This window comes from Helianthus annuus, chromosome 11, assembly GCF_002127325.2.
Source record: "Helianthus annuus cultivar XRQ/B chromosome 11, HanXRQr2.0-SUNRISE, whole genome shotgun sequence".
NCBI lineage: Eukaryota > Viridiplantae > Streptophyta > Magnoliopsida > Asterales > Asteraceae > Helianthus > Helianthus annuus.
In genome coordinates, this window is record NC_035443.2 from 148025347 (window position 1) to 148169525 (window position 144179).

The 144179-nt window shown below is 36.8% G+C and overlaps 9 protein-coding genes and 1 long non-coding RNA gene across 12 annotated transcripts in view; 2 read left to right on the forward strand and 8 right to left on the reverse strand.

The window, feature by feature from the left end:
* Window positions 1-43141: 43141 nt before the first annotated feature.
* On the forward strand, window positions 43142-51083 carry LOC110890746 (sphingoid long-chain bases kinase 1). Its single transcript, XM_022138374.2, has 10 exons — window positions 43142-43414; window positions 45148-45630; window positions 46218-46568; window positions 47158-47251; window positions 47355-47392; window positions 48487-48633; window positions 48923-49022; window positions 49125-49618; window positions 50127-50567; window positions 50637-51083. Exons 2-10 carry the CDS (start codon window positions 45214-45216, stop codon window positions 50787-50789), a joined length of 2235 nt encoding a protein of 744 aa, XP_021994066.1. The 5' UTR covers window positions 43142-43414; window positions 45148-45213; the 3' UTR covers window positions 50790-51083.
* Window positions 51084-53405: 2322 nt separating this feature from the next.
* LOC110890745 (mitogen-activated protein kinase homolog NTF4) lies at window positions 53406-57745 on the forward strand. Its single transcript, XM_022138373.2, has 6 exons — window positions 53406-53765; window positions 54385-54514; window positions 54883-55020; window positions 55142-55474; window positions 56019-56199; window positions 57315-57745. The coding sequence occupies exons 1-6, from the start codon at window positions 53545-53547 to the stop codon at window positions 57488-57490; spliced, it is 1179 nt and encodes a 392-aa protein (XP_021994065.1). The 5' UTR covers window positions 53406-53544; the 3' UTR covers window positions 57491-57745.
* Window positions 57746-58591: 846 nt separating this feature from the next.
* On the reverse strand, window positions 58592-62239 carry LOC110890744 (APO protein 4, mitochondrial). The gene is made up of 3 exons (XM_022138371.2): window positions 62150-62239; window positions 61566-61821; window positions 58592-59625 (listed from the first exon to the last, which is right to left on the reverse strand). The coding sequence occupies exons 2-3, from the start codon at window positions 61817-61819 to the stop codon at window positions 58905-58907; spliced, it is 975 nt and encodes a 324-aa protein (XP_021994063.1). The 5' UTR covers window positions 61820-61821; window positions 62150-62239; the 3' UTR covers window positions 58592-58904.
* A 560-nt stretch (window positions 62240-62799) lies between these two features.
* LOC110888565 (uncharacterized mitochondrial protein AtMg00810-like) lies at window positions 62800-63858 on the reverse strand. Its single transcript, XM_022136086.2, has one exon. It carries the CDS (start codon window positions 63856-63858, stop codon window positions 62800-62802), a length of 1059 nt encoding a protein of 352 aa, XP_021991778.2.
* Window positions 63859-64218: 360 nt separating this feature from the next.
* Window positions 64219-64527, reverse strand: LOC110888564 (uncharacterized mitochondrial protein AtMg00820-like). Its single transcript, XM_022136085.1, has one exon. It carries the CDS (start codon window positions 64525-64527, stop codon window positions 64219-64221), a length of 309 nt encoding a protein of 102 aa, XP_021991777.1.
* Window positions 64528-73179: 8652 nt separating this feature from the next.
* Window positions 73180-75351, reverse strand: LOC110887193 (alpha-protein kinase 1-like). The gene is made up of 2 exons (XM_022134986.2): window positions 75248-75351; window positions 73180-74383 (listed from the first exon to the last, which is right to left on the reverse strand). The coding sequence occupies exon 2, from the start codon at window positions 74034-74036 to the stop codon at window positions 73320-73322; it is 717 nt and encodes a 238-aa protein (XP_021990678.1). The 5' UTR covers window positions 74037-74383; window positions 75248-75351; the 3' UTR covers window positions 73180-73319.
* Window positions 75352-80907: 5556 nt separating this feature from the next.
* LOC110888563 (mediator of RNA polymerase II transcription subunit 12-like) lies at window positions 80908-95510 on the reverse strand. Of its 2 annotated transcripts, none has more exons than XM_035979184.1 (2): window positions 95274-95510; window positions 80908-82782 (listed from the first exon to the last, which is right to left on the reverse strand). In XM_035979184.1, the coding sequence occupies exon 2, from the start codon at window positions 82489-82491 to the stop codon at window positions 81196-81198; it is 1296 nt and encodes a 431-aa protein (XP_035835077.1). In that variant the 5' UTR covers window positions 82492-82782; window positions 95274-95510; the 3' UTR covers window positions 80908-81195. The 2 variants fall into 2 exon arrangements, with proteins under 2 accessions (XP_035835077.1, XP_021991776.1); XM_022136084.2 differs by lacking the exon at window positions 95274-95510 and adding an exon at window positions 83488-84080.
* A 25964-nt stretch (window positions 95511-121474) lies between these two features.
* LOC110887192 lies at window positions 121475-127659 on the reverse strand. The gene is made up of 3 exons (XR_002563132.2): window positions 127547-127659; window positions 126811-126898; window positions 121475-121566 (listed from the first exon to the last, which is right to left on the reverse strand). It is a non-coding gene; the product is annotated as an uncharacterized LOC110887192 (long non-coding RNA).
* Window positions 127660-132235: 4576 nt separating this feature from the next.
* LOC110890743 lies at window positions 132236-134757 on the reverse strand. Its single transcript, XM_022138370.2, has 2 exons — window positions 134576-134757; window positions 132236-133836 (listed from the first exon to the last, which is right to left on the reverse strand). Exon 2 carries the CDS (start codon window positions 133831-133833, stop codon window positions 132535-132537), a length of 1299 nt encoding a protein of 432 aa, XP_021994062.1. The 5' UTR covers window positions 133834-133836; window positions 134576-134757; the 3' UTR covers window positions 132236-132534.
* A 1421-nt stretch (window positions 134758-136178) lies between these two features.
* Window positions 136179-144179, reverse strand: part of LOC110890742 (mitochondrial proton/calcium exchanger protein) — a 9811-nt gene continuing 1810 nt past the window's right edge. For both annotated transcript variants that reach the window (XM_022138368.2, XM_022138369.2), the window contains exons 5-17: window positions 144145-144179; window positions 143398-143544; window positions 143220-143308; window positions 143041-143133; window positions 142831-142960; window positions 141841-141905; window positions 141120-141294; window positions 140119-140313; window positions 139943-139990; window positions 138837-138971; window positions 138487-138569; window positions 137848-137963; window positions 136179-136409 (exon numbers count right to left, since the gene is read on the reverse strand). The exon at window positions 144145-144179 is cut by the window's right edge and continues 278 nt beyond it. In XM_022138368.2, coding sequence (XP_021994060.1) covers window positions 136351-136409; window positions 137848-137963; window positions 138487-138569; window positions 138837-138971; window positions 139943-139990; window positions 140119-140313; window positions 141120-141294; window positions 141841-141905; window positions 142831-142960; window positions 143041-143133; window positions 143220-143308; window positions 143398-143544; window positions 144145-144179 — 1370 coding nt within the window. In that variant the 3' untranslated portion in view covers window positions 136179-136350. The remainder of the gene's footprint in view (window positions 136410-137847; window positions 137964-138486; window positions 138570-138836; window positions 138972-139942; window positions 139991-140118; window positions 140314-141119; window positions 141295-141840; window positions 141906-142830; window positions 142961-143040; window positions 143134-143219; window positions 143309-143397; window positions 143545-144144) is intronic.

Here is a 144179-nt window from a genome sequence, read left to right on the forward strand (position 1 = left end):
TAAATTAAAGCGTTGCTTGGTTCTAATTGGCTGAATTCTTGAGTCACCAAGGCTAGTCCCGAGCCTAGGCAGCCTATAATTAGACTGCTTAGCTTACGGACCGTAAGGGGTCAGGCATACGGTCTGTAAGCGGGTCCCAAAAATTACTATAAATAGCCGACATTGGCACTCACCTGTAGAAGTTAAAACGACGTAGAAATTCTGTCTGTGCGTCGAATTATACTCAAAACAGTCCCCAACACACACACACGATCACGAGGTGCTGCCGCAATCAGGGTAATAACTCGATCGATTTACGATTCAACGTCCAATCGATTATAACTATCCAACAATTGTCCGAGTGCTGCTCAAATTGAGCTTGTACTTTGTTATTCATTGTGATTTCAACTTGAATGTTTGAGTGCTGTTCGAATTCGGACTATGCTCTGTCATTCGTTGTGAATCCATTGAATTGTTAAGTATCGCACTTGATAATAGTTGTGAGGGTTTAATCTCGTGAATTGACGTAACGGCTGAATTAGTTACTAATCCCGTTTGTGTGTGCATTGTTATTTAAATTAGGTTAGAAGGCTAATCAGTAAAGCTTATACTCTGCTCGTAAATCTGCAATGTGAGTCATTCTCTTTTTATCAACTGTTTTACAAAACTCCAAATTATTTTCCAAAGTTATAATTACAGGGATTAAGTCTTTGTAATCACCAAATTACAGCCGGTATGTGGGGTTTTGTATACATTACTTGTTTCCCGTCACACTTGGACAAACGGGTGGCCAAGGGGTGATCTGACCACAGTCACAGACACCATTGGACAAATGGGCTAGCCAATGGATGGTCGAGTGACAAATACTGTGGGTAGTTGGTTTGATATCAGAAACATTGTAATTCCCCTTAATACTGTAGATTATAACCAATGTGTCGTTTTCAGCAAAATGAATGATTCACTCAGTATTTCCCCGCTGACAAAACATTTTTCAAACATGTTTCAGGTGATCTGGTATGAGCAAAGAAAAGTGCCGTGGAGCACTCCCAGCTTAGAAAAGTGGCTCAATGTAAATAAATAAATGAACATGTTTTGAAAATAAAGATTTCCCTGAGAAATCACATTATTGTAAATTTCGGGAATTTATCCCTAAAGTTATGAAACGAGCAGTTTAAATTATTAAAAGATCCTGTTTTAAAAAGACTTCCGTTGTTGCCTAAATTAAATACCACGGGATTCCTGTCCCGCGGCTCCTGAAACGGGTAAAACCGAGTTGGGGGCCGTGACACCTTCCACCAGGTTAATGCAGCACCTTCGAGTGTTCCAGTAGCATACTTCACCCTACGATCTTCAGGGCATTCACACATCTCAAAAACAGACTCAAGCTTCTCGAACCAGTGAAGAAGACCTACAGCTCCTTCTGTGCCGCTGAAAGTACTAGGTCGGCAATCCATGAAGGTTTTGAACGTGCACACAGGAGGCTGAGCATGCTGACCTGTTGTGCGAGAATAAAAGACAAGGTTAAGCACGAGGGTTGGTTTGCGAAGGTAGGATCTAAACGTCCTAAGATGGGTTGATATGGCAGGCTATACCTCCTGCAGGAACAGTTGCGAGTGCCTCAGCAACTCGTTCGTTGATCAGAGCCATCAACTTGGCTTGAGTGAGGTTGATACGTCCTCCGCGTCCATTCATGATCTACACAACGAGGCAACGTAAGTGAGAAAAGTGTCGCGAAAGTGCATAAGCGTGGGACGACAGGAGAGAGTAAGCACACAAGGTTCAAATAGCAATTATCACGTTAACTAATGCATAGTGTAAACTATCTAACCGACAATATAACATAAATCATACCACCTATGGTGTCGAGTCTTGCACGTGGAGCGAAGCATCATTGTGGATCGTTGAGCACTATACCGGTTATAGTCTGGTTTTATCAAAAACTTTTCCCTTTTTAAAACCAAGTTCACTATAACTATTGGCTCTGATACCAATCTGTCACACCCCCAAATTCCACCATGCAGAGTATCACCGCTTGGAGGCGTGACATGACCAGGATTGAGCCACCAATCATATTGAACAACGTAATAAGTAAGTAAAATCAACCACAATACAATTGGTGACCAAGCAAGTTAACTAAGTTCGAATTAAACAGTAGAAGCATTAAAAGTAAAACCCAAAACATGAGTTCATAGTTCATAAGTTTAGAGTTCAAAAAGTGAGTTTAGTAGGTTCATAAGGATTAATTATTAAGCACGGGACAAAACAATCCATTTCCCACAATGACTCCTTCCTCGTGCAAGCTCCAAGCATTTAACGACCTGTAAGGCATGTAACAACGAGTCAACAACAAAGTTGAGTGAGTTCACGGTTGGCTGATTAGTTTTAAGTTGTTTCTGAAAGCGTGGTTTGACTTTCGTTGGCGTAATTGCCGTGGGGGTTACCCCGTAGTTGAAAGTAAAATTAACCGGTTCATTCCTTATTACCCAAACCATATCCATGATTAGTGGGGGCTTCCCCATGTGAACCACTAGACCATACCATATCGACTACTAACGCAAATAAGTTGTGCCCTATATCAGTGTCTATCATGACTGACAGTTTGCCATAGTCCATTAGTACACGCCCGTCCGACTGGCACGGTGTGAGGTTTGTTAAACCTAATAGCGCTATTAACTAATGACCCGCTCGCCATTGGCCTCGGCGATTAAGTCGATATAAATTGAGGGACTTCATGATAGAGTTTTGTCTAGTAAGTTTTAAGGTTGTTGTCCTACCCAAGGAGGACGAACGTACGTAGTTCTACCCAAGGAGAATACGCAGGATTAATATTGGGACCCTACCTATGGAGGATGGTCGTACATATCCTACCCAAGGAGGATATGTAGATTCCATTTTTAAGTTCTTTAACCCATTCCCTACCACCGGGAAATCCCATGCCTTAGAAAGTGTGTGAACTCACCTTGGTTTGCTCGGTTAGATTCTCAAATATAGCTAACAGTCAGAGTAGGTCAATCACGTCCTAATATGATTACCAGTTAGTCATTTAGTGGTTTTCAAATAGAGCACAAAGTTCCTACACGTATCTATCACATAACATGCATTACTTTAACGGTTTATGCCCATATAAACTCCCCATCTATTCCTGTTCACAAATAAACATACGATATTGCACATAACACTTTTATTGACACATAACAAGTTAGATCATTCACAGATAACATACTCGACATTTAGACACGCAAATCACTACTTATGTCGTTTCAACTTTATATTCAAAACTGGGCTCTTTTTCGGGGATTTTAATAAAATAGTTATCTTATTTCAAAAATTCCCAACTTTTTACAAAAGGTACTAAATGATCCAAATATTATTGTGTAAAAATCTTGGGATCTAATTCATCACTAATATTTTACTAAAAATCATTTTCCGGACTGCACTCAGATTTATCTTTTTCTAACTGCAGTCTACGGAATAATTCATTAAAAATTCATTGTAAGTCGGCTTGACGAAATTCCAGTGGAACAATTACTATGACATCGGTGTCCATCTACAGTACCAATTTCATGATCTACTTCTACCCAGGTTTCAAGTTATGACTAAAAATATAACACTCAGTTACTGCTGTAAAAACTCAGCTTTAGCTGTTGTTACGAATCGGGTCTTTAAAAATAGTAAACGAAGTCCAAAAATTATGATTCCAGTGCCGTTAGAACCGTATTTCATAATACATAAATCTAGACTTTAGAAAATACATTTTTCGTTAAGTTACCATCCTGTTACAGCCAACTGAAGTTGGCTGTAATCACCAAACAGCCTACTGTTTCAACTTTTATCTTTCTAACTTGTGTTCGATTGATTCCGTTAACATGTTTAGTGATCACAACAACATCAAACATCAATATTAACAAGTAGATCAGTAAGTAATCAGCAACATAATCAAGACAACTTCATATTATCATCACTTCATTATGTTTCAACAATATTTCATTACAAAGTTAGTTTATATGCAAGACTTTGTTCATGGTTCTTTAGTGTTCATGGATTCTCATCATCAAATAACTATTAACCACTCTAATAACATGAAAAATGAACGGATCTAAGTTCTTACCACTAGTTCAAGACTAGGGGAGTTCGAGTGGAGAAATGTGGTGGTTAATAGCGAATGGAGAAGGTCCTTCCACTTCCGAAGCACCGAGCTTTGTTGTTGGACCTCTTACACCTTTGAGAGTATGGAAAATGGCTAGAACCAAGCTTGATGGTGGTGGTATGGTGGTTGAGGGTGGCGGCCGTGAGGGTGTAGGAGGGAAGAGAGGAAGTTGCTTGGTGGTGAGTTTGTGAAATGATTTGTCAAGACTTATGGGTTTATTTATAACCCATGTATCATGTTTATCCATCATACCAAGTGTCTCAAACCTTCCAACATTGTACAAATAAAATGATCAAGTAAACAAGGGTGTGTCCCACCCTTTGGGGACCGTCAAACTAGGGGGGGGTATGGTTGGGGTGTAATGATCTAGTTAGGAGTTGGTTGAAATCTAATGATATAGTTTGTGTGTTATTATGTGTTATATAATATTAGGTGTGTTAAGGTGTTCGGGGACCCTAACTAGCTCAGAAAAGTAAAAACAATGTGCTTGGCAATATTTTTATGTTCCGGGTGAAGTCCGGTTGTTCGGTTTGACACTGTTCCGTTAAAGTATTTAACTAATCCGTAAGGTGCCTTTTATATATATTTTTGTAATACTTTTAATTTCTAACACTTAGGAAATCATAAGGAACTATTTAATGACTTTTCTGCACACGACTAGTATGTTACCAAGCACATGTAAGTATAACACAGAAATCACAGAGCAGTTAGGTAATTCCACACAGTCGTCAAGCACTTTAATTATCATTAATAAATTGTACGGAATACATGGAATTTTGAGGGTTGTCACAGTATGGACTGATTTAAAAGAAACATATGATAAGGTAGATGGCTCTGTTGTTTACTATTTATACAAGAAAATAAATTATGTTTCTCAAAATGGTAGTTCCGTTGTTGAATATTATAATAAATTGACAACGATGTGGAAGCAATTTGATGCTATGCTTCATTTGCCTTCATGTTCTTGTCAAGAAGCAAAGGACTATAATGATTTTACAACATTAATAAAGTTAATGCAGTTTCTAATGTGTCTTGATGATGTTTATCAGCCTGTTAGAACTAATCTGTTAACAAGAGAGCCATTTCCATCTGTTAAGGTAGCTTTTTCTATCATCTCTAGGGAGGAGTCAAATAGAAATGTTGGTAATAGTTCAAAAAGGAAAAATGTTTCGTTTATGTCTAAACCTAATCAATCTTTTGATAATAAAAAAAGATTTCCTAGAGGACCTAATCCCAACTTAAAATGTACTCATTGTAATATGATAGGATACATTATTGATAGATGTTTTGAAATAATTGGATATCCTCCAGGAATGAAGAAAAGAACAGGACAGTTTGTAAAAAATAATGTGTCTAATAAGTCTAATGTTGTTGTTGGGTCATCTAGTTCTGATGGTTCTTTACCTTTCACATCTGAGCAGATATCTAAACTGCTGAGTCTTATTGATGGAAAGGCTGAGTCTGATCAGTCAAGGATGAATGTAGGAGGTCAGTCTAATTTCATTAGTTGTTCTGTTGTTAGTTCATTATGTTGTAGTTATAATTGGATAGTAGATTCTGGTGCAACACAACATATGATTAAAACTGATAAAGATCTTTTTAATTGTATAGATATGTCTGAATTTGATTTAAAAGTTTGTCACCCAAATGGAACAAGTGTTAAATTAGTTAAATTGGAGACTTAAAACTTTTAAATAATGTTGTTATAAACGATGTCTTTTATGTTCCTGATTGCAATGTGAATCTATTATCTGTTCATAGACTTGGAAAAGATAATGGAATAACAGTTTTATTTAATGAAGAAAATTGTGTTTTACAGGATTCCAAATTAAGGAAAATCCTGGTGACTGATAGACAGGAAAATGGGTTGTACTTTCTAGGTTTGAATGGTAATAATATTAATACTTGTTTTAATAGTAGAGTGTTGTCTGATATGTGGCATAGTAGGTTAGGTCATCCTTCTGATCAAGTCTTGGCTGTGTTAAAAGATAGTCTTGGTATAAAATATGTTGAACATGGTGCTTGTGAAATCTGTCATAGGGCCAAACAAATTAGAGTCCCATTTCCGTTAAGTGAACATAAATCCAAAAGAATAGGTGATTTAATTCATTTAGACGTTTGGGGTCCTTATAAAATTACTAGTTATGAAGGATATAAATACTTTCTTATAGTTGTTGATGATTTTTCTAGAACCGTTTGGTGTTATTTACTCAAAAGTAAAATTGAAGTGTTTGAAAACATAACTGGCTTTTATGAGTTAATATTAACACAATTTAAAGTGAAAATAAAAATGTTCAGAAGTGATAATGGGACCGAATTTGTTAATAATAAAATGAATATGTTTTGTAAAGAAAAAGGTATTTTACATCAAACTACTTGTCCTTATACACCACAGTAGAATGGTGCGGTGGAAAGGAAGCATAGACATTTACTTAACATAACTAGGGCTTTAATGTATCAAGGAGGCTTACCTTTAAGATTCTGGTCTGTCTGACTGTGTGCTAACTGCTGTTTATATTATTAACAGGATTCCTTCGTCTGTGTTAATTGGTAAAAGTTCGTATGAGGTTGTTTTTGGTTTTAAGCCTACCCTTTCCAATTTAAGAAATTTTGGGTGTTTGTGTTTTAGTACAGTCTTAGATGAGACTGATAAATTTGCTTATCATGCTGATAAGTGTGTTTTAATTGGGTATTCAAATGTTAAAAAAGGATACAAATTATGGAACCTTGATGAGAAAAAAGTTTTATACTCAAGGGATGTTAAGTTTTTTGAAAGTGTGTATCCTTTTAAAACAAAAAACTGGAACAATATAAATTCTGATGTTAATAATGAGTTAAATCACAATAACTTTTTTGACTGTTATGAAACACTTACACCTAATGTTTCTCAAAGTCCCAATGATGAAGAAAGGGTATCTGGTTCTCATGACATTCTTGGTGATGATCACCGACCAATTGACCCTTCTACATCTGCCACTACTAGTCAAGTTGATCAAAATGTATCAACTTTAGATAGGGAGATAGGTAGTAGTAGTGGGAATTCTGGTGTGGTTGAGGACAGTGAGATGTCAAATGGTGGGAGATAGGTAGTAGTAGTAGTAGTAGGAATTCTGGTGAGATGTCAAATGATTGAGGGCAACATTCCAGCTGTTAGAAGGTCTAGTAGAAGTGTTACTTTACCAAAAAAATTAGATGGGTTCGTGTTAGATGGGAAGGTCAAGTATGGGATAGATAATGTTGTTAATTATTCTTGTTTGTCAGCTGATAATTTCTGTTTTGTTAATAGTTTAAATAAAATTGTTGAACCTACTTCGTGTATTATGAAGCTTAAAAAGATCCAAGATGGGTCGAAGCTATGAATTCTGAAATGGAAGCTTTACATAATAATAATACGTGGGTGTTGTCTGATCTTCCTAGTGATAGAAAGGCTATAGGGTGCAAATGGGTGTATAAAGTAAAATATAAATTAAATGGTGAGGTTGAGAGATTTAAAGCTAGGTTGGTAGCTAAAGGTTATAATCAAAGAGAAGGTATAGACTTTAGTGAAACCTTCTCACCGGTTGTCAAAATGGTCACCGTTAGAATTGTTTTAAGTCAAGCTATTAGAAATAGTTGGAAACTTTTTCAGCTAGACATTAATAATGCTTTTTTGTATAGGTCAATAAATGAAGATGTGTATATGCAGTTGCCTCAAGGTTATTTCTCAAAAAATGAAACTAAAGTTTGTAAGTTAGTTAAATCTCTATACGGTTTAAAACAGGCCCCTAGGAAATGGAATGAAAAACTTGTCGAAGTCTTGGTTAATATTGGTTTTAAACAAAGTTTGTGTGATTATTCATTGTTTGTTTTGAATAAATCTGATGTGTTTATTGTTCTACTTGTTTATGATGATGACATTGTTATAACCAGTAACAATAACAATGAAGATGAAATAAGTAGGAGTAAATTACAAGTTTTGTCCTTTATGTTTACAGCATTTTGCAGGCGCTGTCCTTTAGCGCAAAACTTTACAAGTTTTGTACTTTATGTTTCAAAATCTTGCAGGTTTTAACCTTTAGGCCAAACCCAGTTAGATTTTTTAGTTAAGTATGGCCATGTACCTTAAACATGAGGGTATTCTTGTCATTTCATTATCCAGGGACTATTGTGCAAATAACATATATCTAAGAATTGATATGTACAAAATTTAAAAACATTATTAAAATAAAACAATTTGTCAACCCCTCACTCTGCATCATCGTCTTCCCTAATTCTCACCAAAATTAACCTAAACCCTAATTTCACAAACCTTTTTTCCTTAATTGAGTGTCCCCTTAAATTCCCCACGATATTCTAGTGATTTCTCCCTAAAACCCTCTACAATTTAAACCCAAATCACCCTCTGTTTTCGCCAACATCCTATCGCAGGTTCACTGACCATTCACGATGATGCAGAGGGAAGACGATTGTATAAATCAAATTTGATCTGTCCTAATCCCTATCACTTTATCACCAACTAATTTCTCATCAAAACCCACAGCGTATGAAAATATACAGCAAAGATCTTGATCACCAGTAGCATGATCCCCCAAATTCTTGATCACCAAAAGGGTACAAACTGGACACCAAATTCATCAAAATTACACCTTTTTGAACATATCAAATGGGTATGCTTTAAAAAGCTCATCTTTTGGCATCTACATAGAGAAAGAATGGTCAAATTAACATATTTTTGAACAAAGATCAAATGGGTATGCTTAAAAATCACATCTTTTGGCATCTGCATACAAAAAGATTGGTACTTTAACATCTTTCTTGAAAAAGGTAAACATGGGTATAAATGAATTTCAAGAATTTGAATTTTTGCATCTAGAAAAAGAAAAATAAAGATGTGTGAAAGTGAAATTACCTGAAGTGGGTTCACAAAGTTTGCAGACAAACAGATTTGGATGAAGAATCTTGAATTGTGAATGAAGAATATGGAGTCAGAAGAAGGTGGTGATCTTCATGGATTTTATTGAAGAAGATGAGCAGCAAAAGGTGTGCCAGTGTGCGTGGAAAGAAGTAAAAAAACTAAGCATAGAAATTATCAGAAATTAGTTGGTGATAAAGTGATAGGGTTTAGGTTGATTTTGGTGAGGATTGAGAAAGACGACGATGATGATTAAGGGTTTACAATTTGTTTTATTTTAATGTTTTTAATTTTTTTACACATCAATCTTTATTATTAGCACAATAGTCCCTGATAATGAAATGACAAGAATACCCTTATGTGTAAGGCATATGGTCATACTTAACCAAAAAATCTAACTGGGTTTGGCCTAAAGGTTAAAACGTGCAAGATTTTGAAACAAAAAGTACAAAACTTGCAAAGTTTTGCGCTAAAGGACAGCGCCTGCAAAATGGTGTAAACATAAAGGACAAAACTTGTAATTTACTCAATAAGTAGGGTTAAACATACTTTAAGTGAGAATTTTAAAATCAAAGATTTAGGTATCTTAAAATACTTTCTAGAAATAGAAGTGTTATATGATGACCAAAATATTTGTTTAAATCAAAGAAAATATTGTCTAGAATTGTTAAATGAGTTTGGGTATTTGGGATGCAAGCCTGTGTCTACACCTATAGAGTTAAGTCATATTGTGAATACAAAAGATGTTAAAAACCAAGGTGAATTGAAAGATGTTACTGGGTATCAAAAACTTGTTGGTAAACTAATTTACTTGTCCTTAACAAGACCTGACATTAGTTATGCTCTGCAATACCTTAGTCAGTTTATGCACAAACCTTTGGAGTTACATTTAAAAATTGCGTTAAGGTTACTTAGGTATTTGAAGTTGTCTCCTGGGAAGGGATTGTGTTTTAAAAGGGTGATTTTGATCTAATCAGTTTTGCTGATTCTGACTGGGCTAAAAATATAAATAACAGAAAATCAATAACTGGGTTTTGTATTTTTCTGGGAAGTTCCTTAATTTCTTGGAAAAGTAAGAAGCAGAGTGTTGTGTCCAGGTCGTCAGCCGAGGCTAAATATAGAGCTATGTGTTCTACAGTGTGTGAGATGTTATGGATCAAAAATGTGTTAAGTGAGTTAGGAATTATGTGTACTTTACCTTTAAAGTTGTGTTCTGATAGCAAATCTGCTATATCAATTTCGTTAAATCCCGTGTTTCATGAACGGACTAAACACTTTGAGATAGATTTGCACTTTCTAAGAGAGAAAATCGCTGATGGCTTAGTCTTGCCTGAAAAGGTTGATACTGAGCAACAACTTGCAGATATATTTACAAAAGGTTTAAGTTCAGTTCAGCATGAGTTCTTTTGTAAGGAACTTGGATTGATTGACTTGTATAACAAATAAATGAAGGAGGAGTGTTAAAAATATAACAATGGTTATATTGTCATTTATTTGTTATAACTGATTTATTTATTGTGTTTTATAAGTGATGGAACAGGTTTATAAGTTGAGGGGTTGTGTTGCAATATTCTAGAAGCTTATGGTTACAGTTGTCAACGTGATGTTATTATAAGGGTTGTATGTGTAAAGATCCAGGGGCGCGATCATCTCTGACCTTTGTTGAGGGTTTAAAGTGAAAATAATGGCTGATGTTGGTATATATTTGCTGAAGCTTCTGGATCCGCATTATACTCTCTCATTTTTTTCATCTTGTTCAAGTCGGTTGGTTCTCTGTTCCAGGGTTTGTTATTACATTCATTGTTCTTGAGATTCTCTCAGTGTTTGTGAGAGATTTGTGGTTGTATTTCTGTTGTTAATCATCAGTTGATGATTATCGACTGATCTGCGGATCTTGTATTGTTCCGATCTTACTGTTCGATCTTGTAAGATCTTGGGTATTTCGGGGGGATTTTTTCTGGTTTGGGTTAATAAAGTTTTCTCCACGTTTTTTGTCGCTATTTCTAGTTGTTATTCTTTAGATTCGTTGTTGTTTACATTGCCATTTGACACTAATGTAGCCATTTGACACTAATTTAGCCCATCCTCACATACATTGTATAATTTTACACACAACTTACAACAACCATGAAATTTATGATTAAGTTCTTGGATATTGATAGGTAAGTGTTCGCACACAACACTTCATGACAATTGAAACTTGAAAAAAACAAATACTAAATAACACCATGAGGATTTAAGACATATCATGTTCTTTTAGCATTTAAAAAAAAGTTGTACTCATCATACAGAAAGAAAGATGTTAACCACGGAACGTAGTAAAGGACAAAGATGAAACCCGTAAATTCATGCCAAAATAATATTGCAACGTGTCCTGTGTGACATTAATTAAGCTTCCGCGTTTAAAGAGTTAAAAAACAAAATTACGACCAACTTGTCACTAGTTTAGTACGTGAATGATTTTTAGGCACTCACCAGACAACTTTCTATGAGCAAGAAGGTATTTCGGAATCTTGCACTAGATCAAATAGCATTCAAAATGTATACTTTTTTCATATTCACATGTTTAAAAAATAATATAATGATTGATGTTTAGATCCAATAGGTTGTGGTGCACTTTGCTCAGTAGAAGTTGTTTGTGGAAACTAAGCAAAGATGAGAGGAATAAAAGTTATCATTCCATTATAAATTTAGCCATATATATTTCCATAGAGATGAAAAACAGAAGTCCAATTGGAGCTAATTCTATCACGTTTGTGTCCAGAGATGGGTCTAGTCTCAGCAAGATCGATCAGGTTCTAGTTTGTGACGGAGTTTGGGTTTCACATTTATGTCCAGCGATAAGTGTAGTCTCAACAAGATCGATCGGGTTCTAGTTTGTGAAGGAGTCATGTCGGTGTGGCCTAACGCAATCTTTGTGGCACCCACACAGATTCATTCGGATCACTCGCCTTTAGTCTTGTCTTGTAATCAGGTAGATTCCGGGCCTTATCCTTTAAGATTTTTCAGTACTTGAAAGAAGGTATATAGTACTTGAAAGAAGGTATATGGGAAGCGGTCAAGGACTAGTATCTTACCCCGGAGATGTGAGTATGTGAACGAGGGGGACTTGGTGTTGTTGATTATTCTCAAGAATCTAAAAGCCAAGATAAAAAGGAGGAGAGCAAAGGAGAAGAACAAAGAGGAAAAGGCGTTATCGGATGTGCTCATGGCTTAAAAAAAACTATTTATGTCTGAAGCCAATACATGGTGATGCACTTTGCTTGGCAATTGAAACTGTTCGGGTAAACTATTTAAGAATAAGAGGAATCAAATTTATTAACCCTCAAAAAATCAATCCCTATATATTTACATAGAAATGAAAAGCAAAATTCACATGGGAACTAATTAGACTAGCAAGTACCCTCTACTGTAACACATAATAGCCCACACCCATCCACACCCAGATTGCCATTTAATACTAGTGATGCCCTTCCACGCAGACCTTGTAATTTTGCATACAATAGCCATGAAATTTAAGATTAACTTCTAGGATGTTGATGGATAAATGTTTGCACAAAACACTTCATGACACTTGAAAGCTGAAAATTTCAAATATACTAAATAACTTACAGCAAGCGCAAACAAACTATGTAAATTACCCAACAAGAAGAAAGAAAAATATTTGTAAGTTCCAGGATGTGAGGAACTTTACTTGTATATAACCTAACATATCATCCTTTGTGAATTGCTAAGGTTGTTTTGTTTGATACACAACAATAGTCTACGGTGATTGGGAAAAGCCTGGCAAAAGAAAATCAATGGCAGACAAAGCGCAAGGAGATAGCTACCAGAAAAACACAAAGGGGGGAGGGAAGACAAAGGAGAAACCAGCAAGCGTTATCCCTCCAAAAAAGAAGCATGTTTCCACGATGATGGGTGAGACTATGGCAAGTTCTGCTACTAAATTGGCTAAGAATTTGAAGAATAAAAATAAGATAAATCCTTAGCAACAAGGTTCACCTTAATAGATTGAAATGCTCATTGTTTGTATATTGTTGCTTTGGGATTGTGTGTTGTGATGCAGCTTATATAATAGTGTATAAATTGTTTTACATTTATGTAACAACAGTATGTTTTCAACACTTTATTGTAAATATATGATCATTTGAAATTGAATTATGATGATTTAAGACATATTGTGTTCGTTTAACATGTAAAAAAACATGTACCCGTCTCCAAGTGCAAGTATTTGTGTTAGGATTTAAGAACTAAATCATACAAAAATAAAGATGTTAATCATGAAACGGGTAGAGGACAGCGATGAAACCCGTGAAAAATAATATTGTAACGTGTGTCATGTTAATTAATCTGCGGCTTTTAAAATTTTCAAAAACAAAATCTTCCAATGACCAGCTTGTCACTAGCTTAGTGAATGATTTTTAGGCACACACCAGACAACTTCCGAAGAGCAAACATAGTGTTTCGGAATCTTGCAGTAGTGGAAATAGCGTCCGAAATGTATACTTGTTCCATATTCACATGTTTAAAAGATAAAATCATGCTGTTGGTTTGAATCCAACACGTTGTGGTGCACTTTGCTCAGTAGAAATTGTTTGGGGAAACTAATTAAAGATGAGAGGCTTAGATGTTGTCATTCCATTATAAATTTTTCCAAATATATTTTCATAGAATGAAAAAAGAGAAGTCCAATGGGAGCTAATTTTTATGTCCAGCGATGGTTCTAGTAGTAGTCTATGGGGTTCTAGTTTGTGGAGTTTGGGTTTAACATTTATGTCTAGCAATGGATCTAGTCTCAACAAGATCGATCGGGTTCTACTTTGTGACCGTCATTGGGCGTAATTGACCATCATTGAGCTTAGCAACCCTAACTAGCCTTCATTAGGCCTAATTGACCTTTATTAAGCTCAACTAACTATCATTGAAGCTAACTGACAATCATTAGACCTAGTTGACTTTCATTGGGCCTAATGGGCCGTCATTGAGCTCAAAAACCGTAATTAACCATCATTTGGCCTAAATGAGCATCGTTGGGTCTATTTGATCACCACTAGGCTTAATTGGCCATCATTGAGCCTCAACAACTCTAACTGACCTTCATTGAACCTAGTTTAGCATCGTTGGGTCTAATTGACCGTCATTGTGCCTAATTGACAATCATTGAGCTCAACAACCCTAACTGACCTTCATTAGGCGTAATTGACCTTTAAGAACCCAAATAACCATCATTGGGCCTAATCGACTGGTTCTAATTGACCGGTTATACCAACTAACCGAACCGATTATTGAAATTAACTGATTTATGCAACTCTATGACATACTAGTGTCCATTGTTATCCAATAAGGCCCAATATCGTCCATTAAGCCATATATGACTTCTTGTTGTAAGAGTCTTGTATCATCATCATCATACTCGGTAAATCCCACCAATAGAAAAGCTAAGGTAGGAAATCTGTCACACCCCGACCCGCAGTGGACAAGGTGAACGGGGCATGATTGGTTGATACAAAGCTCACGACATACTATGTAATAGTCCAACATTTATTAATTTCCCATTTAAAAAAAAAATCCAAGTAACACATAATCCAACCAAACAATACATAAACCAAAATGTTTATAAATTAGTTATTTATATGTAATAATTTGTTATTTATCTATGATTAGATTTAAATTTTTAATTATATAAAAAAATAATTAATTGTTATAGATAATATAAAAAAGAAAAAAGATTTATATATATATATATATATTTATATGAATTAAACTTGACAGAAAGAATAGCGAAATTTAAGAGCAAATTAAAGGAATTAAAATTCAAAAAAAATCGCCAAAAACCAGGCAAATGAGGATCGAACCCGTGACCTTAAGTTCGCGTGCACCCGTCCCTTCCACTGGGACAACTGTCTAACCCCATGCAATGTTTGATTTTAATTCCTTTTATACTGAATCTTGTGAACTTCATTAACCGACCGTATTCAATGCACTAGTTGAATTGATTGATTGAGTTTTATATAATTGGTGGCCTCATTGAGCAAATGAGAATATCATTCTCATGATGAGTGTGTTAACTGATAAGGAATTTGTTTGGTCATCGATTCGATTCGCTGGATAAGTTAAGTAATCTGATTGGTAATTTGGTCATAGGCTAAACCAAAATGACCCATTGATATTAAAGGTCACAAATGCATCAGATTCTTAAAGGCAGGACAATGGTTAGTCTACTTGCAAGTTATCTATAATTTTATAAGTGATAATAATTAAAAAAGAACACCACAGTAACCATCATAAAATATATATATTCCTATTTTACTTTATTAATATATTTTTTTTGCATGTGCAGAAACAATAAAAGACTCGCTTTTTAGCCGCCTCACCTTAAGCAGTGGCGGAGCCACACTTTGAACAACCGTGTCGTCCGACACCATTGAATTTTGTGTAGCAAATACAACGTATAATAGGAAAAATTCGAGCGACACCATTGTTTTTTACGAGCGACACCATTGTATTTTTACAAACGAAACCATTGTTTTGTTTTCTTTTAAAACAATTACATAATAAACAAATTTATATTTCAAAAATTAAACCCATTTACTTGAATTTAATTAGTATACTTTAAATCATTAAAGGTCCATGTTTAATTTTTATTTTTTCTAATCCAGTAAGCATTATAGCCCCATGTCTAATTGGTTTTGTTTCAATTGTTTAACCTAACAAGATGTTTGATGATCATTTGAATGATGCATTTGAATGATGCGTGCACTTGTTTGTTATAATGAAAAGAGGGTTTTTTTTTTCAAGTTGCCATTGAAAACATTATGAATTGTTTTCAAAACATGAAAATGCGTACAGAGCAACTATTAAATGCATTTTATTATATATTTCAAATGACTTTGCAATTTTATTATGTGTTTTAATTCAATAACATTGTACTTTTACTTTTACTTTTACTGTGATATTTGCTTTTATTATGTGATTTGACCCAACTAGATCCGAACCGATCCAAAAAAGTTCGACTCCGGGTTACTATAAACCGGGGTATCCATAAAAAATGACACCATAAGAAAAAATTTCTGGCTCCGCCACTGACCTTAAGGCGCCATACTGCTCTTACACTTCAGTTAGTAATGCCGCTTCAGACTCGCTTTTTAGCCGCCTCACCTTAAGGCGCTATGCTGCTCTTACACTTCAGTTAGTAATGCAGTAATGCCGCTTCAGACTCGCTTTTTAGCCGCCTCACCAGAAGTCAACAGCCGCGGCTGCTGCGTTTTCTGTTCTACATTAAGCCATGATGCTTTTTTCACTAATGATTTACTTATTTTGACCCATTAAAGCAGTTCGTGTGGGAACTGTACGGGTTGAAACGGTTCGCGTCGAAACAATTCGGGTCGAAAAGATTCCCTATCTTCCCATGTAAATCTCATTTTCAATTACAAAAGCGACTACAAGACCAAATATGAGAATTGAAGTTTCATATTAAGTATGCTTATAGGAAGCGTGCTACCAAGTGCATTCTTTAGAAGTTTTGCTTCTGTAACAACATTATCGATAATTTATGATTTCCTGCCCGCAACTGTGAGCGTATCTTCAGCTGGAACCTATTCTTTCACCTGAGTAGGTGGCAATTTTAACACGAATCATGTTAAATCATTACAATAGATTAAGGTAAAGGATGATCACCTTAACAAGCGATAGAAGAAGTCTACGAATTGAAGAAATTAGATGCTCCATACTTTCCAAGCTCTCTTTTAAGGCTGTATACTCGATTTTCATTCTGCATAATACACCACAGCTTGTAATAAACAAAGTTCATTTTGACTTGATATCCATTTATATTATCCTCTTTCCACATTAGCCGCCATAAATTAAGGATCCGAAAAATTAAAAGTAGAACAAAATTTTGATGAATAAAGCCTAAAAAAGTGAAAGGAGGTTACCTATGAGTGTTTAATGCTCTTACGTCTTACTCCCTTGGGAATGTTCAAGGACTTCATAACTGAAAGTTATAATCCCTACACATCCTAAACTACAAGGGTTTTATGGTAATTAAAGAAAAGATTGGCGGTTATAAAGTTGAGGGACTAATGTTGACAAAACAGAACTTGACAACCAACACTCCAAGAGTTGCGACACCCCTGGAGTCGCATCTGTTTGATTTCGGGGCAGACACACAAGGCATGATCATGTTGATTGGAAGGCATGGTCACGTCTATTGGAAGGCATGGTCACGTCTATTGGGAAGCAAGGGCACGTCTGTTCAACAAGGAGTTACAAAGGGCGGCAATACATCAGAGACAAAGGGACGCGACTTTTGGAATCAAGGGACGTATCTCTTCATGTTTAATCACATCCACACAATTCAAGAGACGCAACCGTTCGCGAGGAGACGCGTCTATTAGATCGCACCTTTTAGAAAGTATAAATAGGGATAGATAGTTTCATTTGTAATTCGTTCATCACATTCCATTGTATAAATTCTCAGTTTTTATATTCAAGTTATTCGATTTTCTAGAGATCAAAGATCCATTGGGGCCAACAATTGGTATCAGAGCACCAGGCTCTAGGCATTGGGAATCGTAAGGAAACGAATCGCAGGAAGTCATTCGCGATCAGGTTTCATCATTCTATTTTTCAATTCGTAAGTTTTTAGTTTTAGGGGTTCAAGGTTATCGAACCAGGGTTAGGAATCAAGGATTTTTGATTCTGGGGTTTACTGCGAATTAGATTGTTTGATTATTATGCGTTGGAGTTATACGCGGGTTAAAGATTTGAGAGTTTGTTGAATTCAAGAGAATTGAATTTACCGGTACAGTGGTTCGTATTGGTGGCCAAGAAATTTTAGAAACAAGAAAGGAAGGGTTGTGAGAATTCAAAGTTAGCAATCAGACTAAGGGTTCGTGAGTGTATCGAACCAAGTACAAGAGCGCAGGATAGGGTTCTTTTGTTTCATTTGGAGGGCCAAGAATTGAAGGTTCTAGGAAGAATCAAAATTTAATCCGATGGTTATACGCAATCAGTTTTATTCGCTGGTGAAGGTTTGAAGGCCAAATTCATAGTATAGAAAAGAAAATTGAGCGAATCAATTGGGAAAAAGAAAATCGAGTGAGTCGATCGTGAAGAAGAAGCGAGTAAAGACGGAATCATTCGAGTGATTCGAAGTGTGTTCGAAGAATCTAGAATTACAAAGTGAAGGCTCGAAGGTTTTTTCAATCAAAAAGAAAGTGCTATGCGGAATAGACAATTGTAGATGCAGTGAATGCAAAGAAACACGATGATGCAGCGGATGCAGGATAGTGAAAAGTGATGCAGTGAATGTAGGAAACAAGAAGAGAAAATTGTTGCAGTGAGTGTAGAAAAATAAAGTGCAGTGAATGCAGAAAAAGTTAAAGTTATTGAAACAATGACTACTATTGGTGAGACATCAAAAAAAGGTTTGTGTGATTCGAAACCGTGTGGAAAAGTGTAGTCGATTTGTGAGGAGTTGAAGGAAAGAAGAATCATGTGATGCGGAGATAACCTGTGAAAGGTACAATACAACAGTTCAGTGACTAGATCCGGTAAAAGTGGAGAATCCGTGAGGGAAGCAATAAATGATGAAGTACCTGTTGTGAGAGACAATCGTGATAAAGATATTAAATCTGTGACAGATCAACATGTGACTAGGTCAAAAAAATTGTTGTCTGATACAATCATAAGAGAAGTCTGAGTGAGTCAGTTTATCAAAATCTATGCGAGATGGATTCCGATCATGTGATATGATGGTGGGGAAGTTAATCAAGACCGGTGGAGTTCGTGTTGAGACAACTACATAAGAAAAGGTTCGTGTGATACAAATCAAGTGCGGTCAAGACAAGTGTGAAGCAAGGTTCGTGAGGAACATGGTTAGTGAGAAGCAAGTTCGTGAAAAGCAAAGATTGGTGAATAAGAAGATTCCATGTGAAGTGTTGAATACCGAGGAGTTTCAAGAGAATGGAATTGATCAAGTTCAAGATCTACAACAACTCAAGGATGTTCGTGATTAGGGGGTGAATGAAAGTTATAATCCTTACACATCCTAAACTACAAGGGTTTTATGGTAATTAAAGAAAAGATTGGCGGTTACAAAGTTGAGGGACTAATGTTGACAAAACAGAACTTGACAACCAACACTCCAAGAGTTGTGACACCCCTGGAGTCGCATCTGTTTGATTTCGGGGCAGACACACAAGGCATGATCATGTTGATTGGAAGGCATGGTCACGTCTATTGGAAGGCATGGTCACGTCTATTGGGAAGCAAGGGCACGTCTATTCAACAAGGAGTTACAAAGGGCGGCAATACATCAAAGACAAAGGGACGCGACTTTTGGAATCAAGGGACGTATCTCTTCATGTTTAATCACATCCACACAATTCAAGAGACGCAACCGTTCGCGAGGAGATGCGTCTATTAGATCGCACCTTTTTAGAAACTATAAATAGGGATAGATAGTTTCATTTGTAATTCGTTCATCACATTCCATTGTATAAATTCTCAGTTTTTATATTCAAGTTATTCGATTGTCTAGAGATCAAAGATCCATTGGGGCCAACAATAACTTCAGCTGGAATAACTTAATAACTAATCAAGATTTAACTCGCAAGGAAGAGCATTTGTTCAAAAACTATAATAATATCAACTGTTTTTAGTTTAAATTGTCTGGTTACAACAGCCAATAAGTGAATGTGGCCCCACAGTTAACAGAGCGCTCTGACTACTGGTGCAGTCATGCAGAAATCGAGTTCTGAGCCCAAACCGGTGGTGTTGAAACCAGTTCAGGTTGGATCAAAGATGGTCAAATTAGGTTTTTGTCCAAACCAGTTCGGGATTGGGTTTGACCGGCTTGAAACCAGGGTTATGACTGGTTTGAAAGTATGGGTTACGACCAGATTTCAACCCTACGTTCGTGTCCATACCGTGTTCAAATAATCGGGTTTGATTTGGGTTCAAAACCAGTTTGGGTTAATGATTCAACTTCTGAATCTGCATGGCCATTGCATAATATTCAAGTGTTTTTATTGGAAATGCATGGATTGCTTCATCCACAATCGGTTTCAAGTGCTTCATCTGAAGTTTGCTCTTATAACCATATAATGCATTTTTATGGTAAAATAAAGATCCAATGATGAAAACCGTGAATGCAAACACTTTTTCATGACTACATCCCAATAATTTGGAATACCATATGCAAAGTATAGTAGTGTAACAACTGTTAACTTGTTCACAGTTCAGATGTGTAGGAGATGTAACAAAAACGAAGATACAGATGATGAACAATATACATATAACACTACTAAAAACCATGTGTGTGTATAATAAATCTCGCGAGCTGATCACGAGCTGAGCCATGTCTAGCTAGGGCTCGGCTCGTTTACAACGGAGCTTTTTTCGAGCAAGCTTCGAGCGAGCCACAAGCTACGAGTTTTTTGAACAGCCCTAATAGTCATAACGTCATATCATTATTTCAAAGTACAGAATAATTTAAGGAAAAAAATAACAAAGGACAATATAAGTAGATGACCAACGGAGAAGACAAGATAACTTGTAATCTCCATTAGTAGACGCCACATCAGCAAAGTTATAACCGTATACCAGAAACAGTTAATCAGTAGATGCTACATCAGCAAAGTTATAACTGTATATTAGAAGCCGTTAGCTAGTAACTGTATACATCTATCATAGAGGTCATTTAATTTAAAACCAATCTTAAGTAGAGATTTGTGAGAATCAAATTAACACTTGTACTTATTGCGTTAACTGAGATACACAAGGCGGCACTGTAGTCTGTACATACAGTTGGTTCTCTACTGATTATTTCGAAAAGCAAACATAGTATTTCGGAATCTTGCATTAGAGTTAATAGCATCCGAAATGTATACTTGTTTCATATTCACATGTTTAAAAGATAAAATCATGATGTAGGTTTGAATCCTACACGTTGTGGTGCACTTTGTGTTAGAAGTGATATTTAAACTTAAGTATATTCATGATACTTATATGTAATTACTTATAACTTATGTTCGGTACATTTGATAAGTGTGGATATTAATCATAAGCGGGTAATTTAAAAACTGCTAATGACAGTTTTTCCCGCCAACATCAACCGCCATTTCCACACATATAAATATGTCCGGTCCGGCACCAAGACAGTTTGTTTTCTCTCAATCTGTCCATTCTAGCATTCGTTCATGTTTCCGTTTATTCAACTTCGATATCATTCTTTCATTCCTGTGATCATAACAATCATCAACATCATGTCCACTGATACATCGATGCCATGTTTATCCGCTGCAAACATGGATGGAGTCCAACAATGTGGTATCAGAGCCACATCAGGGACATGTGCAGAAATCAGATCCACTTCAACAACTTTACCATGTCAACACTGTTTTGACGAACAAAACGAAAGGGAGAGAAGAAATCACCAGGTGAGATTATGCTATTATTGGCACCGGCCTGGACATCAAATATATGCATGCAAATCAAAAGAAAATGACGAAGCAACACAACTTATAAACCAAGCGGTTAATGCCAGAATCCAGACTCAAAGAAGGGATGCAGACGATCGAGATGAAATGATAGTAATTGGCACTGAAGGCGGCCAGTGGGGAGACATATGGTATGTCAGTAATTCATTCTCGCATCATTATGCCGGTAATTTAAATGTTTTCAAAAGAATAAAACATTTGGTTGGTGTTGATACATATTCTGTGGAAAACGATTTTCTCTTCATTCGGGGTATAGGGGCTGTTGAAATCAAATCAAACAACGAAAGGTTAAGAATTCAAAGCGTTTTTTATACCCCGGAACTGGACAGAAATGTCTTGATCATGAACCAATTAACCTTGTAAGGATTCACGGTTAATAAAACTGGAGATACTTGCAAGATTTTTCCGATGTTCTCGCCTCCGGTGGTAAACACGGTGAATGAATTTACTGGGTTGTCAAAAGAAGAGGAGTTGGGATTAAAAGAAAAACAGAGGGTTATGAATCTGAATGATGTGAACGAAAAGTACAAAGAAGGTTATTTGAATTCGTATTTTGAGGATCTAAATGTTTCCTCTCATGAGACGGATTGGAGTGTGATGATAATAAGGGCCATGGAGTTCAAAGACTTCAATGACTGTAAGGCATTATTAGAGATGATGGAAGACGGAAAGTTTGTGTTTCAATATAAACACGAATTAGAAAGGAAGCTCGAAGAGATGTTGCAGTGGTTTATCACCGTCAAGTTGGGAATTACAACAAGACCCATTCCACCGCAGATGGTCGATAACAAGAAGATCGATTTACTTGGCATGTACATGATAGTGGAGAGAGACGGGGGATACCGAAGTGTAACAGATGATAATCTTTGGCCAGTGATCGCTAAAGACATGGGATACGAGTACCAAGACAGAGAATACATGAGGATAATCTATGCCATGTATCTAGATGTTTTGGTTTACAATTACAGGTTTAAGGATATTCAAGAAAAGGCACATGACAAAGAAATGATGAATGAAGGGGAACCATCTTCGAAAGGCTGCCACGAACGAAGTGTTAGTGCTGAAGCTGTGAAAGAGGTTGCTGCCATCGATCACTATGCTCTATACGCAGACAACGATTGGGAAGGGGCTTGGAAAATGCACAAGAGACGAAGGAAATTCGATTTCAAAGAGGCAAGGAAAGCTGTCGATGAAGCCAATAAGAGTGTGCTGATGTTCGCTGCTAAACACAATTAAGTTTAGGGGAAAGTGTTAGAAGTGATATTTAAACTTAATTATATTCATGATACTTATATGTAATTGCTTATAACTTATGTTCGGTACATTTGATAAGTGTGGGTATTGATCATAAGCGGGTAATTCAAAAACTGCTAATGACAATTTTTCCCACCAACATCATCCGCCATTTCCACACCTATAAATATGTCCGGTCCGGCAACATATTCCGGCACCAAGACAGTTTGTTTTCTCTCAATCTGTCCATTCTATCATTCGTTCATATTTCCGTTTATTCAACTTCGATATCATTCCTTCATTCCTGTGATCATAACAATCATCAACATCATGTCCACTGATACATCGATGCCATGTTTATCCACTGCAAATATGGATGGAGTCCAACACTTTGCTCAGTAGAAATTGTTTGGGGAAACTAATTAAAGATGAGAGGATTAAAAGTTTTCATTCCATTATAAATCTATCCATATATATTTTCATAGAAATGAAAAAGAGAAGTCCAATGGGAGCTAATTTTTACGTCTAGCGATGGGTCTAGTAGTAGTCTATCGGGTTTGTGGAGTTTGGGTTTAACATTTATGTCTAGCAATGGGTCTAGTCTCAACAAGATCGATCGGGTTCTACTTTGTGACGATACATGTTGGAGTGGCCTAACACAAACCTTATGGCAGCCACACAGATTCATTCAGATCACTCAGGCCTCACCCTTTTCGAATTTTTAATTCTTGAAAGAAGGTATATGAGAAGTGGTCAAGGACTCCGTGTCTTACCCTGGATATGTGACCGAGGGGGACTCGGTGTTGTCAATTATTCTCAAGAATCCAAAAGCCAAGATAAAATGGTGGAGAGCAAAGGAGAAAAACAAAGTATTAGACTATGGGCCCACGGGCTCAGTTAAGTTTCTAGTGTTACTGATTTTGAATATTATTAAATAAGTAGGTTACAATATAGAGAAATTACAAGTAACCCTAGAAACTTAATTGAGCTAAAGGCGTTTTCGGATGCAGTCACTTCTTTAAAAAAACAATTATGTTTGAATCCAACATGTGGTGGTGCACTTTGCTTGGAAGTTGAAATTGTTCGAGGAAATTAAATAAAAATAAGAGGAATTAAAAATTTATCAATCCTTAAAATATCTATACCAATATGTTTACATAGAAATGAAAAGGAAAATTAAATGGGAACTAATTAGACAAGCATATAGCCTCTAATATAACACATAACATCCCACACCCATGCACACCCTGATTTCCGTTTGATACTAATTTTGCCCATCCACACATACATAGTAATTTTACATACAACTTACAACAACCATGAAATTTATGATTAAGTTCTAGGATATTGATAGGTAAGTGTTCGCACACAACACTTCATGACAATTGAAACTTGAAAAAAACAAATACTAAGTGACAACAAACTGTGTAAATTACCCGATAGGAAGAATGAAAAACATATGTAAGTTTGAGGATGTCGGTTGACTCGCACACATCATAAGTGGCAATGTGGGGAACTCTACTTGTATATAACTTAACATATCATCTTTTTGAATTGCTTAGGTTTGATTTGATGCACAACAATAGTCTACAGTGATTTGGAAAAGCTTAGCAAAAAAAATCATTGGCTGATAAAGCGCATGGTGACAGCTACAAGAAAAACACAAAGGGAGGAGGGAAGACAAAGGAGAAACCAGCAATGGCTATCCTCGCATAAAGGAAGAAGGTTTCCACGAGGATGGGTGAGGCGATGGCAAGTTCTATTACCAACATGGCTAAAAATTTGAAGAATAAAAACAAGATAAATCCTTAGCAACAAGGTTCACCTTGATTGAATTGCTAGTTGTTTGTAGGCCTAGCAAACAAAACCCAAAAGGGTTATTTTGGGTTATTTTGGGTAATTCTAAATGTTTTGGTCAAAAATTACCGAAGCAATTAAGTGATCAAATTAGTAAAGTGAGGTAGTGTGCTAGAGATGTGTGTTGAAAATATTCAAGTTAAGTTGTTTGCTAAAACAGTTTAAGGATACGGCTCAGGATATAGAGCTGTATTTATGATCAAACAATGAGAAAAAAAGTAAAGGGTGACATGAGATGTACGAGGAAAGCCCTTGATCAATCTAGATCGCCGGCACAAAACCTCGGGAGCTGACAATCGCAGCTGCCTTGTTCTTCTATTACTTCAAATATCAGGATACAGTGCAGGAGGATATGATGCGGATCAACTAGGTGTTACAATGTAATTTGAGTACAAATGTTTGTGTGTAGTGATTGCTAGTAGCTAGAGAGCAAAGTGTGCGAAAGATTGTATGTGACTTAATCTGATACGATCAATCTATTTATAGTAAAAAGAAAGCAACCAATTATCCTATTATTCCAGGATCCAGCGAATATTCCACATATGAACGTTGTAGTCCACATCTTCCGGCTTCAACGTCTCTTATCTAACTGGTTTGCCTGAGTCTCAAGGAGAAGAAGTCCACTTGAACGTTGGAGACTTACACCCTTCAATCTGCATGTGGTTAAATCAGTTATCACCAGGATATCGCATCAGGATGTTACCAATATCCTGATCCGGTATCCTGATCACAAATAAACAATCAAAAGCAGAATATTAGTCAGGATATATGTTCAGAAAATGACCCATAACAATTGTCCCCAAAATATATATGTTGGTATACCAATCCAACAGATATATTTTAAAACTTATCTCTAAGATCGAGGTTATTAAACCGAAACGACGCTTGATGTGACTTGGTGCAACTTCCAACGCGTTTTCTACTCGATGGCTATCCAATTAGCCCCTATATCTTCTCTATTCCTCGTTGATAAACAACCATCTTCTCCGGAATTTTCAGGTACTTTCTTTCTTTCTCCCTTAGCTTTTTCTTATTCAAGTTCCTAGATGGCCCCAGAACTCGTTCACATTCCGGCGAGTCTACCTCGTCATTCGTTGATCAAAACCTGCTCAAACATCCCAGGAAGGAGGTGTGCTCCTTCGATAATGCAGATATCGCTGCATTAAAAACTTCCGGTGCTTTCCCCGATACAGTTGTCATTCGCCCATTCGATCGGAGCATTCGCTCCGACGTCTCTTCCGATGAGTGGATCTGTTTCTCGTCATACCCATTTTCTCTTGGCCTTCGATACCCATTTCCGGAGTTTATCATGGATTTCTTCCGAATCACTGGCCTCTATTTCTCTCAGACAATGCCCATGGTCTGGAGAGTACTCATCATGCTCAACCAGATCAGAACCTTCCATGTCCCTGACCTTTGTATTGAAGACCTTCCGATTGCTTACCGTCTCCGATCACATGGAAACAACCGTATTTTACTTTTCTCAACTTCTAGAAACCCCCTCATCCACAAAGCTTCGAAAAACGAGGATGGGTGGCAGTGAAAGTTTTTCTTTGTTAAACGGGATTCCATTCCCGAGGGCAAAAGCCTTCCGGTGAAATGGTTGACCTCTAGTAGGGTTTAGGGCTTTTAGATATCCCCAAACATATCCTGGTAATATATCCTGTATTAACATCCTGATTGCGATTTATGCTGCAAACTTCAAAGAGTTAGCCCCTCCTACTGAAGAATCCCAAGAACGAATCAACAAGATCTACCAGCTGCCTGATTGCGACACATCCTTTACACAGCATCTTCCAAGTTCAAGCCAATACTCTTCATCAGACATGTCTGGTAAGAATCACACAATTTTTGTATAGTTATAAATAAAAAATTAGAATAATGACTTAGATATCTTCCCTGTTTAGCAGCACCAGCCAAAATTCCAGAGGTTTTTGATCTTGATGAACTGGACAGTTACCCCATCCCTGTCCAAGTGAAAAAAGAGTCCAGCAAATCTGCCTCCACTTCTAAGCCAGCACCCAGCTCTAAGCCGGTGGTTATCCCAAAGCCCTCTCCTGCTACCAAGCCACGTACTTCAAGCTCCCGCAAGAGAAAAGAGACTGACTCCCCAGCCTCATCCGAGACCTTCCCCTTTGAAAACCATGGGTTTGTTGAATCCAGCAGTTATATGACTGGTTTTCTTAACCAGGTAAAGATTCTCACCTGATATCCTGCATATATATGTTAACCATTATCCTGAATACCCCATATGTGTTGATACCTGTCTCTTTGATCGCAGGGTCTGGAACGTCTCGTGCATTTGTATGAAGAAGCCTGCGGGCTCAACAAGATGCTGGAGATCAAGCTCAAGAAGGCTGAAACCACCATCGTTGACCAAGGGATGATTGTCGCTGCCAAGTCCCAGCACTATGAAGATAAATTCAAAGCCATGACTCAAGAGCACCAAGCCGCCATTCACAAAGCCAATGAGGATGCTCAAGCCAAGCTGGATGTTGCTCATCTCCAATACCAGCAGGATATGAGTTCCTACCGGGATGGCCTCAAAGGATCCGTTGTTGTTTCCCTTCTCCAAGCCAGGCTAAGGATAGCTTATGAGGCCAAAGCCTTGGGCTTTGAATGCCCTTCTTGGAACGTCAAGGCCTGGGAAGTGAAACTAGCGGATCTCGAAGGCAATCTTGTGGAACATCCTACAAAGCATACAGGTGAGGATCTTCCCAAGGCGACAGAGGCGGTGGCTGATGCTGGTGGCGATGCTGAAAAGAATCCCGAGGGTGATGCTGGTGCAGGTGCTGAGGAAGACGTTGCTTATCAGGAGGGTGCTGCTCCTTAAGCAGCGAAGTAGGCGATGATGGATATACGTGCCAAGGCTGGAGCCCACTTTTTTAAGTTTGATGGTTGTGGTTTGTCGAACAATTTATGTTTCCTGACTTTGAACAATTTATATTTTCTGCACTTAAAACAATATGATGGCCAAAGGTGGATGGGTCCTGGGTTTCAGGATAAAGCCCTTGGTCATCGATTAGTATAACTTGTTTCGAACAGTACAACGGTTGGAGGCGGATGGATCTCTGTTTGAGATGAAACCTTCAATTGTTGTGTGAATATGGTAAGGAACATATTGTGCTTTTGGTGGATGGGCCCTGGTTTGAGGTGAAACCAAAAGCACAACTTTTGACATGTTAATAATATAACCTTCTTTTGACTTACTTGCTGTTTCCTTTCAGTTTTTATTATGCATTGTTTAGTTTAAACTTTAGTATCCCAAAATCAGTGCCATTATTTTTTATTTTTTTTTTGAAAATATCTTGATCAGTATACTCAGTAATGTCCCATGGATACTTTTCGTCTAATAAGATTTCTCAAAATTTATAAAGAGAAAAGGACAGTTTGTTTTACAAAGTTAATTTTAATAACACTTGTTTGACTAGAGGTTTAGTTTTTAACCCAAGTAATATATCCCAGACATTCTAACCAAATATCCTAAATCATATTCCGAGAACATATTTTGAGAATATATCCTAAAGATATATCCTAATCAGGATATATAAGCCTTAAAAATTCAAATAACTTATGTAAGGTTCACAAAGGGAAAATCATACCAGGAATAGATTGTAACCTTAGTACCGAACTTCTTTCCTTTTGCAACTCCTTCCACTAAGATGTCCCCAGTCTTAGTACACTAGGTTCAAATTTGATTCTTTGAGCCTTACATAATCGCCTTAGGAGGAATGTCCCCTGTGCACAAAGTCTTCGAACACTTAGAAAATTTTTGAACTCAAGTTTTAACTGTATGGACAGTTCTTGTGTTACTGGGGTAAAACCCAAAAACATACTGGAGATAAATCCTTAGTATCCTGGGGGAAATCCCATATTTTCATGCGCTACAGGCGGGAGTGTATAAACTCCAAGACTTAGAAAGGTGAAAACCTTTAAACCTTAGAGAGTATGAAAATACCCTTTTCGCGAGAGAGGGTGATCAATCCTCATATACCTTAAGGATCCAGGATATAGCCAACAGTGACGAAATTGTCAGCCACTTTTACATGAACTGGTCCCGCCACCTTGAACTATTCCTGGATAACTTGCGCTCCAGGCAAGGTGTTTAAACCCAATTTGTGAGAAAGGTGAATACCTTTAAACCTGTGAAGGGATCAGGATCCCCTAAACGTGAGAGAGGGGGCCAATCCTCTAATCTTTCGAAGTATCTTGAATGTGTATCCTGGAGCTATATCCCGAAGCATATACTGCAAACCAATTGTAAGCTAAGGTAGGTGTTAGCCTGGCTAACACCCCTCCGATGCTTAAGTCAGTAATGGGTTCAAAATAGTAAATAATATTAAACATATTAAAAGAGGTAGAATTCATACCATCCTGAGTTAGAAATTAAATTCCAAACTCACTTGAAATAGAGCTTCAAATGTATAGCATTCCAGGATCTTGGCAGCATATCCCCCTCCATATTCTTGAGTCGGTATGCTCCTTTTCCTGATTCCGATTCAATTTCATAGGGTCCTTCCCATTTCGGAGCCAATTTTCCATCAGCAGGATTGGTAGTATTCTGAAAAGCTTTTCTTAATACCCAATCTTCAACCTGGAACCTTCTAGTCCTTATATTCTTGTTATATGCTTTAGATATCCTCTGTTGATATGCTGCCATCCTTAGCCTTGCTGCGTCTCTTGTCTCATCAATAGTATCCAATTCCTGGCACAGGACTTTAGGATTCTGCTCAGGATCCCGGAGGCTGGATCTTGCTGTAGGTATTACCATTTCTGTCGGGATCACCGCCTCTGCTCCAAATACCAAGGAAAACGGGGTTTGACTAGTTGCACTATTCACCGTCGTCCTATCAGCCCATAAAACAAAGGGTAGTTCTTCTGCCCATCTTCCCTTCTTAGCTCCAAGCCTTTTCTTCAAATTGCTGACAATTATCTTGTTTGAGGATTCCGCTTGTCCATTTGCTTGAGGATGTACTGGTGTGGATGTGATCGTTTTGATTCCCCAACTCTTGCAAAAGTCAGTAGTCCTCTTACTTATGAATTGAGATCCATTGTCGCAAATTATCTCAGCTGGTACACCAAACCTAGTCAGGATATTCCTCTTTATGAAGGATACCACTTCTTGATCTCTAACTTGGACAAATGCTTCAGCTTCAACCCACTTAGAGAAATAATCAATCATCGCCAACATGAAGACCTTTCCTCCTGGAGCCTTTAGCAATTTTCCTACTATATCCATTCCCCACTTCATGAACGGCCAAGGGGAAATGATAGGATACAGTGGTTCAGTTGGCTGATGTAATATATTACTATGTCTTTGACATGCGTCACACCTTTGAGCATACTCTGCAGCATCTTTCCTCATGGTAGGCCAATAATATCCTGTTCTTAATACCTTTGAGAATAACGACCTGCCCCCAGTATGGTTACCACAATCCCCTTCGTGTATATCCTGAAGCACTTCTTTGGTTTCAGGATCCTCCAAGCACCTCAGATATGGACCTGCAAGAGATTTCTTATACAAAACATTATTTATAATAATGAATCTTGATACCTTCATTCTAAAGGCCTTAGGATTCTCATCCTTTGGGATATGTCCTTCCTTGAGATATCTCATGATTGGAGCCATCCAAGACTTAGGATCCTCCTCAGGATACTCATCATCAGGATCCTGAACACTTACTACTTCCTTATCCTGAGGATCCGTCACAGGATACAAGATATGCAATATTGGTATTTGGGTCCCTTCCGGTATCCTGACCAATGATCCCAGATTTGCCAAGGTATCAGCTTCAGCATTTTCCTCTCTAGGTACCTGTTCAAGTGTAAAAATATCGAAATATCCTGCTAGTTTTTTAAGAATTTCGAGGTATTCGATTAACTTCTCACCTTTAACTGCATAGGATCCATTGAAATTATTAGTAATTAACAAAGAATCAACATATACTCGCAATCTCTTGATATTCATGCTTTTAGCCAATTCTAATCCTGCAATTAAAGCTTCATATTCTGCTTCATTATTGGTGGCAGAAAACTCACATCTAATAGCCTGGGGTAATATGTCCCCCTGTGGCGATTTTAGTAGTATACCCAAACCTACACCTCTTACCTTAGAAGCACCATCAGTATATAATGTCCAGGATTCTAGATTTTCTCCTAGCTGCTGTACTTCTAGGTCTACTTCATTTTGAATATCACTACTGAAATCAGCCACAAAGTCAACTAAAGCCTGAGATTTTATGGCATTTCTAGGCTCATATACTAGGTCAAAGGCACTTAATTTCACCGACCATTTAGCCATCCTACCTGACATTTCGGGCTTCCTAAGCACATTTTTTACAGGATAGTTGGTTTTAACATGAATCCTATGTGTTTCAAAGTAATGTCTAAGCTTTGTTGATGCCATAACTAAGGCTAATATTAGTTTTTTCTAAATGAGAATATCTAGTTTCAACATCTAATAAACTTTTACTAACATAATAACAGGATACTGCTGACCTTCATGATCCTTTACAAGAACGGCACTTACTGCATTCCCTGATACTGCAAGATATAGGGATAGTGGTTCACCATCCTCAGGCTTCATTAACAGAGGTGCCGTTGAGAGATACTGCTTCAAATCCTGCAAGGCTGCTTCATGCTTCTCCCCCCATTCGAACTTCTTATTTTTCTTCAGGATATCATAAAACTCCTTGCATTTTTTCGAGAATCTTGAGATAAATCTATTCAATGCTGCTACTCGCCCCGTTAATCGTTGAACATCCTTCATATTTGAAGGTGACTTGATATCTAAGATGGCTTTAGTCTGCTCCGGGCTTGCCTCTATCCCCCTTTTCGTCACCATGTATCCTAAAAACTTTCCTGCCCCCACTCCAAAATGGCATTTAGTAGGATTCAATTTCATGTTGTACTGGTCCAGGATATCAAATGCTCCCTTAATATCCTGGAGGTGATCCTCAGCCTTCTTGGACTTCACTACCATATCATCGATGTATACTTCCATGGTGTCCCCCAGTTTGTCTTTAAACATCATGTTCACCAGCCTTTGGTATGTTGCACCTGCATTTTTTAAACCAAAAGGCATAGCAGTATAACAATAAATACCTGTCGGTGTCATAAAAGCAGTATCCTCATGATCGGAGGGTCCCATTTGGATCTGTTGAAATCCTGAAGAGGCATCCATGAAGGTTAACATCTCGTGGCTAGCGGTAGCATCCACCATTGAATCAATATGAGGAAGAGGAAACGGGTCTTTGGGACAAGCTTTGTTCAAGTCTGTGTAATCCACACATACTCTCCATTTCTCGTTTTTCTTTTGTACCACAACTACATTTGCCAGCCATTTAGGAAATTTTACTTCCCTAATCATCTTACTCCTCAGTAATCTTTCAACTTCCTCTTGGATGGTCACATTTCGCTCCGGGGCAAACTTCCTTCTTTTTTGTTGGACATGCTTGAATGAACTGTCAATACCGAGCTTATGTGTTATAATATCCTTGGAAATACCTGTCATATCCTCATGTTTCCATGCGAATGTTGACATCCTGCATTTCAAAAAGTTAGTCAATTGATTTTCAATATCCTGAGGGATATTGGTTCCTACGAGCACCGAGATATCTGGGTTATCCTGATCCAGGACAATTTTCTTTACATCCTGCTCAGAAACCTCCACAATATCCTGGGCCCGCATCTTTAATTGCTAAGCTGCATTAGGCTTCGTCGAGGATTTCATCGAAGAGGAATAGCACTCTTTTGCTTCTTGCTGGTCACTTTCCACTTTTACTACTCCCCAAAGGGTAGGTATCTTAATGCATTGATGATAGGTTGAAGGCATAGCTTTCATATCATGGATCCAAGGCCTTCCTAATATAATATTATAGCAGGATAGGGAGTCCATGACACAGAAGCGCTGCATCGAGTTGACCCCTTCAACATATACAGGCAATTTTATCTCCCCCCACAGTATTTCTAGCCTCTCCACTGAAACCGGCGAGCACAGTGGATTTCGAAGTAATATCCATCGGGGATACATTCATTCTCTTCAATGTCTCCAGCTGAATTATGTTGACGGAGCTGCCGTTATCTACTAGTATCCTGCGTACAAAATGGTTAGCGACATATAATGTAATTACTAGAGCATCATGGTGAGGATCCTGAACAGTATCCCTGTCATCACTATCAAAAGTGATCACTTTATCAGTTGTGAGGATCGTCATCCTGGTCGGCTTTTCTCCTCTTTCGGCTTTAGCCTCATTTGCATGTCTCTTGGCCCAGAATACGAAGTTCCACAAATGTCGGATCCTCCTGAAATAAAGTTAATTATTTTGGCATCTGCTGGAGGTGATGCCGCTCGCTCGGGATCCTTCTCAGGATCCTGTCCTTTATTCTTCTTTCTTCCTCGGAGATCCTTCAGATGTCCCTTACTCAAGAGATAGCTTATTTCTTTCCTTAGAGCAATGCAATCCTCAGTGACATGTCTGAAATCCTCATGGAAGGCACATCAGATGGATTTATCCTTCCAGTCAGCTTTTTGTTGGTTCTTCCGTGGCCATCTTGCTTTGTCTCCTAAACCCTGCATAGCATACATCAATTCAGGTATATTAACAGAAAAACAATATTCAGACAATTCAGGACCTCAAGATCCTCGTCTTCAACAACATTCACTTTCTTGTTATCATTTCTGCCATATGGCTTAGAGCGATATGGTTTATATGAGGATTCTGATTTCCTGTTGGTCGACTCATAGGTTGTAGATGAATTCATTCTCTCTTGCATCTTTTTATCATCCTCCAACCGAATATATCTCAAAGCCCTGTTGCGAGCTTCGTCCAGATTCCTGCAGGGATTCATTACAAGATCCTGATAAAATTAAGAATCTTTTTGCAACCCCATCTTAAAAGCTTGTACAGCTGTTGCAACATTAAGATGTGGGATATCTAAGGATTCCCGACTAAACTTATTCACATAATCCCTCAAGGATTCCTGGGGTCCTTGAGTTATCCTGTAAAGATCACTGGTTAGTTTCTCAAAACTTCGACTGCAAGAAAATTGACTATTAAATAAATTAACCAAATGAGCAAATGAAGTAATTGAGTGAGGAGGAACGTTTAAGAGCCATTTTAAGGCTGATCCTGTTAAGGTAGAACCAAAACCCTTGCACAGGCATGCTTCCTTGAGATCCGGAGGGATAGAGTTGATTTCCATCCTTTCCCTATACTGGGAACTATGCTCCTCAGGATCCGTGGTTCCATCATAGAGCTTCATGTTGGGGGTTTGAAATCTTTTTGGGATTTCGGCATCACAAATAGGATATGCAAACCGTGATATCCTGTGGCTATCCTGGGACACTTCAGGAATTGGCTGAACCACCCAGGTACACTGGATATCATGTCCTTCAGTTTTTGAAGCTCCCTAGAAAATGCTGACGTCATCCCTGCATCCTGCAAAGATCCAACACCATTAGTAGCAAGAGTATTATTATTATTAGATGTGTTACCAGCTTGGGGATTCTGGCCATATCCTGAAGCATATCCTGAGCTTCTCACAGTTGATACTCTTACTGAAGAGGTTATCTCAGGAGTATGATTCTGGGAATGGCTAGGCACAATATTCCCTGGTTATCCTCAGTATAAACTGCAGAACTGAAGTTCAAAGCCCTGGGTTGCAAGGGAGTGACAGTATCTTCAGCAAGCCTACTCAGGCCAGATTTCAAGAGTTGTATCTCTCTCATCAGCATCTGATTAGTTTCCTGCTGTTGCCTCATCTGTTCCTGTACACTACCAAACAAATTTAGAATTTCCTCATTAGAAGCTAAAACAGGAGCAGATCCCTGGATAGTGCGAGAGGGGATAACATCTCAGGCCACATGACTTTCAGTTCCATGTGAAGAGGGTTGCATTCTCGGAGGAGGTGGTGGAAGCACCGAACCAATTGTTGCAGAGGTTGTAGCAGACACGGTGGAAGAGCTCAAGTTTGATCTCGAGGCCATTGTAAATAGTGTAGCAAAAAGTTTCGAAAATAGAAAACCAAGCAATGACTTTGCAAAAGTTTTTAGTAAAAATAGCACCACTCGCCCCACGGTGGGCGTCAAATTGTTTTGGTCAAAAATTACCGAAGCAATTAAGTGATCAAATTAGTAAAGTGAGGTAGTGTGCTAGAAATGTGTGTCGAAAATATTCAAGTTAAGTTGTTTGCTAAAACAGTTTAAGGATACGGCTCAGGATATAGAGCTGAATTTATGATCAAACAATGAGCAAAAAAGTAAAGGGTGACACGAGATGTACGAGGAAAGCCCTTGATCAATCTAGATCGCCGGTACAAAACCTCGGGAGCTGACAATTGCAGCTGCCTTGTTCTTCTATTACTTCAAATATCAGGATATGATGCGGATCAACTAGGTGTTACAATGTAATTTGAGTACAAGTGTTTGTGTGTAGTGATTGCTAGTAGCTAGAGAGCAAAGTGTGCGAAAGAGTGTATGTGACTTAATCTAATCCGATCAATCTATTTATAGTAAAAAGAAAGCAACCAATTATCCTATTATTCCGGGATCCGACGAATATTCCACATATGAACGTTGTAGTGCACATCTTCTGGCTTCAACGTCTCTTATCTAACTGGTTTGCCCGAGTCTCAAGGAGAAGAAGTCCACTTGAATGTTAGAGACTTACACCCTTCAATCTGCACGTGGTTAAATCAGTTATCACCAGGATATTGCATCAGGATGTTACCAATATCCTGATCCGGTATCCTGATCACAAATAAACAATCAAAAGCAGAATATTAGTCCGGATATATGTTCAGAAAATGGCCCATAACACTAAAAATGAGAGAAGTCACAGTGGGCTAGGAAATAATAATGGATGGGTCAGGATGGGCTTTTAGATATCAATTTTAAATGTCTGATGGGTCTGGATGGATAAGTGAGTAACCCTAACCACTGAATCAGAATCGTTCATAAACCCAGCAGCAGCAACAACAAAATTATAAAAACAACAATCGTGTCCAAACAGTAAAGCGATGTAGACTTATTAACATGACCCAGTTATTCATCTTTATACTACCAGACGCACATGAAATTGCATTTACACAAAAAAAGCACAAAACGATACAAGTACTGCAATAGATGATGCAAATCAATTTACAAATGGAAACACATAAGTCGCATATTTAAGTATTTTTGGATGATACAGAATTTCATAAACAAGCTACAATTAACCAGCAGAAACATAATCATATAAAACGATCTCAGAAAAATAACTTGGTTGAATTAGAGATAAGAGATCAGTAGATACGAATAAAGTTGGAATTAACAGAGACCGGTGTTGGCTACTGCAAGATAAATCCAATTGACAAATGATAACTCACTAATCAATTAAAGCCGTATGTTTAATAGTCGTGAACACCACACCACAGCCCGAAACAACCCCACGTCCATAAATCGCGAGGAGTTATTTTTTTGACTTTTTGATTTTTTGATTTTTTGATTTTTTGATTTTTTGATTTTTTGATTTTTGATTTTTTGATTTTTTTTATTTTTTAAATTTTTAAATTTTTTTGATTTTTTATTTATTTATATTTTTGGCCTTTCATGTCCAAATCCATCTTGACCTAAACTCATCCTAGCCCATTTCTTAATAAACACATCCTAACCCAAATCCATCCTAACTCATACCCATCCAAATCCATTGCCCAAACCTGCCCAACCCACCCATTTTGCCACCCCTAGTTGTTTGTATATTGTTGCTTTGAAATTCTGTGTTATGTTGGTATCTTATATAAACTAGGGTAAATTACTTTTTGAGTCCATGTGTTTTAGGGGTTTTAACCATTTGAGTTCAAAATCAAAATGTTTAACGCCCTGAGTCCCTATAGCCACTTTTCTTAACCATTTGAATCCAAATTTCTAACACTGTTAGAATTTTTTGGTTAAATATTGTTAAATGAGCCAATGGAGTGTTGGTCCATTGGCAAAGGCAAAGCCTTTAAACACCTTGGGAGGGGAGGTTTTGGGTTCAAGTCCTACAGACGATACGAATTAAAAAGACATTTGCCGTTAAAAAAAATATTGTTAAATGACCAAAATACGACATCTTCCCTATAAAAACCTGATGCGTGTGTAGCGTTATATGTTTTTGTTGATATTTTTAAGCCCTTTTTAACACTTTAGTCAAGTTTTAAATTTATAAAACACGATGTTTTACTAACACTAAACACACATATGGGCAAGTGCACCCATCGTGAGCGTAGTATAGCGTTGGTAAGATACCGAGGTCGTCCAAGGACACAAGAGCTTTTAATACCGGTTTATCCTCAACATCTAATCAAATCAAAAGTTTTAGAAAAGGTTTTAAACATGAAAATAAAAACTAAAAATGCTGAAAATAAAACAGATAGACAAGATGAATCACTTGGATCCGACTCGCCTTTAATGTAACCTTTGATGATTTCCGCACTTTTGCACTTTTTAAGAGATTATCTTAGTTATAGTAGTAGGCCCCTCTTTTGAAGGTGACGTTACCCTCAACCCAGTAGTTTGAGTCAGCAAGGATACAATCCTAAAGGGTTGGAATATTGAAAGATAATTAATTAAGTTATTAATGCGTAATGTGGTAGGCCCCTCTTTTGAAGGTGACGTTACCCTCGGCTAAGTGGTTTGAGTCAGCAGTGATACAATCCCAAGTAGTCGGGTTAATGTATTAATAGTAGTTTACATATGAGGGGATCAAGCTATTCGCACCCCCACCATCCATTACCAGTGGGTATTGAAGGAGGTCCTACTAAGCTTGACTCAGGTCCTTGCAGGATCTATACACTAAACAAGGCAAGAACCTTACCAAACCATTCTCTTAACCCCGGACCAGGTAGCCAACATATCTCTATATAGACCGTAGAGATATGAATGGTGTAAATCTTTTATTTTATATAGACAGTAAAATAACGCCAAGACACCACGGACAAATGATAAGGAAGTTTCACCTTCAACATAAGAAACTAGTTATTAAAGTCATTAATACAAAACCAAATAAAAAGTGCAAAAAGATTAAAAATCAAAAGTATTACATTAAATGCTTGTCTTCATCAAGTGATGTAAGAGACTTAGGCAAACATGGCCTTTGATTATCAAGAACTCTTACTATCAATCTTGGATCCCGAGACTACTACACACACTCTAAGGTGGATGATGGATGATGGTGGTGGATGTGGTGTTGTAGTGGTGGTGGAGTGTGGGTGAAGTGAGAGAGAGGTGGTTTACCAAACCATGGCCTTTGAAGTGAACCAAGCACCCCTATTTATAGCCTGCATAGAAGCCCGGACACGGCCCCGTGTCCATTGGGCACGGCCCCGTGTCCATCCTTTTTCCCTTTCTTCATTAATTGCAATTGTCTGCATTAGCTCCACACACCCCCGTGTTCGCTGGGCAAGGCCCCGTGTGAAGAAGCGTATTTGTACTATCAAGATTTGCTTGGATTCTTCGAATCTTAGCGTTGACCACGGCCTGTGTTGAGCTGGGCACGCCCCCGTGTCGGGAATAGAAGCTTCTATAGCTTTGTCTTTTCTGCAGACAACTGGCCACGCCCCCGTGTCCGCTGGGCATGGGGCCGTGGTCAGCCTTCTGTTTCTTCGTTTTTGCTTGGGAAGATGTTGTTGAGGGGTCGGACATGCCACGTTTATTCCTTTTCTTTGTATTTATGTTAGATTGGCTGCATATTTGTTCCTTTTGTTCAATTAAGCTCATTTGGTCCTGAAAATATAAAAGGAAGATAAAAGCACGCTTTTTCCAACATTAGTACTAAAAAAGGGTTAGTTTTATGCCTCATTTGATGTAATTTATATGTTTCATTTTACACACATCAAAACCCAATCCCCTGTATCCTTTTAGTCATCCCCATTCTCTGACCACCAATTCTCCGACCACTCAATCAGAACTGGCCAACCTTATAGACCAACCTCTGGAGTCGGCATCCGGCACTGATAACCTCACCGACTCTTTTAAATTCGTGCCTCGCTCCGTTGACGCCTCTGGATCTACTGTCATCGCTGAACACATACAATACCCATTCAAAAGAATTGATTTAGCAGTTCAAATCTTTCAAGGTTGTTCACATCAAACGTAGTGAAAACAAGCCAGCCGACGCGCTCAGCAAGCTGGTTTCAACGGCTTTTCAACATCTTGACAAGGATGTTCGAATCGAGGTCCTTAAGAACCCTTCTGTCCTGCTGCGCCAAGTCAGTGTAATTGAAATAGGGTTACCTTCTTGGATGACACCTATTATCCAGTACTTGCAGGTGGGGATCCTCCCAGACAACAAAGCCGAAGCACGAAGGATTCAAAATAAAGCTTTGTTTTACCAGATGGATGGAGGAATCTTGTATCGAAGGTCGTACTTGGGTCCGTTGTTGCGTTGCGTGAACCCACAAGACGTGAATTACCTTACCCGGGAAATTCACGAAGGGATTTGTTGGATTCATGCTAGGCCGCACAAGGTGGTTGCAAAGATTATGAACACTGGATATTATTGGCTAGGCATGCATGCGGATGCCATGAATGAGCTACGCAAGTGTGATGCCTGTCAGAGGCATGCGCCAAAGACACTCAGGCCTAAGAATGATTTAATCCCGGTTTTTATGGCATGGCCCTTCCAACAATGGGGCATCGACATGGTGAAGAAGCTCCTGGAGCTGTGAAGTTTATCATTATGGCCGTTGACTATTTCGAAAAATGCGCGGAGGCAAAGGCTTTAGCTTCAACATCAGCAATGGGCGTAGGTTCATCTGGGAGCACATCATTTGCCGCTTTGCCTTGCCACTCAAGATCGTCATTGATAATGGCACGAACTTTGCTTTGGAAGATCTCCACAAATGGATGCAAGATATCAACATCGAACACACTTTCTCCTCTGTTGCGCACCCTCAAGGCAATGGCCAGGTAGAAAGTGTAAACAAAAGCATTGTGGAAGGAATCAAGGCCCGACTAGGCACGAAGAGAAGAGGGTGGGTCGATGAGCTCCCAAGTATACTATGGGCTCATCGCACCATGCCCAAAACAAGTAACGGCGAGACTCTCTTCAGCCTAGTCTACGGCTCAGAGACAGTTATCCCGGCTGAAATTGGCCTCCCCTCTTCGCGCTTGACGGTTGTCAACGCAATCAACAATGAGGCGGAGCATCGATTTGACTTGGATCTGCTTGAATAACGGCGCGAGAATGCAACCATTAAAGAGACCAAGTACAAGTCACAAACTGGAGAAGTACTACAATGCGCGAGTGCGCATTTGTACATACAATCCAGGGGAATATGTATTCCGAAACAATGAGGCCTCCAACGTCGAGCGCTCAGGGAAACTAGCACCAAAATGGGAAGGTCCTTACCTTGTCCATGAAGTCCTAGGCAAAGGCGCGTACAAGCTACGCACCTTGGACGGTCACATTGTCTCGCAGACTTGGAACGCACAGCAATTGCGCAAATGTTATATGTAACACAACCTTTCATGTAAACGATGGCCATGCGCCTGACAAGTTATTAATGCAAAGAGTTGTTTACATCTTATTTCCTTGCAACTTATTAATATATATCTCAAGTTACAAATGTATGTTAAACTTTTAGTTGGCGCAAAAACACTGCAGTAAATTACGAGCTCATGGGCTAAGCCTCCAAGGTTCTCGCGACCATAGCGCGGAACGGGGCAACAATGTTCAACACGAGCCACACTTACGTTTATTCGTGCTAACTTAAACAAAGTTTCTAACACAATGCAATAATTGTAACCTTGAAAGCAAGTAAATGGTAACTTCATTTCCGTTAATAGGCGCAAACACGCGATGTTTACATCAAAAGAAGCTGATAAAAGTTTACTAGGCAACAATGCCTAAGTCACAAAACCTTACAAACTACAATCAACCTTCATTCAGCTCTGTCATCCCTAACGTCATCGTCGTCATCATCGGTTAACTGAACTGTCTCCGGAGGCTCAAAGATGGCCTTCAACCGCGCCACATAATCATCGTGCTTCAGCGCCTCGGAGACCAAGTCCATAACGGGCAAGGAGAGGTTGTCATAGTTATCTTCTGCTTTGCGCAGCCCATCCTCCTCCTGTTCATTAACCGAGCAATGGCGAGTGCCCCAGTGAGTGTGAAGCGCAATCTCGACTGGGCGGCACATTCGACATAGCCCGCGTGGTGACTAACATCCCGAGATGCCACAGTGAGCACAGCCACTACACGGTCAAGTTCGGTGGCATTTCGGATAGAATTCGCAATCTGTTCAAAGAGAAGGAAACATGTAAGTAAAGAGTTAGAAAATTCATATAAGACAAAAGGGAGAAACTCACATGAGCAACCCCATAATACTGAAGCCATCCCAAGTCGTTGATGAGGGGCTCCACCATAGCTTGAACCTCAGAGTAATTATCCTGAGCCACATTCAAGGCCGCTTAGCTAACCTTTCGCGCCTCTTCGGTAGTCTCAGCCTTTACTTTCTCAGCCGCGAGGTCAATCTCCAGCGACTCGCCCCTCTGCTTCTCAACCTCCAAAGCTTCCTGCGACTCGCGTAGGCGACGCTGAAGCTCAGCTATCACCACGTCCTTGCAGGCCAGGTCCTTGTCTTTATCAATCAGTTTTTGTGATAATTCCACCTGCAAGCCCTTCACGGCAAAAATGAACAGGTTAGAAAATTTTCTTGACTTCGTTATCTATTTAATACAAAGAGATGGTACTAACCTCGAGGACATCAACGCGCTCTCGATGCAACTTAGCTTCTTCATACTTCTCCTTAAAGTCTGCGTCAGACTTTGTCAAAGCGTCAACTCGCGCCTTAAGGTTAGTGATCTCTGTGCATGCGGCGAACATTCGTTGGTTGTCTTTTTCGCAAGCCACGCGCCACTTCCGGCGCTCTTCAGCGAGCGTATCCTCACTCGCCTGAAGCTTCTTCTTCAAACCCTGGAGGCCCCATTACTCCGATTTTTTCTCTTTCTCAAACTCAGCCTTCGCCTGGTCAAATAACTTGGCCTCAGCAGCTAGGCGCTCCCTATGCTTCTCCCAGCCAGCGTGCTCGAGGTATATCGTGCACCATTCGCGAGTGATTTGATAACTTGTGTAAGCACAATTGGCCTGAGCATAAACATGAGATCGGTACAAAGCATCATGCCCACGGTCCCTTTGATGGCGCACTTCACCCGGGGGGAAGGCCCCCATGAACCCCTCCCTACAAGGCTGAAATGCAGTAAAAATATCACCTTGTTTTACTTTTCACAAAGGGGCGTGGATCTCATTGGCGCGACATCATATGACTTGTAATATATGTCGCCCAATGTATTATCAGGCAGGATCGGCGAAGGATCCCTTGGATGAGTCTTAGGGGGCTATCCTTTCTATCGCCCGCGCCTGATACCCATACGCCTTCACCCTCAGCAGTCCGGGTATCCACACGACCCTCTTCATGCACGTCGTCAGCGAACTCCCCAGCAGTTGGTGTAATCTTTTCAATCTCAATGGGGGCAGTCTGCTGCACGAAGGGTTCCTCAACCCGCACTTCTTTCTCGACACGCTCAAAGATGGACTCTTTAACCCCCGCAGCCTTCACAACCTCCGGAGTCTTCTCAACCTTTGGGGTTTTATCGACAGGCTTCTTCGCCGCTTTCTTCGCCTCCCCAGCCTTCTCTCCAACTGTAGCAGCAGCCTTGGGAGGGATAACATTGATTTTAGGCCGCGCGGGTGCGCCTCCTTTGCAACAGAGAAAATATGTTAACAAAGAACGAAGGCAAAGAGATGTAATAAAATACAAGTGTGAGAACACTTACCCGTTGAAACATCAGTATAGAGAGTCCTGAAACTCCCCTTCTTTTCAATAGCAAGTTTAAAACACTTCTTACACTTTTTTATAAAAGAAAAACATTTTTACAGTAACACCGCCTTATCTATTCCATACCAATGTACCATATTCCTAAAAAATAAATATCAAACATATTAATATTTAGTTATTGAGGGTAGGGCTAGATAGAAAACCCTATATATATAAAAAACCCGAGAAAACCCAAGCTCCCGACATTTTTTTTTTTTGAAAAAAATAACACATGTAATATACATGTTTTTAAGACTTTTGGGCCAAAAAAATCAAAAAAGCGCCGAAGGGATATTTAAAAAAAAAAAAAACAAGTTTCAGCAATTTTCAGCGAAATTCTGTTTTTTTTGCTTAACACGTGTTAGGAGCTGAAATTTGTTTATTTTTTTTAAAAAAATCCCTTCGGCGCTTTTTTGTTTTTTTTGGCCCAAAACACTCTAAAACATGTATATTACATGTGTAATTTTTTTCAAAAAAAAAAAATGTCGGGAAGTTGGGTAAAAATGGCTTCTCATTTGGGTTTTCAAAGTTTTCTAAGAATTTTAGGGTTTTTTATCTAGCATTATACCACAACGATTAATGAAAACAACTTTTCTTTAAACTTCACTCATAAGTCATAACTCACATTAATTTAATTACATTCTACTCTCTTTTAAAAAAGCTTACTTTAGTGATAACAAAAAAAAAAGATATAAAAAAATATCCTGAGTGGAATTGCTTCTGGATCATGATACAGTCGACCCTTTCTTCTCCAACACAATCCATCATTTCCCCACACTCAGCCACTCTCCACCTACCGCCGCCGTCCCCGTTGACATTCGCCACCGTCCACCGCCACTCACTAACCCTAATTTCTCAATTCTCTTCATCATATTCACCAAATCATCTTCTTCAACCAGCCGCCAATCACTCTACTCCTCCATCTCCGCTCCTGCTTCACGATTAACCTCCGATCGCTTCAATTCGGTAACTACTCGCACTTTTAGTTCGTTACCATGCTGTTTTGTACTCGATCTGGTTGCCTAGAGGATTATTATCAACAGTTTGTGTTTATGTTCATTTAAAATTGTTGTTTTAGGTTTGATGACATTGCGTATTGAGATGTTTATGCTCAGTTTTTTTTTCGTTTGTAGGAGAATTATTATGAATAATTTGTGTTTAGATTGCTGTAAAATTGTTGCCTAAATCGTTGTTTTAGTTGTAGTGAAATTGCGTATGAAGATGCTTATGTTCAGTAAATTGTTGTTTTCGTTGTAGTGAAATTGCGTATGAAGATTCTTATGTTCAGTTGTTTTGGCTACCGGATTTGTGTTTGTATTGCAGTGAACTTGTTGCCTAAATCGTTGTTTTAGTTGTAATATAATATAATTGCGTTTTAAGATGTTTATGTGTTTATGTTCAGTTGTTTTGTTTACAGGAGGATTATTGTAAACAATTTATGTTGATGTAAAATTGTTGCCTAAATTGTTGTTTCAGTTGTAGTGAAATTGTGTGTTAAGTTGTTTTGTTTACAGGAAAGATTGTGTATACTTCCTGGTGGTTTTGTAGGTTAGAAGTTTGAACTGGATTCGATTTGGCCCTAGGTGTGTTTTAAATTGATGTTATATTGTTATGTAACTCGTGCATGATTGATTCAATCATATAGTGGAATTAGTGGTGGTGGAGTGGTTAAATATGTGTCGTAGAAGGTTTTGGTGATGTTTGATTGCCAATTTGCCATAAACCCTTAAATTGAGTTGTTTATTATTATTATTAGCAATTTGTGTTTATATTGCTGTAGACAGTGTTGTAGAAATCGGATTAAGCGGCCGATTAATCGACGCCTAGGCGCTGATCGGAGGTCCACCGCCCGGATTATCCCGAATCGGTCAACTTAGGCGGTAAAAATCAAAATCGGTCAAAAATCGTCTAAAATCGGACTAGTTGGTCAAAAAAACAGGTCAAAATTGGATCATAATGGGTCAAAATCGGACCAAATCTATCGAGTGGAATGAGTTCTTACCTCGATTCGAACCAAAATCAGACCTGCATCCGTATCCATTGTTCAAAATCGAACCGCATTGAAGAAATAATTGTTTAGATGAAGGGAATTTGGGGATTAGGGTTTGTGCTTTGTTTTTGTATCTGATAAACAATGAAGATTTGCAAAAGAGCGGTGTGATGAACTTGGGTAAGGGATTAGGTTTTATTATGTTTGGGTTTTTTAACATTTAACACCTCTCTATCTTTCACTAATTTACATATCTTTCTCAAACTTGTATATTTATATATAAAATGTATAAAATTAACTCTATATTTTTATAAATTTGCAACGTTATATATAAAAAGTCCAATCCGATTAATCCCTAGGCGGTACCTCACCGCCCGACTAGCGCCTAGCGATTTCTACAACATTGGCTGTAGATTGTTACCCAAATTGTTGTTTTAGTCGTAATGAGTATTGAGATGTTTTATGTGTTTATGTAATTATGGATTAAGAAGTTTACAGAAAGGATATTTTGTAGTTTTTATGGGACTTTAAAAGTAACTGTTAGCTCCGAAAATCTATATTTTGGTGTGTGTCTGTTGCTATCTTTTGGAACCTACAATTTTATTGATTATATAAGAATGCTCTACACGCATCTAGGTTTATAAAGTACGCTGACTGTTTTGGTATGCTGGTTCTTATGGTTGACTCTGACCATCTATTTACTTGACAGCCAAGACAAAATTCCGATTGCCGCTGTCATTCGCATTCCGTTTTTTTTTTCTGCACTGTAAACGGCATGCAGAACAGTGGCAGTCTTCCGAAGAGCAATTCGTTAAGAACCCCTCAGCAAGCGCTTCGCCACCTTAATTGTTGCTCCCAAATATCAACCGGTCAACAAACGTCTCCAGTTGTGTTTCCTGAAAAGCGTTCTAAAACTAAAGCTTCAAGGCGAAATGATGTCAGCGCCAGCAGTGATGCTTCCAAGAAAGCAAAGAGGGAAGAACACAGGATTGATATTGCAGATGAGCAATCTGATTTGTTGGGATATGAAGTGTTATCTGGAAAGCTAGTTTTGGATAAGAGAAAGACCGTTAAAGAGACTGATGCGCAAAATTCAACAGAGTTTTCTCACTTGGATCCTGTTGATGCTAAGCTTACAAGCAAGGCTTTGGTTTGGGGTTCTTATGTTTTAAACCTTGATGATGTCATTTCAGTAAGTTTATCCCGAAAAAAGTTTTTTCATGCCGTAGTCTTATCTGTATTATTACAACAAATCAATCAATTCTAAACATGTTTTGGGCATATTTGGACACTCGAAAGAGTTTAGAGAATTTTAAACTTGTTTGATAGTGCCTTCTACAAATTACTTCTGCATCTTTACTCTTATAGAGTGGAGAAATTGATTCTAACTCTACACCCGAAAAGGTAAGGGTGCTAAACGGGTCGTGTTCGCGGGTGGCGGGTTCAACCAGACCCGAACCTGAAAATTTTAGACGAAAAACCCTAAAATCGTGTCATACATATGAACCCGAACACGACCCGTTCAACCCGATTTTTTTACTGTTTAACTTTTTTCCACAATTTAATATATAAAAATGAAAATTTACTACAGAAAAACACAACTGTATATAATACAATTACATTTTTTTGAACGGCCTTAATACAATTACATTTAATCTATAAAATCTTATTTGAATTTCTCTTTTTTAAGTTATAATTATGGCATAAAATACATACCCAATTTAATTTACACATTCGCTTTCACATATGGAACGTTGTAGTTAATTGTTACACATGCAGGTGTCTTACAACTATGGTCTGAGACATTTTACAGTACATTCATACCCTATAAAAAGGCCTTCATACAGCCTTTCTTGTTTTACGAAATCCGGTCGAAGCAGAAAGGATTTTCGCTTTTTGGCTTCTACTCCCGATGAAGCTTTTCAATGGGTTTCCGGATTCGCAGATCAGAATTGTTTTGTGAATCATTCACCTCATCAGAAACATGGTTCCGAAATGTTGCCTACCGACTTTTCTTATTCACATATCAAAAGTAAAAGTCCACCTAGGATGCTAGTCATCTTAAATCCACGGTCCGGTCGTGGTCGCTCCAGCAAAGTTTTCCATAATTTGGTTGAACCGATATTTAAGGTATTTTGTAATCTATATAATTCTCAATATGGTTTTACTATAAAATTCTCTTTCTTAAATACTTTTAGGACTCTCTGCTTTGAGTAAAATGCCATTTACGTCCCTGAGGTTTGGCCAGTTTTGTGATTTTCGTCCAAAGGTTTGTTTTTCCGCATCTGGATCCAAAAGGTTTGAAATCTTGCCAATTTCATCCGGCTCATTAACTTCATCCATTTTTCTCCGTTAAGTCAGGGATATTTTCGTCTTTTTTGTTAACTTAAAAGGGTTTTGAATACTTGTACATAAAGTGAAAGGATCTAATTGCCTTTTAAGTTAACAAAAAGACAAAAATACCCGTGACTTAACGGAGAAAAATGGATGGAGTTAACGAGCCGGATGAAAATGGCATGCTTTCAAACCTTTTGGATCCAGATGCGGAAAAACAAACCTTTGGATGAAAGCCGCAAAACTGGCCAAATTTCAGGGACGAAAATGGCATTTTACTCTCTTATATTTATGTAACTGTGCTTAACAAGTTTTTGAACAAATCATTAAGAGTTCCATTTTATTCTTGGGAATTATACATTTATACTTCATTTCTCATTTACAGTTAGCAGGGTTTAAGCTGGAGGTAGTCAAGACAAATTCTGCGGGCCATGCTAGAAATTTAGCGTTCAATGTTGATTTCAGCACATGCCCTGATGGTAGGCATTCTATATCTTTTTTATTTATTTATTTTATCCTTTTGTTTTTTTATTGGAGATTATTTTGAATCCTCAATCTATCGTGTTTTTGTACCTAAACCAGGAATTATATGTGTTGGAGGCGATGGAATCGTCAACGAGGTTGGTTTTTATTTTTAGTTGATCAGATTTGGCCACTATAATATCATAATACAAGTGAGTGAAGTTACCGGAGTTGACATCAGGTTTGAGTGAACAGCTACTGTTCCTTATACAATAAAAAAGTAAGGTTTATTAAAGTGCACAGAATGAGTATCACAGTTCTGGCTAGAGTGAACTTGTAAGGAATCCAAAAAGGTAGCCTATAATATAATGAGTGGTAGGTGATAGAACTTGCCAAAGTTAGATGACTCTGATGTTGTATTTAGTGAAAATACGTGAAAACGGATCGTGTTTCCTTAGTGTTTAAATACGTTCAAGACGGAAGTTTTAGTAGTTATAACAAATTCGGTAGAAATTTTGGCAGCAGAACGGTTAGTCATCACAGATTCTTTAGTAGCGAAAGAGTTAACATCGTTTAAGCACAAGGAGAGAACAAGTGAGTTCGATCTCCTCTCATTCTAAAACGTATCACTATCAACGGCTCCACGCATGTCTCACCTATATATAGTTCTAGACTCATGCGTTGGGAGCTACAACTCATGTCACATGCGTTGATATCTAAATACGCATGACTCATACGTTCAACATCACTGAACGTATGTCTACAAGTCAAACGCAACACTCATGCGTGGACTAAAACTCATGCAGTCATGCATTAACATCTACATATGCAACACACACTCTAACTAGCCTATTCGCATAGTAACGGGCACACAAACATGCATTAACATTTTGAATGCTAAATTGAGCGATAAATAGTTGAATTACCAATGCTTTTTTCTAGGTTATACAAGAGCTATAGTTGTACGTAGTAAAAGCAAAAAATGATATGCTAGGAGTTAACTTTGCGTTTTGCAGGTTGAATTAATGGGTATTTTAAGTGGAAATGGAGAGTATAATTATCTTTCAAACGTTGATTATCGTGATTGCCAACTTACAATAATATGCATGCTTTTTATATCTTTTTTTAGTCAAATTGGTTGGATAAATTTTAGCTTATAATCATATTTTGTTCTATTTCGGCGATAGACATTGTCATAGAAATAATATTCTCTTACGGTTAGTTCATTTACACGATTTTATATCTCCTGCAGGTTCTAAATGGTCTTCTTTGCAGAGACAATCAGAAAGAAGCAATTTCAATCCCGATTGGTATCATACCCGCTGGCTCCGACAATTCTTTAGTCTGGACTGTTCTTGGTGTTCGGGACCCAGTTTCTGCTGCGCTAGCTATAGTGAAGGTAATGCATGGTATTAGTATGGGTTTCAAGTCAAACAATTCTTTAGTCTGGACAGTTTTTGGTCTACCTCCAACTAGTTTGGTGTAAAAGGTTGTTCATTTGTTCTAGAGAGATGAACTGTAATAATAAAAATATATAAATAATAAAATAAAATGCATTGCTGATCAACGAAAAGCTCACCACAGGGAAGAACGAAATTTTTCAAAACACATGTATTAAAAACAATGAAATTGCCTCATGGCGCTATTATTATTAATATTAATATGCATTGTACTTGTATTTTTTCCAGGGAGGACTCACTGCTACCGATGTATTTGCTGTCGAATGGATCCAAACAGGTGTCATTCATTTTGGAACAACGGTTTCATACTTCGGTTTTGTTAGTGACGGTAGGGCATGTTGCTATCTAAAGATTGGATTGTCTACTTAGTTTGATTAGTATAATTACTATTAGGTTGACGTTGATGATTATATATTCATCTTTGCTACAGTGTTGGAACTTTCTGAGAAATACCAGAAACGCTTCGGTCCTCTACGTTATTTTGTTGCTGGTGTCCTCAAGTTCTTATGCTTACCAAAATACAGCTATGAACTCGAATACTTACCTGCATCCCAAGAAAAAAACGATCTAGAACGACAACACTTAGCCGACAAAGATATAGTTGATATGTCAGATTTATATACAGATGTCATGAGGAGATCAACTACAGATGGAATCCCAAGAGCGTCTAGTTTATCAAGTATTGACTCTATAATGACACCGAGTCGGTCTGTAGTCGAGATGGATACAACATGTAGTAGCACTGAGCCGTCTGATTATGTACGGGCGATTGACCCAAAATCAAAACGTCTTTCGAGTAGTAGAAGTAATGTGACGTCAGATCCCGAGGTCATCCATCCTCAACCAGTTTCGTCAACTTCAAATTGGCCGAGAACACGTTCGAAGTCGAGGACTGATAAAGGGTGGAGTGGGCTAACATCACAGGTGATAAACTTATGTACACAACACAAGCTGATTATTAGCCTAAATAGATATTTGAGTAAAATGTCATTTTCGTCCCTGAGATTTGGCCACTTTTGCGACGTCGAAAGTTTTGTTTTTCCGCGTCTGGATCCAAAAGGTTTGAAATTTTGCCATTTTCATTTAACTCGTTAACTCCATCCATTTTTTAACGTTAAGTCAGAGGTATTTTCGTCTTTTTAGACAGTTTTTGTGATGATTAAACAGTTTGGGTGGGGACCGGGGAGAAAGTCAATAGAGGTGGATCTTTATTTCTTATAGTGTTTTATTTTAATAAAAATGTCTAAAAAGACGTAAATGCCCCTCATTAACGGAGAAAAATGGATGGAGTTAACGAGTTGGATGAAAATGGAAAGATTTCAAACCTTTTGGATCCAGATGCGGAAAAACAAAACTTTAGACGAAACTCGCAAAAGTGGCCAAACCTAATATGAACAAATATTTTACTGATTTGACTCGTTGCACAAAATAGGATCCTACTAGGACGTCATGGGGTAACCTAGGAGCTAATGACAAAGAAGACATATCATCCACGATGTCAGATCCGGGACCAATTTGGGACCCGGAACCAAAATGGGACACGGAACCCAATTGGGAAATGGAACACCCAATTGAATTGCCAGGCCCACGAGAAGAAGTTGAAAGCGGAGAAAGGAGGGAAAGCGGGGTTGTTAGAACGGAAGAAAATTGGGTTGTTAAGAAAGGAAAGTTTCTTGGTATTCTGGCTTGCAACCATTCGTGTAAAACGGTTCAAAGTTTGAGTTCTCAAGTGGTGGCACCGAAAGCAGAGCATGATGACGGTAATTTGGATTTGTTATTGGTTCATGGAAGTGGAAGACTAAGGTTGTTGAGATTCTTCTTGCTTCTGCAAATGGGCCGACACCTTTCTCTTCCTTATGTTGAATATGTGAAGGTATATCACTTGCTATTGATAATCTTTGTATCTTATTATAGCATACGAGTTAACATTATTGTTTTTCAGGTCAAGTCTGTGAGGTTGAAACCAGGAAAAAGCACACACAACGGGTGTGGAATCGATGGTGAACTTTTTCAGGTCTCTGGTCAAGTCGTTTCATCTTTACTTCCAGACCAATGCAGGCTCATTGGCCGCCCTCCAAGCAGCAATGTGAAATGACCATTTTACCCCCTTCAAATATGGATATCCCTTTTTACCATATTTGAGGTGGTTGTATAATCTAATATTTTGCCGTCTTTGCCTTGATATCTTGTTCTCTCCTTTCCGACCGTAGTATTGCGGTCTTATATATATTATACTTTGTATGTATTGATGCTTAGAGTGCAAACCTTATATGGATGGATACAATATTTTGGAAGCCGATTTGAATTGGTTGATGTGTATTGTAAAGCATTTTGTAGAGTTTGACTTCGTGGCTTCTTTTCAACTTTAAAGATTGCTGGATTGAGAAAATGGTTGTTATATTACTTATATTGCTGTAATAGTTTGGTGTCTTGCATGTTAACGAACCATAACAAGCTAACTACTTAATAACGCGATTTTGAATACCAGACTGCCCGATTAAACTACCTAGTGAGTGAGGAGATTATCTTATTGTAGGTTTAGCAATGTTATTGAGATCCAAGTGACCTTTTAAGAACTAAAAATGATTTATATATTAATTGTGACTACAAAACTTTATATTATTTAAATATGTTTTAATGACTACGGTCCTTAAATAATGGTACTTTGTGATATTAATCATCAGCCCCTTGTAACTTTTAACCATAAAATTTTTACCAGTGGTAAACTCTACTTTTATAAATCAGTTAATGATTGTCCCACATCATCGATGGAATTACAAATCCACGCCTCCCCCACCTCCTACAAGGACATCAAAAAAAAATAATAATAATAATAATAAAAATAAATAAAAAGAAGAAGAGAGAAAGAGGTAATAATCGGCCTGACCTGGTTAGCGAGAAAACCGCCCATGATCAGGTTCATATGCCTCTTAACCATACAACGGCACCTAATGGGTCCTTCTCCGATCTACTGGTGGAGTCTCGTTCTAACAACATTGGTTCTACTTATTTACTATTAATTTAGAGAAAAATAATCATTTAATATGTTTGAAATCAGATAGAATAAAAAATGAAAAAAATATTATAACTGTTATAAAATCAGATATACATATCCTTATCTCTCCTCTAGCATAATTGTATGGCAGTTATATATGTATGTATAAATACATTTGTATGGTATGTTGGCATTTAGACTTCCAAATTCAATACAATTTCTATCAATTTTCTATCACATTATCAACAACGTTTGCTCTTTGCCAAAGGTTCCTCCGTACTTGTTTTGACTTTTCAGAAAATTTTATGTTCATCACATCCTATCTTGGTACGCATCATCACAATCTATAACTTTTATTTTTAATAATGTGGTAGCCGGGCCGAAGTGCAAACTCACATGAAAAATTGGATGAAAAAGCTGAGAAGTTTAATAATATTTGGAGATAAACAAATACTTAATTTGAGATAAAAGTTATATCAAAATTCAAGATGTGGATATCTAGATTTAAATTAAAGTTTTATAAACTATTAAAGAAAATTAAATTATATCTTAAATAAATTTAAGTTTTGTGAGTTTTGAACTTGAGGCAATATTTTATTCCAATATTGAATTATTTACATATAGACATAGAAAATACTGGTTAAAAACAAAAAATTAAACACCATTTACCTTATGTAACCCGTTAGGATGGTTAATAATGAAACAATTTTGTTTGCCGGAACAAAAAGATTCAGATTTATTCTATCCTACAATGTAAAAGTAAGAATGAAAAAGTAAATCTCATATGTTCTTTAAGAAAACATGCCCATACTTGTTCATCATTATAGTCTTTATTCCCAAGCAACTTTCCCTTAATTTCTTACTTTCTTTCTAAACTTTTATCGCTTTTTTTTTAAAAAAAAATTATAACACTTTATAAAACTACTATATATCGTAAAGGTTGTTATACAAATGAGTCTTAACATGCTAAACTTGAGAAATAAAAGGATTTTTTTTCCATCTAGTCAAGTATATATTTTAGTCTTAAAATTCAAAATATAAAGAAAATAAATAAATAAATTGAAATTACTTTAGTATAGTAATTACATAATTACTCTACTAAAGTAACTATATAAAAATATATTTTTCAACTAAAAAACATCTTTAAGTAGATGGAAAAAATTCAAAAAAAAAAAAAAAATCTTTACTTCTTACGTTTAATACGTTAAAACTCATTCATATATAATATACAATAGAGATGAGCTCGGTACCGGTACTAGTACCCGTACCAAAAATCACTAAAATTGAGTATTGGTACTAGTACCGTAAATGCTTAAATGCTCGGACGGTATTGGTATTTGAAGGTAAAATTCTAGTATCGGTGCCGAACCAGCACCAAACCGAAAGTGTCGCTATCGAAAACGCCAAAAATTGATATTGAATCGACTAATCAGTATGAAAATGATTCCATATAGGAAATTCAATACCGTTTGATACCAGTTTCCGAATCCAAACACTCATCTCTATATATTTTTTTAAATAATTAAATGTTACACTTCCCAGATACTAAACTCACAACATTTTCCTATTTAAACAGATAGAGGGTTTTCCATCTATCTATCACGAGACCAAACCCAAAGGCTCGATGACAAATGCTCATCCCTAAAATATACTAAAAAAAATTAATTAATTAAAAACTCATAAAATACAACTAAAATCAATATATCCAAGACCACATTCTCAAATTCATGGAAGTTGAGTAGAAACAAACACATCTTTTCACCCACCACCAACTCTCCTTGATCATCATCATCATCGTATTCTATTTCTAGGGCTTGTAACTCCACTTCCCTCCCATTCCTAAATTCATCCAAACATGGATCCACCAAATCACCCTCCCGACACCGACATGACCGACGCCACCACCGCTCCTCCACAACCACCACCGCCGCTCACCGGAGCCGACACCATCCCTGCCACTCTCAGCCACGGCGGCCGTTTCATCCAGTACAACATCTTCGGCAACATATTTGAAGTAACCGTCAAGTATAAGCCTCCGATTATGCCGATCGGCAAAGGCGCATACGGCATCGTTTGGTGTGCTTTCTTATTTTATTTTACTCACTACTGTTTGTTTGTTTGTTGTTGTTAGGGCTGCAAATGATTAACCGAATGCGAACAAGAAATTTCGTTCAAAACGAACATAAAATGAATATAAACAGAATTCATTTATGTTCGTGAACGCACGATAACGTGTTCCATAGTTCGTTAGTGTTTTTAGTTTTTATGTCTTATTTAAATATTTAAAATTCTGACAAATGCTCAATAGTTAATTAGTGTTTTTAGTTTTTATGTTTTATTAAATATTTAAAATTCTGACAAATAAATTATTTAACAAGTATCCGCGTGTATATATTCTGATCATGAACGCTTGTTGTGTTTGTGTTTGTTTGTTGTTTGTGTTTGTTTGTTACCATTTGTGTTCATGAACGTTCGTTTGCGTTTGATACCTAAAATTAACAAGCGAACACAAAAGCGTTCATTTCCTTAACATAAAATCTCGCTCGGTAATTGTTCATGAACAGTTCGTGAACATGTATATTTCCTTAACAAACGATTTTTCGTGTTCGATCGGTGGCCCTAGTTTTGTTGATATTGTTGTTGTTGTTGTTGTGTTTAGTCGTTGATTGTATTTTGTAAAACTGTGTGTTTTCAGTTCGGCGTTGAATTTGGAGACGAATGAGCATGTTGCGGTTAAGAAGATTGCGAACGCGTTTGATAATAAAATTGATGCGAAGAGGACACTACGGGAGATTAAGTTATTGCGGCATATGGATCATGAAAATGTTAGTGAGTAGTGGTGTTGATTATGTTTGTTTCTGGTCGTGATTTTAACTGTTTTCATGGTTAATTTGGAATGCATGCACTGATTAGTTGATCATTGATGTTAAATACTTAAATGTGACATTACATTAGTCTCCTGAAAATAATATATCGGTCACCATGTTAGTTAGAGCATTCAGTTTGTTGCTGATATTGAGGTATGACCGTACGAGTTACAGGGGATGTAAATTATTGATTAGGGTTCAACTGAATGATAAGTTTAAAATCTCTCTGTGCGATTATTGCCAATACCACCGACGTTTTCAAAGATTGATAACGCATCTACTATACATAATTACATATACTGATGCCTGCTTCCTCTTTCATGTAGGTTGTAGCAATCAGAGATATAATTCCGCCCCCACAGAGGACGGCATTTAATGATGTCTACATTGCTTATGAGCTTATGGATACTGATCTCCATCAAATAATTCGTTCGAGTCAACCATTATCTGAGGAACATTGTCAGGTATGTTTTTCTTGATCTGATGTTATTTTATAGAGACTCGTATCTCTTCTGTCTTGATAATTGAAATGCATACTTATAATGAATCTGTAATTTTGTATTTTTTTTTATTTTTGTTTTGCAGTATTTTTTGTATCAGATTCTTCGAGGATTAAAATACATACATTCTGCAAATGTGCTGCACAGGGATCTGAAACCAAGCAATCTTCTCCTGAACGCCAATTGTGATCTGAAGATTTGTGATTTTGGGTTAGCACGCGTCACGTCTGAAACCGATTTCATGACGGAATATGTTGTCACCAGATGGTATCGCGCACCAGAGCTGTTGTTAAACTCTTCTGATTATACTGCTGCTATTGATGTATGGTCTGTCGGTTGCATCTTTATGGAATTAATGGACCGCAAACCCTTATTTCCTGGTAGAGACCATGTACACCAGCTACGATTGCTTATGGAGGTATTTTGTTATTTAAATTATCAAAATTTTATGTAACATAGAGTAAAATGCCATTTCGTCCCTGAGGTTTGGCCAGTTTTGCGACTTTCATCCAAAGGTTTGTTCTTCCGCATCTGGATCCAAAAGGTTTGAAATATTGTCATTTTCATCCGACTCGTTAACTCCATCCGTTTTTCTTCGTTAAGTCAGGGATGTTTTCGTCTTTTTAGTTAACTTAAAGGGTAATTCGGTCTTTTGAATACTTGTACATTATGCTAAATGCTTGTACATAAAGTGAAACAGACCAAATTGCCCTTTAAGTTAACAAAAAAGATGGAAACTCCCCTGACTTGACGGAGAAAGATAGATGGAGTTAACGAGCCGGATGAAAATGGCAAGATTTGAAACCTTTTAGTTCTAGATGCGGAAAAACAAACCTTTGGACGAAAGTCACAAAACTGGCCAAACCCCAGGGACGGAAATGGCATTTTACTCTATAACATAAATGAGTTTTTCAGCTTTTTATTTATTTATTATAACTTTTGAAATGATTTTGACCATGCAGCTTATTGGAACTCCATCGGAAGCCGAATTAGGGTTTCTGAATGAAAATGCGAAAAGATATATTCGACAACTACCACATTATCCTCGCCAATCATTCAATCAAAAGTTTCCGGAAGTTGATCTTGCTGCCATTGATCTAATTGAAAAGATGTTGACGTTTGATCCTAGACAGAGAATTACAGGTTGACCCATACACCTTTTGCCTAAAATTTTAACTGTTTTATAAATAGTCTTTTAACAAATATGATTGCAACCAGTGGCGGACTCAGGATTTTTGGACAATGGGGTCCAATTTTTCCGGTGTTCAAATTTTTTGGGTCGGTCGTTGTTCGGGTCGGGTCGGGAAACATAATAGAAAACAATATCATAACTAAATTACAAGTTTCATTTACTTCACATTCAGCTAAATATAAGTGAGAAAAAATTGAAATAGGAAAAAAAAATAGAGTGATTAATTTAAAATCAGGTTTAAAAAAAAACACAAAAAAATGAAGCAAACAAGTATTGAACCCAAGACCTTTTGTGTGCAAACAAGGGGTTTTACCACTACACCAGGCTCAATCTCATTTTTATGGGGTCCAACTAAATTATTTTATGGGGTCCATAGAAAATTTTATATACCGCTTCTACTACTTTTTAAAAAAAGATTGGGGTCCGGGGACCCCGTTCCGCTTAACGTGGGTCCGCCCCTGATTGCAACCACAATATTATTGGTTTAGTACCGTAAAAAGCAATTATACTTTCTTACTTTTCACGAAAAAGTCCCCGACCTGATTTTGGTATATTAGTCTCAACTTGTAGATAATAAACATAAGAGTCAAGAAACTAATTGTTGTATATTAAAGTCCTTAAACTTGTCTAAAATGAATTTAATTATGATATTTTTTTTTAAATCATGACTTGTTGGATCTTAAATTGTTCAAAATTTGATAAAGTGACATTCAATAGGCAAGAATAATTGTTCTTATTTTGACCACTTTAGAGTTAACAAGTCATTATATTAAAGGTACATCTAGACAAGTTAAGAGAGTTCCATATACATACTTATGATTAGTGAGTTTTTCGTGTACTTTTTTACATGTTGAGGCACTTTAATATTGGTAATATATGTGAAAGGACCTTTATAAAAAATTAAAAAATAAAAAAACTATATTGGCTTTTTATGTTATATTATTTCAGTAATAATCTATTTGATCAGTTTTATTTTTTGTTGTCTCTTCTTTGACCCGTTAGAAATAAAAATACAAACCATTTACTATTATTGCGTTAATTGAAATTGTATGTTTGTTGGTTACAGTTGAAGATGCACTGGCCCATCCATATCTAACGTCACTGCACGACATCAGTGATGAGCCTGTGTGCATGACCCCTTTTAACTTCGACTTTGAGCATCATGCCCCGACTGAAGAACAGATGAAGGAGATGATATATCGAGAGGCCCTTGCTTTTAATCCCGAGTACCAGCATCTGTGAGGCGTGCTGTTTGTTGTGTGTTTTATCATGTGTTGTGGTAGTTTGTGTTTAGATCTGTTTGTTGTATATAGCCTAAATCCTGAATTTAAATTATAGGGTTGGGGCCATAAATTGGTTACCTATACCATTTAGATGTCCTATTGTGTTGTTCTGATAAGTCGTGTGCGCACGTCATGTGGGAGACCTAGTTGATAACTTGGTTGCTAGTTGCGTTTCTAGCTTGGTTAAAAACCATGAAACCAGCCAATTTGGTCATAAGTTTGGTGTCGAGGTCGGGTTTTTTTTTTAATTGGTCATCAATTTGGTTTTGTGGTTGGTTTCTTTTTCTAATTGAATGACAGTTTCAAGAGTTTTCAAATCATTTATACTAGATGCTAGTTATAAAACCAGGCTAACTTGTTATGTTTTACCTAAACCTTAAATAATTTTAAGCTAAAGCATACAAGTTTACTGTTTTTACTACAACATTATAGCTTCTTTATTCTGGTCGTAATTTATGTCCTTTTCTTTATAAAGACCCAAAAATAACGGTTTGGTTTTCATTTACAGAGTTAAATTCACGTACAAACAGCCACAAACGTACGAAAGGCATGTAAAAGCAAAAAAAAAAAAAAAAAAAAAAAAAAAAAAAAAAAAAAAAAAAAACCGAGGTGGCATTTTCGTAGTTATTTGCTCGTAGGGTAATTATTTGTAGGGTAATTTTGACATTGTAGGGTAATTTTGACATTGTAGGGTAATTTTGTAAAATGTTCTTGTAGGGTAACTTTGATACACTTATAGAGTAATTATGATACTCTACAAAATTACCCTACAAGATCAAAATTATCTTACAAGATCAAAAATACCATACAAGATCATTTGTAGAGTAATTATGATACTCTACAAAATTACTCTACAAGATCAAAATTACCCTACAAGATCAAAATTACCCTACAAGATCAAAATTACCTTACAAGATCATTTGTAGGGTAATTTTGATAATTACTCTACAAGTAAATAATTACAAAAATGTCATCACGTTTTTTTACCTTTTCACCCTATTCATATTTGTATTTGATCTTTTGTCTTCATTCACAATGAATAAAAACCATAACCAAACCAGACTGTGAACACACGTAATGCTTGCTTGATACAAGAGGTGGCACCTATCGACAAAATTGTGATTATTTTCCAGCCCAAAACTCTCCTCTTACATCGGGCCAATTTCGCCCTTCAAAGTACAAGTAAAAAAGCTGAACACTAAATACGCAACAAGCCTCGGTGGCATTATCAACAAAGGCGTGCACCCAATTGAAAAGCCGTTACGCCTAACCATGCTACAGTCATGGCTGTCGGTCATGGCTTGAACATGTTACATTCGACATGGTTGCCAGGGGCCCGCCTATGAGAAGAAGATTTAACTCAATCCCAAAAGTCAACCTCGAGGCTTGAACGGGACGTTTGCTGGTAACCCCTGCAGTTTCATCATGCAATAATACTTGGGCGGCGCGATAGCACCACCCTTTGTACACAGATCAACCACTGCAGGCGCATGTCCATAGAAAGACCGCCATTTGTCATCAAGAACCTTCGGATCTTGAGGCCTGCGAAACCACACTATCTTCGGAGGAACCAAATCATCAACTTGAGCTTTCTTCCACATATGGGTCCCACGCCAGCCCTCGTACTTAAAAACACCACACATACGCGCTTTATGCCCTGACGGGCCCACGTGAACCTCTGAACAGTATTTACAAACTTTAGCTGAATAAACCATCAACAACTTCTGCACACCGGATCGAACCACCTCCCATGCCCTTAACGTTCCTTCAGCTACTAACCTCCGATCATCATTCGATAATGATTCCGCACCTAAACATTCCAACTTGGTTGATGATAATTCTTCCGCGTTAAGATCCGCACCCGCTTGTAAGGATAGTTCAACGACTGCAGGTACGCGATTGTAATCAAACCGTTCATCGTGTTTTATTACATCTTGGAACGTGTTTTTGAGATGAAAAGTTTCGACCGGGACTATTAAATCGTTTATGCCCCCTCTTTCCCATTCGTGAAGCTTATTCTTCGCATGTCGTTTGTAACCACGGCAAGTCTTTATTTCGTGACCCTTTTCCCCGATGTACACTTCTGGACAGAATCTGCAAATCACTAAAAATCAGGTTTCGGGTGGCTGGTTTTAACCCGTTTAATAAACAGACCGTGTTCGGGTTTAACTATCTAACCCATTTGATAAACAAGCCGTCTTCGGGTTGTACTAAAACTAAACTGGTCAACCCCTCAATCTGTTTAAAATTAGAACTAAAAAAATACAAGATATAGAACTTATAAGTTTAACTAGCCAACTAGTTTACGGCCCGTTATACCACTTACAACTTTAATACAACCCGTTTCGACCCATTTAACATGTTCATAACTTGAATACAACATGTCAACCGCCCAACCCGGTTTTACTTGCAGCCCATTTGACAAGTCTAGACTAACGGGTTACATGGTTTCAAGTGTGTCAGGTCTTTGACACGAATATATATGTGGGTCGTGTAGATGTTCATCCACCTCAACCATAGTTGTCAATAGCGAATAACGGTAAGTAACAACAACTACTTATATGCTACATAACTGCACCCGCTATTTCATGTTTAGCGATAAAGTAGTGGAAAATATAAAAAATATTTTACATGTATGCATAGTTATCAAAGGCGCGAAGCGCACTCTAGGCGCATAGGCACTGATTAGGGCCTAGGCGATAGGCGCAAATAAAGCGTGCGCCCGAGAAAAAAAAGCGATAAGGTAGTAGATAATTCAAAAAATAAAAAACAGCTATTTATAATTTATATATGTATTTATAATGTTAATTTTATACTTTTTATGTATAAATTAAAAAGTTTAAGGACCAAATGTAAACTACTGAAGGTACAGGGGGTTAAATGTTTAAATACACAAACAAGTTTTACACTTTTTAAGTAAAAAAATACAAGTTTTAGGGACTGAATATAAACTAGGGAAAGATAGAGGGGTTAAATGTTTAAATACCTAAACTTATTTAAAACCCTAAAAGCCTAACACACTCATGAACGCAGCCGCTCTCTTCTTCTTCTTCCCCCTTCTTCCTGGTTTCCGGCTGAAAGCAGCACCGTCGCCGGAATTAAATACGCATGGGATGAAATAAGCTGCGCTATTATTACCTAGGAACTATAAGCGCAGTAAATGTGAGTCGCCCAGAAAAAGCGCCTAGGCGCCAAAAGCGCTTGCTTTTGATAACTATGCATGTATGTTTTATCAAACACTAATAATCTAAATACGCTTCTTTAAAGTAGTAGAAAATATAAGAAATATTTTACATGTATATTTCATCCAAAATAGCTAAAATACGCTATTACGGCATCACTAATCATCTAAATACAGTTCTTTAAAGTAGTAGAAAATATAAGAAATATTTTACATGTATATTTCATCAAAAATAGCTAAAATACGCTATTACGGCATCACTAATCATCTAAATACACTTCTTTAAAGTAGTAGAAAATATAAGAAATATTTTACATGTGTATTTCATCAAAAAGAGCTAAAATACGCTATTACGGTATCACTAATCATCTAAATACGCTTCTTTAAAGTAGTAGAAAATATAAGAAATAATTTACATGTGTATTTCATCAAAAATAGCTAAAATACGCTATTACAGTATCACTAATCATCTAAATACGCTTCATTAAAGTTGTAGAAAATATAAGAAATAATTTACATGTATATTTCATCAAAAATAGCTAAAATACGCTATTACGGTATCACTAATCATCTAAATACACTTCTTGTTTCAATAATGAAACGAAAAAAACCCAAATGGGCACCGCTATCCAAATTTATCAAAAAAAAAAGCAAATCCTTTTTTTACAGAAACGTCGCTATTTATCGCTAAACACCCTATAGCGCCGCATGGGTGCATCGCTATGCAGCGCGCTATAGCCGCTATTAACAACTATGACCTCAACCTACCAACCCGACCCGATTGACATCCCGAAATTTAAGACCGAATTCAACAAACTAACAATTAAAAACAGTGATGGAGAGATGAAAATACTTGCAAGACCAGACGGGTATTACTTGAAGAAGGGTCGACACGCCTTGTATCAAAAGTGCTCTAGACATAAGAACATCACGGGCAACCGGAACCATGGCTTTCACCGGATAATCTTTCGCCCGATCCTCGATCCTCTTGAGAATCATGGGCCTCAGCTTCCTGAAATCTACTTTCGGGTTTGATCGATAGTTTCGAGAAATGATAACAAACCCTTGCATCATTATTGAACTATACAATTGTCTAGGGTTCTTCATAACTACCATAATACATATATAAATAATCAAAATCAGAAATCAAATTGAAACACAAAACATACAGGTATACACAAATGAGATTTATATTATAGCCCTAGAAATTGAGTTCATCAAGTGTCCGTACAATTAAGTTCAAATCACTACATATAAACATTCGATTTGTGTCAATCGTTTGTCAAATTCAGTATAAATTAACAAAGTTTTAATCGCATTTATGATTAATAAAGTTTATTTAATAAGCGGAAATTAAAAAAAACTGAAATACGAAAAAAAAAACACTTAATGGAAATAGAATGAGCAGAATAATAATAAAGGGATTGATGTTGTTACTTGTGGAGATAGGGAGAATCGGTGGTATGAGGAAGATGAAGAAGGTGTTGAGATGAATCTTCAAAGATGAAAAAAGTATGAAAACTTTGAATGGGCTTCACCTTTAACCCAAAGCCCATTAACAACATTTGGGTTTCGGTTTGCTTGAGATTGTTTGTGTTCGGCCCAAACCAGTTCGGGTTGGAACAAAGATGGTCAAAACTAGAGGTGCACAAAATAACCGGTTAATTAACCGTAACCAGCTATTAATTGAAACTGTAACTGGTTAATAACGCGATTTAGATTAACCGGTTAGTGGTTATTTTTAACCGTAGTTTAGTAACCGGTTTTAAGTATATAGTATAGGAACTGGTTATTAACCTTTTTTTAACCGATAGATTGGTTAACCGAAAAATTAAAGAAAAAGGTAAAATAACTGGTTAATTAACTGAACCAGTTAAAAAATAACTGGTAGAGTCAAAAAGTCAAGTTAACCGGTTATTAAAATTAACCGGTTTGTGTACCTCTAGTCAAAACCGAGTTTTTTTGTCCATACCAGTTTGGGTTAAAACCAGATTTTGAGGGGAAGGGATTGGTTTGGTTCGAGTTTGATTCATGTTTAAAACCGGGTGTGTTAATATGAAAGTGAATGAATTCTATTAAAGAAAGAGTTACAATATATACACATACAGAGGGACTAAGGAATAAATAAATATAACAAATAAGTACACTAGAATATATAAGTTAGCTAATATCCCCCCCCTCAAGCGAAACGGTGGTGGACCAATACGGAGCATCTGACGAAGGTTGATGAATTGAGGTTTAGGAAGACTATTAGTAAAAATGTCAGCCACCTGAAGCTTGGTTGGAACAAATTTTGTAATTAACTTCCCGGAAGCAATTAGCTCCCTTAAAAAGTGGTAATCAAGATCAATGTGTTTGGCACGTTTATGAGAAACTGGATTTTGAGTGAGAAACAAGGCACTTTGATTATCACATAATATGGTTGGACGATCCGCAGGAATAGCATGAAGTTCATGAAGAAGATGGGTTATCCAAACTATTTCGGCAGCAGTGTTGGCCATGGCCCTATATTCAGATTCACAACTTGACCGCGCAACAGTTGGTTGCTTTTTAGCACTCCACGAGATTAAGTTACCGCCCAAAAATATAGAGTATCCATAAGTTGAGCGACGTGTTTCTAAACATCTAGCCCAATCAGCGTCAGAGTATCCAAGCAGCGATGTGTGTGTCGGACGACTGTAGTGAAGGCCAAAAGCTAAAGTGCCTTTAAGATAACGAAGAATTCTTTTAACCTCCTGATAATGAGCAATGGTCGGGGCATGCAAAAATTGACTGACTTGGTTGACAACATACGAAATGTCAGGCCTGGTGATCGTTAAGTACTGGAGAGCTCCCACAATGGAACGATAATGAGTGGCATTGAAGAATAAGTCACCTGTAGACACAAAAGAAACATTTGTGCTTAAAGGTGTTGGAGCAGGTTTGGCATCCAACATCTTTGCACGTGTTAAAATGTCCAAAGTGTATTTAGATTGATTCAAAAATAGTCCATTTTTGGTGTAGGTACCCTCCAGTCCAAGAAAGTAGTTGAGTTTCCCTAGATCTTTAATTGCAAATTCATTATGGAGGCAGTTAATGAATGATGCAAGAGCACTAGGTTGATTACCTGTTAAGATGAGGTCATCAACATAGACTAGAAGATACATGACACAAGAATCCTTCTTAAGGATAAATAAAGAAGGGTCAGCACGACTACACAGGAAGCCATAGGTAGTTAGAAAGGTGCTCAAGCGTTGAAACCATGTCCTTGGGGCTTGTTTTAGACCATAGATGGCCTTGTTTAATTTACATACATGATTAGGGAACTGAGGGTTGAGAAAGCCCGGAGGTTGCTCCATAAACACACATTCTGAAAGATTGCCATGCAGAAAGGCATTATTAACGTCTAATTGATGTAATGTCCATTGATTGATGATAGCTAAAGCAAGAATAGTGCGAATTGTGGCTGCCTTAACAACAGGACTGAAAGTATGAGAGAAATCAAGACCAGAAATTTGACTATAACCTTAAGCCACAAGACGCGCTTTGTGACGTTCAATGGAGCCATCAGAACGAAACTTGGTGCGAAAGAGCCATTTAGATCCAACAACATTTGAGGTTGCCGGACGAGGTACGAGAATCCATGTTTCATTACGATGAAGGGCATCAAGTTCTTGCTTCATCGCTTGAACCCATTTTTCGTCTTTAGATGCGGTTTTGTATGTTTTAGGATCTGAGCAGGCAAATAGGGAACGACGAAGAGGAATGATCTCGGTGTGAGCAAGGTCGGCTCGGTGACGGGGTTTCAAGATTCCCGCCTTGGCTCTAGTGATCATAGGATGAGACGGCTAAGGTGGTGGAGGAAGTGGTGTAGGAGGTGGTGACGTAGGAGGACTCGTATGGGTTGATGTAGATTGCGAGGAAGGGGAGGCAGGAGGGGAGTTTTCTGGTGTGGAGATAGGGGATGTGATGGGGATAGTGGTGGAGGTATCGGTTGTAGCAGGGGAGGGCGGAGGTTCGACAGGCGGTACATGGTGCATGGGAGGTGGAGGAAAGTAAGGAATATGTATGGATGTAAATGGTTGATCGCTGGTGGTAGAAGCGCGAGAAGTTGTAGAAGGTTTAAGTTGCAGGTTGGTAGTAACAATAGGAGAGGTGTCTAAAAAAGTTGATAATTCAAGTGTCTTAAATGGGTTTTTGGTAGAGGTGTTAGTAAATGGAAAACATGTTTCGTCAAAGCGAGCATGACGAGTCACAAGATACGCATGGTTGCAGGGTCAAGGCACCTATATCCTTTATATTTCGAGCTATATCCAATGAAATTGCATGGTATACTCCTTGGTGCTAGTTTGCTAAAAGCATAATCACGCAGATACGGGTACACTCTACAACCAAAAGTGCGAAAAGTGGAATAGTTGGGTGATTGATTATAGAGCAGCTCAAACGGAGATTTTCCATCAAGTATGGGAGTAGGTAAGCAATTAATAATGTAAACCGCTGATGAAAATGCTTTAAACCAATATGTGGATGATACTTTAGCATGAAAGAGCATCGCTAAACCAGTTTCGACAATGTGTCGATGCTTGCGTTCAACCCGCCCGTTTTGTTAGGGTGTGTAAGGGCACGACAAGCGATGTAGGGTGCCATTTTTTTTAAATAGAGCCTGAACCTTAAGGTTGGTGAATTCTGTGCCACCGTCACTTTGAAAGGTTATAATTTTTGATGAAAATTGAGTTTGAACAAATGGAACAAATATGTTCAAAACATCAAAAAAATCTGCTTTGGTTCTAAGAGGAAACATCCATGTGAACCTGGAAAAGTCATCAATGAAAGCAACATAATACAAGAAATTATCGACCGATTTTACCGATGAAGGACCCCATAAATCACAATGTATTAATTCAAGAGGTTTAGTGGCACGTTTATTGTTATTATTAAATGGTAGTCGTTTAGACTTAGCAAGCTCACATGGGGAGCAAGTTCCCGGTTTAGGTAAAAGAGAAGTAAACGACAAGTATCCATGATTTTTTAATAAAGTAATAGTATCAAAATTGACATGCCCAAGACGGGAATGCCAGACTTCAAACGAAGCTTTAGGACATGTGGAGGATGCGAGAAGAGCTTGATGTGTGTTATGAAGAACATAAAGGCCGTCTTCACGGCAACCCTGGGCTAGGACCTGCTTGGTTAGTCGATCCTAAATAAAAAAATTGGGATGTGAGAAAACAACATCAACAAGATTATCCTCAGTTAATTTACTCACCGAAAGTAGATTTCGAGTGAGTTGAGGAACAACCAAAACATTATTAAGATTAAGGGAACCATATAATTTTGAGTCACCTGTATGAGAGACTGGTAATGACTGACCATTACCAAAATACACACGCTTATTACCTTGAGTGGGAGACGGATTGGTTACCCCATCGGAGTTGGGACGCATGTGGTCAGAAGCACGGGTGTCACAGGTCCAATCAGGGATGTTGGAATTTAGTTGGCATTGAGCACGAAATGCCTGAGCTAGTTGTGCCTCAGTTGGAGTGGCAGAGGAAGCAAAATTTTGAAGTTTAAAGCATTCAGTGGCATAGTGGCCCGGACTGCGACACAGCTGGCATGTGGGAGGGCGTCTGGATCGATTCAGAGGTGTATGAGAACGATATGCGCCTCTGAAATTAGAGTTGTTGTTTCGGGTCGGGAGATTTTGGGCCGAGCGATTCTGTGATCCACGGTTACGAACCAGTCTGGGAGATGTGGATGAATGGGCCGAAAAGGCCATGGGTGGGTAATTGAGACCATGTAATGCCCTAACAAAAAGTTCATGACTTTCTGCACGGGTTAGAAGGTCAGCGAAGGTTGGAGCGGGGTGGGTGGACCGAATGGTTGTGGAGAAAGTTTCGAAGGTAGGTCCGAGACCGCATAGGAACCAGTGGAGTTGGTCATTAGGGTCGACTAGGTGACCTATAGCATGTAACTGATCACACATCGCTTTGAAAGAACGACCAAACTCGGAGACAGTTTTATCTCCTTTTTGAGTGAGGCGCAGATTGTCACGAAGGTTCTGAACACGCTCGACAGAGGCATTGCAAAACGCAGATTCGAGGGAAGTCCAAATTTCGCGGGCCGTTGATAACCCAACGATAACAGCAAGGGCTTCCTCAGTGAGAGAAGCCGTGATAATGATAATAGCTTTTTGATCATTTTGCATCCAGTCAGTGTAATCTGGATTGGTGGTCGTTTTGTCGCTGACAATGATGCTCGGTGGAGGGGCAGTTTTCGAGCTATCGACGTGATGAAGAACCTGGTGGTATGTTAATAGGGGCCGCATCTGTGTGCGCCAAAACAGATAATTCGATGCAGAGAGTTTCAGGGCTACGTGAGGAGCAAAATTGGCCATAGGGTTGGATTCAGATGATGAAGATGTCATGGTTGAGGAAAAGACAAGCAGGAAGATAGAAGGGAAAGAAGTTGATTGGATGGGGAAGAAGGCAGAGGAAAAGAGAGAATAAGAAGGGATGGGAAACTCAACCACTAGTTGGATAGGCTGATACCATGTGTTAATATGAAAGTGAATGAATTCTATTAAAGAAAGAGTTACAATATATACACATACAGAGGGACTAAGGAATAAATAAATTTAACAAATAAGTACACTAGAATATATAAGTTAGCTAATACCGGGTTTTAACAGATTTGGATCTAATTTAACTGGTCTCAAACCGTTACAAAGTATAGGTTTACAAACCAATTACAACCCAACGGTTCAAGTCGGTTCCAAATCGATTTCATTCAAAGTGGTTTTAAAATTGGTTTTGGCTTAGGTTAAAAACTAGTTGCGACTCCCAAACCGTTTTTTTTGCCTCGATATTCACATTGTCATTAAAAAAACCCTCATAAAGAAGGTTTTGAAAAGTTATGATGTCAAGCATATTCAACTAGGGGTGTTCAAAACTATCCGTATCCGAAAATCTGATCCGAATTATCCGATATCCGAATCCAAAAATTCGGATATCCGAAAATTTAATTTTTATTTTTTTCGGATATCCGAATTTCGGATTTTATAAATTTTCGGATATTTCGGATATCCGGAATATCCGAAAATTTAATTTTTATTTTTTTCGGATGACCGAATATCCGAAAAATATCCGATAAAATATCCAAAAATTTATATTCGGATATCCGAAACTATCCGAAATATCCGGTTCTGAATATTAAAAAATAATAAAAATTAAAAATTAAATAAAAAATGGATATTCGGATATACGATTCACTATCCCATTGGATATCTGAAATTTCGGATATCCGAAATTTCGAATACGGATTCGGATAGTGAAATCTAGTATACGAAAATTTCGGATATTCGAAATTTGGATATCCGGTTTTGAACAGCCCTATATTCAATGACTGAATTGGAAACAACCCGCCCCGTGTACCCTCCGTTTCATCAAGTATTTTGTTAATATGAGTGTTTAAAAATAAAATATAAGGTTTTTTTTAGTTTGATCCTTTAAATTGTTTCACGTAGGAGTATTTAAAATAAGAGAGAAAAGGCCATCGACGAGCTAGTCTGACTGGTGACAAAGACACGTGTAATTTTGTGGTGACGGGAGAAGGAATATGAAGACAGTGGTATGGTTTTTTTTTTTTGAGAAAATTTCACTTTTTGTCCTTTATGTTTGCACTGAATTTTGAAACGTGCCCTTTAAAACTTTTAGTTTCAATTTATGTCCAAAAAACACATGTTGTGTATCACTTTATGTTCTTTCCACCAAACTGAGTTAATTTAGTTAGTTAGGTTTATTTAATGCAAGGGTATAATTGTCATTTTAAGGTTTAACTCTATTTTTTTTCTTTATCACCCCCTATTTAACCACTGCATCTTCTTCTTCAATTATTTTAGGGTTTCATAAGCTCTCTCTCTCTCTCTTATCATCTGCATCTTCTTCCTTAGGTCGATAATGGTGTTTTGTGGGTGTGGAAAGGAAGCAGCGATTCGAACATCAAAAACCTCAAAAAATCCAGGTCGTAAGTTCTATGGATGCCACGACAAGGTAAGTGTTCAAAAGTTTGGGTTTTTTTATGTACTGAACTTGCAAGAACATAAGTGGGTTTTTTTTTTTTTGTTTCATTTCATTGTTTCAGAATAGAAAATGTGGGTTTTTTATGTGGATTGAACCACCAAAAATGTGTCAAAGTTGCATGGACATCATACCCGATTTCTTGAAGTTCAAGAACGAATATGAAGAAGAAAGAAGAAGACTAGAAGAAAAAGCAAGAAGTTTGAAGAAATACCTGATTTGCAGCTGGGTCTTCTTTTGTGTCTATGTTTTTGTATTCCGTCAATGAAATCAACTGTATAATGTACTGACTTTTGTTTAGTAATGGAAGTGTAATGACTTTTTTTTAGTAATGGCAATGGAATGAAATGGTCTTGTAGATTATGTTGCGGCTAATTACCTGTACAATATGCACAATGTCCAAAAGCACAATATGCACAATGGCCAAATGCACAATATGCACAATGGCCAAATGCACAATATGCACAATGGCCAAATGCACAACCAAAATGATCAAAACTCAAAACCCATAACATAAGCAATACCAAAATGGTCGTTTAAGGCAGATAATACATAAGTGTCATCACAAAACAGGTTACATGTTCAAATTCATCACAAAACAGGTTCCATGGTCATAAACATAACTGCATACATACTACTAATACATAAACAGGTTCCATGGTCTCCTACACCTTCTTGCCTTGACAAGTTCTACTGTTATGACCTATCCCCTTACACTTTCGACAAGCCTTCTGCTTTTGGACATCCTTCTTCCCTTTCAGACCTTCGCTACTTCCAGCACAATGTTTTTTCCCTTTCTGCCCTTTTGATCCAACAGCAAGTTTACTGGACTTAGCACTAGTTTGCTGAGTTGGGACAACCTCTGACCTACCATTACAGGACCTGCTGGTGTGCCCTGTATTACCACACTTTCCACAAGTACCTGATGTACCAACCTTCCTTAGTTTCCGACCCTCTGTGATGTCCTCTAACTCTGAGGCTGCTTTTCTCCTTGCTTTTCTGGCCTCCCAACAGACTTATGGTAATATGGTGGTGTGATTGTTGTTGGCAGTAGGGATCTTGGCCACATTGACTTACCATTAATTGGATACACCTTGAATGTGTAAACTTGCTTCCACCTATCCATCCTATAAACAGGATGGACAAAGCTTTCTGGTAAGCCCACTTGGCCATGTGAAGCTCTGTTCCAGATGGCTGCGACAGCATGTCTGCAAGGTATGCCATTGAGTTCCCATCTTCTGCAACTGCATGTCCTCTGTTCCATGTTCACCACATACTGATTAACACCACCAGTTACTTGTCTAGAACTGCTAGAACCCCCAACTTCTTTATTTTTCACATTATATCCTTTTTCAACTTGTGGTTTAGTATATGTCCTGCTATTATGTCTAGTACCCCTACACCTTCCACACACTCCTTTAACTTTTAAACATTGTGTCATACTAATCCCAACACTGTTTTGTATGCTACCATCTTCAGCAAACTGTGGGATATCACCCCAACAAACAACCCTTACCCTCTGCATGTCATCCTTGATAATCCTAATTTGCCTCCTAGTTTCAACTGCATGTGTCTTGATCAGTTTTTTGGCTTCTTCTTTGGTTCCAAACACTTGCCCAAGATACAAAGTGTTTTTTCCTTCACCATCCTTTCTCATGGCCTTTAAAGCCCTTTTCCTAAAGCTTGTATCATTCTCATCAGATTCTGAACCACTATGGAATTTTTCATTGTCTATAGCATCTTTTTCCTAACTCATCACCATTAGTGTCAACCATATGATCAATAACACTATCATCAACATAGTCAGTAAAAAACTTGTAATTCCTCATATCAGTTTCAACATCATTTATGTTGTTTCCATCATCTGCTATGAAATCACTATCATTATCCTCACTGGTATTCACATCCCCCTCATCCTCACTTTCATTCACATCCCCCTCATGCTCACTTTCATTCACATCCCCCTTATGCTCACTTTCATTCACATCCCCCTCATGCTCACTTTCATTTACATCCCCCTCATGCTCACTTTCATTCACAGCCACATCATTCAACTTATGTTGTACACTATCACTTTGATTCACAAGATTCTCACCAAAGAAAGGGTCAAACTCAAGATCATCCATAGTAATATCAACTTCATATTGCACACTACTTTGTCCTACTTCATGTTCAGCACTAATATGCCCTGTTTCTAGTTGAACACTACTCTGTCCTACATCATTTTCAACACTACCGTTCCATCCTAACAATAACCTATTCTTACTAGCATTGATGTTTTCCATCGCCATGATCTCCTCATCAGTTATTTCTTGCACCCTAAACTTGGTTGGGGAGCAGAAATAAGTATGCACAGTTGTTATAGCATACTCACAATACACATTCATCACCCTAGACTGAGGAATAAATTTGATAAAATCTAAAACATCTGCATCACTTCCTAAAGCCCTTAGCCCAAAATCAAGATTCTCACCAGGAACACAAAAGTGATAATACCTTTCAATATCGCTTGGAAGGCCAAACTTGTCCACGATACAATCCAGTTCATGCACAAAGAACTTATCTTCATCTAACAAGTCAATAAAATTGCACTCTCCTTCGACATAAGCCCTATCGAGAAATCGGGTGAATCTGGCACTGTGATAAAGCTTAATGGTGAACAGACTTGGGAATCCCACTGCATTATGCAATGATCGATTAGTATTATGCAATGATCGATTAGTATTATTCATAATTTCAATAAACGAAACTCAAAACCCTAAAAATTACCGTAGAAGGCATCGATATCAGATTGGGATAAGTGTTGTCGGATCATAAATTGTCTTCCATTGGTGTCTGAATTAGGGTTCATCGTCGAAGTTTGATTGCAGAAATTAGGAGGATGATTGAGATCGATGAGTGAAATTAGAAGGACAATTATGCGTTGTGAAGAATATAAAGGGACACAGCTGCAATCAACCTTAAAATGACAATTATACCCTTGCATTAAATAAACCTAACTAACTAAATTAACTCAGTTTGGTGGAAAGGACATAAAGTGATACAAAACATGTGTTTTTTGGACATAAATTGAAACTAAAAGTTTTAAAGGGCACGTTTCAAAAATTCAGTGCAAACATAAAGGACAAAAAGTGAAATTTTCTCTTTTTTTTTTAGAAAATAAACTCAACTCTATTGAATAAATCCTATTATTTTATTATGTCAAAACACTAAAAAGCATATATTTATTCGTTAGAGCACCTCCAATGAAGACGTGTTAGGGGCTGTTTGGTAGCCTCTTAATGATCATTCAGATGGTACCTCTTAATGATTTAAAACCTCTGAATGAATAAGAGGTAACCTCAAGTCTGAATGGTTAAGAGGTAACCTCTGAATGGTAAATCATCACATGTCCCATTCTTCTACCTTCTCATTGATAAAATTCTTAATGATTCCATTAAGAGGTAGCCTCTTAATGACCATTCAGAGGCTAACAAACAGCCCCTTAGCCATCCTTGGGTGACATGGAGCACTCTTATGACCCATAAACAAGATCAAAAAGAAAGAAAGGCAAATTCCTCGATGTAGACCAAATGTTAACATAACTAGCCGTCTAGCCTAGTCTATATTGCTATAAAATGAAATGTGAACGCCATGGTAAGGTTGGACGGTCCGTCCACCCTGCATTACCTATTAGATCAAGACGTTTAGTGATAGTCTTGTGGTTGGAATTGTATTTTTATGCTCTACATAAGCACACCATTGTAACTATAATTACCCATCATCATAATCTAACACAATATTACAACCCTTCGTTTATCTTCACCGCTCGTGAAAACCATCCACATCTGCAATTTGTGGGGATCGAGGCGAAGAAGGCCAGGAAGGCTCATGCTCTACTTTCTGGTGGTGAAGAAGGTATGTGAGTGCGGGGGACCCACAAAAGAAGTCCGTGGGAGGTCCAATAGTCCGGACTAGAAACGAACCGAACAAGTGGTTTGGTTCATGACATATGCCACGCTAGAACGGATAAGCAAAAAGCACCACATTGTGGGTAATCTCATAAATAAATTTAAAGGGACATCGTACTTCTAGTAAATTTGATTTGAAATGGAACACTCCTACAAAAAACATAAAACATAGTAACGTAACCACCAGTCGCGGGGGGGGGGGGGGGTGTATATGATCATGTCGATTCAAAGTCTAATAGGTTCGAAAGATTAAAAATATTTTTATACAAAAACACCCCAATGCTCCTTTAGAAACTTTCCAAAACAATAGATCAATTTGATGTCACAACATTTATATATTAAATGGCATTACAAAATAGATTTCTAGCATGTCACCAATCATCATAATGGTAATGCTAACCAATGGGACATCATAATTTCATCTTATACTGAAAAATTACACCTGGAGCGGCCGGCCCCAGGCCCCCAGCGGTTTTGGAGAGAAAAAAATCACCGAAATTCGGTGATGGCTCACAGATTCATGGGGAAAACCTAAATATGGTTTATACGAAACGACTCAGAAACTACAACCAAATACAAAACAAGTGCTGTGATTAAGCCTGGTTCCTAATAATGCTCTGAATCACCGTCCCTCGAATGTTGTGGGAAGTCGGGGATACCTATATATCTGGCTATGCATCTGAGCGCAGACATCGTCTCCTGGTGGTGTCTTTGATTCTCTTGCTCTAGTCTCTGCTGCCCCTGTTGTAGCTCAGCCACCATCGCCACCAGGTCTACGGTAGTCACACCAAGACCATGCGATAGCGGGTCAGCATGCTGTTGTTGAGCTCCCTCCTCCTGCTTCACTAGGTACTGCTCATGAGGTTTCTCCTCGTTCAGCGGTGGGTACTGCAGATGAGGTGCCTCCCTGTGCTGCTGCTGCTGCTGAGGTGTCTCCTCCTGCAGCTGCTGAGGTGGCGCCTCCTGCAGCTGTGGTGTCTCCTCCTGCTGTTGCTGAGGTGGCTCCTCGGTCTGCGATGGGTCGGGTTGCGATATCGGTTTGACAACCTTCATGTGCGTCAACGCCACCATGTCTAGAGTCTGAGTCGGGAGGAAAGAAGTCAAGGAATTGCAGGTCTCAGGCGTCAAAACACCATATGATTTGGCAAGTTGAGTGATATACGATCCGCCACAAATATAAGTTGTAGGCATCGTTCCCATGCAAGAAGTGAAGTAGCTAGCTAGCATGGCGCAATACCCGCCATCCTGAATGTGATGGAACGAGTATAACGATAATCCGTGCAAGGAGTTTGAAACTCGTATGTCGATAGGAACTCCAAGCATAGCTCTCTGTACTGCGGATGTTTGATGGAGAAAAATCTCAACCAAACCAGGCCCATCGTGTCTCTAGCGCGATGGTGTAGGTTTAGCTTCTCTAAACTATCCCAATCTACGGTCCAAGTTGCCGCAAATTGTTTTTTGAGCAGAGCGGCTAAGCGTTTACGCCCGGGACTACCATCGGGAAACTGGAGCCATGGATGTGTGATACGAGTCTGTAAGCGAGGTAGCATACGAGTGGCGGTTGTATGATGATGGTACCCGCGAGTCCACACGTGAGGTGAACAATCACTGGCGGATGCGTGACGCTCACGGGGACGCTTTCGATGGTGAGTCCAAGAGGTAACCATAATCTGCACATGGAAAGTAACTGTCTAATAATGCTTCACAATCAAATTAGATACTTTTTAAGCTCATTAGAGTAGAAATTGGTTCAATATGGGCATTTGGGCATTACTTACACAGCATACATATGGGTGTGTGAGACTAGTTTTATTAAATGTGTCGTGTTCATGGGTCGGCAGGTTGAACCCGACATGATCCTGAACACATTACGAGCCTGAAAATCATGTAAGACATATGAACCCGAACACGCCACATGCAGTGGCGAAGTATAGAAGGGGCGGGGAGGGGTGCCCGACCCCTCAAACTTTTCGCTCAGTGGTGTTATATATGTAGTTTTCGTATAGAAATTTTTGGGTATATACGTTTTCGACCCCCCGGTTCTATAGAATTTTTTTTGTATATACGTTTTCGACCCCCCGTCATTCGGGTCAAGCTTCGCCACTGGGCACATGTATTCGGAAACACAACCCGTTTTGACAAAAAAAAAATAGTTTTATATTTTGCATGTTGGAAATCCAAAATTTCAAATCGACAACAAAAAATACAAATTTATATAAAACAATTACATTTAAATTATAGAAGTTAATGTCAATTTCTCTTTCAATCTTTCAACTTTCAACTTTGACATAACACAAAACACGTTTCAGGGGATCTAATCAAGATTTAACCAACTTCTACTATGTATTTTACATACATACAAAAGCTGAATGTAACAGAATATAAAACATTAATCGGCCGCATTCCATTAAAGATGTAGAAAACAAGTTTCAGTCGATATAATGGGGGATTTAACCAATTTAATTTACAGCTAAAAGGTGAGTCTAGTAACAAATATAAAGCATGAATCAGTTGGGGAGGTTAAAATGGGTTACCTGAAGAAATCGCGATTTGGTGTGTGTTTTTCGGTGTAAACGAGTTGGACTGATGTAGTGTTCAAAATCAGCAATTTAGGATTTCTTTTTAAAGTAAATTATTGTCGGGGTGTTCCTGTTTGGCATAATCTCAGGTGGCCGGCCGAGTAAACTACAACTTTAGTATCTAGGGTTTACATCCGATCATCATTTCAGCCCTCATTTAAAAAAACTGAACAATTCAGTCCATGTTGTTGTTAATTGCTCGCAAATAAATCCCTTCCACTAACGGACGCTAGTTAGTTGACTGTGAAATAACTTAACGGTGGGGAGGGCAGAAACGTAGTTTCACAAAAATATGAAACTTGTCCAACCTTCTAATCCCCAAACTTCCTTCATAAGTCACATTCCACCCCTTCGTCTCCCCCAAACCCTCCCGTTGTCAACAGTACCGTTCATCAAAAAGATTCGGCGATACATAGCTCCGATCATCAAGAAGATGAGGCAATACGTCATTATACTAATCACATTCCACGTTATTGGTACGGCAATGTCTTAATTTTTCTTTTGAACTTTGATTTCGTGAATCATGCCTTGTATAGAGCCTAAATTTTGGTTTGTTTATCTTTGAAATCCATTCGGAATCAAGGTCCATGTCATAAGACAACACATTAGAATCCAATACCGGGTCCTGATGAGGACTAGTAAGGGGTTTCAGGTAAACCTCTGTTTTCAGCGTCGCCTGTGAAGGGTTCCGACTCCTTTGTTGTACATATATGATGCATATCTAATATCGTAACTTTAACTGTTGTTGTTGGTTAGGTTAGTTTGGTCTGGTCATTTTTGGGTTTTAGTAGTTGATGATCAGTGTTAGTTACACTACTTTAACTGGGTTACTTGGGTTGGTCAAGTTTTGGGTATGTGAGATTAGTGATAATCGGTAACTCGTGTTTTGGATATGTATGAATGTTCTATGATTTTATCAATAGAGAATAACAAATATTTATATATATTCTATACTATCTTAAAAGACAAAGTCGGTGGGGTTTCCCACCGGCTTTGCCTCCCCCATACTTTCACGATTGTTGCAATTTTAGCCCCTTGACTTTGGTACCTTCAAAGTTTCGTAAAATGACAAATTTAGTCCCTAAACTACTACTCCATTTTACAAATAGTTTGCTTTTGACACCCTAACTTTGTGGTAGTTTCCTTTTCAGTCCCAACTTTGTTATAGTTTCCTTCTTACCCCAAAACTTTATCAAATTTTATCTTTACCCTTTCTTAGCCCTTAAGCTTAGGAAATGCAATTTTTAAGCACTTAACTTTTTATGAACTTTGTAAATGACACTTTGACCCCCTCGAGAATTTTTGGCTTGACGATGTAAATTCGAGTTAGTCAGGTCGCGTATAATACGTTATGATTGTACGATACAAATTCGATTTACGTTACGTTTTGATCCAATCGCATTGCAACTATAGGATACATTGAGTTCAATCGGATACGTCAAAACGTGCGTTTTCATGTGGTTAACACATCACATAACGCTTGGACTAATCCGTTCGATATTTGCGAAGTACTCGCACCGCAAGTTTTTATTACTAGTATACTCTTATTTACAAGTGTCGGTGGGTTTTTCCATCTTTCCCTCCAACTTTTGCAAATGGCAACTTTAGCCCCTATATCACTACTCCCTTTTACAACTCTAAACTTTTGCAAATTATAATTTTAACCCCTAAACTACTACTCAATTTTACAAGTTTTACAAGCTAGCCCTTCCAGTTTCTAATGCTCCAATTTTACTCCTCGCTGTTGTCTTTTTTTAAAATGCTATATAACATATCATTTTGACCCCCTCAAGTTTTTAAAGTTTCGAGTTTACTCCTTTCGTTCCTTAACTTTAAAAACTATTTTTAACATGCGTATTTTTATGTATCATGTCGGTATAAATGCGAGTTGGTTTACGTTTCAACGTAAATATGTTTTGGAAATAAGTCAGCTCAATTAACATTCGGTTTCGTGCATCTTTTATGTATGTTTTGCATTGGTCCTTACACCATTACTCCATTTTGCAATCCCAACTTTTTTAAAATTGCACCAAAATGGTCCCAACATATAGAATGTAATCGCACCGCAACGCGCACAAGTAACTTTACTATTTGAATAAACAATCTAAAAGTTATATTTCTTTGATTATGAATTTAATTTACTTTTCGGTAATTTACACTTTTCAATGAAATGACAAATACATGTAATGAGTTTCTAAATATACTATATTGGTTCTGTAAATAAGACGCCACTATGTTTATTTGGTTATGAACTTATTTATATACACTTCAACTAGTTTTTACCTGGCCTGCGTTGTCGCGCCGTTTTTACGCATGTTGCCTTGCCACGCCGTTTTTATGTATGATTTTTGCATTTTTCATTATCGATTTGGTTCATTATAGTATTGATACGGTACATTCAACCTTTATTAAAGCTTGAACAATGTAAAAAAATCAAAGGGAAAACAAAATAACTTTATAAAAAGTTGAGAACTATATAATAAATTTTAAAGTTCAAGGGTAGTAACGTAAATTATTAAAGTTTAGGGTTCTAATTAGACACTTCTATTTACAAATAAAAAAACAATAGCAAATTGCTTCAGCCGGGATTCGAACCCAGGTTTGGCACTTAAAACCCAAGCGTACATCCAAACTTTATTAAAGCTTGAACCAATATAAAAAAAACCACAGGGAAAACGAAAAAAAAAAACTTTATAAAATGTTGATGACTATATAATCAATTTTAAAGCTCAAGGGTACTAATGTAAATTATTACCCTTTGTCTCGGTTTTTTAAAAGGGTTATTGGATTTTATCAACCCTAACTATTGGCTATTAGCCGTTGCCACCCCCAACTATCACTTTGACGCTCGCCACCCCTAACTTAACATTTAGCTTGTTCTGTCACCACGTCGGTAACTGATCACTAACTTTTGAGCTTGTTACGATACTTTTCGGGGTGTCCAAAGATCCTTAAAACCTTCCTAAGATCCTTATGACACCCCCAAGAGTATAAAAACAGGATCAAAAGTTAGTGATCAGTTAACGACCTGGTGACAGAACACACTAAGTGTTAAGTTGGGGGTGACGGGCGTCAAAATGATAGTTGAGGGTGACAGCAGTCAATAGCTAATACTTGGGAATGATAAAATCTAATAACCCTTTTTAAAATAAGGAAAATTTGTTTATATGCATTTGTGGTGACAGTGGTGGAATTTGTGAAAAGAGGGGTGGGGGTGGTGGGGGTAAGGATCAAATATGAAGTTTATTTTGGCTAGGAAGGATAGGAAGCAATAGGATTATGACATGTGACAAAATTTAAAATAAAAAGGAAGGGTATTTTAGTCAATCACATCCTTTCTTCTTCCTTCTTCTCCCCAGTAACTTCAAAACCCATCATTTTCAAAACCCACCATCTTCAACCATTTCTTCACTTTCTATCTTAATAATCACTACATTATAGTGTGATTTTCATCACCAATCAATGATTCAAACACCCGATCAACGTGTTCTTCAGCTTTTTTGAAAAAACCCAGTTGAATTTCATATAAAATCTCGTTTTTCCCCTGTGATTTCACTCGATTCGTTCGATTTGATCGCTGATAAGTGTTTCTAACATTCAAATTTCGTCAATCGGTGAAGAAATCTGAAGAAATCGGCTTCGATCTATGTAAGATTTTTTTGAATTGCATTTTTAGTATCTGGGTTTTTGAATTGAGTCATTGCGTTTTACGATCTTGGCGGGGGTCCGGGGCAGCGCCCCTGGTAGCAGGGTCCAAGGGGCGGTAGCCCCTGGCGGGGTCCAAGGGGCAGAGCCCCTGGCAGTTTTCGAGAAAATTAAATTTTCCAGAAATTGCCTCATTTCAAAGACAGTAATTCGTAGACAGTTTTTGATTTGCTACTCTCTGATTCAGACAAATTCACAGACAGGTCAGCTTGTGTTCATTGCGTTTTAGAAATAATAGAGTTTTATGTGTTTTCTGGCCATTGCATTTTAGAAAAAACACATTTTTGAAGTGTTTTTAGTTCATTGCGTTTTAGGTAAACACATTTTTATTTGTTTTCATTCCATTGTGTTTTAGAAAATACACTTTCTTTTGTGTTTTTAGACCATTGCGTTTTAGAAATAAGACATTTTTATGTGTTTTTTGGCTATTGCATTTTAGATAAACACATTTTTGAAGTGTTTTTAGTTATTGCGTTTTAGGTAAAACACATTTTTATGTTTTTCAGTCTATTGCGTTTTAGAAAAAAGACATTTTTAAGTGTTTTCTAACCATTGCGTTTTAGAAATAAGACACTTCTTTGTGTTTTTGGTGCATTGCGCTTTAGGTAAAACACATTTTTATGTGTTTTCAGTCCATTGCGTTTTAGAAAGTACACTTTCTTTTGTGTTTTTAGGCTATTGCGTTTTACAAATCAGACATTTATTTGTGTTTTCTGGCCATTGCGTTTAACAAATAAGACATTTCTTTGTGTTTTTGGTGCATTGCGTTTTAGAAAAATGTCATTTTTTAGGTTTTTTTTCCATTGCGTTTTACGCAACTGGGTTTTAGAAAAAAAATTTCGAAAATATAGCAATAGTATACTCGTTTTAAATATAAAAAAACGCTCATTTTTTGGTGCAATTTTTATAAAAAAATAATGTCGTATGAAAGAGTTATTAATGTTTAAAAAAATAGGGGGAGGGGGGTTGGAGGAGAGAGAAACTATTGCCTTGAATTGACTAGAATGCCCCTAAACAAACTCACGCAGCTCTTTTATTCTCTTCAATTTCCCTCATTTAATCTTAGGCCTTGATTAAATAAATGGATGGCCAAAATTATTTCCTAGCCTTCTTAGCCAAATAAACTTCCTATTATATCCTAACCCAGGGTGGTGGTCTATTGTTGGAGAGATGGAGCATAGTGTGAAAAATTGGTTAGACTGAAATTTTGATTTTATTTTAACAAAAGAAAAATAAATTTAATAGATTGACAAAATTACCCTCATGTGTAAAGCATATGATCAAATTTAACGTTTAAAATTAACTTGGTTAGGGGCAAAAAAAAATATTGTGCAAGATTTTAAAACAATAAATACAAGACTTGTCAATTTTAAACACAAAAGATAACGTCTAAAATTTAATATATAGATAAACCACAAAACTTATAATTCACTCTTTAAGTTAACAATACTATTACATCACTTAATTTTCAAATGAAATGGTTATTTCATGATTTTGAGCCTTTTTTTTCATTAAAATCACTAAATTAACCATTCTTTGATAAATTACGTCAACATGTGAACACCTCTTCTAAATCTAATCCAACGCATGTTTTCTATGGTTTTTGTCTAAAACCCACATTTTTACCATACTTCCACATTTTTTTACTTGCTTGATCGTCCAACACTTTAAAACATCCAAATTAAGTTTTATTCACCTATTAACAAAAAAAAAAATTGATACACACACTCCACTGCACCTTTAGAAACATTCCAAAACAATAAATAAGTAAAATCTCACTCATAACTAAAAGAAAGACAAAACTAAAAGAAAGACAAGTGTTGCCGTGTAGAGCTGGTCAGCTGTTTTGACCCGTATTTAAATATTACCAATCACAACCTGCACGATCAACCCATTTTGACACCTCTAGGTATGGATATCTAAAATTTGATTAAGGTGTTAGATAAAAAGTGTTGAGTAACAGTTACAATGTATAATTAGTGCTCTAGATATCTTTAAAACAAGGGAAAAGCTAAAGAAATCATATCTCAATGCCCTCAACTTACACATCTTAATCTGTCAAGGAACACCAATCTTTGCATGTGCATCATAGCATATGGTTTGTACAACAGTGACCCATAAACTACAACCAAATACTAAACAAGTGTTGTCATTAACCCTGGTTCCTAATAATGCTCTGAATCACCGTCCCTCGAATGTTATGGAGGTGGGAATTCGGGGATAGCAAAATGTCTCGCTATGCATCTGAGGGCAGACATTGTTTCCTGGTGGCGTCTTTGATTCTCTTGCTCTACTCTTTGATGCTCTTGCTCTAGTCTCTGCTGCCCCTGTTGTAGCTCAGCCATCATCGCCACCAGATCTACGGTAGTCACACCAAGACCATGTGTTAGCGGGTCAGCCTGATGTTGTTCAGGTCCCTCCTCCTGCTGCAGTGGGTGTTGCTGCTCCGGTGGGTCCTCCTGCTTCATTAGGTGCTGCTGATCAGGTGCCTCCTCATGCAGCGGTGGGTACTGTAGATGAGGTGCCTCCTCGTGATGCGGTGAGTGTTGCGGCTGAGGTGCCTCCTCATGCTGCTCCTGAGGTGCCTCCTGGTGCTGCGACGGGTGCTGCTGCTGCTGAGGTGCCGCCCCCTGTGGCTGCTGCTGAGGTGCCTCCTCGTGATGCGGTGAGTGTTGCTGCTGAGGTGCCTCCTCATGCTGCTCCTGATGTGCCGCCTCATGCTGCTCCTGATGTGCCGCCTCATGCTGCTCCTGATGTGCCGCCTGGTGCTGCGACGGGTGCTGCTGCTGCTGAGGTGCCTCCTTGTGTTGTGATGGGTCAGGTTGCGATATCGGTTCGACAACCTTCATGTACGTCAACGCCACCATGTCTAGAGTCTGAGTCGGGAGGAAAGAAGTCAAGTTATCACAAGCCTCAGGCGTCAAAACACCATATGATTTAGCAAGTTGAGTGATATACGATCCGCCACAAATATAAGTCGTCGGCCTCATTCCCATGCAAGATGTGAAGTAGCTAGCTAGCATGTACGCCACGTTGCATACGGCTGGCTTGATTAAACAATATAAGAAGAACAAATCTTTCTGAAAAATCACATTTGGTCCACACTTTCTCCCCGCAATTGATAGCGCAATAACGCGGTGGAGGATGCGATGAAACGGATCTTTTAATCGCGTATATATCAACGGTTTCGCTTGATACGGTCCCTCACCGATCTGAGCCCAAACCTGTTCTGGGGTCACAGCATCCGGAAGCTTTATCAATCCCTTCAAAAATACATCGGTCTTCATCTCCTTGTCTGTATACAAACCCATTCGTTTTGCGAACTCGATCAACGAGCAAGACCGCTCGACACCCGCCATCCTGAATGTGATGGAACGACCGTAACTATAATCCGTGCAAGGAGTTTGAAACTCGTATGTTGATAGGAACTCCAAGCATAGCTCTCTGTACTGCGGATGTTTGATGGAGAAAAATCTCAACCAAACCGGGCCCATCGCGTCTCTAGCGCGATGGTGTAGGTTCAACTTCTTTAAAGTATCCCAATCGACGGTCCAAGTTGCCGCAAACTGTTTCTTGAGTAGAGTGGCTAAGCGCTTACGCCCAGGACTACCATCGGGAAACTGGAGCCATGGATGTGTGATACGAGTTTAAAAGCGAGGTGGCATACGAGCAGAGGTTGCATGATGATAGTACCCACGAGTCCACATGTGACTCACGTGAGTTGAACAAATACTGGCGAATGCATGACGCTGACGCTTTCGACGGGAACAAGAGGTGACCATAATCTGCACATGGAAGAAAGCAATTGTCTAATAAAGCATCACAATAACATCAGATACTTTTTGGACAACTAGGTCTGTTAAGCGTGTCGTGTTCATGGGTGGGCGGATTGAACCCACCCGATACAATACGAACCCACCCGAAAATCATGATGCCACTAGGTTGACACAAAAATGACCTGTTCAACCTCCAAAGAATTATTTTGCATATTATACTCAAACATTATAAATTTATGACAAAAAATAGAAATTAATAAATTATAGAGGCTGATAAATTATACCATAAACACACGTTTTAAATATAAACAAGTCAACCCGAACCCACCCATCCCGTTCAGCTAGACGTGTTCGCCGGTTTAACCAGAAACTGACCCAGGCAGGTCATAGATTCCCACCCCTAAGTGACAGTATGGCCGTATACGGGCGTGTACATTCAGCATAATACGGGCCATATTCAACTACACACCCAGAAAACAAGAATCAGTGGATGTGATCAAGATTTAACCAACTTATACAATGTATTTTACATCTAAAAGCTGAATGTAACACAATATAAAACATTAATCGGCTTTTCCATTAAAAAATGTAAAAAAACAAGTTTCAGTCGATATAATGGGGGATTTAACCAGTTTTAACCGTGTAATTTACGGCTAAAAGGTGAGTGTAACAAATATAAAACATGAATCAGTTACAGAGGTTAAAAATGGGTACCTGAGGCCTGAGATCGGTAAATTTGAAGAAATCGCGATTTGGTGTGTGTTCTTGTTTGGAAAAATGTAGGGGTTTTTTAAGCAAATTATTGTCGGGTGTTCCTGTTTGGCAACATGTTGGGTGGCAGTGTTACAGAGTCTACAACAGTGGCGAGCTACCCAAAAACTTTAGGTGGATTCTAATTTATTTTAGATCAATGGTATCATTTGTATAAAATCGGATTTTTTTATCCTACGGAAACGATACAGAGACGGGGTTAAGAGGTAGCCCATGCTACCCCTTCTAATATACTAGCTCCGCCCCTGCTTTACAATCCATGACCATGTGTCATGTTGTATTTAGAATATTGTGTTTTCCGGTATGATTATTTGTAGGGATGGGAAAAAACCCGAGCATGACAGTTATGCTTGAAACTTGAAGCATTTGGGACAGGTATATCTCATGTCTGATTGGTATAAGGTTGGGTTTGGAAAAAAATAATTAGTTGATACCTAATCCGATTAGTAGAAACTATATAGTCGTTAACCCGAATTATATATTTTCCGAAACATATACCCAAAAACATTTAACTTTTATTTTTATTTTTATTTTTCCTTAACTATTGTTTAGTAATGTTTCATCCTACTAGCTTCATTACTTGAAAAATAAACTTTTCTTATGGAATATATATTTTGATGGCATTATTTATATTTATATGCTATAAAATACACAATTATTTCTTGAGACTAATATTATAGTATATTTACATCATATAAATAATTAACATGTTGGTGCATGGAGGTATTGTACCCCATGCTTAGGGGTTTTTTCAAAAAAAAATTTGATATTACATTTTTAATCCACAACTATTTGAATTTTTACTTTTAGCCCAAACGTTTTCATCTTTTCAATTTAACCTCATAACATTTTACTTTCAACTTTAGTCCCTTACACTTTTCATATGTGACAAATTTTTCGTTTTACGTTTGTTCTAGATTTTGCGTGTTAACATGGTGCAACATGTGTGTGTGGTTCAACGTTTTTACGTTTCGTTTTACGCTTCTTTCTAGATTTTGCAAGTTAACATGGCGCAACATGTGTGCGTGATTCAACGTTTTTACGTTTCGTTTTACACTTCGTTCTAAATTTTGCGAGTTAACATGACGCAACGTGCGTGTGTGGTTCAACATTTTTACGTCATCTATTTTTTCCCACTTGACAGGTTCGCCACAACACGCAGGTCCTAAATGGACTTAGTTATTATTTTATATATTTTACGTTTCGGTCGAATTCCTTCGCAATAACACACCCCAACTTTAATGTTGGTGGTTGCTGGTGATGGTATGGCATTAGTGCTATTTGTCACGGTTTTACGCCCCCGCCGCAACGCGGGGGTCTTGATACTAGTTTACACTATTTTGTGATGATTATGATATGTATGTTATTTTTTAGGTAGATTTTAAAAACATAAATTATATAGAAAAGTAAAACATATATACATGAAAATTCCAACTAATATTTTTTTAAACACTAACATATATACTCGATATCTAATAGGTAATGTGTAATGCTCCGTATTTTTGTACTTTTCATTTTTAGAAAGATGTTTTCGCGAACTTGTATTCGTATTTCATTTCTAATCTTGTAATCCGAAACTTCGATCATAATAAAAAGTTCATACTTGTGTTATATGCATTTAATCGTTATATACGTGTTTAAAACGCAAAACCAAGACTTATTATACATACATACTATGATTCATACACACACGATACGTAACACGTGCATGCATACACTTTCTATACTTAAGAACCCCCAAAATATAAACTTTTAACATAGAATGATAAACATATAGAAGTTCAGGGACTAAAATGGAAAAAACCGAACTTGGATCGCCAAAGTTACATGCCGCGTCGCGCGGTGGGCAGAGTCATCAAGCCTGCGCGGCGCGTAGAGGCCCGATCCGCAAAATGTTAATTTGCCCAATCCGGATTCCACCTTTCTCACATCCTTTCTTCCCCAATCACCTTCATTCTTCAGTAAAACACAAACCCTACTCAACCACTATATAACCAAGCCTCCCACACCTTCATTTCACTTTTCCCACACTCTAAACTCACTCAGAACACTCTCAAACCACTGAAAATACAAGCTTTTGGGCAGATTCTTTCAAGATCAAAAGTGAGCTTCAAACTCACTTTTCATTCTCTTCTTCATAAATTCTTGCTTCAAACTTATTTGGAACACCGTGTTTCTACAAGTTTACCATGGTAAACTAAGGTAGAATATCACCATTTTAAGGTCCAAACTTTTTGTTTTGGTTTAACTTTTACAAACTTTCTATAAGCTTATTATCCATGTGGTAATCTTGCACCTATCTTGCTTCTAACCAAAACTATGGTTATGGAGCTTGAGTATGATTGATTCCCATAAGTTTAGAGGTCCAAGTACTTCCTAAAATTTCTGTTTTCAACAAGGTTCCAAGCAACCTACAAGTATTGAAACCCTCCAAGCTCATAACCTTCCATGTTATGAGACTTGTACTTGGGTAAATTGTGAACAATGGAGCTTGGGCTTCCAACTACGATTCCACCACTTCACTTATTGATTTGATGGTTAATCTTACATCTAAGTTACCAAGTAAACTTACTAGGAACAAAGTGACCAAACTATACCAAGTCTACAAACATTTTCCATGATTGGAACGCAATAGTCTAGTTTGAGCTCACTTGGTTACTTGGTGAATTAGATGTGTATTTTTATTATATGTTTTATTCATGACCAACCGAAATCATCAACAAAGTTAATGATTTTGTGCTTTGGTGAATGATATAATGAGGTTTAATAGATGGAAATCGTCCTACCTCTTGCTTGACATACTTTATGTGACAACCGGTAATTTACGCCCTTAGTTACGTGATTAACAGGCGATTTACGCGACATTAAATAGTATTTACGATGCAAATAAACTTAATTAGGCCTTTGGAGTGCCTAGGAACGCCTGATCGACTTTACAGTACGCGCATGACGGTCCACAGAGAACCCGCTAAACGATAAACGATAACGATCTAAAATCGTACGAAATACTGATAACGCCGACAAATATGGATGTTACACGAATATTTTATGCTTATGGAGTTTGGGTCACGATATCGGGTCTCGTATGAATTACGGGCCACTTACACATGAGATGGACTTGTGGGCCCCGGGCCCAAGCCCAAAACCCACAAGCCTAAACCTGTACATTATATATTAGATATTATCAAATCTCTACGAATTATTGTCAAGATCTCTACTAGATTTGAAAATTTTACAAAATCCTATCCAAAATCTTATTAAGATCTACCAAATTCTTTACAAATCTATACAAAAGATTTTTGTCTCAAACCCACAAGACTAAACATGTATATATATAGGGCCTTAGAGCATTCTCATCCAATCCATCAAAACTTGTGAGGGTGAGTTTTTATATTGTAAAGGGTATAAAAAGTGGTTGTGAGTGGAGAAGAGAGAAAATGTTACTGTTCATCTGTATATTTAGGGGGACACTGTTCACCCAGTATAATTTTTTTAATATATTTTGAAAGTGATTGTGAGTGAAGGAAAGAGAAAAATGTGATGATAATATTATTTAATTGAAAAGGAGAGAGAAAAAGTATTTGTTTTTAGTGGAAATATATTGATATAGGAGTTGTTTTTTAGTGGAATGTATGTATAATTTGATGGATTGGATGAGAATGCACAAAACAATACAAGCACAGACATCAAGTATGTCTCTCTCTCCCTCTCGATATCACACAAACAATCACAGGGATTCATCTTCTTTTCTTGAAAAGAAAGACCCCAAAACACATATATCATCTCATCATCCCAATCAGTTAACATAGAAACAACACACCAACATGAGCTCTCTCTCTCTCTCTCTCTCTCTCTCTCGACATATTTCCGGCAACCGGAGTCGGAGGTCCGACCGAACTCCGGCGCCACCACTCCCGTCGGAAAGCATTCACACTCCCCCTTCTCTGTGACGTTTGACCGGTGGAAAACATCAACCGACCGCCGGTCGGTTCAGTTATCCGGCGGTGTTTGTTTTTGACCGGCGGGTTAATGATGTTGATGATGACTATAATCACGGCAGCGGCGGTTAGAGATCTTGACGGTAATGAGGACGCTCAGAAAAGAGTGGAGGACCAACGGCTAGAAGCCATTTGATTTCCGACGAAGAACCGCCGATCGGCGGCGGCGATGGTGCTGGTTCTCCGACGAAAGCTCCGTTAAACCCCCTCCCCGTTCTATTTTCATCTTCTTTCTATTTTGTGACTGATGACGATGTGGATTGTGGTGGCCGGCACCGACAGGACGTCGGAGCCGTCGGGTTACGACCGGCGGTAAGGCAGCAGCGGTGGTATATCTCGGGCTTCGGTCCAGTGATGGTTCAGCTTCATGGCTGGTTCGAGTGACACAACAGGAAAGTCGGGTGTTTGGTTCGAGTTGTTTTGGAACGGTTTGGTCCGGGTCGTGGTTAGAGCACATCTGAAGGTACGGGTTCAGATTCAAGATTATTTTCGTTTGAATTTTCATCTCGGTTCAGGTTCGAGTGAAGGTGTTACAGATTCGAGTTATGTTTGTTTCGGTCAGACGGTTCGGTTCGTGGTTCGGGTTGACTCGGTCAAACCGAGTCAACTCGGTCAACTCAGACCCGGTCAACTCAGTCAATGTTCCAACACGAAGATTCGGTAAAGGATTTAGAATGAACAATATTTGCGTTAATTATTCCCTATCTTTATTACGTGATGACGAGCTCAAACCAATTCAGATTAGTGGTTAATTTACATTTTGTCGTTTTTACGAAGTTTACACATATTGATATTGACTATTGTTGAATTTTGAAAATTATAACGACAACTTGTGTTGTCGGAGCGTCCAAAAACAGAGGAAACTCTGTTCGTTTTTTTTTTTCGAGAAAATCCATAAAAACAACACACGTTTTATTATATAACGAAAACCAATCGGATTCAAACGACTTTTATAAAACTAGATACAAATGCACGTTATTTCGACGACACTTTTTAACTAACAAAAGACGACGATGACGCAAACTATTTTACAAAATAACTATAATTTCTTATATTTATATTTCAAACGTTAAACTCGAATCCTCTTTATAAATAGATATCGTTACATATTTATTTCCGACGCAAACAAATCGAGTCTCTTATAAAAATAAATATAGTGATATATTTATTTTCAAACACGGCAAGTCGACGATCATTTTATAAAACAAATATAACTTTGATATTTATTTCAAACGCCTAAATGGCTTACGATATATAATACGAGTTTATTATATATTCTTTTCATGAAACATTCGTTACACACACGTACGACTTCACGAGACGACTAACACGATTACAACAATATATTTATATATTTTTTATAAATATTTATATACTCTAAAATCTTTCGAAAACTAAGTATGTATAGACTTAGTAAATTATCATGACAATAAACGAAACTTAGCAAGTATAACTTCTTCGTTTCTTTTAAGTTAACAACAATAAACGAAACTTAGCAAGTATAACTTCTTCGTTTCTTTTAAGTTAACAACAAACCCTCGAGTCGTTCGGTCCACGATTCGGTAGAGCTCGGTGACACGTAGTTAGTTACCGCTTTTATTTAGAAACTTATTAGATATTCCGTGTTAGGAATATTGTAGAACGCACACTAGCAAGTCAAGTCTTGGAAACGACATCACGAAGTCGTAATTAGCTAGCTTTGCACAGGAATATTCAGGCGAGTTCATAACCCCACCTTTTTACAATTTTACATTTTTTTAAATGTTTTCGGGATGGAAAGACATGTGCTTTTTGCAAAGCATACAAGAATTACATATTTCTAAACCATTTTACAAGCAAGTTTTAACTAACACAAATGGTTTACGAAAAACTTATGTTTTATACCGGTTTTTCAAACAAGCGTATTTTTCGAAGTATGCATACACACGAGTTCTAGCTTTCTAAACTACGGGAAAATACAAATACAAGAGTTTACAAGATACAAATGTTACAATGTTTACAAATACATGATACGAATACTTATACGACATGAATTGCCTATGAACTACTAGGTCATATGAATTGCCTATGTCCTCACATGCCTTAATAACCTTGTACAAACATCCATTTAGTATGTTCATACACTCTTTTCATACATGTTTCCAAAGAAGTCTCTCAAAGATTTACAAGATTGCTAGCACACAAACAAACTATGAACTCACTCAACTTTATGTTGATTTTTTGCATGTTTCTTTCTCAGGTTACTTTTCAAAGTTATAACACGATTGGAATAGGAGAACCATGTGGAGTCGAGTACTTAGTGGCGTTCAATTTCTAAAAGACTTAGCTTATTTGCTTCCACTGTGCAATGAAGATACCAGTCTAATCACGACAATGCTTTGATATTCGGGATGTGACAGATTGGTATCAGAGCTATAGGTTACAGCGAATAGGGTTCTCTGTTAGAGATACCTAGGCTCTAACCTCATATTCCTCTGGGAACTTAGAATATTAAAACCTGAATGCATACAGAACGCCTAAGACTCGAATATGGTCTCCAACCGTTGCCGAAAAACAAACAGTCAAGACTTTGTTTTCAAACATACGCTATTGTGGTGTTTTGCACACGGTACATAAAACAACTAGATACAGTACACAAAACTCTGAGAGATTAGGAAACATGCATTTAAGACCTTCGGAAGCTTATGTCTAAGTTCATTAAAGGTCGTTACGTAGGAACCGCGAATATTAACTCGGGCACACACTATTATTCATATTGTCTATGATATTTTGACTTCCCGAGCAGGCAGCCTATGCATAATGAAACACTAGTGCACAGGTATACGTGAAACTTAAGCTATACATCAACGAAGGTTGAAGTACGTCACATACGACTTTCGAGGCAGCGGTAGTTTGGCACGCGGTCCTGCAAACAACACGAGTCATGCTAAGAAGCAGACGTATGTTTCTGCATCCCCCTATCTTATTAATGATGAGTACGCTATGTTTGATATCCGATGGTAATGTCACCTAACAACTGGTCGTCACATGAAACCCCAGGTAAAGTCCTTAAATTTCTTTATTGAAATTCCGACCTTTGCATCTAGTGAGTAGATTTTCGCATCTCTACTCCTTTACATGGTCATTGTATCACGATCATTTCTTTCATTATAGCGAATACTCATTGCTTCATTTCTTGAAAACTTATATGTTACGCATGCATCGTTTGTTACGTATGTGGTTTCGTTTCGAATAAAGCGTTTCATTAAAGTTCAAATATTATTTCGCTAAATCTAATTATTGATTTGTGATTCGAATGACCCGCATTATTGTAATTGTTGGCTCCTTTGTAATCAAGTCAACACATTTTCTTGAATTCCCTTTCTTTTCAAATTACATACATGGTTTTCGTTGTGACCATGCCGAAAATTTTCTTGTCGATACATGTATTTATTGTCGGCTTGCGCCGAAATCAAATTCAATTGTTTGTTGATTTCGACACCTTGTGGTGACATTTTCACTAATTTGAAGCTTGCGCCAAACTCGTTTACGCATCTCATGCACGGATTTAATTGTTTATTCTTTCAACATCGATCGAATATTTTGCGATATTTATTGTTTCTTCATCTTCGATCGAAAACATTAATGTTCCATCTTCAATTGAAAATCTTATGATGTCGTTTGAATCAAATTTTCAAATTTGCTTCATTGTACTTTCGCTTGTCTTCAAACACGGTGATATTGTTTGATCACAGCTATTATTGAATTGTTTCATTCACTACGAGTCGGTAGAACTTGCAGCTTGGGCTGATCATGATCGAGCGTTTCATGCAAAACTATTTCATTGAACTTGTTGATTCTAAGTTTCATTTAGTGGACGTTATCGTTTCTAGAATTCATTTGCATATTGTGAATGTTCGTTGGAATTCTATTGCTCGAAATTCCTCCTTTATTGGACCCTTGTTAGCTTACGCATAACATAACTCTGAGGAGTTAACGTAGTCTAAATTTCGAGGACGAAATTTTATTAACAGGGGGAGAATGTGACAACCGGTAATTTACGCCCTTAGTTACGTGATTAACAGGCGATTTACGCGACATTAAATAGTATTTACGACGCAAATAAACTTAATTAGGCCTTTGGAGTGCCTAGGAACGCCTGATCGACTTTACAATACGCGCATGACGGTCCACAGAGAACCCGCTAAACGATAAACGATAACGATCTAAAACCGTATGAAATACTGATAACGCCGACAAATATGGATGTTACACGAATATTTTATGCTTATAGAGTTTGGGTCGCGATATGGGGTCTCGTATGAATTACGGGCCCCTTACACATGAGATGGACTTGTGGGCCCTGGGCCCAAGCCCAAAACCCACAAGCCTAAACATGTACATAATATATTAGATATTATCAAATCTCTACGAATTATTGTCAAGATCTCTACTAGATTTGAAAATTTTACAAAATCCTATCCGAAATCTTATTAAGATCTACCAAAATCTTTACAAATCAATACAAAAGATTTTTGTCGCTAACCCACAAGACTAAACATGTATATATATATAGGCGAATTATAAGGAGAAAACCTACTCCAGTTGACTAAACCGAAGAAACCCAATTGTGTGGACATGGAGTCTCCACATCATTTTTGTAATAGATGTGTTAAAGGGCAAATTCGGTAATTCATACTAGACCAACAAAATATATATATAACATATTTAATCCTTTTGTGCTGACACATTTATGTACAAGTTGGGTTGTCAAGTATTGTTGCAGCAACCTAGTGAGGGGGGTAGTAGGTTTGCTTTTTAGGTTGTAGATAGTTTGATTTTTATGTTCAGGTACACATTATATTATTTATTATTATGGTCATTTCATCATTCTTATTTCTTTTTACAGATTAAATAAATGTACGAAAACGATCCTATACAACAGCCCTATACGAAGATACATGACAACTTGCAAAAAAAAAAAAAAAAAACAAATTCATACTATTTTTTAAAAACATTATAAACATTTTTTATATATATGAATATCAAAGCCCCACATTTGTTTTGTAACAAATATATATATATCCCCAGTTTTTTTTTTAAATTCAACTTACATAATAATAAAAACTATGTAACTTCTATTTTTTTCAAACCAACTTCTAACTTTTTTTGTTTATATTTTTTTTTAAATGTAAAGTTTAATTAGTTTGTAAATTGTTCGGGCTAAATTATTTGCCATACACTTCATAGTTGTGAACAAAAAATCCCTAAAATTCATAAAACCCGTTTTTTCCCAGCCAACCATTTTTATGGATTCTAACAAAACTCGTAAAAAATAAAATAGCTTCACTTAATCATAAAATACATAAATTGAAAACCCTCTTCTAACTTTTTTTTTTACTTTTTATACTCTCTTTCACACTTTTACTTTTGATGTAATTCTCCTTTTTCATTTATATATATATATATATATATATATGTATATCAAATGTTTTTTTTTCTTTTTTACATTTAGATGTAACTGATACAAACATTGTTACCTATATCATTTGTATTTGTATTAAATAAAAATGTAAAATACATTTTTACATTATCAATTTACGCCACATTTGTAATAACGCACTTTATTTCTGTAACATAAAGTGTTACATAGTAATCTAGAAAAATATAACAACGCACTTTATTTTTACAACAATCTAAAAAAGTGTAACAATGCACTTTATTTTCTGTAACGAGCATTATTTCTGTAACACAAAAAAATGTAACAAGTATTTTTGCTTTGATTGTTACATTTCTTACACAAAAAAAATGTTTAGTGTATATACATACATGTTTAGTGTTTTTAGTGAGGGAAAAATACATAGTAGTTTCACATCCTTTTTGAACAACTGTCTTGTTTTAATCCATAAATTAAATATTTTTTTAAATAATATCATAGCTAGGAAATTGAGGCTATACACCACATCCAAAAAGATAAAATATAGGGGGTGAGGGGAGAGGCTTGTCATGATGATACATTGAGAAGTGAATTCACACTTTGTCAGACTTCTTTTTTCCCATAGTGTAATTTGATTTTATGTCACTTCAAAGTATGTACCTTTTTTTTTGCTTAATCTTTTGGTAATGAAACATTGTTAAAAGACTATTTGTAATATTCGCATCTATTTTATAGAAACAGATTGTACAAAATCATATCAGTGTTTTGATGTAACAACGTATGTAAGACCTTTTACAAAAATATTTTTTTTCATATGTTACACAAACCGAGTCATATCTACATTAGTTATTTAGGCTTCAAAAATCATTTTTTTTTCATATGTTTTCCAAACCGAGTCATATGTTACAAAAAATATTTTTTTTTTCATATTTTATTCTACATGTATACACGTTAATATTACAACATAGACATTTTTTATTACATTTCAGATTTGTACATATAAATAAAAAAAACAAAGCCCAAAATTTTCTTTATATAACCAAGTAATTAGATATGTAGCATACATAAAACAAAACATTTCCGTATTGTTACAAAGATACCCGTAAACAAAAATGATACAAATTAATGTAATAATTTGAGATTAAATAATTATTAGTTTCCCTTTAACACCTTTCCAGTTTGGTTGTAGATGGCTTTTTTCCCTACATTTCAATTAAAAAAAACCATCAACATTCCCCGCAATACAAAACGTTTATTAAGATGGGGAATACCCCCCACCCACAAAAAAAAAAAAAAAAAAAAAAAAAACAAATTTTTGAATGTATAAATACATGTGGTCAATTTTATTTATTTTGTTGCTTATCTTCATTATCTACAAGCACCGAAGGTTAATAACAAGTTACAATTTTCCAGGGATCTAACAATGTGAAGCATTCATGTACAATATACAGTTTTTTGGATTATCTCAAAATGCAACACACATGTACATTTTTTATACACATCAAATATCAGTGTAACTTTTTTTATGTAAAAGGAATTCAACTAAAAAATAACCAAAGAACAAAAAATCTAGCTTTGTTTTGTTTCAAAACCAACGGTTAACCTTCTTTTGTTTACATTTTTCCTTTTTAAATATAATTTTTTATCATACACTTTTTTAAAATATGAACGGCATAAAGAGTGACATTTTATTCCAATAGAACATTTGTAGCAACTTTTTAAAAAGCCTAAAAAGTTTTTAAAATGTTACCCTTATCACACACTATCACACACTCTGTGATATTTCCGCTCATACTTTGAAAATTCTTTTAAAGTCACTATTGTTTTTATAATAATTTTGTAAAAACGTACAATTCTATAAGATTGGTTAATCAACTTTAATAATAATCAAGAATCCCTTAACGAGAATTGTAAAATCCTTTTTCCACAACTAACTAATTTTTTTCATTATAATTGTTAACAATCAAAAATCAAACTATTTAAGGGTCTGAAAGTGATAACAACCAAAAAGAATAATGTTATTTAACATGTAAAAAGCCCTTGATAAATGTCACTATTTCTTATCTTTATGAACAAAACAAAAACCATAAGAAATTTCATTTTTTGACTAGACTAACTAGTAACCTTTTTTTACAGATTTTCTTGAACACCTTTAAATCACAAAAACATGTTGGATTCAACATTAATAACAATCCAAAAACCCCCACTAACAGAATGATTAAAAAAAAACAACACTAATAGCTTCAAGAATCATTGAATACATATTTTTTTCACCCTCAAAAATCATGCATCTACACGTAAAGGAATATACTTACCTTTTAATGTAACAAGACGTTTATGTGGAAGAACCTGAAGCTCTGCTTGTATGATTATGGTCGAAATCCTATAAAATGGGTGCAACTCCATTTTAACATTTTTTAGGGAGGTGAAGATCAAATTTTGAAATCAGTTTGAAGTTGAGAGAGAGAGAGTGTGTGCGTGTGTTTGTGTGTGAGAGAGAGAGAGATGGTGCTTCTTTTTGAATAACAAATCTAAAAATGGAGGATGATCTTTTTATTAGCATGTATGGTGGAGTGTGTAGTACATATAATGATGAAACTTGTACTATATATGTCTGGTTCTTTACAAAGAAGACCAGAAAATACATTATATCCCCATAATACCCCTGGCTGTACCTTCTGTTATTATTTTACTAAAAGTATTATCACTTTTCCAACAAATTGATCACAGCCATTCATCAAAATTAATCAAGGGTAGATATAGGGTTTTCTGGGTTTAGTCAACTCAACCGGGTTTTCAATTTATCCATATCAGAGGGGGTATATATTAATTTTTTGAATTTTTTATTAGTATACACAGAAATATAAACAAAAATATAAACATGGATATGTAAAAAGAAATATAACCAGAAATATATAAGAAATATTTTAAAAGAAAGAACAGTAAAAATTAAAATTTAACAGTAAAAAGTAAATAAGGGGGGTAATAAAAAATTTCTTACAGTGGGTAACAGGAAAATGGCTCCTGAATGTGAAGGTAGAAGCTTGAGTAAAACTTGAGATTTATGCACAGCGGGTTGAACAAAGGGTAACAAAAGGTGAAAAAGACTCTTTTTTTTTTTGGAATATAATATGAAGAACAATGAACGAAACTAAGGGGCTAGGAGGTTAGGCTAAGGAGTGACGGAGAGGATTTTAGTGTGCCATAAGGATGAATGAGAATGCAAGAAATTTCTATTGAATTCTGGGATGATTTTTACAACTGCATTCTATGCCTTATATAGGCAAAAAGAAAAGCTATCCTACAAACAAAACACTGTACATATTGCTCTAGTGTCAGAAAAATAAACGGATACAAATAAAAGAAAGAAAAAGACAATAGGCACTATCTACAATAATGGATTCTTTTTCAGATGCATGTGCTGGGCAACAATCTGTCTAGAAATGCCGTGTACACCTGTCTCTTTAGGTCAATGCTTTCATCATGTCTTTTTAGAAATCTCTGTGTGTTGAGTCTATGGACTGTGGACTAGAACAATCTTCCAAGTTATTGCCTTCTTCGTCTTCTAAGTTGATAATGTGTTGTAATTGTAAGGTGTCTCCTTCCCCTGCAAAGGGTAGAAGCATTCTCCAGACTGGTTTTGTATAGATTTGTATATAATGTCCTTCACCTACCAAGTGATAATTCCTCCATGGATAATAATCAGGAAGTTCTGGGGTTTCCTAATATTTTTTGATAAATTGTGTAAAATTATCTGGACTTTTTTCATCTGAATGACTTAACCAAGGTAGAGTTGAAAACTCTATATCAGTTTTTGTCATTGATGTCTGTAGATGATATTGATGGCATATATTACTTTTATGTTCAATGAAAATCCTTTTTCTTGCTGGTCTATATGTGTATGCATCTGTATAAGGGAATGAGGAAATTATTTTACAACCAATGATCGAAGTCGTTGATCTAATTGCCATATCTCCTGCAATTAGAATGACCTTTTCTCCAAGCTGGTTGAGAAGATCTTCTGTTTTTCTGTCTAACTTTATTTCCAAATAATCAATCATACCATGATGATAAAATTGAATTATCTGCTCATTTGTCAACTTTGTAGGATGATGTATTTGAAGTAATAGAAGACCAGTTCCATATCCTTTTTCATCCGTTCTTCTACCACTTTGAATCCTTGCTGTTCGCTATCAAATTTGAATGCCATGTCTATCAGCTGTTGTTGCAAATTGTACAAAACTAAAGGAAATTCTGCACAAACTTTCTGTGAAACAAGATTCTCAAATTCTGGGAATCTTTCTGTAATTGGTTTTAGGCTTTGCTGCCAAGGTGTATCAAGAATTCTGGTCCTGAAACACTCAAACGTCCTGTGTAAATCTGTTTTGTCTTTATCTTTTTTCTCAAGCTTCTGTAATAACTGTGTATTTTTTGCTTCCAATAAACCTATTTTTTGTTTTAACAGACTATTTTCAATCTTTTCTTGTATAGAGTGTGTATTTTTTCTTTGTTGTACAAGCTGATCTTGTAACTCAGTGATCAGCTCTTCTTGATTTTTAATTATTTGTTCTGGCTTAATTTTAGCCATGTCTGCAAATGTTTGAACCTCTTCAGGTTCTATGTAAAAGCCACTTACCCCAAAATGTTCTCTTGCTGTTTCTATAGCCTTTTGAAAATCTGTAAAGCCTTTGTAAATTGGATTGGGGCATTGGATATATTTAGCCACAGTTTCCCATTTATTAAAAATACCAATTTTTGTGCCTCGAAATATGACATAATGGGTAAACTTAGGTCTCTGTGGTTTCTCAGGTGTTTTACTGCTTTGTTCATAAAAATAAATGCTTAATGCATTTAACACCTGGACTTTAAAGGTTGAGGCCTGAGGCATAGTTTGAATATGCCACAGGTTATCTAGTAAACACTGTTGTTTTTCTGTTAACTGCATCCCAATAATTGGACGAAACTTTGTATTGGGATCATCACATCTTTGTAATGCATAATTACCAAAGGTGATAACCGCATTTTGTGTATTCTGTGATTGAGAGCTTGCCCTTTGTGTAAAATGCCTATTTTTTTGGAGGACGAACATTTGTAGCCTTTGATTGACTCGGGTTGTAAAACTGTGTAATATTGTTGAGATCTGTTAGTGTTGCAGGCAGTTGTCTAAAATTCTGTGTTCTTGCTGCTTGTATTGACTGGCTCATGAGTTTCTCTGTTTTCTCTTCTTCAGATGATGTATTCATTGGAGAGGCTTTTGTACGCTGTGTAGGATGTACAAGTATTGCCTTTCCCTTATCTTTTTTCCTGTCCATCTAAAAGCAACAATCTGTTAATATTACGAGATAACATATCGGCTATCCCATTATTTTTTCCTTTAATATGTTCAAAATTGATTTGATATCCACTTCCTTGGATAATATTTTGTAAATTAACCCATCGGGTCCTGTTTATCTTTTTACTTTGATCATTCTTTATAAATTTTACAATAGCCTCACAATCAGTTCTTACTGTAAATTCTTTGTGAAGAAATAGTTTGAATTTTTCTAATGCATATATCAATGCCTGTATTTCAAAATCGATACTAGTCCAACTTGTTTTGTTTTGAAAATTACCGCTTGCATAAGCACAAATTTTCTCTTCTTGCTTAGGACTATATTTACTTGGTTTGCAGAGAAGAACTGCTCCCCATCCTTCTTTGCATCCATCTGTCTCAATAATTATGTAATCTGTAACAAGTGGTAATTCTAGTGGTTTAATATTTTTAATTGCCATTTTAATTTCTTTAACTAGTTTTATGTCTTCTGAATTAAAGTACCTTTGGCCATTTTTTGTTGTTTTACTGTATAAAGGCCCTACTAACTTTGATAAATTTGGAACAAATTTTCTGGCATAATTGACCAGTCCCAGAAAGGCTTGTATTTGTTTTAAGCTTTCAAATTTTTCTGGAAAATCAAGTATCTTTGTAGAGATATGTGACTGTAATTCTATTTTTCCATTACCTATTTTTAATCCTAAGAAAGATATTTTTCTTTTAAATAGTTCCATTTTCCGTTTGGAAACTACTATTCCATTCTTTTTTATTTCTTCAAATACCTGTTGTAAATATTTTTCATGTTCTTGTACTGTTTGGCTTGCTACAAGTATATCATCAATATATACTAAACAAAAGTCGTATTTTAAGAAAATACTATCCATAAATCTTTGAAAAATTGAAGGGGCGTTCTTTAGCCCAAAGCTAAGGACATTCCATTCAAACTGTCCTTCTGAGCATGTAAAAGCTATCCATGGCTTAAAACTTTCTTCAAGTTTTAACTGGTTATATCCTGACTTTAAATCAAATTTTGAAAAAACCTTCTTTTTCTGTATAAGATTTAATAAAGTGTCTTTATTGGGAATATTGTATCCATCATCTACTGTATTATCGTTTAGTCTTTTGTAATTGTATACTATTCTTGCTTTACCTCTTTTTATTTCACTATGGTTTCTTACTATAAAGGCTGCTGATCTATGAGGACTTTCTGATTTTTTAATTAATCCTTGGCTAATCATTTCAGGGATTTGTTTTTTAAATTCTTCTTTGTCTAAAGGACTATATTCTACATTAGCAGTTCTTATAGTAATATCTGGATTTTTTAGTTTAAATTTACATATGTATTCTATATGTGATTTTGCAATATCTTCACCTATAAGACCAACTTTTTCTAAATGTAATCATAGGGTGATTTATACTTTTTGTAATATCTTTTCCTTTTTCTACTTCATGACTTAAAAAGTCTGTTAACAGTTTTATAGTTTCATTTTCTATTGGATTATTTCTTTTTTGTTGCCTTAAAAATTCTAAACTTCCTTGACCACCACGCTTCTGTGCAATCTTTGATATATTAATATACCTTGTTGTTGGGACTGTATAGATTTGTTTACTGAGTGTAATAAAGTTTCTATTCACTGTAATAGAACCATTTAAAGCTGTAACACCCCGTGTTTTCCAAAAAGTCAAAGTCAAAGTCAAGAGTTGACTGTTATTGGAATTAAAGATCAATAAAGATTAATTTCATTTTAGTTTCATTTTGATTTTCATATTATTTGGAGTAAGTGTTGTATAACCAAACTAATCGACCGATAATCGACTGTGAATCAACGACCGACTGTGAATGATAGGAAGTAACAATGCAATAAAGCTAGTCAATCACTAATCAAGCTAATCAAATCAATCATCGAACTCAAGTGTGGATAGTTTTAATGCTTTTATACGTGTGTGTGTGCCTTACGTGTTACTTGTGCATGTTACTTTTATGTTGAAAGGTGTGGTGAATCAATCAAATCAATCAAGAATCGAAGGATAATCAAACTCAATCGAAACCGACTTTGAAAATAGGTTGTAAGGATGCTTGTATGATAATAGAAACTCTATCCTACTCTACTCCTCCACTATCAAACTCGAAATATCAAAAATCGTCGCGAAACACTCAAAACCAGGCAAGCCGATCGAACAGGGCAACCTGATCGAACAGGCAAGCCGATCGAACAGGGCAATCTGATCGAACAGGCTAGCCGATCGAACAGGCTGTTCGATCGGGCAGCCGCTCGATCAGGGATGCTGTTCGATTAGCCAACCCTTTCCTCTTTTGGAAGCCTATAAATAGGGCTGTCCTTGTCAAACTTTCCACTTTTGGAAAAGCTCTGACCGACCAGCCTCTTCTTCTCACTAAATCTCAGATTTCTCTCAAACCGGTAAGTATTTCGCTCTGATCTTTGTACGTTTTTGATCCTTGATCGATTCTCCATCTTTCTATCTTTCAAAACTTGGATTTCATCCATGAAATCACCAAGATCTAGGTGTTCTTGGGTGATGTCATCATGTGTTCTTCAAGAACACTAAGTTTTGACATCATTCCACCATGAATAACTTAGATCTAACCGATTTCCACATAAATAACCTAAAATCTACCAAAGATCTTAACATTTCACGGTGGAAAAGGATTGGAAGATGGGTTTTCATCTATCTTTCAACTCTTTTACGCTCAAAAAGGTGAAAACGAGACTTGAACCGATTTACAAATCAATCTAAACAAACACATGGTTCAAGATTCGGGTTCTACCGAGAGATATACCGATTTCGGGTTAAGCGTTAAACTTAAGTTCCAAACCGCCTCTGGCCGAGCTTGGGTGATTCCTGCTCGAGTCAGTAGACTAAGTAGGGACTTCAGCTTTGTGGTTCAACTCGTAGTCAAAATATCTCTAAAACATCAACAATTAACGGGAAGAAACAAGTGTTAAGTGATAGGTTAACCGAATCGAGAAGCTGGCCGAACGGCTAGGCTGTTCGATCGAACAGCCCAACCGAACGACTATGCCAGCCGATCGACTAGGCTAACCGATCGACTAGCACTTAGTCCCACAAACTCATGAAGTGTAATATTGACAGAGTTCTATTCGATCGATCGAGCCACTCGATTGTAATCATTACTACTCGAATCATGAGATACTACACTTCAAAACACTTAGACTTTTCGAAACATTGGAATGTCACCCGATCGAGCATGCCAACCGATCGAGTGACCTATTTGAAAACAATGAAGTGCTAGCCGATCGGTTGGGCTAACCGATCGAACAGCTGTTCGATCGGCCAACTTGAAAGGTAATGCTGCAAGAACTTCAAAAGTTCAAACCATCATACACAAACACATCCTTCTCATCAAAGGAAGAAACAATCCACTTGAAGGAACCAGCCGATCGAGCCAGCCGGCCGATCGAATGGATGTTCGAACGGACTTTCAAACCAATCGAACAGCCCACTCGATCGAACTGCTGTCCGATCGAGTGGCCTACTCGATCCAAGTACATTGTTTACTTTTCCGCGTTACTCATCGTTGTGTTATCGAACTATTCAGGCTAACCTATTCTCAGTGCTCCTTTCAATCCACAACCAACCACTGTGAGTATACTCGATCCCTTTTTGCTTTCAGCACTTTTGGGTGTTACATACGTAATCTATCAAATTCACAAACAACACAAACTATTGAACGCTAACCTACTTGCATGTATTACTTGTCTAAATGATTGCTGTTTATTATGTTTACACGTGGAGTGCTATCTGCCTGCTTTAGCAACGTAGTACTATAGTTTGGACTCAGCACCCGTTCACACGGGGGTTGCTAAGGACAATTACTTGCATGGATTACAGTGGTAATCATGTATTGCGAACTGTCTCGGATAGTCAACTCGAAGTCGTTGGTATCGATGGTCCCATGTTGATAATTTACATGCATCGTTTGCCCTTGTGTACGTGCTTGGTTATGCGTAAACTATTCGAACTTTATATGCTATATCAAACTTGTGTACTCACCTTTACATTATATGTATTGACTTTTATTTTAACGTATGTGACAGGTGTTTAAGCTACTAGCGTGCTAGGGAAGCGAGGCAATAATAAGCTTCTAGGAGCCTGTGACCTTAGGACAGTGTCCACCTACCTGCTCCAGGGCCATAATTATCTGTAGATCTTGTACTGGCACCTGTAGTCAGTAAGATCTACAGTTAGCCGTCTAGAAGTCTTAAGACAATATTTAAATTCGGTCTGTAATAATTAAGAATTTGAGTTGTCGGAACAGTTCCCATATTGTTTAGTTGATTTCTATGATAACTTGTTATTATTTGGGACACGGTATGGGACGTGTTATATAACTGAATTGTATGATAGTTGTTGTGGAAACTTCTGAACAATCTGTTTCGCTCAGAGCCGCGCCCCGATGATTCCGCCATCGGTTGGGGTGTGACAAAAGCAAATATAAAATTTAATCCTAGCACAAAGTCTTTTGACTGTATATATGCTGGGTTTATATTTACTTGTGGTATATCGTACTTTATGCTATAATTGTTTGAAAAATCTAAAAACTGTATTCCTACAGGCTCTAAGTAGTGTGTTATTCCAACTAATCTATTTTCAATTGTTCTACTTACAACTTTATATTTTAATTCTTTATGGTATTGTTCTGGTACTAGACTATGTGATATTAGACTTTTTGTTGCTCCTGTATCAACTAATGCTGTTCAGTCTAAAAATTTATTATTATCAAGACATAAACGGCATTGTATATTGATCATATTTATAGATCCTTGAGTCTGTATAAATACTTGTTCTTCAGGTACTTCCGTCGACAGTTGACTTAATTCTTCTATTATTTTAGCTCCTATCTTCCTTTCTAGTTCTATAATTCTATTGTCTATATCTCTTAACTTTAGACTGTGTAATTCAGTTGCTAATTCTAACTTATTTAACCTTTCTATAATCATGTTGGTACTTGTATCTATAGTTTTTGATGTAGTACCTACATCTATATTATGTAATTTCTTTATACAAATGCAACATATTTCCTGAAAGCATATATTACATTGTGACCTTTTTTCTATACTAGGATAATATCCACAATTAGAGCATTTTATATAATTATTACCTCTTTGATGTACCCAGTTATGTTGACATTCCTCTATATTCATGTATGTGTAAGTGACCTTAGTTATTGGCTTTTCGTCTTCACTGTATATGCTATAGACTGACTCATTATCTGATTCGTCTGTTTTAATAGCTTCTATTTCATAATCGTGTAGCTGTTTTACTAAGCTAGCCCTTTCTATGTTCTTATTTTTATTAGGACATTTGTTAGCTAAATGTTGTTCTTCTCCACATATAAAACATTTACATCTTCTTGTTTGAGGTTTTCTAACATATTTGTTTTTGTTATAATTTGCTTTGTAATTTTTGTTATAAGTAGTGCTTTTTCTTATATTTTTCTTTTTATCATAAAACCCATAGGCTTGGGGTGTGTAGATTGCTGTTTTACAGAATGCATATGCATTTCTTTTTAATTGTTCTTGTAAAGCTACTTCTTTGCATTTATCTTCTAGTATTCCAAATGTATAAGTTATTCTAGGTCCTATTCCAAGATTGTGGTGTTCTCCATATATTGTCTTCCACGACTCATGTATATTTTTTCCTAAATCTCCTGGTAATTTTATAAAATATTTATCACATAGATCATCATCCATTGCTTTTCCTGTTTGTGATAGCAATCTTGTAAAATCTAGTGTAAATTCATTTATGTATTTCATATCAGCTATACTTAATTGTTCTAGGTTTCTAATAGCTGTATCTTGTATTAGGCTATTATTTTTTGCTGGATCAACTCCTAATATTAATGTTCTGATTTGTGATGTGAAATTATAAGGATTATCTCCTAAAGCTTTTAAATTGTTAATTTCTGTCGAATCTTGTGCTTTTTTACTTTGCCAGATTCCTAGGGCTATTGGTCCTAGTGTAGTTTCTAGATAGGAAAACATGTCCATACTATCTTTTTTATTTGTTTCCCACATTCTAACTACTGTTTGTTCCCATGTTAACACTTCATCTATCCATAGTTGGGGTTTTTGCCGTTCTAATAACAACATATTCCCACTGTATGTTTGTCCTATTGGTAACCTGCTACCTCTTCCTCTTAATGTTGATTCTTGACTGTAATCTATTGATGGTTGTGTCCAGGATTCTCTTCCTAGGGTTTCATGTGAAGTTCTATTACTAGAATCTCCACTCCATTCCATTCTAGGTCTTTTTCCTTGTAATTCTTCTTTTGTAGCCATATAGGCTTGTTCATGTTTATAAAACTTTATTAACATTGTTTTTCCCTGTAAAATGCTTTCTACTAATGGTAAATTATAGAATTCTTGTAATTTTTTATAGCTTTCTTCATAGGTCATACCTAGGTCTGTTATACATTCTATTATCATATTATCTACTTCTTCTTGTATATTTAATTTTGTAAATTTTCTATCTATTATTTGTTCTATTGTTTTATTAGTTTCTTCTGTTTTAAAACCCGTTAACTCCTCGTCTTCATAATCTATTAGAGTGTAATCCATATATTCCTCTTTAAATTTTAAGAAATCTGTGTTTATTTCGTCTTCATTTTCTGTATCATATATTGGGTTTATTTCATCCTCCTCTAGTTGTTGTATATTCATAAAACTATATTCCATAGTATTTTCATTATTTTCCTCATTTGTAGTTTCTTTAAAATCTGTAAATCTTAAACTTTGTTTACCATCTGATCCTTCATATATAAAACTCCTCTTTGGAATTAAAACTGTTTTTTCATTTTCTTGAAGATCGTTTATATTCCATTCTAAACCTGTTAATTGTTCGGGATCTATTTTAATCGGTTCTATCATTTGTATAGATTTTGATGCTACTGCCTTAACTATCCCATCTATGTTTACCTTGTATTTCATTCCTGAACTGTTATTAGCCTTTCCTAGTACTCCTACACTTATAACTATATTGTTTCCATCGTAATTTTCATATCCTTTTGTTTGTAAAGCTATTTTTATATTTTGCAAATCTCTTATGTCTTTTAATATTCCTGGTGTGCAATAGAATAAGGCTGTATTTTGGCTTAAGTCAACTTCCATTCCTGATATTATGGCTTTTTTCATTTCTGTTTTCCAACTTTTATCTAATATTAGTGCCAATAGTTTAGTTCCTAAATTCTTTCCTCCTAAAGCTTTAATGCCTATGACGATTAATCCTGTATGTACAAAGTGTTTACCAGAGTGTTTAATTCTTTGTATAGTTTCTGGTGATAATAAATCTATAGTTACTGTTTATCTAGAACTCTGAGACTTTCTTCTCTAGTACTTCTTATTAACGTTGTATTTACATTAAATATACCTGTTTGATATAATATTTTTGGGTTTAATATGTCTAATTGGTGTTGATTGTACAAATCCATATTTCTGTCTACATCTATTTCTTCTTCTATTTGTATTATTTGTTTATTACTATTAGACCCTGATCCTCGTCTAAGTATTCGATTTAAAAATGTTTCAGATGTAATTATATCTTGTATACTACTTGTTGAATTTCTAGCTTCTTGTATAGATCTACTTCTTCTTGAAATTTGGTTGTTCATTTTCGAGGTTGCCAATGTTTATATGGTGTTGGTTTTTTAATAATTTTTATATCTTCAATGTTAAGCTTGTTTATAGCGTCTGTGATTTTATCTACTTCTATTTGTATATTATTATTTTGTATATTTTCTGTTTGTTTTTCTAAACAACTTCTCTTTAGTTCTTAAGTATTTGGTTATTTTGATCTTTTCTATAATCTAAATTTTGAGAATATTTTTTAAATTCTTCTGTATATACCGAAATCTTTTCAAGTAACTGTTTATTAATTATGGAATCCTTCTGTAGATTACAACCGAGATTTATTACTAGATCTGTTAAAGCGTTTAGATGTGGGTTATCTGTATGTAGACTATGTTTACAATTATCTTTAATTCTGCAAATAAAGCTATAATTTTCTGTATTAATATTTTTAAGGCTGGGTTTTTCAGTAAACTCTAAATTCAAGAATTCAAATTTTTTGAATGGCGAAGTTGATTGAGAGTTCTCTATGGTTTAATGAATTCCGTCTCCTTAGCTTTAATTCCTACCCTTAGTTTCTTGTGTTAGATATTCTTATATTCCAGTTTTTTAAGATTAATATGAATCTAATTCTATTATACAAAACTACAGATCCTCATCCAATTTGTTACCAAAGCAATAAACATTTCCCATAATCTTCACCTGAGAGAGTTCCCCACAAAAAGTTTTGGGCATTCATAGCCAGTAAAAATATGGAGCTTGTCTCAGTCTTTTAGATTTTAGGAAAGCCTTTGCTCTGATACCATATCAGAGGGGGTATATATTAATTTTTTGAATTTTTTATTAGTATACACAGAAATATAAACAAAAATATAAACATGGATATGTAAAAAGAAATATAACCAGAAATAACATAAATATATAAGAAATATTTTAAAAGAAAGAACAGTAAAAAGTAAAAATATAACAGTAAAAAGTAAATAAGGGGGGTAATAAAAAATTTCTTACAGTGGGTAACAAGAAAATGGCTCCTGAATGTGAAGGCAGAAGCTTGAGTAAAACTTGAGATTTATGCACAGCGGGTTGAACAAGGGGTAACAAAAGGTGAAAAAGACTCTTTTTTTTTTTTGGAATATAATATGAAGAACAATGAACGAAACTAAGGGGCTAGGAGGTTAGGCTAAGGAGTGACGGAGAGGATTTTAGTGTGCCATAAGGATGAATGAGAATGCAAGAAATTTCTATTGAATTCTGGGATGATTTTTACAACTGCATTCTATGCCTTAAAAATTTTGTGTATTAATATTTTTAAGGCTGGGTTTTTCAGTAAACTCTAAATTCAAGAATTCAAATTTTTTGAATGGCGAAGTTGATTGAGAGTTCTCTATGGTTTAATGAATTCCGTCTCCTTAGCTTTAATTCCTACCCTTAGTTTCTTGTGTCTCTTTAGGTCAATGCTTTCATCATGTCTTTTTAGAAATCTCTGTGTGTTGAGTCTATGGACTGTGGACTAGAACAATCTTCCAAGTTATTGCCTTCTTCGTCTTCTAAGTTGATAATGTGTTGTAATTGTAAGGTGTCTCCTTCCCCTGCAAAGGGTAGAAGCATTCTCCAGACTGGTTTTGTATAGATTTGTATATAATGTCCTTCACCTACCAAGTGATAATTCCTCCATGGATAATAATCAGGAAGTTCTGGGGTTTCCTAATATTTTTTGATAAATTGTGTAAAATTATCTGGACTTTTTTCATCTGAATGACTTAACCAAGGTAGAGTTGAAAACTCTATATCAGTTTTTGTCATTGATGTCTGTAGATGATATTGATGGCATATATTACTTTTATGTTCAATGAAAATCCTTTTTCTTGCTGGTCTATATGTGTATGCATCTGTATAAGGGAATGAGGAAATTATTTTACAACCAATGATCGAAGTCGTTGATCTAATTGCCATATTTCCTGCAATTAGAATGACCTTTTCTCCAAGCTGGTTGAGAAGATCTTCTGTTTTTCTGTCTAACTTTATTTCCAAATAATCAATCATACCATGATGATAAAATTGAATTATCTGCTCATTTGTCAACTTTGTAGGATGATGTATTTGAAGTAATAGAAGACCAGTTCCATCTCTGCAAATGTTTGAACCTCTTCAGGTTCTATGTAAAAGCCACTTACCCCAAAATGTTCTCTTGCTGTTTCTATAGCCTTTTGAAAATCTGTAAAGCCTTTGTAAATTGGATTGGGGCATTGGATATATTTAGCCACAGTTTCCCATTTATTAAAAATACCAATTTTTGTGCCTCGAAATATGACATAATGGGTAAACTTAGGTCTCTGTGGTTTCTCAGGTGTTTTACTGCTTTGTTCATAAAAATAAATGCTTAATGCATTTAACACCTGGACTTTAAAGGTTGAGGTTCAAACATTTGCAGAGATGGAACTGGTCTTCTATTACTTCAAATACATCATCCTACAAAGTTGACAAATGAGCAGATAATTCAATTTTATCATCATGGTATGATTGATTATTTGGAAATAAAGTTAGACAGAAAAACAGAAGATCTTCTCAACCAGCTTGGAGAAAAGGTCATTCTAATTGCAGGAAATATGGCAATTAGATCAACGACTTCGATCATTGGTTGTAAAATAATTTCCTCATTCCCTTATACAGATGCATACACATATAGACCAACAAGAAAAAGGATTTTCATTGAACATAAAAGTAATATATGCCATCAATATCATCTACAGACATCAATGACAAAAACTGATATAGAGTTTTCAACTCTACCTTGGTTAAGTCATTCAGATGAAAAAAGTCCAGATAATTTTTCACAATTTATCAAAAAATATCAGGAAACCCCAGAACTTCCTGATTATTATACATGGAGGAATTATCACTTGGTAGGTGAAGGACATTATATACAAATCTATACAAAACCAGTCTGGAGAATGCTTCTACCCTTTGCAGGGGAAGGAGACACCTTACAATTACAACACATTATCAACTTAGAAGACGAAGAAGGCAATAACTTGGAAGATTGTTCTAGTCCACAGTCCATAGACTCAACACACAGAGATTTCTAAAAAGACATGATGAAAGCATTGACCTAAAGAGACAGGTGTACACAACATTTCTAGACAGATTGTTGCCCAGCACATGCATCTGAAAAAGAATCCATTATTGTAGATAGTGCCTATTGTCTTTTTCTTTCTTTTATTTGTATCCGTTTATTTTTCTGACACTAGAGCAATATGTACAGTGTTTTGTTTGTAGGATAGCCTTTCTTTTTGCCTATATAAGGCATAGAATGCAGTTGTAAAAATTATCCCAGAATTCAATAGAAATTTCTTGCATTATCATTCATCCTTATGGCACACTAAAATCCTCTCCGTCACTCCTTAGCCTAACCTCCTAGCCCCTTAGTTTCGTTCATTGTTCTTCATATTATATTCCAAAAAAAAAAGAGTCTTTTTCACCTTTTATTACCCCTTGTTCAACTCGCTGTGCATAAATCTCAAGTTTTACTCAAGCTTCTACCTTCACATTCAGGAGCCATTTTCTTGTTACCCACTGTAAGAAATTTTTTATTACCCCCCTTATTTACTTTTTACTGTTATATTTTTACTTTTTACTGTTCTTTCTTTTAAAATATTTCTTATATATTTCTGTTATTTCTGGTTATATTTCTTTTTACATATCTATGTTTATATTTTTGTTTATATTTTTGTTTATATAGGGCCTTATGGTTTCTCCACAAAACAATACAAGCACAGACATCAAATATGTCTCTCTTTCCCTCTCGATATCACACAAACAATCACAGGGATTCATCTTCTTTTCTTGAAAAGAAAGACCCCAAAGCACATATATCATCTCATCCTCCCCATCAGTTTAACATAGAAACAACACACCCACATGAGCCCTCTCTCTCGACATATTACCGGCAACCGGAGTCGGAGGTCCGACCGAACTCCGGCGCCACCACTCCCGTCGGAAAGCATTCACACCCCCTTCTCTGTGACGTTTGACCGGTGGAAAACATCAACCGACCGCCGGTCGGTTCAGTTATCCTGTCACACCCCAACCGATGGCGTAAACATCGGGATGAGACGTACAAATTGCTTAAAACAACATAACACTATTATGACAATATGAATTAAATTCATTTCATTAAAACTAAAGAGTAATACATTGTTCCAATTAGTAAACATAAATTCAAACATTGTTTAATTGCTAAAATGGGTTTCTAGGTTCATCCTAGCTTGTTTTCTTGATCACTTCGTCTAACAACCTGCAACATGTATTAAAATAATATCAATAAAAATGTTGGCGAGTATACAAGTTTTGTATGTAGCATAATAGAATAAAATGTTTAACGTGCTCATATCCAACATGAATACAATGATACAAGTTACTACTTTGCCATTCAATATCGTTCAACATCGTTCAACATCGTTCAATATCGTTCAACATCGTTCAAATATCGTTCAAATATCGTTCAACTTCACAATACCCCAAGACTCAAGGGCATTGAGATTAACACGTTCAACTTACATAGCATAAGAGATTAACAAGCATCAAATTGTTTCATGTTTAAATGTGGATAGAGTGTGATTAAAACAAGACTCAAGTGTTGTGTAATTTGAATATGGAATACATGTTGCACCCAAATGTGTTTAAAACGAAAATGGGATCGATTATACTCACATTGATCGCATTGCGTTTTCTTGTAATGACGCTCGAGTAAAGATAGAGAATTCCAAGAGAATGAAAATGGTTATCCTAGATGTTTAGAATAACACGTAACGAACCCGTTAAAAATTATATTTTATCACATTACTAAGGTTAATGTTAATAATTCGTTAGTTATTTATCCATTGACCAAAGACAAATAATCCTTTTATTAATAATTCACATATTATATCTTATCTTGTTACTAAAATTTATGGTTAAAAGACTCATAGTTGACATTTTATTTATGTAAATAAACTAGTTGATGCCCCGCCCGCGTTGCGGGGCGATGGCCGAATAATTCTCAACCAATTAAAAAAACAGTATTATAGTTTTGTTAGGAAAAAAAAACGATGACAAGACCGTAGTTCTGAGCTCAGGGCAAAACTATAGTTTGTCAGGATTAATGAGCGAATGTTAGGCAGCTCCTTGACATGGAAAAAAATTTAATCCAGTCAACCAATTAAAAAACACTTTTATAGTTTTGCTAAAAAAAAAAACTAAAACGATAGCGATACTGTAATTTGAAGTGAGGGCAAAGTTGTATTTGTTGACTTGGGTAAAATCGTAATTTGCCAAAAGTTAAAGTGATGGTAATGCTATAAATTTGAATCGGAGACAAAATCGTAATATAACTATGCACTAAAGATAAAATCGTAATTTTAAGCTGGGGACAAAACTATATTTTTAATTTAAACTCGGGCAAAATCAAAATTTTGAAATGATGGCAAAATCGTAATTTGAATTGGGGGGCGAAAGCATAGTTTTATTTTGAAGCAGTCGAAAACATAAATTTAAACTTAATGCGAAATCATATTTTTTGAAAAGGGCGAAAATGCAAAGTCGTCATTTTTAGTTTGGGCAAAAGCAAAAATTTATTTTTAACTGGGGCCAAAATTGTAGTTGTAATATGGGGAAAATAATAATTTTGAACCGAGAGCAAAATCGTAATTTTGGGCGAGGGACAAAAACGTAATTTCTTTTGAAGTGGGGGCGAAAATATAATTTTATTTTAACCTAAGGACGAAATCGTAATTTTAAAGCGAATATAAACCGAGGGCAAAATCGTAATTTTGGGCGAGGGACAAAAACGTAATTTCTTTTGAAGTGGGGGCGAAAATATAATTTTATTTTAACCTAAGGACGAAATCGTAATTTTAAAGCGAATATAAAATTTTTAAACCGAGGGCAAAATCGTAATTTTGAGCGAGGAACAAAAACGTAATTTTATTTTGAAGTGGGGGCGAAAATATAATTTTATTTTAAATTAAGGACGAAATCGTAATTTTAAAGCGAATATAAAATAATAAAGCCGTTGGTCCAATAGGGGAGTACCACACAGCTGTGTGGCACTATTCCCCCAATCTTCCTTAGCTGTGTGGCACTATTCCCCCAATCTTCCTTTTGTTATAGTAGAGAATGTAGAGATTCAGTTAGAAAGGAAGCAATTCATAAATAACAAAAATCTTTTACCATTCATGAGTTTTACCAAGGGAAAACTTAAGAAAATACATTAAACTTATACAAAAGCTGCGCTCCTTCCTTTTGAAACAGTTTAAAAAAAACTTCCTTTTAAAACAGTTTAAAAAAAAACAAGAAGTGCAGCGAATATGTCGGAGACAGGGATCGAACCCGTAACCTCCGACTTAACATCAGCCGTGCCAACCACTACTCTGCGTTAAACAGACTGTGTTTTATTTGAGTTTTTATTACTTTTATGCGTTAACAGCGAGTTATCTTCTTCACAAAATAAAATACATCGATACAGTTCGTTTCTATTATTCAAACTTCCTTTTGATTCAGGTTATTTATAAGGTAAGGGAGGGTGAATGACAACAGTAAGCGTAGAACAAAAGACATAAGAAAGTTTATATACCGAACTGATGAGACGTCGTTTTGCGACTCCGGCAACGCGACTTGACCTCAGGTGATGCTTGGTTCTCCGGCAAGGTTGCGGTGTTCCACGGTGAACGAGACGTAACAAAAGGAGTCCCGACAAGCTCCGTACGGTTCCGGAGAAACTCCGAGGACGTCTCCGATAATGTAGGCTTTCTCCGGTGCTCGATGATGCAAGATTTCCTGTCGTGCCCACCTTACGTAACTCCAGTGAGTTTGTGGATGATGCGAAAAGTGTAGTTTGTGAGGGATGTATTGAGCAGAATTGTCGAGGTGAATAGTGAGAAGGACCTTCGGTTTTATAGTGTTCACAAGCCTCGTACATTATGGAAGAGGTTATGATAAGTTTGGAAATGGGTTGTGATGAGTTGTATGTGTTTTAGAATATGTTTAGGTCCGTGATTGTTATTAAAATAGGAAACGCGTAAACGATTGCAATCCCGATCAATCATCGAAATCAGTAAAGAAGGAAATGAATATTGTTGCTGCTTCTGTTCTTGGCGACAATTAAAAAGGAATTCAAAAGGAACTTTCCAATGCAGGAGCTAAACAAAAGAGCTGGAGGAGGTCACGTTTGAATTAATATGGTCACATTGAAAAAATAATATTTTATTAACTATACTAACTAGATTTTATTAACTAATTAATATTTTAACTCAATATAGATTATGCTAAATAATTTTAATACATGAAGTATTAAAAATATTAGTATGAAAAATATATAATAAATTTGCCATTAATTATTTAATTAAATAAATTAACGCTCAATCGGTTAATTAAGTTTGCAAAAAATATCCAAGCTTCAAGTGTTAGGATCCAAAATTCAAAACGGGTCGGATTTTGGAAACGGGTCAATTTTGACGGGGGTTACATATCCGGCGGTGTTTGTTTTTGACCGGCGGGTTAATGATGTTGGTGATGACTATAATCATGGCAGCGGCGGTTAGAGATGTTGACGGTAATGAGGACGCTCAGAAAAGAGTGGAGGACCAACGGCTAGAAGCCGTTTGATTTCCGGCGAAGAACCATCGATCGGTGGCGGCGATGGTGCTGGTTCTCTGACGAAAGCTCCGGTAAACCCCCTCCCCGTTCTATTTTCATCTCCTTTCTATTTTGTGACTGATGACGATGTGGATTGTGGTGGCCGGCACCGACAGGTCGGCGGAGCCGTCGGGTTACCGGCCGACGGTAAGGCAGCAGTGGTGGTATATCTCGGGCTTCGGTTCAGTGATGGTTCAGCTTCATGGCTGGGTCGAGTGACACAACAGGAAAGTCGGGTGTTTGGTTCGAGTTGTTTTGGAACGGTTTGGTCCGGGTCGTGGTTCGAGCACATCTGAAGGTACGGGTTCAGATTCAAGATTATTTTCGTTTGAATTTTCATCTCGGTTCAGGTTCGAGTAGGTGTTACAGATTCGAGTTATGTTTGTTTCGGTCAGACGGTTCGGTTCGTGGTTCGGGTTGACTCGGTCAAACCGAGTCAACTCGGTCAACTCAGACCCGGTCAACTCAGTCAACGTTCCAACACATTCCGCAAATGATTTAGAATGAACAATATTTACGTTAATTATTCCCTATGTTTATTATGTGATGACGAGCTCGAACCAATTCAGATTAGTGGTTAATTTACATTTTGTCGTTTTTACGAAGTTTACACATATTGATATTGGCTATTGTTGAATTTTGAAAATTATAACGACAACTTGTGTTGTCGGGGCGTCCAAAAACAGAGGAAACTCTGCCCTTTTTTTCGAGAAAATTTGTAAAAACAACACCTTTTATTATATAACGAAAACCAATCGGATTCAAACGACTTTTAAAAAACTAGATACAAATGCATGTTATTTCGACGACACTTTATAACTTACAAAAGACGACGATGACGCAAACTATTTTACAAAATAAATATAATTTCTTATATTTATATTTCAAACGTTAAACTCGAATCCTCTTTATAAATAAATATCGTTACATATTTATTTCCGACGCAAAAAAATCGATTCTCTTATAAAAATAAATATAGTTATATATTTATTTTCAAACACGACAAGTCAACGATCATTTTATAAAAAAATATAACTTTGATATTTATTTCAAACGCCTAAACGGCTTACGATATATAATACGAGTTTATTATATATTCTTTTCATGAAACATTCGTTACACACACGTACGACTTCACGAGACGGCTAACACGATTACAACAATATATTTATATATTTTTTTATAAATATTTATATACTCTAAAATCTTTCGAAAACTAAGTATGTATAGACTTAGTAAATTATCATGACAATAAACGAAACTTAGCAAGTATAACTTCTTCGTTTCTTTTAAGTTAACAACAAACCGTCGAATCGTGCGGTCCACGATTCGGTAGAGCTCGGTGACACGTAGTTAGTTACCGCTTTTATTTAGAAACTTATTAGATATTCCGTGTTAGGAATATTGTAGAACGCACACTAGCAAGTCAAGTCTTGGAAACGACATCACGCAGTCGTAATTAGCTAGCTTTGCACAGGAATATTCAGGCGAGTTCATAACCCCACTTTTTTACAATTTTACATTTTTTTTAAATGTTTTCGGGGTGGAAAGACATGCACTTTTTGCAAAGCATACAAGAATTACATATTTCTAAACCATTTTACAAGCAAGTTTTAACTGACACAAATGGTTTACGAAAAACTTATGTTTTATACCGGTTTTTCAAACAAGCGTATTTTTCGAAGTATGCATACACACGAGTTCTAGTTTTCTAAACTACGGGAAAATACAAATACAAGAGTTTACAAGATACAAATGTTACAATGTTTACAAATACATGATACGAATAGTTATACGATATGAATTGCCTATGAACTACTAGGTCATGTGAGCATAAACTTAATACTGAAATGCTAGACTAAATACTGAAATGCCATACATTCATAATTAGGGACGAAGGTTAGATCTAACGGGTACGGCCGAACCCCACTCATGGTCAAAACTAGTACCTAGTAGTGCTTCGGTGTCCCAAGGAGTCAGAACGAGTACTTTGATAAGGAGTCATAACGAGTACTTTGACAAGGAATCAGAACGAGTATTCCGGCAAGGAATCAGAACGAGTATTCCGACAAGGAATCAGAACGAGTGTTCCGACAAGGAGTCATAACAAGTACTCCCCATGTCCTCACATGCCTTAATGACCTTGTACAAACATCCATTTAGTATGTTCATACACGCTTTTCATACATGTTTCCAAAGAAGTCTCTCAAAGATTTACAAGATTGCTAGCACACAAACAAACTATGAACTCGCTCAACTTTATGTTGATTTTTCGCATGTTTCTTTCTCAGGTTACTTTTCAAAGTTATGACACGATTGGAATAGGAGAACCATGTGGAGTCGAGTACTTAGTGGCATTCAATTTCTAAAAGACTTAGCTTATTTGCTTCCGCTGTGCAATGAAGATACCAGTCCAGTCACGCCAATGCTCTGATATTCGGGGTGTGACACTTTATAATACTTGACCATGAGAGATAATATATAAATGTATATATGTCTAAACTATAATAACCAAACCCTAAACGCTAACTAATTCATGGATTGTTGTTAAGAGCTACGGTTATAATATCTTAGATTAAAACTTCTCATGTTTGGACTTCCAATAGGCAAACTTGTGCCTATGAAAAACACATAATCATGGTCTCCAAACTTGGGTATTTTGTCAAGATAATTTTTATGTACTTTACTACTAAGTAATCATCATGCATTGCCTTCCGATTCCAATATCTGTCGAAATCAGACGCCTCGTTTATCCTTGTAGGATAACCTGGAGTTTTCCCTAAACACTCAACGCATCAACTCACGTACACGGAAATTACTGCGCAAACAATGAGTATACTGATCTTTTTTACGCTTTAATGCACTTTTGGGTGTAACATGTATAATCTATCAAAATTCACAATGCACACAATCAGTCATATTCAATCACTCAATCCACCAAACACACTATTTGTTATGCTTAGGTTTTTCATGCTAGAAAACATTCATGCACTCTATTTGTCATTAACTTAGCTAGCCCAACTTAACAATTATAGCGCTATAGGAGTAGCGCACTTCCTGTTTGGGGTATTGTTAAGTCATTCAATCTTAAGGTCTTACTCACTTCGGTGGCGATGGATGCACAATATACGGTCTCGTTCACTTCACTTAGACATTTCATCATACACTTGGTGTGCATACTACTTTCTAAGCACATAGTCGAAGTATCCTATGCTCATTTTCCCTCTTCTTGTAACACCCTTATTATTATTTAACGATTTTTGTATAATTTACGAAGATAAACGGGTAATTAGAATTTCAAATACATTGAAAATACGGGTTTCATTAAACTTTCTTACAGAATTGAAACTATACAACATAACATGTGTGAGTTCGTCATTTAACATAATAACGATACGTAGTGCGGAAGCTTATTTCTTGATCGTGTTCGGTTCTTCGTTGTGCTTGATCGTCCTCCGGTGCTAAAATTATACCTGAAACTCATAAAACATGAGTCGGATTAGTCATACGCAGTTTAAAACGTGCGTAAACGAGTCCGGGAAGCGAAACTGATTAAAATAATTTTTTTTTGCCAAAAACAGTGCCTGTCGCGCCACGCGCCGGCACCACGTTGCTCCCTCGCGTGGCGCGAGGGAGACCGTTTTCCAACAGCTCTGGATCTGGGTCCTGCATTTTTCAGCAATACCAGTTTTTGCGGAAACGGCCATAACTTCTTCATTGTTGATCCGTTTTACGCGATTCTTTTTCCTACGCGTCCGTAATTTAATTCTCCATAATACGGAATTAAAATCCAACATCCAACAAAATAAATTTTGAGACTTCTAAGCCTTCGACTCATTACCTTTTTACCGAATTTTAACCCGTTTATACATTTTATCAAACAAACGTATTTGTTTGATCCTTATATCACATACACTTCTTCAAATTAATGTTATCTATCATTTTAGGTTCTAATCACAGGTTTATTACACAATTTAAACCCGCTTTCGCTCGTATGCTTATTTTGAACCGTTAAGGGTATTTAAGCACTTTAAAGCTTGGAATCCCTTTCATTCATTTCTAGCATCTTATTCCTACATTTCTTATCAAGTAACCTTCCACCACAACTATATGTGCGCTGGATTTAATGTGGATATCTATATGTTCCGAGTTTTTACCCCTCGGATTATCATTTTACGGCAAAGACTCATATAAAGTCTTTCGACCCAAGAATTTACATCTTTCACTACCTATATTCATTCTAAGTATTTATTTAATCATAAAACTTGTTTCCGAACCACCTTTTAGGGTCGTTCGTTCGAATTAGCTTACAAGGGCAATTTGGTCAATTTTCATCCTTCTTTTACTACAAGGACCTTTAAATACTTGTTCTACTCAAAATCTGATCTTTTAACTATAATTCTTGTTTGTAAACCCATGTACTTCTAAAACACTATAATCATAACTCAATTTATTCGGTTTACCTAAAAGATAACCGAATATCGATATTTTAATCCTGTCTAACTCTTATAGAACTCCAAATTCTACATGATGAGTTGTGTTATTATACATACCTGGCTCGGATCAATATATTGACCCGTTTCAATACCTTGCCTTAGTGGCTGCTAAGTGATAGCGCTGTAAACATCCATGTGCTATTTATTCCCTAAAATCATACAACTCGACAACCCATTAGTCGATATTGTCAAAGGGTGATAATTTCACATTTTGACCCATTTGGTCTAAATGACCAATTATATTAGCGAGATGACATTTATTACCACCTCGTATATATGACTCGCTCTGATTTACACCGTGCGGTCATTTTACTTATAATTCCATTTCTTAACACTTTTTGGCCAATTATGGCTTACGTCATAATTGTCTTTCAAAACTAACAGTTATGGTCAACGTGTGACCAAATTACCATTTTGCCCTTATTGGTTATTATGATTTACCTTATATGGTAACCATTAAAAGTACACGTTTCATTCGTCATAATATGATCGAATTACCGATTTAACTCATTTTTTTAGCCATCGCTATGGTTTCTCATCATATTTGATTATCTTGTTTCGTACGACTACACGTCGGAACACCATATCTCAATTAGGTATTTGTCTTTTTCGTAATTAACACGACAAAAGGATATTCTAAAATATATGACTAGTGTAAGATATACTGACCTTGCATCCATGCCACGCTTTTCTTTCCGTACTCGCTCTGTTTGACCCGCTTCGTCCACAAGCTTCCACCTAGCTTGTTAGGCGTCAAACTATCATCATATTTCATAAGATGGTTAATTTAGTCATTGTTAATCATAACTATTCCATCTTACGTATTTTTCTATCAAAATTATCACTCGATCTTATTAATGGTCAGTTTGACCACTAAAAGTCAAACGCCCATTAGCATATAAAATGCACATTCAAGTTCGACAACTAGTTTAAGCATTCCAATAATTACCCGGTAGGCGTTATTTTTAGGCCCCCGTTTTAACTAAAGTTCTAACTAAGTCCATTGTGTTTTCAATACTTCAACTAGCTCAAGCGATTATCAAAACTAGTTTGTTCATTCGTTTCGCAAGAACTAAGGGTTCTTATCTATATGTGAGACCCGTTCATCATATCGCTAGCATTCATCCAAACACCTTATATAATCAAAGTTCTTCGTATGAACTATTATATAACACGATTTCATACATCTATTTATATGAACGAAATTACCAATTTCATCATAACATACAAAAACCCATTTCAAGTCATGCATGAGCTTTCACTCGAACTTATAATTTGTTCAAGTATCTCGCTTCAACTTTCAATTATGATGATTTTAAGCACAAATATATCATCATCTTCACTATCTAGTCAAAACCCACTTCCTAGTGGAACAGCCTTGTTATTATTTTAAGGTTTTCGTATAGTTTACGGAAATGAACATGTAATTATAATTACATGTACTTTGAATAATACGGTTAATTTAAAACTTTTACAAATGAAGGTTTATACACATCGTAATGAATTTGAGTTTGTCGTTTAGAAGTTACGACGAAATATCGTGCGGAAGCTTTTAACTGTATCGTGTTCGGTTCCTCATCGAGCTTGATCTTCATCCGGACACTCTTGACATTCACCTATGATCAAAACCAACTTAAAAGTTAGTTTTGATAGTTAAATAATAAGTTTAAACAAGTTACATGGGTCAAATAAACAAAATTTAACAATTTTCGGATTCAGGGGGGCTAGACGGCCCACCTAGGGGCTAGACGCCCCACCTAGCCCCCTTTTTGACAGCAAGTTCATTTTATGTTGCTGCATATTTCCAGCCAAACCAAGTTTTACGAAAACGGACATAACTCATTCGTTATTGATCCATTTTACACGATTCTTTCTCCTATGCGTCCGTAATTTAATTCTCCATCTCATGGAGTTAAAACCCAACATCCGGATTAATAAAATTTCAGACTTTTAAGTCTTCGAATTATTACCCTTTTTACCAAATTTTGACCCGTTCGTGTTTATATCAAACAAACATGTTTATTAGATCTATAAACTCATGAGATACATCATTTCAATATTGACCATCATATTAGGTTCGAATCACGTGTTTCTTACGCATTCTTAACCTGTTTTCGCTCATATGCTTATTTTGACCCGTTAAGGGTATTTAAGTATATTTTAAACACGATTCGCTTTCATTTGTATCTAGCTTTATATTTCCACATTTCTTACCAAGTAATCTTCCACCACAACTATATTTGTGGTGGATTTAATGTGGAGATCCATATATTCCGAGTTTTATCCCTCGGACTATCATTTTACGGCAAAGACCCATATTGAGTCATTTGACCCAAGATTTACCCTTTTCACTCTTTATACTTATTCAAAGTATTTGCTTGATTATATAACTTGTTTTTAAACAACTCTTAAGGTTCATTTGCTCGATTTTGCTTACGAGGGCGTTTTGGTCATCTTAAATCCTTTCTTTACAACAAAAGACTTTTCATGTCATAATTGACCAAAATTCCACTTTTAAACTAGGCTCTTATTTTAATAGCCATTATGTTTTCAAAACACAATGACTATAACTTAAATCATTCGTGTTATGGGTCATTTTCTGAGTATACATATCCTGACTAATATCCCACTTTTAATTGTTTATTTGTGACCAGGATACTGGACGGGGATATTGCTAACATCCTGGGCGATATCCTAAGGTTGAGTGAATTAAACACGTGCAGGTTAATGGCTGTAAGTTACTAACGGTCATCAGGACTTCTTCTCCTCAAGACTCGGGCGTATTTGTTATAAGGGAGCCGTTGAACCCGAAAGACTTGGTCCTCAACGTTCGAGTGAGAATATTCGCTGGATCCCGGAAGTTTAGGATAGTTTGTTACATTATCTTTACTATAAATAGATGGGGGCGGATCAGTTTAAGGCACGCAATTTGACACTTACACTCTCGAACACTTTTACTCTCTAGCTCACCGCAAACACCACACTCAAACACTTGTATTCAAATTACATTGTAACACTTAGTCGATCCGCACCACATCCTGCACTGTATCCTGAAGTTTGAAGCAATAAGAAGAACGAGGCAGCTGCGATTGTCAGCTCCCGAGGTTTTATGCCGGCGATCTAGATTGATCAAGGGCTTTCCTCGTACATCACGTGTCAACCTTTACTTTTTTGCTCATTGTTTGATCATTGATACAGCTCTACATCCTGAGCCGTATCCTGAATACTGTTTTTCTAAATAACTTAACCAACATATTTTCAACACATTTTTTAGCACACTACCTCACTTAACTAATTTGATCACTTAATTGCTTCGGTAATTTTTGACCAAAACAATTCGGTTTACTTAAAAGATAACCCAATGTCCCTTTTAACTTGTTTAGCCCTCATTGAACTTCAAGTTCTAATGATGATTTGACCAGTTATACATACCTGGCTCGAATCAATATATTGACCCGTTTTGATACCTTGCCTTAGTAGCCGCTAAGTAATAGCGATGTCAACATTCAATCGATATTTATTCCTGTAATCATGCAACTCGACAAAACATTAGCCGATATTGTCAAAGGGTGATATTTTCACCTTTTGACCCGTTTGGTCTATATGACCGTTTACTTTTGCGAGATGGATTTATTATTATTTCGTCTACATGACTTATACCGGTTTACACCGTACGGCCAATTTTACTTATAAATCTGTTTCTTGATTATTTTGACCCCTTTATATCTTACGCCATAAAGTGTCCTTCAAAATTAACGGTTATCGTCAACGAGTGACCACATTGCCGTTTTACCCTTATTAATTGTATTGATTTACCTTATAAGTCTTAGCCGATAATAATGTCTCCATTATTATAGGAATAGATTTGTGATAATTATTAGTTTATTGTATTGTATATCCTTTCCTTAGTCATGTATGTCTCTTCCTATTTTTCTGATGTAATGGTGCCTATTTAAAGGGCCTTGTTTATTCAGTGAAATCACAGAAAATTATTTGACCATAAACTCTTTTATGGTATCAGAGCTACGGTTCTGATTTTCTTCTCAAACCCTAAAACCCTAGCCGGCGACTTTCTTTTTTTTCCGATCCCTTCTCTTTTTTTTCCGATCGCTGCCATGCCTAAATCCGATCAAGGAGAGCCATCCCAGAAACCCACAACCACCCTCCATCCAGCGTATTCTGTGACTAATATCCAGACCAAAGTACGCACTCTTGATGGCACCAAAGTTATGTATTCTGCCTGGATTAAACTATTCAAGCTGCATGCGGTGGCTTATAAAGTCCTCAGCCACATCGATGACACCAAACCGCCTGCTGAAACTGATGAAGACTACGCCTCCTGGAAAGAAATTGATGCTCTTGTGTTGCAGTGGATTTATAGCACCATCTCTGATGATATACTAGGTCGCGTCTTGGATACCGAGACGACAGCCCGCGCCGCTTGGGTCAAGATTGAGAAGATTTTTTTGAGCAATAAGAAAGCACGAGCGGCTGCCCTGGAAACCAAATTCGTTAACCTCACGTTATCAGCATGTTCGTCTTTAGACGATTACTGCCTACAGCTGAAAGATCTCGCTAATCAACTTGGGGATGTTGATCAGCCTGTGACCGAGTCTCGACTCGTCTTACAACTCGTCCGTGGCCTACCCGCAGAATTTGACATAACCGCTTCTCTTATCAATGCCCAAGACGCTGACTGGGATTTAGCTCGAAGCATGCTGCAGGATGAACTAATTCGCCAAGCTGCCCGCCAAAGCCCCTAATCGGTTCTCGTAACCCCTCAGGCACCAACCTCACAACAGCCATCCTCCAATCCACAGCCACCGTCTCAGTCTTCCAACAACCCTAACCCGTCACCCACAGGCTACACACGGGGTCGGGGACGGGGTCGCGGGCAAGGTTACCGAGGTCGCGGTGGTCGCGGACGTGGGGGTGGCCGTTTTCAGCAGCAAACAAACAGCCCCTTGTCTTTTCAGTCAGCCGGATACCCACAATGGGCATGGTGGAACACACCTCCATGCCCGTATCCAACTCAGCCTGCGTGGAATTCTTTTGGTCAGCAGGGACAGCCGCCCGCTCCACAGGCAAACTTCATGTACCAGCAGCCTGATCCGAATCAGCCCCATACCGCAGCACATTCAGGCCACCAGCAGCCCGGGTATAATGCCTTGTGCCTGTCGGATCTCCAAGCTGCTTTTACCACTATGCATCTGAATCAAACAGACCCCACAAAGTTCATGGATACAGGCGATGAACGACACGTTACTCAGGACCAGGGTATGATTCAACAACCTTTATCTTCTCCTGTTAGTAGTAAAATTTTGGTACAACGGTCAATGTTTACCAATATATGGATCCGGGACAGGTTTTCATACCGTTTTCGACCGTACATACATCCTACCCGATATCCTTTACAGCCCCAAAATTATTAAAAACCTTATCTCTGTTAGACGTTTTACTCGCGATAATAATATGTCTGTTGAATTTGACCCGTTTGGTTTTTCTTTGAAGGACCTAACAACTGGACGGATTCTGTCGCGCCACAATAGCACCGGGGATCTCAACCCTTTCACTGCCCCTCAGCTTCCGCCCTCTGCTTGTTTTATCACCTCTACTTCTTTACCTTGGCACGAGCGTTTCGGCCACCCTGGTGCTCAAGTTTTGGATATTCTTAGTCGTAATTTTAATTTTCCATGTAATAAAACCAAGTCTTTTTGTCATTCTTGTCAATTATCTAATAGCAAAAGACTTCCTTTTTATGCTTCAAATTCTTTTACCTTTTCGCCTTTTGATATCGTCCATTGTGACTTATGGACATCACCAATTACAAGTAAAAGTGGCTATAAATACTATATGGTACTCATTGATAACTTCTCACACTTTCTTTGGGCTTATCCTTTAAAATATAAATCCGAAACTTTACCAACCTTCATTAAATTCCACCGCCTAATAGCTACCCAATTTAACCGGAACATAAAAACATTCCAATGTGATCTCGGGGGTGAATTCGATAATAATGCTTTTAAAACCTTTGCTAACCAACATGGTTTGCTGTTCCGATTCTCATGCCCTCAAACCTCGTCCCAAAACGGCCCAGCAGAGCGTATGATTCGTCGCCTAAACGACATCATCCGCTCCTTACTCATTCATGCCAACTTACCACCGATGTTCTGGGTCGAAGCACTTCACACAGCCACCTATTTACACAACATTTTACCGACAAAACGTCTAAACTTTTATACCCCCACATTTGCTTTGTACCTGCGTCATCCCACCTATGACCATTTAAGAGTTTTTGGTTGTGCATGCTACCCGAATACATCTGCAACGCAGCCACACAAACTCCATCATCGTTCGATTCGCTGCATATTCCTCGGCTACCCTCCGGATTTTCGAGGCTACAGGTGCTTTGACCCCACAACTGGTAGAGTTCATATTTCTCGTCACGTCACTTTTGACGAGAACACCTTTCCATACACAATCCCATCCTCTACCAGCTCCTATAACTTCTTAGATGATACCATCCCTCGACCTTTTGTTTTTCGTCATCCCTCTCCTCAGCCTTCGGTCCCCACCACAACAGCCACCACTCCTCCCCACCCAAGTACCATCCCTTTTCCCATTACATACTCCCGTCGCGCCAAAACAGCTCAGCAACCCACTGCCAATACTCAACCTTCGGTTCCTGTCCCACCATCCGCACCCACTGCATCCCCAGACCCCCCAACTAATACCCACCCCATGGTCACCCGCTCAAAAGCCAACACACATCCGCCCACCACTTCCCAAACCCTTCTTTCCACATCCATCTCACCTGTTCCAACAACCTATGCCAAAGCCTTCTCGGATCCTAATTGGTTACATGCGATGCAAACCGAATTTTCTGCTTTACATGTGAATGATACTTGGGAGTTGGTTCCAAGACCGGTCGATAGACCGATAATTCGATGCATGTGGCTATTTCGACATAAGTTTAAGTCTGATGGTTCACTGGAACGGTACAAAGCTAGGTTGGTTGTTAACGGAAAATCTCAAACAGTGGGGGTCGATTGTGAAGACACTTTTAGTCCGGTTGTTAAACCGGCTACTATTCGTACGGTTCTGTCCTTAGCAGTCTCTCGATCTTGGCCTATACATCAATTAGATGTTAAAATTGCCTTTTTACATGGGCATTTAAATGAGGTTGTCTTTATGCATCAACCTCCCGGCTTCGTGGATAAACGGCATCCGGATTTTGTTTGCCGTCTTAAAAAATCTCTATACGGGCTTAAACAAGCTCCCAGGGCGTGGTATACAAGGTTTGCAAACTTTATTATATCAAGGGGATTCAAGAGCAGTGTATGTGACAATTCTCTTTTCATATATCAGTCCGGGACTGACATGGCTTACTTGTTACTGTATGTGGATGATATTGTTCTTACAGCCTCATCTTCAGTTCTACTTCGGCAGATTATAGACATGCTTTCTAAAGAGTTTTCCATGACCGACTTGGGTACTCTGCATCACTTTCTAGGCATCACGGCTACTCGCAGTAAGACGGGTCTCTTCTTATCTCAGGCCCAATACACCAAGGACATCATTGCTCGTGCCGCCATGACGACCTTTAAACCATGTGTCACTCCAGTCGATTTAGCAGCCAAACTAAGTGCTACTGATGGGGCTCCCTTTCATGATCCCACACTTTACAGAAGCTTGGCTGGAGCATTGCAGTACCTCACGTTCACGCGTCCTGACATTTCCTATGCGGTTCAACAGATTTGTCTCTTCATGCATGATCCACGAGAACCGCACTTTACTTTCTTAAAGCGTATCATTCGGTATTTACAGGGCACCACAGATTATGGTCTTCATATCCACCCTTCGACTAATACATCTTTAGTTGCCTACTCTGATGCCGATTGGGGAGGCTGCCCGGATTCTCGCCGGTCGACTAGTGGTTATTGCGTATTCCTTGGTGATAACTTAATCTCCTGGTCCTCTAAGAGACAACCGACCATTTCCAGATCTAGTGCTGAGGCCGAATACAGGGGTGTTGCAAATGCTGTTGCCGAGGCCACTTGGATTCGAAATCTTCTTCTTGAGTTGCATACCCCATTACGATAGGCGTCTATTGTGTATTGTGATAACGTTTTAGTCGTTTACCTTTCAGATAATCCGGTACAACATCAGCGTACTAAGCACATCGAAATTGATATTCACTTTGTCGGGGAGAAGGTTCACGTAGGTCATATTCGAGTGCTTCATGTTCCATCATCATTACAGCGCGCAGACATTTTTACCAAGGGGATTTCGCGGCAATTGTTTCAGTCTTTTCGGTCCAGTTTGAACGTCTGTCCGATGCCCGTTCAAACTGCGGGGGTGTCTTAGCCGATAATAATGTCTCCATTATTATAGGAATAGATTTGTGATAATTATTAGTTTATTGTATTGTATATCCTTTCCTTAGTCATGTATGTCTCTTCCTATTTTTCTGATGTAATGGTGCCTATTTAAAGGGCCTTGTTTATTCAGTGAAATCACAGAAAATTATTTGACCATAAACTCTTTTAATAAGGTAAATCATCCAAAACTCGTTATTTATTAGTTATTGCATGACTAAATGACCTTATTAGCTCTTTTTAACCATTCAACATAGTTTATCATTATTGTCTTTTGTTCCGAACCACGCATGTCGGGTCGAAACATCATAAGTCAAATGTGAGTTTTGATTATTCATAATCTATAAAACCAATAGATATTAAATAAAAAGGTGTAAGCTTTAACTTACCTCGCATCCCGAATACGCCTTTCTTCTCATGCTTGATTCGTTTGACCGCTTCTTTCCCAAGCCTCCACCTAGCTCGTTAGGCGTCAAACTATTGTCAACATTTACGAGGTGGTTAAATTAGTCATTAAAAATCACGACTATTCCACCTCACTTATTTTCTATGTCGAAACTTCTATTCGACTTTTTCATTAGTTAACTTAACTCATCAAAAATTAACTACTTTGATCATTTACACAATTAAGTCTAGATTAACTTTACTCTTTGAATCCTTATCAGTTCATACTTCGCATAATTTGTCATATAATTCAAATATGTGTTTCACCCGAAATTTCCACATTTTAGCATTCATTTAGGCATTTTATCAAACACCTAATGGGCATTTACAAACTAGTTCATAACTAGTTATTTTTACCAAGGTTAACATCAAAATTCAAACCTCCATGTCTAGTATTCATGAACTACACCTAGTACTAGTATCATAACATCATTATTCATCAATTTAACACTCTAATTCAAGTGTTCATCCTATTGTCATAAAACCCACTTAGCACACATATAGGTGATCACCAAATCATTCAAGTCATAGCATCATATGTATGATTTTCACTTAGGGTTTAGTTCCTAAGTATGTATACATCACTAATTTAGCCATAGCTCCTCTAATCCTTACATAGTTCGCGAATTATGATGCTAACTCAAATTTTGCAACTTCACGAATCATCAAATTTTTACATACCTTATGATCCCCTAGGTTGGGTGATCATTAATTCATGTTCATGCATCGATTTGGCCTTGAATCAAGCTTCAATTTGATGATTCTTGACAATTTAGGGTTTAGCTCCCTTTTTCCTTTCCTCTGGTCGATTACACGCATATGTGTGTGTGTAGTGTTTTAATTTTAATAACATTTAGTTTCTAACTTTCCCCTTTTGGCCCCTCTAGTTTACCCTTGTTGCATATAACATGTTTTAACCAAGGTTTCTCATAACTACAAGACTTGTAATTAACTAGGTTATTTATTTCCTAGTTAATTTTTATCTTGTTCATAACCGCTATTTAATATGTATATAAAACCTATATATTTTTGGGGTGTTACTTATCCCGTTTTATTTTAGGTCCCGTTAACTCGGGCCTTTTATACTTTGTTTTCTCAAAGTATTTATCCTCCTTTTTAATTAATATTAGATTATTTATTTAAATCCTTATATTCATCCGGATAATTTTACCACTAACGGTATGTTACCCGTTCATTATTATTAACATGGTTTGATTACCAAACCCGTTTTCGGGATGTTACACCTAGTTTACTTGTTAATCACTTATAAGTAATATTATATCAAATTCTTCATAATTTTATCATAACTAACGAAATTAGGCATACATAAACATCTAATTTCATCTTTGGATCATAATCTATCAATTTATTCGCAAGTAACCTACTTGTCTCGAATTTCAACTTTAACCAATCTAGGTTTTGTGACATACCTTATGATCCCCTTGTCGAGGTGATCGTTAATATGCATTCAAACCCGAATTTGAGCTTCAATTTCCTTTCCAATTTGAGGATTTATGGAAGAACTAAGGTTTTCCTTGTTTGCTCTCCTGGAGATCGATGCACACGCACACACTTAGTGTGTGTGTTGTGTCTTATTTTTAGTTTTAGTAAAACAAGTTTCCCACTTGGCAATATTAGTCCCTATAGTTTCATGGATTTGTAAATGAAGCTATAATTCATAGTTTATTATTTAATTACCCATTACTAACTAGGTTGATTTTACCTAGTTAACTTAGTGGGTTCCGAGAGCTAAAACACGTTTTATTTTTAAGTCCCGTTAACTCGGGTCTCTTATGAACTTTATTTCCTCAAAGCTCTTATTCTCTTTTATCTAATATCAGCTTTATTTATTTCAATCCTAATATTTACCGGTTTAATTTTACCACTAATGGTATTTTACCCGCTCTTTAGTATTAGCGGAGTTTAATTACCAAACTTGTTTTTGAGGTGTTACACTTCTTGTTTCCATTAATCAGATACAACTAAAATCAATTAAGTTTTGCAATCATGCCCAACAATATGGTCACCTCTAACCAATTCATGCAACAATTTGGGGTTTCTCATCATATGATCATAAGCCCATTTCATACTTTTCATGGACAATCATTCATACATAACATAGTTTTCATAAAATTTCAGATTCTACAAAGCAAGAACACTTCCATTGTTACTTAAATCACTATTTTATCAAGTTTTACCCATCGATTCATCATCTCATAGATTTTCTTCAATTAGAAAACTTCACCAAAGATAAAATTTTAACATACCTTGTGATCCTCATGCTTAGGAGATCACTAGTTTCAATTCATGCATTCGATTCCAACATCCTTAGCCTTTGAATTTGAAGATTATGAAGAACTAGGGCAAGATGAGTTCTTCCCTCCTTTTTCTTGCTCCTGGTGGACACACACACATACAAGTGTGTGTGTTGTGTTTTATTTTTTCTATTTAATATAATTAGTTTTCTAATTGTTCCTATTTAGTCCCCCAACTTTGGTTTTACTACGAGCCACCAATTCATGTTTTTATCAATTACTTATGCTTAATAAACTAGGTTAATTAATCCTAGTTATCACTTTTTATTCCATAATACATGGAAACCATACTAGTGGGTTAAAAATTCAACTTTTGGGGCATTACAAAACATCACTTGTTATTTGGGGATGAAGCTCCAATGGTACATAAACATGGATTTGAAGCTTTGGACAGATCATTAAAAGACATTTTTAGATAACAAATTTAAGCTCCAAATTATATCTGGAATTACCATTTGATGGAAAAGCTATAAGTTTTGGAGGAGATTTTCGACAAACACTACTGGTGGTCCCAGGTGGAAGTAGACAACAAATTGTAAATGCTTTTTTAAGTTCGTCTTACATCTGGAGAAATTGCAAGGTCCTTAAATTGACAAAAAAAAACTTGAGGTTGAGTACCTTAAATGTAACATTTGAAATAGAGAAAACTAGGAAATTTGCAAAATGGCTTTTGGATATAAGGGAAGGTAATGTCGGTGGTATCAATGACGGTGATGCAAAAATACAAATACCCAAAGATCTTCTCATCAAAGATTCATCAGATCCCATTTCTGAGTTAATAGAGTTTGTATGTCTGTCTCTTTTAGATCATTTCAATGACCAAACTTTCTTCCATCAAAGAGCAATTTTGGCTCCAAAAATGATGTTCAATAAATTAACAAATTAACGACCGGTTGCTCTGAGTTTTTCCTGAAGATGAAAAGCAATATCTAAGTTCAAATAGTATATGTCCAATAAAAAAGGTTAATGAGAATTTTGATGAAAGTTTATGCTCACCTGATATTCTTAATGGAATTATAGCTTCAGGTTTGCTTAACCATAGCTTAGTGTTGAAGGTAGGTGTTCCGGTAATGCTTCTTAGAAATATTTGGGTAAGCGCATTATAAAGGTAGAGATTATATCTGGAAGTCACATTGGAGATCGTCATTATATTCCTAGAATGACGTTGATACCTACAGACAAAAAACTTCACATTAAGTTACAAAGAAGACAATTCCCGCTTGTCGTATCTTTTGCAGTGACCATAAACAAAAGTCAAGGACAGTCACTCTCCAGGGTTGGTTTGTTTTTGAAAAAACCAGTTTTTACACATGGTCAATTGTATGTCGCATTATCAAGAGTTACAAGACAAGATGGCCCAAAAGTTGTTATTCTAGATTGTGAGTGGTAATCTTTCAAATACAACATTAAATGTTGTATGCAAAGAAGTTTTTAGCAATTTGTATATGTTTTTATAGTTTTTTTTTCATTTTTCATGTCAAATTACTTAGTTTGTTACTTATTTACTTATTTTTATTATTTTATTTTGAGTTAATTACTGTTTTCGTCCCTGTGGTTTGTCAAAAATCACTATTTCAGTCCATTAGTTTAAAAATTGCGATTTCAGTCCCTGTGGTTTCATTTTCGTAACTATTTCAGTCCACCTCGTAACCATTTCAAACCCTGTACTAACAGAATAAATGGATTGAAATGGCTACGAAAGTAAAACCACAGGGACTAAAATGGTTACGAAAGTGAAACCACATGGACTGAAATCGCAAATTTTAAACTAATGGACTGAAATAGTGATTTTTGACAAACCACAGGGACGAAAACAGTAATTAACTCTTTTTTTTTTTTTTTTTTTGATTAGTAATTAACGATTGATATAACCAGAAAACTTATTAAGTTACATCAAAACAGAAGGTAGACGGGCAACAAGCTGCGCCGCCAACCCTTTCTGAATTGCAAACCCCAACCTCCCGAACACAAACCCCTGCCCCCTTGGGGTCGAACAATTGCTATGGATAACCCGTTGAACCCTCCCGAACTCTTTTATTTTAGATTAACATTAATTTATGTTATTACATACTCTAAACAAACATTTCATAGGAACATTTTAAAAAACAGAGATGTTAGCTTATATTTCCTGAACAACTTACTAAATAAAAAATTGTGTTCATAAAAAAGAAAATAGAAAATAAAACTGACAAACAAACATTATTATTCTTTTGATTTTTTTTCTATTTTAGTTATTTTCTTTTCTTTCTTGTTTTTTTCTTTTTGGTAATTTGTTCCTTTTATTACCCCTAACTTTTAGTGTATTATTACTTAAACCCCTAAGCTTTATTAAAATAGCATTTTAACCCCTCTTGAGTTATACATACTTACTTTTATGTACGTGGGTCACATATAAAATATTTATGTGCTTATTTTATATATGTTTTCCGTTGGTCTACGTTTTGCCAGTAGGTTTTCGTACATTTTGTCATACATAATACGGTTTCACTAGACGGTACAAATTCGAGTTACTTTACGTTTTAATGTTACCACAACTTGCGATACCATTTTTTAACTTAAAAAAAATACTATTTTCTTATGTGCTTTATTTAAGTACAATTCAGTATAAATCGAAGTTGGTTTACGTTTTGACATAAATTTTTCTCGGTAATGAGTGAGATGAAATATACGTTTTCATGTTTATTTATGTATGTTTTCAGCCGGTCTACGTTTTGACGTAATTTTTGCTTGGAAACGAGTCAGGTTAGATATTTGACAGTACAAATTCGAGTTGCTTTAGGTTTCGACGCCACCGCAACACGCGACGGGACAAAATTCTAGTTTATTAATATGTTTTAAATTTTATCTTTCTAAAACCGTGTGTCATACGGGATATAAGCTAGTAATAAATATATGGTAATATGGATAAGGACTAGTGACATCCATCTATTAATTATTAAAAATATTGAAAATAAAATATATAAGTGAAATTTTGAGGTTGAAGTAGGAAATGTGATGCGAGAATCTTTTAATAGAATTCAGATTAGATCTATATGAGATTTTAACATAACTATCATAAGATATAATCATGGTTATGAAGTTATTTAAATGTACTTGACTTGGGATATGCATATCTTGGAATCTTGAGTCTGAAGTTATACCATGATGAGCATAGCCAAAATACAGTTTGTACAAAAGTGACTCAAAAACTACACCCAAATACAAAACAAGTGTCGTGATTGGGCCCGGATCCTAATGCTCTGAACCAGTGGCGGACCCACGAAATATTTTCTGGGGGTGCGATCGGGATTTTACCTTATAAAATACACTAATATTTTTTAAGGGGTGTGCACGCCCGCCCACCCAACCGTCTACCTAGGTCCGCCCCTGCTCTGAACCACCGTCCCTCGAATCTTGTGGCTTTGGGAAATCGGGGATAGCAAAATATCTCGCGATGCATCTGAGGGCAGACATCGTCTCCTGGTGGCGTCTTTTATTCTCTTGCTCTAATCTTTGCTGCCCCTGTTGCAGCTCAGTCACCATCGCCACCAGATCCAAAGAAGTGACACCAAGACCATGTGCTAGCGGGTCGTCAGCGTGCTGTTGTTGAGGTCCCTCATGCTGCTGAGGTTCCACCTGCGGCTGCTCAGGTGCGTCCTCTTGCTTCACTGGGTGTTGAGACGGGTCAGGTTGCCATATCTTTCCGTGACCATCAAGTAATACGTAGCCTCCACCCTCAGTCTGTCCGACCGCTTTCATGTTCGTCAATACCACCATGTCTATAGTCTGAGTCGGGAGGAAAGAAGTCAAGGTAGCGCAAACCTCAGAAGTCAAAACACCATACGATTCGGCAAGTTGAGTGATAAACGATCCGCCACAAATATGACTAGTGGGCATCTTCCCCATGCAACAAGTAAAGTAGCTAGCTAGCACGTACGCCACGTTGCATACGGCTGGCTTGACGAAACAATATAAAAAGAACAAATCTCTCTGAGTGACAACGCCCGTACTCTCCTTCCTCCCCGCAATCGATTGTGCAATAACGCGGTGGAGGATGCGATGAAACGGATCTTTTAATCGCGTGCTCTTCACCGTGTTCGCCTGATACAGTCCCTCCCCAATCTGAGCCCAAACCTGTTCTGGGCTCACATCATCCGGAAGTTTCGTCAATCCTTTTAAAAACACGTCAGTCTCCATCTCCTCGTCTGTGTACAAACCCATTCGTTTTGCGAACTCGATCAACGAGCAAGACCTCTCAACACCCGCCATCCTGAATGTGATGGAACGAGAGTAACTATAATCCGTGCATGGAGTTTGAAACTCGTACGTCGATAGGAACTCCAAGCATAGCTCTCTGTACTGCGGATGTTTTATGGAGAAAAATCTCAACCAAACTGGGCCCATCGCGTCTCTAGCGCGATGGTGTAGATGTAACGTCTCTAAAGTATCCCAGTCTACAGTCCAAGTTGTCATAAACTGTTTTTTGAGTAGAGCGCTTAAGCGTTGACGCCCAGGACTACCATCGGGAAACTGGAGCCATGGATGTGTTACTCGAGTCAGTACGTCAGGTGGAATACAAGTGGCGGATTCATGATGTGTCGTACGAATCACGCGAGAAGGTAAACGGGTGGCCAATGCGCGGCGCTTTCGTAGACGACACGAAGTGGATGTCATAATCTACAGTAAACATGGAAAGCACAACAGAGTTAAAATTGGTTCAATATGGGGCAATTGGCATTACACAGCCTGCATATTGGTGCGTGAAACTAGGGACGCTAAACAGGTCGTGTTTTGGTTGGTAGGCGGGTTGAAGTGTTGAACCTAAATACAATACGAACCCGGAAATCATGTCAAACACGTGAATTCGAACACATCACATATTTGTTTTAGTTTGACACAAACACAACCTGTTTGACCCTAAAAAAGTATTTTTCATATTTAGTAAAAAACACAAACTGAAATAAACAAGTACATTTAAATTATAAAAATTGATCTCAACTTCTCTTTTAATTTTTAACCTTTTGATATAAATAAAATTATGACACGAAAAAAGACATTAAAATATAAACAGGTAAGCCGAACCCAACCCATTCAGCTACAGTGCTACACATGTTCCTTAGTTCAACCCGAAACTGACCTGACCCGTTTGGTTGTTAGGTTTGTGCCACATCATAGATTCCCACCCTAGGTGAAACTGGTTCAATATGGCCGTAATAGTTATACGGGCGTGTATACTTTGGACAACACGGCCATATAATAAAATCATTTAACCCCAGTACGGCCGTATTCTAGAATTAAACACCCAGCAAACAAATTTCAGTAGATGTAATCAAGAATTAAGCAACCTCTACATCTAAGGTGAGTGTAACAAATATAAATTATAAAGTGTGAATCAGTTGGAGGTTAAAATGGGTACCTGAGATAGTAGGTGAAATTGAAGAAATGGCACTTTGGTGTGTGTTTTCTTCGGTGTAAAGAAGCTGGAGTGATGAGGTGTTCAAAATAAAAATATTTAGGGTTTTTTTAAGCAAATTGTTAAGGGCGTGTAATAGATAGTTACATACTTACATGACCATGTGTCAAGCCATTTTCAACGTCATTTTTAATTTTGAATGGTCGATTTTCTAATTGTGTCCAATGCCATGTCGGTTTTTCTACAACATCATTTCCAATTTAGAATGGTCGAAATCAATACGGAGTCGGATTAGCGTATTGGCAAGTTGAAATGTGCAACCCACACCTGACCCATATTATTATTTGAATGAAAAAAATTCAACCTTAACTCACACAAGAGTCGAAGGCAAAGTTTTTCTACCCGGTCTTAATGGCAGTTTACAAAGATGAACTACAATGAATTCAATAGAATTAAATATATCGAAAATAGTTTAATATTGGAATATACCTAAAACATGTTAGAGCTATACATATAATAAGGACATTCGATTTTTTACAAGGATTGTTTACACGGATATTTTATAAGGATATTGGGAACTTTAGAGATTTTGAGAGGTATTTAAGAGAAAATTGTTGGATGTCTTCAAGCTTAAAATGTCTTCCTTATATAGTCAATCTCTACACTCTTTCTATTATTTTTTTTATTGAGTAAACCCTTAAATAAGATGAGACGCCATAATTGAATGTGCAACAAAAAGATCAATTGTCTTTAACAATGAATGGCAATTGTGTCTTCTGGTGATGAATGAGTCTTTGAAATGATAAAAATCTGTAAAGTTTTGAAAAGATGGTGGATAGATGGATTCCTATCAGGTTTTGAAATGACTATAGTTTTTTTTTTTTTTTTTTTTTTTTTTTACAAAACAATATACAATTACATTTTACAAAATAATATCATCATATGGGTCTTGAGGATCCATTTATATACGTTTTAGAAAGATCTAAAAACATGTGACCAACTAAAGGGTCGGTCAACCCAGCCAATTGTTTTGACACTTGTACTGTTGTACATGATATATTATTACTCCTACAACTAGTTGATTACAATCCATCCCTCTCTAATATAGAGACTGTTTGACAACTTCTGAATGATTAAGTGCTGAACCGATAAGAGGTCTGAATCATTAAGTGCTGAACCAGTAAGATGTTTGAACCATTAAGAGACAATATAATGTTTAACCGTTCAGAGGCAAATGACTGACCAATTCAAATTAGAGGTCTTAACCATTCAGGCTCAGTATAATACTTAACCATTCAGAGGCAAATGTCTGAACCATTCAGACATCTGCTCGCGAAACAAACAACCTGAATCATTAAGTGCTGAATCAGTAAGAGGTCTGAACCATTAAGAGGTAGACAAAGAGCCCCGTAATGGCTTATAAGAAACTTGGAAGTACATTCTTTTTCTTGGTCTACATTGAATGGGCTTTAGCTAATTAGCTCATCCAAAAATTCAAGTCAGGCTCAAACTAAAGGTAGCTCGATTAAATGAATTTACGTCCTTGATTCGCCTCGTATGTAGAAACTTTATATTATGTTGTTTTTGTTGTTAACTTTTACCTGAGTTATATGGAAGTCGGGGTATATATATATATATGTTTGAAATTCACTAACTTTTTACAAAACTTTGGTCACTCCTTTTAAACATGCCTACAATATAATAGTCGAATCTGGACTCTCTACAACATCCCAAGCTTAATGTATGTTGTAATACTATCGTCTAGGGTTTGTACAAAATCAATCATCTTCTGCCCGACTCCCCAACTTCACTATGTCTTCCACAAGAATCTTCCCCTCTGTCAAGAAAAAACAACCCATATTTTAGTTCCCGTCTATCTTAGTTTAAAACATCGCTTAGGTTACAAATTGAGCGGGTTGGGTAGAAGGTCAAGGATGACCGTTTACTATTTTTCCACATGTCTTCTTTTTAAATTAATTTGTTAGCTTTTTTTTTTTTTTTTTTGCAAAGAGGTCTAGGTGGGTAACGGCCAACGGGTCATGTACTGACGTCAGATCAATCCAACCTGCAAACACTTTTTTACACATAATATAGATTTTATAGAGAATTAGTATATGCTAAACATGTTATAATAATTAAATTGTTACAATAACAATCTACAATTTAAGAGATTTTATTTTCAAACCATTAAGCCATTTCCCATTTCCTTTTTGGTTCAATATTTACCGTAAACCATTTGACCCATTATTCCATATATAACTTTGCAAGTTTTTTATGCATTATCACTTGTACATTATGCTTTGGGTGTTTTTCAAAAAAATAAAGTTGATTTTTTATTTTCAACCCAAAGGTTTTACTTTTTACAATTTTAACCCTACATAATTTGTTGTTTTAACTTTAACCCAAAACTTTTCCTTATTTGCAATTTAACTTCACAACTTTTCTCACTTATACTTTTCATCTTTCGCAAATTTTCGTTTTACGTATAGTTTTAAATTTTTTGAGTTAATACGACGCAACGTGCATGTGTGGTTCAATGTTTTTACCTCTATTTTTCCATGTTTGACAGGTTCGTCGCAACCCGCATATCCTAGGTCGAGTCAGTGTTAGTGTTTGATTACGGTTGTGTGACATTAGTACTATTTGACACCATTTTACGCCCCGACACAACACGGGGTGTGCTTTGTGGAGTTTTCAAAGAAAAAATGGTTATGCATATGGTTGCTGTAACATTGGCTTTGAGGGTTTTCAAAAAAAAATGATTTTTTTTTACTTTTCATCCAAATGCATTTCATAAATTATTTTTAACTCAAAACTATTTGTTTTTTTTTTTACTTTTAACCCAAAACTTTTTATCTTTTGCAATCTATCCTCATAACTTCTTTTTACTTTCAACTTTGATCATTTATAGTTTTCATGTTCCGCAAATTTTTCGCTTTATGCTTGGTTCTAAATTTTGTGACTCACCACATCGCAACGTGCGTCTTTGGTTCAACGTTTTTATGTTTCATTCTAAATTTTGCGAGTTAACACGAAGCAACGTGCGTGTGTGGGTGAACGTTTTTACATCGTCTATTTTTCCCCGTTTGACAGGTTTAACATAACATAAAGGTCCTAAATTGACTTAGTTATAACTAAAGAATCCCGCCGCATTGCGGCGGGTCGCAATCCTAGTTAAGAGTTAAAACATAACCCAAATACCCGTTTATATGTAAATGGGTTGGAAATGCCACCTGTGCAAATGTTGCAAGTATAGGTAAGAGCGGATTACTAACCCTTATCTTTGGAAAGGTTGCTGATAAGCTCTAAAACGCCTTCCTTGCCTAAAGTATCCTTCAAGTAAATGGCTGCAGATGCAACTTCTTCAGGGGTAACTTTTCCATCATAATCTCTGCGGTTTTAAAATCATATAACGGCTGAACATATCAGGAAAGATACGATTTAAATAATAAAGCATCCAAATAGTCGAATACTATAGTTACTTCATCTGTTTCCAAGTAAAGAAACTACTAGAAAATGCGGTTATATTTGACCCAATTCCCTTTGACCAGCATTAAAATGAAGATTCTGACCCATTTACTAAAAACAGTAAGGTTATATTTAATCATCAATGGGTCGAATCGGTCAAACCTAAAAGCCAAATGGTCAAATGGGCCGAGTCATCCTAAGTGTACCTGAATGAGTAAGATTAGTTACAAAATATTAACCCGTTTCTTTAATCAAAAAATATGTTACAATGTAAAATTTGATGCTCTCAGTATCTTGCCCCTTAACACAAGGGAAAAGTCAAAGAAATCATTTGAGCAACTTGCTGGTGATATAAGACTGATTAGTCGTCTCGGTGCCCTAAACTTATACAAGTTACACGAAAAATTGGATCAATGACAAAAAAAAACAAATAAAAAACTACTAACCTGTCAAGCACTCGCCAACGATCACCAATCTTTGCGTCCACATCATCAATTTCTTTCTCAAGTTTTTGGAGCATAGCATCAACCTAAGTATAGATCATATATGCATGTCAGTTAGTGTCTGGGATTCAAAACCTAGTGAATTTTAAATGTGAATAAGCAATCATCTCTCCCGATTATGCTCAGTGATCCTGCTAATTTGATGGTAAAATAAGCTAATACCCGTAATCATACATATACATATACATACTCCCATAATCAAGGAAATAGAGAAATTTACATATTAGTTACGATATATCTAAGGTCTAATACAAACACAGCCAAGAGAGAGTGCAGCTTATTGAACATCTTACCCTATTTATGAGGGCTGAGGAGACCTCATCAGTTACATGCTCATCAGTGGAATTATCGGTTTCCTCATGGGCAGCTTTATATGCCGTCACGGTATCCGTTCCTTCTTTGTCCATCAAGCTATGATACAAATTTATCTTCAAAAAGAAAATATAAATTACTTTGGTGTCTTGCAGTTGGCTACCGGCCCCATGGCAGTACTGTAATAACTATTGATTCCAAAAAACTTTTCAAAAGCAATAAACTAACTTTTGATTATTAACTGTTTTAAGAGAACCAAAACGTCTATTAGTTTCAAAGACTATTGTCTAGATTCTAGAAAGAAACTTCTGTAAAAGAAATGCAAAACGTGGATATAAACATTATGATGTGGACACATAGTAGCCATTTCGACCCATTTTTTATGAGTGAGCCATAATTTTGCATTTTATCTTAAATGGGTCAAAAGTCACCCTAAGTGAACTTCGTTCGTGGATATAAACAAGAAATTTCGTTCGTTTAGTTAAACAAACGAACATGAACAGAGGCCGCATTCATTCATTTATATTTGTGAACATTCGGTAACGTGTCCGTTTGTGTTCGTTACCTAAAATTAGGTTATGCTCATTTGTTTTTGTCACACTGTTTTATCTTAACAATGTTTTGTCAAGATAATGTTAAGTACTCAAGTATGTTTGAATAAATAGATTAGTATATTTTTAGTGGATCTACTTGGTGTCAGTGATGAAAGATGACGATTTGATTCAAAATTTAATATATGTTTGTTTGCGTTCGTTTTTGTTCACGAACGCTTGTTTGTGTTCGTTTGTTTTCATTCGTGTTCATGAACGTTGGTTTGTGTTCAGTTACTAAAATTAACAAATAACGAACGAACACGCCCATTTCCGTAATGAATGAACACAAACAAAAATCTTGTTCGGTAAGTGTTCATGAATGTTTGTGAACACATTATTTCTTTAACAAACGAACACGAACAAGGCCTTTTTCGTGTTCGTTCAGTTCGTTTGCAGCCCTAGCCACAACCCAACCGGTACACAAAGGTACCCATTTTGACCCATTAACCACTCCACCCATTTTGTGTGTAGATATAGCCATGATGCAGGTATACCTCCTTGTTGACAAGCCTCAAAAACTCTTCACGCTCTCTACTCACAGACTGCACATAAAACGAAAATAGATAAGCACTTATCAGAAAATACTAACAAAGTAACAATTCACTAGGATATAAACGTTTTCAGCAACTCATAAGCAAGAACTTTTGTGATCTTAACCCCTATTCCTTACAGATGCAGAAGCTAGAACAGCCAAAGCTTCACTGACTTTGCAAAGCTGCTCCTGTTTATCTAGTGCACTTGCTCTAGCTTGTTCTTGCATATCTGAAGCTGTTGCATTAACCATTTCTTCTAATGCAACATCCTTGTTGCTACTAATAGATTGTTTCATCTTGGCTTGCTCTTCTTCTTCTTTTGCTTCCTCCTCCTGTAATAAAATAAGATAATAACAGTTCAGCATATTAGTGATGTAGTTGTTTCACAATTTTACAGAACAACTCCATAAATTTGAGGTGGCAATATTGGCCCATTTACTTGTGAATGGGTCAAAATTTGGGTTGTATTTTATCTCAACTTGGTCAAATAAAATATCACTCATAGGGAACAAGTCAAATTGATTGAAAGTCACCCAGAGTCTATTTTTAATGCATACAACCCATAGTTGTTAATAGTTAATAGCGAATAGCGGATGATAGCGACAAGCAACCTATACGCTACGTAGCGATAGCGATGAAATAGCAGGCGCTATATTATGTTTAGTGATACACTAGAAGAAAATTTTAGAAATGTTGTATATGTAATCCAAATACAGTGTTTCTATACGTATATTTATTAAAAAAAAAACCTAAAATCCAGCTATTGTATATTTTATTTTATCGCTATTTATATTAAAACCAAAAAAAAAAACTGATATCCCGCTATTTACTCACTACGGCGATGCCAAAATCGGATAGCGATGAATGAGCTTTTCGCTATCGCACATTAGCGCTCGCTATGAGCGCTATTAACAACTATGATACAGTCATACAGCCTCCTAATTTGGTTTAAATCAAGATTAATTTTTTTTAATGTAATCATAACTAACGGATTCTTTTTATTAAGAAATGGGAAAAAGTGTATGGGGTCAACCTGACCCGCCCGTTTTGCTACCTCTACTCTAGATTATAATCATAGGATAGTGAAAATAAGGTAGAAAAACCGCAAAAAAGGATTTAAGTTAGAAAAGATTAGAACCTTGATGAGTTCCTCCTGCATTTCAAGGAACTCCAACTTTCTCCTCCGCTCTGAAACAGAATCCTCGGATGACAACGCAGTAACACCAACGGTGTCCACAACTTCATCTGGCAATGAAGACAAAGTGGCTCTTACAACTTCCTCAGGCTTTAACTTTCCAGACACAGTAAAGGCTCTGCAGCAATCATGAGATTTATTATAATTTATTTTATTCTTCCATTATCAGTTTATCACTACTATTAGTCTATTACTATTATTGTTATTACTAGAAGGGTTCCCCCACGATGTGGCGGGAAACACAGACATTGTCAGAGTGTGTATGGTTCTGTAGGTTCGGCTATTACCCTCAACCAAAGCCAGTATCGGTTAGAATATGACTATATTTTATTAACCAATCGGTTTTCGATTAATCAGTTCGATTTATTCGGTTAGAGTAACGATTTTTAGTTCGATTCGTTTAATTTTGGTTAATAGCCAAAACCAAACTGAAATGAAATTGAGGTTTAAATATATGAACTGGAGGTATAAAGGCTAGAAATTTATGAAAATATGAATGGTTCGGTTCAGTTAATTTGGGTTAAACGATGGTACAAAAAAGGTCCGATAACCGTTTTTTGGTTAATTCGGTTAACCGGTTATCAGTTGATGCATTTTTGGCGATTTTGGTTCGATTTTGTCTGTTTTGGTTCGGTTTGTTTAGAGGGTGATTTTCGATAATTACCTGGAAAGAATCAAGAGAGAAGATGGAACAGAGTGATTAAGAGATAAATCCAGCCAATCACGGAGCTGCAAAAAAGGCAGACTTAAATTAAAAAAAGAATTGGCTACAAAGCACAAAATCTAGGAGCAACAAATTAAAGATTACATCCCCACATCAGTGTTATTTAAGGTGTGATGTGCACAAGGTCACAAGGTGTGTATGGTTTACAAAGAGTTCATGAAAAAATCTACACAGATTTCTACAGATGCATATAACATCAATCACTAGAAGAGTATAATTGAAGAAAAAGTACAAGTTAACTCATATTGAATCTATTTATGTATCGCCAGGTAAATATAAAACAGAGTAAAATGTCATTTTCGTCCCTGAGGTTTGGCTATTTTTGCGACTTTTGTCCAAAGGTTTTTTTTCCACATCTGGATCCAAAAGGTTTGAAATCTTACCATTTTCATCCAACTCGTTAACTCCATCCATTTTTAACATTAAGTCAGGGGTAATTTCGTCTTTTTAGACATTTTTTGTGATGATCAAAGGGTTTGGGTGGGGAGAAAGTCAATAGATGTGGATCTTTATTTCTTATAGTGTTTTTATTTTAATAAAAAATGTCTAAAAAGACGGAAATGCATCTCATTTAACGGAGAAAAATGGATGGAGTTAACAAGTCGGATGAAAATGGCAAGATATCAAACCTTTTGGATCCAGATGCGGAAAAACAAACCTTTGGACGAAAGTCGTAAAAGTGGTCAAACCTCAGGGACGAAAATGGCATTTTACTCTAAAAAGCACCAGCATTCGATTAAAAAATCATTCATCTAGTTAGAACTAATCTAACGCCAACTAACCACAAATATTTAGACAACGTTTACACAACTTTATCTAGTACTCTCTACTCTCAATAATTACTTTGGAATAAATAGCAATATAATATACAGATTGATCCCCTAATATTGCCAAACAAAGTTGCAATTGTGAAATTAAGAAGAAAAAAACCTGCTCACGCATTTCCTCCACTGAACGTAATCCAAGCATGCCTCGTTCTCTACAATCTTCACGAAGTTCTTCTTCAGAAAGAGCATCCACACCACCCTCTGCCTGAATCATCTTATCATCATTCTTTATCCTACATACAAAGATGACATATATAGTAATGTAACGACAGCCAACATCCCAACAATATTAAATATGGTAAATACAATATACCATTGTAATCTTTTGCGCAGCATGTATCGCAAGTACGCGTCTGTTCCATAAGGTTGGATTCCCATATACTTGCACATGTTCACTAAACGAGGCCTAATAACAGCACAGTTTCAACAAGTTAGTATCAACAATGATAGCATACTCAAGTAACAATGCTGAACAAATGACTGAAACCCGACCTGCTGATATTATCAAGGGTAAGTTCGTCATTGAACAACTTTGCGAATCCCAAAATTTCCTCATTGGCAACAGAAGCACCTTTTCTGACCTGTATATGAGTTTGTATATGAAGCATATTTCGAACGGAAACTATATATACAGACAGCTATTGAAGTATTGAACTGTCATCGAGCTTGCCTTGTTCAAAAAGTCATCAAGATCTTCTGCGGTTTTCTTGACTTCTCCACTCCTCGTATTTTGGACCTCTTTGGCCATCTCTTTAACTGTATCCTGAAGAAACTTGGCGTATTCTATTCTTGCATTCAACTTCCTTTTCAGTGCTTCCTACAGGTAACCGTAATCAGGCCAATTGAACATTAGGACTACCCATTGATAGGCCGGTAAATGAACCGAACGTTCATGAACTGTTCGTGAACTTGTTCGACGGGATGTTCGTTTATTAACATTTGTTTATGTCCGTCCGTTTAAGCTTGTTCTTTATGTTCGTTTCAATTTAAATACATAAGTAGTTATATTTATACGAATATCAAACATAAAAGGAATTTTCTAACTACTCACATAAATATAACCAATTGGTAATTGGCTTTCTAGTAATAAAAATGACTTTTCCCATGGAATTTATCGTAGTTAATCACTAATTTATAGAAAAAATTACTTTATGTTCGTTTATGTTTAGTCAATTATGTTCATTTATGTTTGTTCAATTGTATTGGTTATTGTTTGTAGAGATATGTTTGTTTATGTTTGTTTACGAACTGTTTATTTAGGTTTTTAACAAACGAACGTAAACGAACACAATGTGACAAAAAAATATGTTCGATTATATTTTCGTGTTCGTTCGGTTCATATACAGGCATACCCATTGAGAAATGGAATTAACATAATGTGACAAACTAATGTTTAGAATACTGTCTGAACTAGCACCTGTTCTTTCATCTTGTCCTGAAAGGTAGAAGGCA

Coding starts and splice junctions, on each gene's coding strand:
- LOC110890746 (XM_022138374.2), top strand. CDS start 45,214: ATGCAGAACAGTGGCAGTCTTCCGAAGAGCAATTCGTTAAGAACCCCT. Junction 47,393..48,486: donor GCGATGGAATCGTCAACGAG/GTTGGTTTTTAT, acceptor TATCTCCTGCAG/GTTCTAAATGGTCTTCTTTG. Junction 48,634..48,922: donor CTGCGCTAGCTATAGTGAAG/GTAATGCATGGT, acceptor TATTTTTTCCAG/GGAGGACTCACTGCTACCGA.
- LOC110890745 (XM_022138373.2), top strand. CDS start 53,545: ATGGATCCACCAAATCACCCTCCCGACACCGACATGACCGACGCCACC. Junction 53,766..54,384: donor GGCGCATACGGCATCGTTTG/GTGTGCTTTCTT, acceptor GTGTGTTTTCAG/TTCGGCGTTGAATTTGGAGA. Junction 55,021..55,141: donor TATCTGAGGAACATTGTCAG/GTATGTTTTTCT, acceptor TTTGTTTTGCAG/TATTTTTTGTATCAGATTCT.
- LOC110890744 (XM_022138371.2), bottom strand. CDS start 61,819: ATGAAGAACCCTAGACAATTGTATAGTTCAATAATGATGCAAGGGTTT. Junction 59,626..61,565: donor ATACCCGTCTGGTCTTGCAA/GTATTTTCATCT, acceptor AGTGATTTGCAG/ATTCTGTCCAGAAGTGTACA.
- LOC110888565 (XM_022136086.2), bottom strand. CDS start 63,858: ATGTATCTTCTAGTCTATGTTGATGACCTCATCTTAACAGGTAATCAA.
- LOC110888564 (XM_022136085.1), bottom strand. CDS start 64,527: ATGATCACTAGAGCCAAGGCGGGAATCTTGAAACCCCGTCACCGAGCC.
- LOC110887193 (XM_022134986.2), bottom strand. CDS start 74,036: ATGCTTGGAGTTCCTATCGACATACGAGTTTCAAACTCCTTGCACGGA.
- LOC110888563 (XM_035979184.1), bottom strand. CDS start 82,491: ATGGGCCCGGTTTGGTTGAGATTTTTCTCCATCAAACATCCGCAGTAC.
- LOC110890743 (XM_022138370.2), bottom strand. CDS start 133,833: ATGACATCCACTTCGTGTCGTCTACGAAAGCGCCGCGCATTGGCCACC.